At 32.6% G+C, this 109,873-nt stretch overlaps 9 protein-coding genes across 11 annotated transcripts; 4 read left to right on the top strand and 5 right to left on the bottom strand.

Annotated features, from left to right (window-relative positions):
- The first annotated feature begins 7,144 nt into the window (after positions 1 to 7,144).
- On the top strand, positions 7,145 to 15,764 carry LOC148303258 (uncharacterized). The gene is made up of 9 exons (XM_088270327.1): positions 7,145 to 7,157; positions 7,860 to 7,877; positions 7,960 to 8,084; positions 8,186 to 8,426; positions 9,753 to 9,869; positions 10,570 to 10,702; positions 11,249 to 11,479; positions 12,123 to 12,231; positions 13,692 to 15,764. The coding sequence occupies exons 1-9, from the start codon at positions 7,145 to 7,147 to the stop codon at positions 14,169 to 14,171; spliced, it is 1,467 nt and encodes a 488-aa protein (XP_088126453.1). The 3' UTR covers positions 14,172 to 15,764.
- A 3,857-nt stretch (positions 15,765 to 19,621) lies between these two features.
- LOC148303257 (uncharacterized) lies at positions 19,622 to 26,937 on the bottom strand. The gene is made up of 9 exons (XM_088270278.1): positions 26,689 to 26,937; positions 25,464 to 25,610; positions 23,727 to 23,882; positions 23,121 to 23,283; positions 22,712 to 22,947; positions 21,413 to 21,530; positions 20,980 to 21,167; positions 20,595 to 20,724; positions 19,622 to 20,068 (listed from the first exon to the last, which is right to left on the bottom strand). The coding sequence occupies exons 1-9, from the start codon at positions 26,866 to 26,868 to the stop codon at positions 19,656 to 19,658; spliced, it is 1,731 nt and encodes a 576-aa protein (XP_088126404.1). The 5' UTR covers positions 26,869 to 26,937; the 3' UTR covers positions 19,622 to 19,655.
- Positions 26,938 to 27,466: 529 nt separating this feature from the next.
- On the top strand, positions 27,467 to 30,675 carry LOC148303256 (uncharacterized). The gene is made up of 3 exons (XM_088270262.1): positions 27,467 to 28,147; positions 28,444 to 28,596; positions 30,252 to 30,675. Exons 1-3 carry the CDS (start codon positions 27,923 to 27,925, stop codon positions 30,378 to 30,380), a joined length of 507 nt encoding a protein of 168 aa, XP_088126388.1. The 5' UTR covers positions 27,467 to 27,922; the 3' UTR covers positions 30,381 to 30,675.
- Spn28Dc (Serpin 28Dc) lies at positions 30,372 to 50,684 on the bottom strand. 2 transcript variants are annotated; one of them, XM_088270261.1, is made up of 9 exons: positions 50,552 to 50,684; positions 36,282 to 36,417; positions 35,974 to 36,197; positions 34,793 to 34,870; positions 34,442 to 34,682; positions 33,341 to 33,481; positions 32,991 to 33,091; positions 32,283 to 32,906; positions 30,372 to 31,719 (listed from the first exon to the last, which is right to left on the bottom strand). In XM_088270261.1, the coding sequence occupies exons 2-9, from the start codon at positions 36,401 to 36,403 to the stop codon at positions 31,553 to 31,555; spliced, it is 1,698 nt and encodes a 565-aa protein (XP_088126387.1). In that variant the 5' UTR covers positions 36,404 to 36,417; positions 50,552 to 50,684; the 3' UTR covers positions 30,372 to 31,552. The 2 variants fall into 2 exon arrangements, with proteins under 2 accessions (XP_088126387.1, XP_088126385.1); XM_088270259.1 differs by lacking the exon at positions 50,552 to 50,684 and adding an exon at positions 44,326 to 44,529.
- An 8,349-nt stretch (positions 50,685 to 59,033) lies between these two features.
- On the bottom strand, positions 59,034 to 65,908 carry Syx5 (syntaxin 5). The gene is made up of 3 exons (XM_088270254.1): positions 65,386 to 65,908; positions 63,530 to 63,738; positions 59,034 to 61,861 (listed from the first exon to the last, which is right to left on the bottom strand). The coding sequence occupies exons 1-3, from the start codon at positions 65,801 to 65,803 to the stop codon at positions 61,394 to 61,396; spliced, it is 1,095 nt and encodes a 364-aa protein (XP_088126380.1). The 5' UTR covers positions 65,804 to 65,908; the 3' UTR covers positions 59,034 to 61,393.
- A 1,351-nt stretch (positions 65,909 to 67,259) lies between these two features.
- On the top strand, positions 67,260 to 68,123 carry baf (barrier to autointegration factor). The gene is made up of 2 exons (XM_088270326.1): positions 67,260 to 67,484; positions 67,853 to 68,123. The coding sequence occupies exons 1-2, from the start codon at positions 67,359 to 67,361 to the stop codon at positions 67,997 to 67,999; spliced, it is 273 nt and encodes a 90-aa protein (XP_088126452.1). The 5' UTR covers positions 67,260 to 67,358; the 3' UTR covers positions 68,000 to 68,123.
- Positions 68,124 to 70,188: 2,065 nt separating this feature from the next.
- Positions 70,189 to 86,473, bottom strand: LOC148303252 (piwi-like protein Siwi). The gene is made up of 11 exons (XM_088270253.1): positions 86,337 to 86,473; positions 85,409 to 85,710; positions 83,423 to 83,536; positions 81,366 to 81,525; positions 81,153 to 81,264; positions 80,299 to 80,424; positions 79,650 to 79,839; positions 79,422 to 79,549; positions 75,751 to 76,011; positions 74,219 to 75,237; positions 70,189 to 73,896 (listed from the first exon to the last, which is right to left on the bottom strand). Exons 2-11 carry the CDS (start codon positions 85,707 to 85,709, stop codon positions 73,632 to 73,634), a joined length of 2,676 nt encoding a protein of 891 aa, XP_088126379.1. The 5' UTR covers position 85,710; positions 86,337 to 86,473; the 3' UTR covers positions 70,189 to 73,631.
- A 1,512-nt stretch (positions 86,474 to 87,985) lies between these two features.
- RpL9 (ribosomal protein L9) lies at positions 87,986 to 92,307 on the top strand. 2 transcript variants are annotated; one of them, XM_088270365.1, is made up of 3 exons: positions 87,986 to 88,012; positions 88,298 to 88,546; positions 91,954 to 92,307. In XM_088270365.1, the coding sequence occupies exons 2-3, from the start codon at positions 88,306 to 88,308 to the stop codon at positions 92,280 to 92,282; spliced, it is 570 nt and encodes a 189-aa protein (XP_088126491.1). In that variant the 5' UTR covers positions 87,986 to 88,012; positions 88,298 to 88,305; the 3' UTR covers positions 92,283 to 92,307. The 2 variants fall into 2 exon arrangements, with proteins under 2 accessions (XP_088126491.1, XP_088126492.1); XM_088270366.1 differs by having other exon boundaries at positions 87,989 to 88,122.
- A 621-nt stretch (positions 92,308 to 92,928) lies between these two features.
- On the bottom strand, positions 92,929 to 105,492 carry Cda4 (chitin deacetylase Cda4). Its single transcript, XM_088270363.1, has 12 exons — positions 105,365 to 105,492; positions 100,507 to 100,631; positions 99,242 to 99,353; positions 98,438 to 98,565; positions 97,573 to 97,715; positions 97,356 to 97,398; positions 96,412 to 96,588; positions 96,047 to 96,185; positions 95,480 to 95,583; positions 94,362 to 94,504; positions 93,991 to 94,215; positions 92,929 to 93,199 (listed from the first exon to the last, which is right to left on the bottom strand). The coding sequence occupies exons 1-12, from the start codon at positions 105,444 to 105,446 to the stop codon at positions 93,121 to 93,123; spliced, it is 1,500 nt and encodes a 499-aa protein (XP_088126489.1). The 5' UTR covers positions 105,447 to 105,492; the 3' UTR covers positions 92,929 to 93,120.
- Between the last annotated feature and the right edge of the window lie 4,381 nt (positions 105,493 to 109,873).

The following is a 109,873-nucleotide window of genomic DNA, read 5'->3' as shown; positions in this document are numbered from 1 at the left end:
GTAAATCATTTTTATTACTTTATTTATAAAATAAAATGTTTTTTGCTTGTACTTTAAACACATTGTTTATGTCAGAGGAAAATTGTTAATATTATTTTTAAGAGTCCTTTTGTAATTTCAGAGAGAATTAAGCTTCGTGTTCGGTTCTTTACAGAGGATAAAGTTTATATAAGCTTTGTCGCCGACCATAAAACAGACCACGTAATGATCAAACTCGGGAATCGCCTGAGAAACGCAAAATAAATTAAAAATTGTGGGAAAATGTACGACTTTATGCATAGATTCTAAAAGATACATATCTCTTTAGGAAAATCCTATTAATGTGGATATAATCGTATAAATAGTTAGCGAATAATGACACTTTCGTTCGTAAACACATGTCTAAAATGATGAATGCATGATTTTAATTGTAAAAAAAATTCAAACGCATTATTTTTATAACGCTCATAAATGTGATAATTGTAGAGGCTTTAAACGGCGCTAATTTCAATTTCAATTCTACTAAGTACCGTTTTCTAAATTGTACGTCAATTGCATATCTTAATATTTAAAAAAAAATATGCCAAAACATATCATAATCTCATAAGAGTACGTGTTTTAGTTGTTTAACATAGTTCACGTGTGTTTGACGTAATATTCGTATATGAAGTTACCTATATCTGTTGTAATTTTTTGTGTAAATGAAAATTTGAATCCGATGTCAGATCCTGACGACTAATAACTATTGTAAGAATGCATCATATCCTCAATATAAGATTATCACAACTCATAAATGTATTGTTTCGATTTAATGATGAGATCTAATCTTCACTTTTTTTCTTTTTTTTTCATTTTTTGACATCTCATCAAAGATGAAGAAGAATATGGAAGTCTGGGCATTAACGGGGCTGACGACCGTCATAGGCTTCACCAATTCCACCCATTATTGACAACCACACTACTCAAATTCTTGGAAGTTCTATATATATGAACCAATTTAGAAACCTTGTTCTTGAATCACTAGAACTTCACTAGAGACATCTATTGGTGAGATGTAAAGAAGCTTTCTATTAAGCAGAAACTCTTATATTATATGTGACGTCCGAATCCTGGATTATAATCACACACATGAGAAACGCCAGAAAATACCATTTTCATTTTTATTATTAAGGTTATAATTTGACCAGATAATTTATTTACAACACAACGTTTATTTATGACACACTCAAAATGTTGTAATCTTCACTTGGTAGGTACGACCCATTAATTATCTTTTTCTAATTATTATTCCCATCTGGTGATCTATATTGATTTATCTCGTTTTATCTTACGGTGTTTTCAGTTTTTTTTTATGCCTTTAGCAACCGATTTAATAACATTTAAACCACTTCGCATCTTTTATGTACAAAATTCTGCAAAAGTGTACCTAATTCCGGAGACATCTAAATAGTTTTCATTGAAATCGGACAGATTTAAGCAGAATCTTACGCGACTAGCTATTGAAGATTGTCGAGGACATGCCTCGCGCTTCTGTCGAGGAAGACTTCAACCCCTTGAAATATTCTTTTATGTAAATTTTCACGACACTTCCGCAAGTAACTGATAAAGGGTGGGGGTTTGAAATGCGATGTTATCTTCAAAGACGGGTTTTTGGTAAAATGCATAGGCGGGAAGTGAGGCGCGATGTTACTTTAGAAACAACGGACTTTATACCCCGGTTTCCCTTATAGATTTACAGATCAAACTAAATAAATTTTCCTCAATTTGTATTTTTGTAAGTTAAGACTGAGGATGATCATGATGAGTATGATCAGTACTGTCTTTTTTCATTACTGGACCTACCGGCTAAATATCAAATACAATGTCATCACATAACACGAAAGTGGATAACATTTTACAATATCTAAAAAAATATTGTACATTTGAAATTAAATCAAATGAAATTTAAAAAAAAAACTAACGGTCTGATATTTCAGTGGGTCAAAAATGCAAGTGTCTTTGGTAGAGAGTATGATGATAATCCGTGTTAATCCGGACAAGTGAGTCATTCAACAGACGAAATATCTAACTTACATAGCAGGGGATTTATACTTAATCAGTGTTAAATTATATAACTGAATAAAGAAAAATTTAATGTTTAACATATCTGTGCATATCACTAGATTATTTAAATTAAATTGTATGGAAAATGTATTGAACTGTAATGGTTTTTGGAACGGTGTTGGATTTTAAGGGTTTTTTAAACCCTGCTTATATTAATAATCACTCGTTTATAATAATCAATTGATAATGGTGGTAAACATATCGCTCACTCCTTTCAAGAACGTCGTAAATCAAGAAACTTAATTTTTCAGGAGAACGTTTTTAAAGTTAAAAAATATAATACAATGTATTAAAAATAAATATCAAGCCACTTATTGAACTTTTTACTGCGCAACAGATCTTTTAGTGTAAAACTTGAAGGTTTTTTCTCCATTTGAAAAATATTTAGTTTATTTAAAAAAATAATTAAACAATACCTTTTCTTCAAAATGTAAAAATAACACTTTCAGCCCTGTAGCGAGTAAATATTAAGTTAAAAATATGCCTCTTTCGTTGGGATATAGTACATTTTCTGGGCATTCCGAAAATATGCACAACTGAAATTTGACAATTTTTGATTTATCAATACTTGAAAGGAGTGAGCGATATGTGAGCAGTAGAGATATTATTTTCGTCTATAATTTACTATAAATACCTACGGAAGAATGTTATCTATTTTCAATTTATTGCATAGCATTTTTTATGCTTGAGGTATTGAAAATGTTTTTTATTGTAAGGTAACTTTTTAATTACCTACCTATACTTCCATCGATCTACAAAATATTCTCTTTTATATTTCACTGCCATTTTGTTACTTTTTATAGGACTATATATATGTTGTAACTTTTTATATGTTATTGCCTTGGTTGGATGCTTATAAATATTTATTTTAGGGTTATGTTTTCAAAAAATATCCCGACATTCAGATAGCATAGTGCAGAAGTAATTTAATTGATAGATAAATATATTTTTAGACTCTGACAAAAAAGTATTTTATGCTTTTATAGCTTTGAGATATTAAATAAAATAAAAAATTTAATGATTTTTTTAATAAATATAATTATTGATGCTTTTTTGAAATGTAGTAAATTGGGTTGATTTATAATTTTTTTCTGATATTTATTTTCGTTTGTAAGATAGTCACAAACTTTAAAAAAAAAACTACAATAAACTTGACTGACTTATGGCGAAGAATAAATTTGTGAGCAATACCTACTTATCGTTTCTTAAACTTTAAAGTATTACTATTTTATGGCTTTTAATATGCGGAAGAAGAAACTTTAATTTATCATGACAGACAGTAATTACCTTACATAAAAAATGACTTCAGATATTCATTAAAAATTAATACACCAATTAATTAATTATATATTTGTATTAACACTCAATTTGCAATAAGTTCTCGCTATCCTTAATGTTATCCAATATTAACTATTACTTTAAATAAAATTGTGTATTAGAAATATTTTCTTTTTTATCTGAACAATTTTTTTAAAGGTTTTGTTTTGATAATTATATCTTATATTCTTTATCCCAATTTTATATTTATTTTTAAGATATCTAGTAATATTTCATGATATCATTAATACCACAGTCATTTACTATGTCAATTTCATTAAAAAATAATAAAGTTGTAGATTTAAAAAAAAATGTATGTTTACATGTCCTTGTAGAATAAACTACTTACAATAATCTGACGAGCTTTTCTACCACCAACTTTCAAAATATCTCTATAGCCTAGGTAAATATTGTATATACTTATATTTCTACTGACATAGGAGGTATTGTCGCGCGCAAATCGTGTGACGTTCCAAAAGTAATTGCTTATCATCATAGTATAAAATAATGTATGACAGGTAATGAGTATAGAAATCTTTGAATAAAAAAATGCAATATTTTTTGTTGAGAAAATGACGTGTCCACTTTTTTTAACGTTCGTAGATGTAATGATTTTTTTCACATTTTATTTTGCCCTCACAAGGCATTGGGAAATATAGCAGGAGCAAACCGCATATATAAATACACCTATTATAGAAAGTTGACATTATTTATAATTTAATCATGTACGTATATGCGAGTATACTGCAATATTACATTTATCAAAAGACGAATATCATCATTTGCGACTTTCAAATTCTTCATATTAACCTTATTGTTATATTTAGGGGTGTGCCAGCGAGAGGGTGGGAGGAAGGTAGGTGTTATTCTATTATTTCTATCCAAGTAATCAACATAAAAAGAGTAATAAAATACCTCACGGCACTATGCAAACTTACAGTAAAAGTAAAGAAGGATATTATAAATCTGTAATGCAAATGTGACCATTTAAGAAGAAAAAATCTTAAGTATTTATTTAAATATATTTCGACAATTTTCTTGATTTAACAAGGCGCGCGAGCCCTTCCGAGAACCCTCCAGCCCACCCTTAATTATATTTAATTATTTTGTAGCACACAAATACAAAATCTGTTCTAAGTGTTAAGCTTAACGATTGCATACGGAATCCAAAGCCTGCATATGCGCAGTGAAATATAGGGTAGACTGGGTACGGTTGAAACAATTTTACTTATATTGTCCATAGTATTGCTCTTTACAAGTCAAGCGATGATGAAGATGCATTAAATACAAGAGCGTGTTTCTGTCTACTAATGGGAAGTATTATTTCAGTACCCGGTGTGTTATTTTTAGTGGCAGATCAAATTTAAAAAATATATCCGATTTGTTTCAACCGTCCCCATACCAGGGGCAGTTGAAACAGTGATTGGGGTCAGTTGAAACACACGCAAATAAATCAATATTTAATATTGTAAGACGTTTTATTCATTATTTATTTTTGTTTTATAAATAATTATGGCACCGCATGACAATATTAATCAGTCTACAGATATGTAATGAACAAAAACAACTAAAAACAATGGCATTTAAAAAAAACAAATCGAACGAAAATGATCTGTGAATAAACTAAAAGGAAACACTTCTTTCATTTTGATTGGTCATAAATCAAGCGAAAATCTAGCTTTGGGATCATTCCGAGTCGCAATTGTGGCGAACATAGCTAAGACCACCTTTTGTACAGTCTTCTTGAGCCCACAGTTTACAAGTGGTGCACTGTATCCACTTTTCACCGGATCTGCTCTCTGAATACAGTGACAGACAAACAAGACAATAGCACTCGTCTTCTTTTGATGATGATTCCTGTTGCGTATTATGATTATTTTTTCCTTTAACGATCCTTCTACTTTTTCCTCCATCCAATCTTTTCTTGACTTACTTAGTTTTCATCCGTTTCATGCTCGTTTTTATTTCATGCTCTTTTCTTATCTCTTCTTTCTCTGTTTTTTTTTTAGTAGCAAGTATTTTGCAAGCTCCTGCTCCTGTTCTTTATTAAAAACTTCGTTTTTGGGTTCACATCCCATTTTCTTCTTCACCAGGTGCATCTCGCTTTTGTATATATCTAATGAGCGAACAGTGGTTTAATCCATGCTTCTCCGCCGCTTTTCGCAGTGAATCTCCTGCTTTAACCTCCTCATAAGCGTATGTATACCTCGACAAGTCGACCTTCCCTCTCGAAGTCTTTCTTGCGCGTACTCTCGGCATCTAGAAAACAGGAAAACTGAAAAAATATGTTGTTTCAACCGTACCCACAAAAAATGTTTCAACCGTCCCCAACCCCTCCTTTAGGTGGAAAACAGAAAAAAGTAATGTTAACAATAATGGCACATTAAAACTAATCACTATATCGTGTTCTACAAGCATCATTTCAAACACGAAATCATACTCAATAATATCGTTTCAATAGAAACCGTAATAAAAGGAAAATTCTCAGAACAAAAATACTTACTTTTGGTTATCAAAATACAATAGGACCTCCTACAAGCAACTGCACCGTGCGGCGAGCGATGCAACACTGATATTCGTGTTTGAACTTGTTGTCCGCTTTGTTCGTCCCTTGGACCCTTCACCCTACCGCTTACGGTTTGCAAGATATTTGCTCTGTTTCAACCGTCCTTTGTTTCAACCGTACCCAGTCTACCCTACTCATCTTTGCTTGGGAATTGCGTTTACGATTTCTTCTGTTAAAGGTGTTCGAATGTATCTAGCTAAACAATTAATCAATATATTTAAGGGACAAATACTCATTCAAATTAACATTCAATGACAGATAATATATAAAGAAAAGTCAAAAGAAGTACGTACGAATCATTTGTTGTAACGTTCGTTTGAAAGAGCTGTTTTACGTTTGGATTATTTAGTGACAGAATTGCTCAGAGGTTCGTCATTGAAACAGTGTTGTTGAATTTATCCCCATTATTGTTGTAATTTTTTTCAGTCTGGTCTTTCCTTCCATATATGGTAAATAGAAAACTATATGATTATTATTGTAATGGGAAGCTTTTCCTGTCAATTATTGTTATGGGTGTCATATTAAAAAATATTTGTGTTTAACTATATAAAGTTTTTAATGTGTTCAATATGAAAAAAAACTAGTTTAAATTTTATCATATCAATGTAATGCTGGATGTTTATCGGTGGATGTTATCCCAAATAAAAAAATATTAAATGTATTCATTGTTTTAATTATTGCTTTCCATCTAAAATAACATCCAAATCTTATTCTAGTAGAAGGTATATCACTTACAAATATTGTGTTTTCAAGAATTTAAGACTATTTGTATATATATATATATATATATATATATATATATATATATATATATATATATATATATATATATATATATATATATATATATATATATATATATATATATATATATATTTAAATATATTTGTGTATATATATATATATATATATATATATATATATATATATATATATATATATATATATACCTACTAAATTAATTCGATTTTTTTAATTTTAATTACTTTTCATGACTCAGGTAAACAAGAGAATGGTAGCAAAATGACAGTAAATTAATATTTATAAATGTGGTAGAAATACGATAAATGTATTGTAATTAACTTATTTCTACACTATTTTCTTGAAAAAGTATTAGCATTTAAAACCGAAAAGTTGTCACAATTGAATGGTCGTCAATTAATTCTAAAATGAGTTGAAATGAATGCATACTGTAAAAATATTTGTGCAAATGTTATAGACTTTTCAGTCGGATTGCTTAAAACTTGCTTATATGAATTTGATTTTATTTGGATATTTGAGAATATTAATGTCAACAACCCTTATGATAATTAAGGAAAATATATATGCTAATTTTTAATGCCAACCATTTTATGGAATTCGTAATTTAAATAATACAAAAAATTACCATTCGCGGCATGTGTGTACTATCAAAATTATTTCTCTAAATTATTTTTTCGAGTTTCAGAAACCATCATACTCATCAGTTTTGATCAAATACATCGGTTACACTTGGATAAATTTATCTTTAAAACGTATTACATGGTCAAAAACAAATTTTCCGTCTAGGGGGATAAAGTTTAGGCTTGAAAAGTAAGGATTTCCTTCCATTGGGTTATAATTTCATTTAAGGTAGGTATACAATCTACAATGATCATTTGACGAGCGGTGTGCATATATGAACGCAGTTAAAATCCATAGATAAATTACTAACAAATTCAGCTGCTGTCAAAATGTTTACCATACATATGAGATAAATAAATAGTTTATTATAAATATTTTTAGTACTACACAAGTAGACGAAGAGTTAAAATAGTATTAAATGGATTTCAACAATACTTGTCGTGCGTGCATGACTTCAAAATCGAGTTTTTTTAATCCATTATTTACACAGTGCTTGTCTGAAATATTTAAGACTTGTACAAACTTAGAGGTACTTTGAAAATCAAATATTGTCTTTATAATTTACTGTTTTTCAACCGATTCCTCAAAGTGGTTCTATTTGCAGGTATTAGAATCTGATTTACTTCCTCATAAGCTATGTTGCGATTGCACGGAATTATTGAAAACTTTCAACAACTTTCGAATTCGATGCTTAGAATCCGAGGCCTTGTTCAAATCATACATTTCATCAACCACGGTAAAGAATAGATTATTATTAATTAACTATTTTATTAGTTAGTTTATTCAAATATTTCATGCATAATAAATCTGTCAATGAATAATAAATTATTTTTTTAGAAAAATGTCACCGAACAAGCTAATGATATTAATAATGAAGAAAAGACTGATCTGATAAAATTATTGGAGAATGAAGATTCAGACGTGGGTGAGTGGGAATCATCTAATGAAATAATTGATGATGCATATAGTTTAGAAAATTCTACAAAATTAGATGACAAGAAGTATAAAAATATAGAGAAATCAAAAGAACAACTACCAGATAAAAACAAAAAGTGTACTTTTTGTGATAAAACCTTCAGTAAGTATTTGTTTACCTTAGTAAATACAATACAACCTCCTTTATGGGACTAATTAGAAATTTACATTGTCAGGATAATAAATAAATCTACATAAACGAAAGAGAATAAATATTTTAAAAGGAAACTTCTTATATATTGCTCACTCCTTTCAAGAACGTCATAAATCAAAAAACTTGATTTTTCAGAGGAACGTTTTTTAAGTCCAAAAATATAACACAATGCATTAAAAATAAATATCAAGCCACTTTTTACTGTGCAACAGGTCTTTTTAGGTAAAACCTGAAGGTTTTTCTCCATTTGAAAAATATTTAGTATGTTTAAAAAAATAATTAAACAATACCTTTTTTTCAAAATGCAAAAACAACATTTTCTACCCTGTAGCGGGTAAATATTAAGTTAAAAATATGCCTCTTTTGCTGGGATACAGTTCATTTTCGGGACATTCCGAAAACAAGCACAACTGAAAATTGTCGATTATTGATCTATGGTGTACTTGAAAGGAGTGAGCAATATGTTCATTATATGATGTAATTAAATTTAGAGTCTTTAAAACCAGCTGTCTTTTTTGAAGCTACTGAATCAAATAATGTACTATTGAGACACATACAAGACGCACCTTAACTTTTAAGCATTTTTTTAATGAAATTTTTACCATTTATACTATTACATAATTGCAAAGGCAACTAAATAAAATCTTAGTTTATGAAACCGATTGACCTCTCAAATCCCCTGAATTTTAAGGCTCTTGTGTTATCCTTGTCGGAGTGGGGGAGATCACCTCAGAAAATATTGCATTAAGGTGGAGACTGACCGGAGCATTTTGTCGTAACGTAACACGTTACGATGCGAGCATTCAGGCAGTTAGTACACCGAGCCGAGCGCTCCATCCATAGTTTCGGATGCTCGGTGATGCTCGCCGCGAGTGATGTTACGACGAAATGCTCCAGTCAGTCTCCACCTTTACACAATTGTTGTGTGTTTTTGTGTACTACAAATACACATGTGGTGTTGTGTGGTGGACTATATTTTTTATTGTACAATTCCCATTACTACAATGTTATCAGATAGAGATAGGTTTCCCGCGGAATCAAATATGTGGCCCTTTTTATGACTGGCATAAATTTTAAATCAAACACTGGACATTTTTATATCAATTTTGAGAATAAGATGCATCTGAATTTTGGTGGCAATCTTTTAAAGAAAAAAGTGCATCTTATAGTCCATAAATACGATAAGTTGTCTTGAATTCAGATAATAGTCTGGATAATGGAGGTTCTACAAAGTTTTTTATTCTTCATATATTTTAAGTATAATAATTATTACAGCATACTCAAGCTCATTAAAAAAACACAAAAAATTGTGCTCCAAAAATAAAAGGCAGAATATAATAAAATGTGAAAAATATGAAAATAGTACTCAAGAATTACACACTCATTTGTGCGGTAAGGAAGGTTTTTATGATTTTTTTATTTGTACTATCTATATTATTTATTTGTTCTATTTATTTTGTACTATCATACAATACTTTGAATGTACAAAATTATTAGATAATGTGAATGAAATACTTGGATTATAAAGAATAATACCTTATCTAAAAATCATTTTTCTCCAAATAATATTTATTAAAAATTACAAAGAAGCAATAGTATTAGGCGTTGAGTAAATACTAAAGGAATGACATTCAAAACAAAACCAAAAAAATATGGGTACCGAAATCTTTTGCACATAAGGGTAGTGGGCGGAGTATGTACTGAAAAAATGACATTATATAAAAACAAACATAAAAAATATGAGTGGACAGTATACTGCTGGCCATATACTGTTTTTGTCACTCATTACTGTTAGAGACCATGAGCACTTAATACTACTTCCGATCGCCTTGTGTTATATTTAAATATAATATATCATTGGTGTTAGTAACACTTTAATCACACTCTTTATGATTTGCATGTTCTTCTTCTTCCTCTTTATATAGGACTATGTCCTGTCATTCCGCTCCTGGGTGATGGAAGACCAGCTATCTTTCCATCGTTTAGGTGGTCTTCCTGGGGGTCTGCTACCTCTTATGCTGCTGTCCGCTGCTATCCTCACCACTCGATCCAATTTGCATGTATGTATTGTAATAAAGAATTTATTCTCCAGGTTTATGTCCAGAAGAACTCATTACTTTAGATAATCTAAACCATCACTTAAATAACCATAAACTTTGCAATCATTTGACATGCAAAATATGTGATTTCAAGGGGTTTGATTGGGCAGACTTCTTATGTCACAGGTAAAAAAAATCATATACATTAAAATATAATAATATTTTACTCTTTTGGCGGATTCGCTTTATTTACTATCTTAAAATAAGCATGACAATATTAATCACGAAATTACTTATAACGCACAGACATACACACATGACGCTTCTTTAAGCTTAGGCTATAGATGCTCCTCTTATTTTTTTATTATGATGCCAAAAAACTTGTTGTTTGTTGTAAAAATGCATTCACAAATCATATAAATTTGTGAAAAATACCTTGCATTTTGTGTGTCTTCTTTAAAAAAAAAACAATTATTAAAGTAATCCAGATTATATTTGAAAATAGATATAACTTCCGAAAATATGGAATCTTAAAACTACTACTTCCTAAGACAAAGATTTATGTAAGCAATCATTATTAGTCTGTAATATAAAAAAGTTATAATATTGCGAACAGGGGAGTCAAACAAGTATGTATTCTGTTACCCACTTGCTTAATATGGAGATACCTATCCTGAAATCAGTATGGCAGTCTGATTTCTATGCTTTATTTAGTACCAATTTATTTTTTAGATACACTCATCAGCCAAGCGACGCTATTATAAAAATTAGGTGCTGGACATGCACTAAAAGGTTTACAAAACTTGATGGGCTGGAATTCCATGTGAGAAGACAGCATTTAGGCAAAAGCCCGGGTGTCTGCAAAGTGTGTCACAAGGAATTTATGAACATTAAAAACTGGAGAGCGCACAAACTCATACATACTGGAAGCAAACCGAATGAATGTGATACATGCGGCAAACGGTAATTATAATTTTATTTACCTTTTATTTTATGTATTTCCTGACTAAAGATAATATGCATAGCGTGGATGGGCTCTCTTAAACTACAGTACTTAATCGATAATTAGTAGCTTAGGTTTGCTTGGTATTCCTCCTTGGGACTTTGGGTTTAGGAGCAGGTATAGAGCGTAGAGGGTTGGCCTGTCGGTGCAGTCGTTTTCATAGCAGGTGTAGAAATTTCCTTTTCAGATTTAAGGGTGAAAACTGACCGTAGCATTTCGTCGTAACGTAACATGTTACGATGCGAGCATTCAGGCAGTCAGTACAGCGAGCCAATCGCTCCATCCATAGTTTTGGATGCTCGCTGATGCTCGCCGCGAGCAATGTTACGACATTATGTTATGACAAAATGCTCCAGTCAGTCTCCACCTTATTGGTCTGCTCGCGATGAATAAAATATAGAGAATATTGCAATGATCTTAAAAGATTTCATTTTTCTACTAATAAATATTAGGAAATCCTTGTGGAATTGCATATTATATAAGAAATAAAACACCAACTACTAGGTACAGGCACCAATTTGACAATGTCGGTATTTCGGCATTTTATTTATTATGTAGTGTGATGTCTATTATGTCTTAATGTCTTATGTTTTGCGCTTTCAGATTCACATATAAAAGATCTTTAGTTCTTCATTTGAGATGCCATTCAGATGTTAGGAAATATGTTTGTCACTCGTGTGGTATAACATTTAAATTTCACACAGGATTAACTGTAAGTAGTATTTTGTCCACCTCCGTAGTGCAGTGGTTAGCACATTTGGCCATCGTACTGGGGTTTCCGGGTCCAATTCTCAGGGGGGGTCAAAATAAATATGTGTTTTTTTACACTACTTTTTATTTATTATTACTTTGGACCGGTACCTGAAGCGCAGGACCGATCATCTGCATATAATAAATGATCAAATAAACATTGCATCAATTTGATGCAGTGCCCTATGCACCACTGGGTGCAGACAAGGGTCAGTAGTAGTAATATGTAGTAGTATTTTTATGTGTGTATATAGTATCAAAAACACATTTTTTTACAATTACTATAAATATTTTATTATAACTTAATTATAATGTCTACCGGTAGACATTATAATTAAGTTATAATAAAATATTTATAGTTATTTTAAAACAAAGTTACATTTTAATTATAAAATGGAAAATCACAAAGTTAGTGCTTCAAATATAAATTACGTTTTGTTACATTTAAACGATACAACCTTAACCCTTTGTATAAATCTTTTTTACAATGTTTGCATCCATACAATTTATTAAATTCTTTCTGTGGATAAGGTTTTTCAACAAGCCTTTTATGCCTCAATGGTCACTGCAGCAGTTAAAAACAAAAATATATTATTATCCTTTAAACACACTCATATTTCTTAATATCATTAGGTAGTATGTTTAAATGGTACAAAAAATCTTAACCTCTCCGTGCGTACCACCCCAACTGTGGGGCCATAAAATACTAAGTCAGATAGCGTTTGGCTCTACATTTCGGACGTAGTGATTATTTCTAAAATATTTCCAATTTGTGTCAGGATTTGGACTACCAACACTGTCTTTTAATGATACAACACAAATAAATCATTTATCGGCTAATTTCGTGTTTTACTGACTGAGCAATGTTTTGAAATTTCATTTATATCTTATTACTTGAGAAGTTATGCATTCTGCATTTAGCGTATAGCGTTACAATATAATTCAAATTTTTTTTCACTATGTTGTTTAAAAAACAAATTGATATTTTCTCAAATATTTCGAGTTCTATAACCAAAAAAAGGCTTCAGCCAACCCATATAACCCTGTTTATAAATATTGATATTTTTATTTTATTCAAACTGTGGTTCTTTTTCACAAAATTTGATTTAAAAATTTAACTACTTAATTTAAAAGTCCAGTTCAAAAACCAAAACAGAAGCCATAATGCAGAAAAACTTACAAAATAAAACAAGTATTACTATAATACTAAAAAAAATCAAATATCTATGCATTTATCAAAGAATTTCTAGTAAAAAGCCTCAAGTGGCAGCTGGTAAACTCAATTTGGTTGTTTATCTAATGTAACGCAAATAAGTTGAAAATTACAAGCAGTGCTTGGGTTGGCGCGCTACGACATGTGCGCCGTCCATGATCACTGCTCATTCAAAAGCATTAAGTGATAAATCTTTTTATATATTTCAGAGTCACCAATTTAGAATGCATAGCAAAGTACAATCAATGGTATGTAATCACTGTGGAAAAACATTTAAAAACAGCGAAACGCTCCGGGAACATCTGCTAAGAGTGACGAGCATAAAAGGCTTTGAATGTCCCCACTGCAATAAGAAGTTCAGGAGCCAGAAAGAACTGGAAAACCACACAAAATGGCATTCACAATTAAAACCATTCCAGTGTAGCCAGTGTGGTAAAAGTTACAAGTCCAGTAATCACCTAAACAACCACATGCGGCAACATACGGGCGAGAGACCTTACCGCTGCGAGTTCTGTACCAGTTCCTTCATGACGTCGAGCGTTCTGAAAAAGCATCGAATGATCCATACGGGTGAAAAGCCCCATATTTGCCAATTTTGCAGGAAAGCGTTTATAGAAAAATCCAATCTCAAAAGTCACCTCAGAACGCACAAACAAATTTTAGAAGTCCATTCGAATCCAATATTTTGAATATGAGTCTTCTTCTTCAAACCCTTATCTGCACTCCAATGGTGCATAGGACTCTGCAACATATAAACGCAGTGTTATCTTGATCCCTAACACATGATGGAAAGGTGATCAGCCCTCCGCTTCAGGTACCAGTCCAAGGTAATATTGAATAAATATTAGAGTGAAAACATCACTTATATTTGTCCGCCTCCTTAATGTAATGGTCAACACGCTCGGCTACCGTACTGGAGGTCCAGGGTTCGATTCCCAGGGGGGGGGAGTAAAATAAATGAATATTGTAGAATTAAATCACGCTTAAAAAATTTCATAAATTCAGAAAAATGTTACTGATCCAAATATCCCTTTTCTTTATCATGCTGTCATACTTACATTTTAACTTATATTAAAAAATAGTAATAAATATCAGTACTGTCCTCAAAACTCACTTTATCTGATATTTTGAAAATTGATAAATAGATTATGTATACATATTGGTCAGATTTTTTTTGCACGCGTTGTTAAAAAATGCAACTAGTAACGATAATTTAATGTTAATCCGCTGCAATGCCACTCTTTACAGTTGGCTATGTCACATGCTTCAGCCAAAACTCTACCACGAAATGTTGAATTTCTTATTAGAGAAACTTATAATTGGTGTAGCCATTCTTCAAATCGAAGACTCTTTTACAGAAATATGTTTCAAACGATCAACCGTGGCTCCATTCCTTTGACAATTTCACAACTGTGCAATACCCGTTGGATATCAATAGAACCAGTGGTCTGTCGTATTCTAGACCAATGGATAGAATTAAAAACTCTGAAGTTGCCAGGCGAGATGAAAACTGCTATACGGCAGAAATATTATACCAAACGTGCAATGATCAAATCATTTATTTTTATCATACATAAATCCTATCTTACAGGAAGTTCAAATGGCAACAAGATGTTTGAAAGTAATAATGTTGACCCAACCAAACTACAATGAACTAATTGGCTTTGTGGAATCGATAGGTCGACGTATTCTGAATCCAATGGTGAGGGTCGACATCATAACAGAAAACATAGAAAGATATTTAGATCCTGAAGGTGGAGACTGACCGGAGCATTTCGTCGTAACAAAACATTGTAACATCGCTCGCGGCGAGCATGTTACGTTATGACGTTACGGCATTGCTGACTGACCGTGATCAGTGCTCGCTAGTGGCCTTGTGCTCAGTGTGCCATATGTCACATCAAAAAATCTGAAAATCTGAATCAACCCAAAATCTCTATGAATCTTTGCAACGTTGCATTCGTACTGTAGTTAAAATGTCGGACGACGAAGACGTGATTCTTGGTTCTGTGATTTTTATAAATTACTGCTTACTCCAAATGAAGAAAAAAAATAAACGTTACTGGATTTCAAACTTGTACAAAAGGAGAAACGTTAGTGGTGTTTTACTGTTGATGTCTTTATTGAAAAATCAAATGTTTACTGGCCAATATAAAAACTTTGTGCGCGTATCTCCAACCGATTTCGAACTACTAGTGAATTTAATTGGACCAATAGTGGGTAAACATGATACAAATTACAGAAAAGCAATATCTGTCACGGAGAGATTAGCGGTTACACTTCGTTTTTACGCTACAGGAGATTCTTATAGTAGTTTACAATACCTTTTCAAAATTTCGAGGCAACGAATTGGGTTTATAGTTAAAGAAGTCAGCCAAGCAATTAGTGAAGTATTAAAAGATTATTTTCTCCACATAGTGCCAATCCCCACAAATTCCCCGCAGTTTGGGGAATTTCCCACAGATTGGCAACCCTGTACAAACCTAAAATTGCATCCGACTTCGGATGGAGCATTTGGAACGAGCGGCAAGCAGCTCGGCTCGGTGTACTGACTGCCTGAATGCTCGCATCGTAACATGTTACGTTACGATGAAATGCTCCGGTCAGTCTCCGCCTTAAACCATACATGAGAATAAAACAAGAGTACAATCTTGAGCCTGATGTAGTAAGCCATTTACGTCAACGTTGTAGTAACTTCACACTGAAACTTGTGACAGAACTTACGTTCTGTAAGTTCGAGATTATCATACATTGTACATTCGATTATCACTTAATTGGGAAACTCTTCAGAAGATATCCATGTTTTTAGTCCAAGAGACTTTAAAATTAGTAAAACCACCCATGGTAAAAATAGCCCAAGAGTTCCGACTAAATGAACCCTTTTATTGAAAAACTGGTGTCTCAATGCAGAAACATTATTCACATTAAATGGAAATCCTTGACTTCTACTGTAGAGTTTTGGAATGAAGTCATACAATATAAAGATGCAGCTAATAATAACCCCTTTAGTGATTTATGTCAGTTTGCAGTCTCTTTTAATATTACCGCATTCAAATGCGGACATCGAACGCGTATTTAGCCAAATGGTTTGGCGGTGAGAACCCTGAATGCCTTTTTGTACGTCAGATTTGGCCTAAAGAGAGCAGGAAAGTCCTGTTATTCTTACACTGTTCCTGACGAAGTGCTACGTTCTATTGGGACCAAAGAGTTACGACTCTGTCTCTTAACCTTCCACATCAGCTGCTGTAATGAAGATGAAGATATTGATATTTTATTTCTCAATAAATACTAAGCTAAATTTATTTTGGCTTTTTAGGCATTTTAAAAAGTAATTTAGCATATTTCTGGCATATTTTTCACGTCACTGTAGTATATTTTGAAGTAGTTGAGTTGCCAACACAGCAATCCAGCACACACACACTGTTACATCGTCACCGAGCCGTACGTGTTGGTACGTGTATTTGATTTCTAGTATATGTTTCGTTATTGTTATTATATTGCGCTAGCGCTGCTTGTTTTTTGAGAACTAACTCATTACATTATACATATTATTTACGGTATGGTTTTATTTATAATGCAGTTTATTTGTAAACTATAGTGTATCTCATTAGCACATAAGTGTTTTTTCGTTAATTGAACCCTACAAATTTATTATTTCAATACTGGAGTATGAAGAGGTGGAACAGTATATTATAGACGTTTATTTTGATTTTTCTATGAGCGACACTCAGCAATTCAAGAATGAATAAATGGAATTCCATTAATGCTGATGAATTATACATATTCTTGGAAACTAACAATGCTCATGCTTAGGAGTAAGAAAATCAGAATTAGCTGTTATTGGACAACAGATAATTTTATATCTTAACCAATTTTTGGCATGTCTTTGTCTATTTTCCGCATGTTGCACTTTTCCGATAACACAAAACAACCTAAAGATGATACAACATATAAAATAAGAGACGTTGTTGATTCAGTGTGTGATAATTTGAAGAGTTTTTTGTATCAATTTAAAAATCTTTGTATCAATGAGTCATTAGTATTATTTAAAGGTAATTTACGTATAAAGCAGTATATACCACAGAAAAGACAAAAATTTGGAATTAAATTGTTTGTTCTGTGCGATGGTGACAGCGGTTTTGATTAAAAAATTTGATTTATTGTGGAGTACAAACTGAAATTCTTGTTAATAATAAAGATAAATTATTATCGACGGATCTGGGAGTTTCGGGAAAAGTAGTTGTCTTTATTAGGTGATTATTTCAAAATAGGTCATTCTAATTATACAGACAATTAGTACACTAGTCCAGCTTCATTCAAATATTATATTTGCCCGAACAAAAAACTAATGCCTGTGGAATGGTTAAAAAAACGTTCCAAAACTCGGAAACCTGCAAAAAGGCCAAACGAAATCGATGGCTTCCGGATACTTACTTGCCATAAAATGTCATGATAAGAGAGATGTGCACATGTTACACAGTTAACAGTTAATGTGCACAGGATGCACCAGCAATAGAAACCGGTAAAGTGGATTACAAAACAAAAGCCGCTACTATGAAACCATCCTGTGTGGTTAGTTACAACAAGCACATGGGCTCTGTGGACAGGTTGGACATGATGATTACCTTTGTAAAATGCGTCCCTAAAACCAATAAATGGTATAAAAACATTTGCGTTTCGCACAATTGAAGTGCTGGTAATAAATGCACATGCGATTTTTAAGTAGTGTTAATAAATGCGCATGCGACGTTAAACCATTATACATACGTTGGTAATTTTTTTTAAATAAACTTCCGGAAAACCTAAAATCTATAAAAAATTATCAAACCTTTAAAACTAAAATAAAAAAACATATACGACTCACCCCTACCTAGACTCCATACCAAAGAATATTTTATTTTTTTTATTTACTTTGTTTATTTTTAATTTTAATTTAATTTACTTTGTTTATAAAAAAAATATTGTAAAACGAATACAAGTATCTAATTTATTAGAGAGGTAAAAACGGTATATTTGAAATGTATTGTATATTTACCAACTATTTTGTATTATTTAAATATGTATTTTGTAAAAAAAAAATCAGTAAAAAAAAATTTAAAAAGGCTAACAAAAAAAAATGCTTGACTGACTTCCACTTAGAACAAAAATTTGGAATCAAATTGTTTGTTCTGTAGTGTCCGATGGTGCCATTGGTTTTGTTTTAAAATTTGATTTATTGTGGAGTACAAACTGAAATTCCTGTTAATAATATAGATGAATAACTATCAAAGGATCTGGGAGTGCGCATGCGATGTTTAAGTCTTTAGCAAAAAAATGAATGCCTGACTGACTGACCACTTAGAAGTTGTACGACAACTCTCCAAAAATATCATAGACCAGAGTCTGTTTCAAGAACCAGACAAGGTGGTGACTATCCTCTGAGATTAACTGAAAGACATTTTTTGTCAGACATTCCACAAATCCTTTATTCAAAAAGGCAGTCGGTGTATCGAAGGTGTGTTGTGTGTGAAAATACTACGCAGCGGCTTCAAAAACGTGTACAAACTCCGAATGTGAATTTTACTCATTGGCTAGTCACTAACCTCCATATAATCTCAGGATAGATTTAAGTGTTAACAAATGTAAAATTTAATCTTTGCTGTGTTGTTATGTTATACCACTTCATTTTATGATATGAACCTTAAAAAAAAACATTATTTGCAAAGAACATATCGCTCACTCCTTTCAAGAATGTCATAAATCAAAAAACTTGATTTTTCAGGAGTTTTAAAAGTTTAAAAATATAATACAATGTTTTCAAAATAAATATCAAGCCACTTATTGAACTTTCTACTGTGCAACAGATCTTTTAGGTAAAACCTTAAAAAATTTTTTCCATTTAAAAAATATTTAGTATTTAAGAAATAATTAAACAATACCTTTTCTTTAAAATGCAAAAACAACACTTTCTGCCCTGCAGCGGGTAAATATTAAGTTTAAAATGTGCCTCTTTTGCTGGGATATAGTATATTTTCTGGGCATTCCGAAAATACGCACAACTGAAAATTGACGATTTTTTATTTATGACGTTCTTGAAAGGAGTGGGCGTAAACCTTTTATGCATGGATAATAAAACTAAAAGTGAATAAAACAAATGATATTTTTAACTTTTTTTCTTTATCTTTTAATCAAATTCATAAAACATAATCTTTTAACCGAGGAGCATATTTAATTTGATTGGGTAATTTGTACATAAACCTCACTAATAACCCATTAGCCACTACAACCTTGCTCTTTCTATCCAAGGTGTATCTGTTGCCATTGGGAAATGCGTGAAGATACGGAGATTCCACCTTCACGAAGCTACGAGGTCGAGTCTGCAGCGGACGGCAGCCGGCAAAATTGAAATAGATGTTGCGGGAAGTATTCCTCTGGAAGTTATTTGAAATGTCAAACACGCTTTCACGGAAGAGGTTTTCTTCCTTTTTGATAGGGAAATATTGCAACGCTCGACATTTAGGTTTTTTCTTCACAACTTTTGGAGGCGAGTATGGACTTTCTTCATCTAAATCTTCCTTGGGTATTGGTGGCGGCTCTTCAATTTTTTCTGAAATTTTGAAACATGAAATTTTGAAACTTGGGTCGCCATTTTTCCTGATACTACTTGTCACGATACTATTATTGACAATGGTGTCCTGAAAATTTGAAGTCCTGAAAGATCTGAAAAGTTCTGTGAACGTATAATAATTCAAGTTTTACTTAGTAAATACAACATTTAAATAGTGGAATTTACTTAAATTAAAAATTGATAGATTTTACCACAAAGTGGCTGCCGAATCAATTAATGAAACTAATAGTAAATTCAAGTAGAAATCTCCCTCCCAACAAGAATGAAAAATGAGGTTTTGAAAAATATTATATTTGAGAATCTATGATCTATTTCATCAAGAAAAGTCAACAAATAATCAAAATCATAATTAATATACAGACACTAATCATAACATAACAAGTCCTTAAACGCATCTGTTATAGGAGGAGTAATCTAACTTTCCAAAGAGACATTAAAATGGAAAAGGTTTATGTTGTAAATTATTCAACGTAAAATCAAATATATTTAAAGTAATTAATGTTACCTGGGCAAAGACAATGAACCCTATGTGGAATTAACGCATCTCCCAATATTTCATACAAAATTGCATCAATGTTGGCCATTTCGGGGGTAAATTTATTCAGGTACGGTTTCACAAAAACATGCGCAGCATTCTGCAAATTTGAAATAAAAGAAATATACACAATCATTTGTCAAAATACCAAATAACTATTGTGGTAATATTAGAATAAAGGGAAGTAATACATAGAAAAAGTATTGGTGCAAAATCAAGGGAACTTAAAAGTAATCTGCTAGCCAAAAGTGACAGTCAGTCGTCAAGTAATTTAAGGCTAGAACACTTATGTTTACCCTCTTAATTATTATATTAAAAACTATTTTTAAATAAATTAAAGTAACAGTCATCTTACCAGCAAAGCTTCATACATCCTAGGGCATATTATTTTAATACTATCTCCATTCAATATCGCAATTTGAATATGTGGAAGAAGACCATCCACCAGAGCTTGTCTTCCGAGAGCAGCGAGACAAGTCACCAGTTGGGCTGACATTCTTTCTTCTACTCCTTGCGAGAGATAATCCAGTACGATACTTCTACCTGAAAACCAAGATAATCGTTAAAATAAAATAATATTTTACAAATGAGAGAAAAACACCGTGCTAATATAAACCCGTTTATATATATCATAGAAAAAAATATATAACTACAGGAATCAAACCCGGTTCTTCTAATGTGTTTGTATATGCTAATGTTTGACATTTTAATCCTCAGTCTTTTGTCAGGTGAAATTGAAAATGTCAATAAAATTATATTAATTTTAAGTTTAATGTATTATACATTACCTATATGAGCTAACTGAGGCCAGATTTCAGTAATAGCAGACATTATCCGACACATCTGCTCCGATAATGTACTTTTGGACAAAACATTAGATACCAAAATGGGAAATAACCGCTGCAGCTGTAACAATAATAGATTTTAAGCTTAAAAATATATCAATATCCAAAATAACTTGTCTTAAAGACAATTTGGCTTAAAATGCATGAAACTCCAAGAATACACTTTGTTGTGTTCCATATGTATGTAGGAATACAATAAAGTGTTATTTTTCAAATATAGGTTCCGTTTGATGGTTTGATAATTTAAAAAAACTGCTTGTAGTCTCCCCTGTAATGTAAGCCCAGATGGAGTTAGACACTTTACAGAGTAAGCCAATGATACTAAACAATGGAGCCTACAATACTAAATATTTCATTTAGTGTGTGCTGTAATTTTATTATCACCTTCCTTATTTAGAGGGGATGAAAAAAGTGTAAAACTGTTCATTTCTAAAATAAAAAGTTAATAGCATAGCATAAAAATCTTCTCTTTTTCATACATCCATGTATGTATTGAATAATATGATACATATTTTGAACTTACATTTTATTGTTGATTAAAGCTAATGCCAAATCAACATCCAGTAATAAATATGTAAAAATTTACACATAACTCTAACCAGACTGAGTCACAATAAATAAACATGAATATTATTCAACATATTTTGCCTAAGAATTCGTATTGCATCAGCATGCTGACTAGCAATTGTAATTGATACATAGTAACCTCCAGTAAAAAAACAAATGTTGGTTTATGAAATGTCTTAATTTTTCTTTTAAATATTTTAAGAAATCATTATATTTACTATTTTTCACTCATAATCCAAGTAAGCAGAATTTTTTAAAAAGCAGAGAAAAATCAGTGACATTTTTATGCACTTCTTAATTTTTTAAGAGCTATTTTTAGAGAATTTATTTGAATTTAAATTCAAGTTGAGTATAAGTTTATTGGAAAAATAAAAATAAATTTTTAAATAACTTTTTAAAATAATATAGTAATTGCCCTTCTTTTGACTTTCATCTGCACCCAACAAGTCACTGTTAAATTAATAATTATTTCATGAAGGTAAGTTGATCAGACTTGCGCTTATGGTAGCAGTCTGGGATAATATAGAATATTTGAGTGAAAATTTTATATATGTACATGTATGTATTTTGACCCCCCCCCCCCCAAGAATTGCGGCTCAAACCTCATGCATGGTAGCCAAATACACTATCTACTAATCGCTAAACTTTATCTAATTGATTAATCAATATTTGTACCTGCAATGTGACATCAGTGTCCGCACAACACGGGTTAATGAGCAGGGCTTCTAGCATGGTTAGTGCTTGGTTATACAGTATCTGATGTGCGGTTGGTGCTAGCACAGGTATGGACTCTTCACTCAGCACTAATATCGCGAGATTCAGGAAGTTGGGCACGATCGGACCAATGTGGGTGTCGGTACTCAAGTCATTCAGAGCAACTCTGACAAGATGCTTATTGTTACTTAAAACAGCTAAAATAATATGTATTAACTATTAGAAAAAAATATAACATTTTTACTTTCACATTTTCACATGGGAATCGACACCAGGACATCATTCGTTATAACCGAATATGATACACTAATGAGTTTTATTTAATCAGTATTTATATTTAACAAATTTCTATAAAAAACAAAAAACAAACCTTTGGACATTTTGCTATAGTAATTTTGCAATGTTAAACTGATTGTGTTATTTCCTGATAAGTTCTTGTTGTCCGTAATCCATACAGCGGACAATGTAGGAGGAGTTACGGTCACAAATGACTGCTGTAAGGTTGCAACTGTCATCACCTCATCCACTGGATCCTAAAGGAATAAATATACATTTGATATAAAATATTAAGAATGGTAAACTAAATTATTTTTGAAGAACAATGGACAAACAGCAGATGCCGAGACAGCAAAAAAATATTGTAAATGTTTTTGCTGTCCTTATGAAGAAAAGTGGTATCTACAATTTAAAATAATAAAAAAACACAGCTGCATTTTATTTACCCAAAATATTTTTTTACATCACATAAAAAAAATAATGTGGTCTTTGATGTACGATATTCTCCTCAGTTTTTTTCGATTTTGCACACACTAGAGTTTAAGAAACTATAATTGACAGCTGCTGTCGAGTGTGCAGATAAGATTTTTGAATTGAAACCGCAGAATACCTAAATACAGCAGCTTGAAGCAGATGACCCCATCTTGAAGATGCTAGTGTAATCCCGCACTTATAACAATTAAAGAAATATAAAACTTACCAAAGTAGTACAAAGGTTTTCTATGTCTCCGACGGGAACCCACTGTGGTAGGGCTGGTCCGAGTACAGGTTCTGTATCCATCAATTTTAACACTGTATTCACATCATCAACGTCAATCTTCTGTATTTTAGTGTTTCTTGCAAGAAGAGCGACATTCTGAAATAATCAATACAGAATCAATACAGAATAATTTACACAGAATCACAGATATTTTTGGCTTAAGATCCCATGAAGAAAACTGACATTTACATATTTATTTTAAACATTTCATGCAATCAGTTGTCGGTTTATGGCAAAAAAAGCAATATTTTCCATTCAACCAAAAAATAAAAAATAGTCTGGTAAAAGTAAATATACATATGTATGTATTAGCAGTCCTAAAGGTACCGTAGAACGGGGCTACTTGAACTTTGATGTGTTACTTGAGCACAGTACGTAAAAAAAAATTGATCTGTATTTGGTCCACAATTATGAACGTATCCATATGATTTATTGTTTCCCTGACAGGTGACACTTATACGTTCATTATTGTGGACCAAATACAGATCTAAATATTTTTTTTGTACTGGGCTCAAGTAACACATCAAAGTTCAAGTGGCCCTGTTCTACGGTACACAATGTGAACATTGCTTAGTTCAAAAACCTTTTCCTAATCAAATCAATTATCAATTTATTAATAACATTTAACACATTCAATTTGAAAGGAGTAAGAGTAGTTAACTTTGATCATACGACTCGTGGGGAGCCGACCAGTGACCTAACCCACACTCACAATTATATCTGGTTGCATATAATGGGATGTATTTTATTAAGCAAATACAGTATTTATAAATGAGCACTAAACATGTCCACCGATGACCCACCCCGAGTGGAATTTGTTGATTTTATCGTAAAAAAGCATGAATACTAAAGAAAGTGAATAAATATGATGTTCTGGATCACATTCTGATCACAACGAAGCAATTTTCAATTTAACCTCATAAGGAAAATTTAACATTGAACTTTTGCAAATATAATATATACATTACATAGCATAGAAAATAAAAATTTTGTAAATATATATGTGTAAATATTTATGTGTATATATATATATATATATATACATATATATACATATATATACATATATATACATATATATACATATATATACATATATATACGTATATATACGTATATATATATATATATATATATATATATATATATACATATATATATATATATATATATATATATATATATATACATATACATATACATGTACATGTACATGTATATGTATATGTATATGTATATGTATTTGTATATGTATATGTATAGGTATATGTATATGTATATGTATATGTATATGTGTATGTGTATGTGTATGTGTATATGTGTATATGTGTATATGTGTATATGTGTAAATGTGTATATGTGTATATGTGTATATGTATATATGTATATATATATATATATATATATATATATATATATATATATATATATAGCATATCTAGCAAGAGTCTACGAGATAGAATAATGAAAACCAAGATAAGAGAAATATGCGAGATCGAAGATTTTATTAAGTGGGGAAGACAATGGTATGTGCAAGTAAGGAGAATGGAATCATCCAGAATCCCGGGCAGACCACCAAAGAGATGAATTGATAGCTGGGAATCGACATCGCAGGAGGCTAATCTCTCTTAAAAACAGGCTATAAGGCTTACACCAAGAAGAAGATTAATATATTACATGAATGAGTTGTCGCAGTTTGTAGCTGACATCCTCAGCGAGGTTAGTACACACGTCTGGTGACAGTTGGTCCGAGAGAACCTGCTCCGCCATACACTGGACAGATTCCGGACTGATCCCTGCATATTTTCCGTGAGACAAGCTATCCTGAAAGCCAAAATGAAGTCAATATATTTAAAAATATCGAAAAATAGTTATCAAAATGAGCATCAATTGGATTGACATAAATTTAAATATTTTTAATAAATGTAGATTGGATTTTCAACAAACACACAACTTAGATGAAGAAATCTATTGTCGATAGAAGTCCATGGAAGTCTGGGTATTTACATTTACATTTTAATTTTTATTAAACTTCAGTCACATTTGCCCAAAATAAAGACCATTGCAGTACCAAATAGGAATATCTAACTACAGTAAACTCCCCTATAACATTTATTTTTTAAAGTAATAACCCGCAAAGCCTATACTTTTAGAGGCTTGTCTGCAGGTAGGATAGTAAGGATAGGGAAGGTAAATATGAAAAATACATCACAAATACCCAGACCAACCGAAAATAAAACTTATTGAAATCATTTTGCAATTGGCGGAAATCGAACCCGCGACGCCAGTTTCACAGTCAAGCGTCTACCCAACTACGCCACGGCTCCTGTCTGATAAATTTTGAATTGAATTTTTACATTTTAACCATCGGAAAAGACTGAAGTGAATCATTTAAAATTAAATAACAATTTAAAAACATTAACCCCATATAAAGTTCCCTCAACGCTATAGGGGGGTTTACTGTATTCCCAATGTTCCAGATTACATTACAAAGATTTTGTATATTTTTGTACATTACAAAGAATTCCAATCGCTTTCAAAATATACTCATCCATCCTGTTTCCATCTTCTGAGAGAATCAGCTTCATTCAACATTTCAACTTTCATTGGTTACTCTCAGTATGAAATTGGACAATTTGACAACGATGAATGTTTAAATATAAGAAAAAAAGAATCAACACAGATTTACCCAAAAAATGTGTTACCAATGGTAAACAGAAGCCGTGAAAATCTACGTTTATTCTTACTGTCTGGAGGTCTGGAATTAATTAACACAAACTGATAAATTTATTTTAGGAATAAGATATTCAAATAACTCACTACTTGAAAAGCATCTTGAAACGAATAGCAGATTACACGATGATAAAAACCTTTACAATACAAAAGTAATTTAATTAAATACCCTTTCAGTCAGCGGTGGAGTGTCACATTGACTCGAAGCTCCTGATTCTCCTGAAGGTCCGGATCTCTTCTTGTCTCTGTCTTTACTATGACTTGACTTCCTACTGTGAGATTTACTACTACCACTGCTTGTAGAGTTAATATTTCCACTTGAATTGGACGACGGTGGTTTTGTTTTCATTTTTACACATTCATGTTTACACAATACTAAATAACAATAAAGACTCGTAACCCCCGTTTAGTAACTGTCATGTGTCAAAGCGGACATGAAAATTTTAAACCAAAAACACTACATCCATAGATATTCATCAGCAAATAGTACCTACTTACGTATTTTTCATCATGGGGTAGATACCTAACATCTTCGTGGGTTACAATCTTTGTGATAATTGGTTTGCTTCTCTTATGGTCAGTCTCCACCCAACTCTATCCTTCACTAGTCTCTTCAACTCGGTGCACCGGCTACAACGCATATCGGAGATAATTTGGTTCAAATAGTATTTTAGTTTGTGCCTTCGCACATGCCTTCCGTTAGAAGCTAGCCGTCAATCGTTAGAAGCTAGCCTTCGTGTCTTATATTACGGTCTTTCCAATTGGATCTCTGCTTTGTTACTTTATTTAGTAAGCAACTAGACTCTCCAACCCTGCAATACTTCGTTCCGTACAAGTGAATCCCTAACATGCGCCTGTAGCACTTCATTTCAAACGCCTCCAGCCACCCCATTCTGCCTGCTCGATAGTCCACATTTCGCTTTTATACAACAGTGTGCAGGCTTATATATGTTATAATATACCAACCACACTACACTGTATTTTATAATACACACAAAACTATACAAGATACTTTTTCTTCTAAACCCTTATCTGCACCCAATGGTGCATATGGCAATGCAACGTTTTGACGCAGTGTTATCGTGCTCATTAATTACATGAATACAAGGTGATCACTCCTGCGCTTTAGACACCGGTCCAGGGTAATATTAAATAAACATTAAGTGTGAAATCACTAATATTTATTTTCACATCCCCTGGGAATCGAACCCGGGACCTCCAGCATGGTAGGTAAACATACATACATTACATTTTAAAATATATTGAATATAACTAGCAACATTCTTTCAAATGTCAAATTCGTTGTCCAATTGTCAAACTTGCCTGTTGTCGGAGATCGAGAGTATCGTATTTCTTGCTGAATGTGATTTTTTGTCCTTTTTCGATTTTGTATTCAAGTTAAAATGGTTAATAATGGATCACCAGACCCGCCGGATAACCTGCAAGAGGAATTCACCCCTCCGATTTGCAGTAATATTATAGAACAAGCTGTTGATAGCGATGGGGAAGACGTTGAAATGAATAATTATGAAGGGTACGCGCCTCTTCCTCTTGGTCCAGGTGATGAGAACGAGTTGATTCCTTGGAATGGTTCCCTTGTATCTAGTGACAGCAGCGACGATGAAGAGGTAACAAATTATTAAAACAATTTTCTGACATTTCTGTTCTCCTATAGTACTTATTTGTATTGTATTTCTAAGTATTTACATCTCAAATCAAACAACTTATTGTGTGTGCTTAATTTTGTTATTGAGTGCCATTATATTCTAATAAAGTTTGCAGTTGGGGTGTACAGTGTTTATCAATATAATAACGATGTTATTAAACATTTCCCTGCCAAATATTATGATAAAAAATAAAAATAAATTAACACAAATAATAATGGCAGTATTTTGGTAATGATGCTATCATTCCATTGTTTTAGATTGATGAACCACAACCAATGAACACGCCTGATGAAGTCCCTGAACAAAACATTCCTTCAATTGAATCTGTTGACAGGGAAATATCCAGAGAACTCTGGACGAGATCGAGAAATTTTGCTAATATTGAGATGGATTCTGAAAAAGCTCAGGAGGTACCTAATAATTCTATTATTTTGAAAAAAATCCTTTTAATATCCCGTAAATGTATGATGAGATGCCTGAATGCATAAAGAACGAAATGAGTCTGAAAAAAATTAACGTTTTGTTTTCTGTAAGAAGATCTAAATATGTATATATGATGTAAATTAACCACCCTACTCTCGGGTTATTTTCAGGCATATTTATTATAAACAGGCAAAAAAAACACAATGTTTGCTGTCACAAAGTATTGTCAGTATGAAACCTGACAAAAATTTATCTGTGTATCTGGTACGCATTAAATATTTTTGGAACAGATATCTTTTCTCGTGCGCGTAGGTCATACAGGTTATTGTTTTTTCCTCATATTGTTTTTTCCTCATAACCCACTAAAATTCTTATAACATGTTTAGATACAACCGTGAATACGCCGTGATACGCATTTCAGTTAACACATTATTGTTGGGCGGTTTTTTCATCAACCCCAACCTGAATAAGTATACTAATTAAGGGTGGGGTATGCCGTTTGATTTAGTGTGTCAACTTATTGAAATATATTCCCCACCATAGGAGAGTCTTCCATACATATTAAAACAAAAATACCTTTTTTACTTTTTAAGAATATATAAAGACACCCAAGTATATTAAGTAACCAAGAAATTAAGGCAAAGTATGATTCGGTTTCATGTCTATGAAAAAAAATTAGGCTTGGAGATGAAGATTTAAATTTTTGCATTTATTCTTAGTTCCAGTGACTTTCAATATCTTTTCATCTCACCAATAGATTGATGTCTCTAGTGAAGTTCTAGTGATTCAAGGACAATGTTTCAAAATTGGTTCATATATATATATATGTTACGGCTTAATATTTGTATCAACATGAACTATGACCCCAAGCGCCCGCTAGGGGCAGGGCGGGGTGTACGCGGGGAATGTTTACGTTATCCCTTATGAGATTGAGGCAGGGAAGACTGCATACACTTGTGATTGTACCGTTGTACTGTCATGGCGACCTGCTGAATAAACCGATTGCATCCTAATTACGAGTTATTATTACCTATACCCGAGCGACGTAATATATATATATATATATATATATATATATATATATATATATATATATATATATATATATATATATATATATATATATATATATATATATATATATATATATATATATATATATATATATATATATATATATATATAGAACTTCCAAGAATTTAAGTAGTGTGGTTGTCAATAATGGGTAGAATTGGTGAATGTTACACGTGTGTAAAGTGATCACTTAAACCAGCCTATGACGGTTGTCAGCCGGGGCTGACGACCTTCATATATAGAAGTATATAGAAGAATATAGAAGTCGGGGCATTTACGGGTAAATGCCCAGACTTCTATATTCTTGTTCATCTTTAATGAGATGTCAAAAAATAAAAATACTTTCAATATGTTTATTCATTTATCTGGAAAATCAGTATTGAAAAATCTTTCATAAAAAAAAAATTATCATGTGTTTACATCTCAGATAGTTTTTAATACACATTTCTAGTGCATTTAATAGAAATTGTCCATTTATATCTTTTATTTCTGATACTTTATAATTAATATGTATTGAACGTGTTTTGATGCTGCAATATCAGCGTGAATTTTGTTTACCTTCTTTTAGGTGATGTCAGCCATGGCAAACTTTAGTCTTCCCGCATCTTCATTTCCGGAATGGGCACATAGTATTACTGAAGAGGAATGGAAACAACAACTCGCCAATAGAATAAATGTAATCCAGGAAAACAGATAAAAACTTTTTATTTATAAACCATAAAGTATAATGCATATAAGTACCTACATATATTTTTAATGAAACATTCACAGCATTACTAAGAATGTGCTCTAATATTTTGTTGTAATGTTTTTAATATTAATTTAATAAAGACCGTTTATCAATTACATATAACATACCTTTGGTGAAAAATTTATTGTTTAAAAATGGTTTATTAAGGTTTAATTGAAAAAAATCTCAAATATAAAAACACTGTAATATATTATAATTTGTATCAAATACGTGAATAAATAGCTGTATATTTATCATAACACTTTAATAGTTTGATTAATTAATGCAAAAGTTTTGTGTATCGGAAATCCTCCATGTTATAACAAATTACCTTTTTAATTTTTCTAGAGCGAACACATTTATATGCGTGGTTGATATTTATTACTTTTAAATGAAAATAAAGTTTCCATCAAACCACTCTAAATTAATAATGTAATGGAATACACTAATGGCGATCACTTTGGGGACTGTTACTTTTGATAACAATAACAGACCGATTACATTAAGCAAAATTTAAAATACAGTATTTAATTATTTACTGATAAATTAAAACTAAAATATAGAAATCTATAGGAAACACACTGATTACTTTATCAACCACCTATCAAACATCATTTATGGTCAAATAAGCAATATGTACTGAATCTATATCGCTAAATGCACTCACTATCTTTTTGAACAACTCGTATAATGTTAATGTCAATTTAGGAGTCCTATAATCTATTTACATCTTTTCTACGAATAATCGTTGGGATCTTTTAAATTTTCATACCGAGACTGCATTATTGATAATTAGTTATATCTCTTATTTGAATGTCTCTTGCAATATTTTGAATTTAAAATCAAATAAATACAGAGTAAAGCTGGGTCAGGAAGATAGTCAGCATTCATTATATGATAGTGCAAAATAAACACATGTATATGTATTAGACCCCGGTGGTCAGGCATGCTAAGTGTACATTTATTTAGCTTTTGGGCAAACCTTTATTTAAGCTTACCTAAAGGTTGTCTAAAGTTTGTAATTGGTTTGAAATCCATTACAGTTTGAAATCTATTACAATAAGCACATAGATAACTTTGAACTCATGTTGCAGAATGTCAGACTGGAAAATGACATCATAGATGATTATGTTTCTAACTTATCCTGAATGTGGTTCTGGCTTATAAACTATCGCGCTGAAAAGTATGAACTTAGATTCCTCGTTTCGAATAAAAAAGAAGAATGGCTCCGTGGCTGCAAATACAGGTCGTCTCCCATCACGAGTCAAAAGAATTGCTGTAGACGCTCCCGCTTCTGTTCCAGTTTCTGAAACATACAAATTATTTTATTACACCATGGTGTAAAAATATTTAGGTGTATTTTATATTCAAATGGATAAATAAAACTGTATGCTATCTGAATGTGGATCAAAACATTATTTTCATTTTTATTTATTCTAGTAATTTTATTCTAATTTATAACTGTTTTAAAATATGCACCTCAGAAAATGCAGATATCCAATTACAAAGTGAAAACATTGATTCAATTACTTAAAGTTTTTTTTTAAATCATTTATAGGATTTTAAAAAAAGGGGGTTAAAACTGTTTAAGTTTTTAGTTACTGCCAAATTTTAAGTATTGCATTGAGGTGCTTTTAGTTTTAAACCCTTTAAATGTAAGATAAAAACAAAAAATAAAAGCGCTTAACATCATGTCGGGTTGTGGTCCCGTGGTTAGTGTCGCGGACTCTCGAGTCAGAGTTTCTGGGTTCGAAACCGCTATACCACAATTTGATACCTATTTTTTATAATGAACCGCCTAGGCTCACAGAAACAGTGTGAAATTGAAGTATTTTAGAAAATAATTAAAACACAAATATTTAAACTTACCCGTTATGTCAATATCTACTTTGTGTATTACGTCATCAACATATAGACCTGGATTCCATGTATCGACAGCCATTTGACGACGCGGTCTCATTATTCTCGCATTCCTTTTTATGATTCTTCTTCCCACTTTATCGCCGATTTGTTTGTAAATAACTGTAACATTCTTATTGTCAATCATTTCAGTGGTAGTACAACTCTTTCCTGATGAGCCACTGTTTTTAAAAATGTTCTCACAGTCATTTTTCATTGGTTCAAATCCGGACCGTGTGAATATGAAAAAGTCACCATCCTTTCCATTTGATTCCAAGTTTTTTTCTTGCGTATAAGGCGAACTCGGTACTTGTGCAGGGGATAGAAGAGCCAGATTGGAGTCCGTGCTTGAGAATACTGATTGAACTCCCATATTTTTTAACACATTGTTGAGGTTATAGCTAGAGGAAAGCCTCATCTTTGGAAAGGTTACAATAGTACTTTGCCGTTTAGCACTTCTGATAAGATTGTCCAATGATTCGGGTGTCAAATCGTTTACTATTCTAGCAATATCTTTTTTTGTAGCATCTAATGGCTTTATCGCATATAAAATTGTGTTGTTTCCTTTATAAGGCAGTCCCACAATCATGCATTCTGAAAATTCATAATTAATTTTGTTTAACTATCTGTTAAAATTATGATCATTTGTCAAAAATACTAAAAGAAAATAAAACTTACCCATTTCTTTTGATCTGTGAAATGGAAAAAAACCTCCATTTGCCATTAAATCAATTTGTATAGTTTGATCTGGAAATCTTTTGTCAAGAATAAATTCTGCTCTGCAAAATTAAAACAAAAAATATACTTATTTTTAAAAATCATAATATTATAAATTGTAGATAAATCCTTAAAAATAATAACCGTGCAGTGCAGTCATAATAGAATTTAGGTTATAAAAAAGGCCAAATGTTTTGTATACATATTTTTTTTTTACACCTAAAAAAATTGAGCACACATCACACGTTGTGTCCTGTTGTGATTTTATTAATTTTTTACAATGTTTCATTCTCTGTGTCAATAATATTTACCTCCTTGTTGCACCATCTAAGAAGGGTTTCTCCCACTGCCCTTTAAAGTACAGGGCGTTTGCGATGATAATTCTAGTTTCTCGTGATGGTTGGTTAGAAATTATTTCTGGAATCCGTCCATTAGTAAGATCTGCTACCCATCTGGAAAGTAATCAGAATGTTACGTAAAAATATTCAGATCTTGTTAAAAAATAAAATAATAATCATTTGAATGAAATAATTTAATAAAGAGTAAAAAATAGTTTTTTTTTAATAAAGAATGAGTATTAAATAGTTTATTAACTCATACATGGATAATCTAATCTAATCTAAGAATTTCCTTCTTCAAACCCTTATCCACAACCAATGGTGCATAGGGCACTGCACCATATAAATGCAGTATTGATCGTTAACACATGAAGGAAAGATGATCAGCCCCCCGCTTCAGGTACCATTATATTTATTTGACCCCCCCTCTGGGAATCGAACCCGGGACCTCCAGAACGGTAGCGGAGCGTCCTGACCATTACACTACGGAGGTGGACAAAGAATTTGGTCTTTCCAAAATAAAATTCACGTAAATTTCGGAACAAAGTATTATAATAGAGCAAAAATAATCATTAAAAACAAATCGAAATATTTCCCATACAGAAAAAATACTATTTTTTTCACTGCTTATGCTAAGTTTTTTTTCACTATTCCAAGAAAAAAAAAACAATTACTTTCAACACATTACTACGCAATATTTTGATTTTTTAACCATTTTATTTTTATTAAAATATTTTGTAGCTAATTCCTTCTTTTGATTGATATAAGTATATTTAAATTTTCGGTTTAAAAAATGCATTCCAAGATTTGTACCACGGAGTAACAAATAATATTTATTTAACACTGTGAGCTTCCCTTAGTGGCCAGTAAATATACTGTTGGGCAGTTGTAATTGAAAAATTAACTTTTTTTAAAATATTTTTTTCAATTGATCTGGGTGTTTGTGATGCATTTTTTATAATCCTTCCCTATCTTTATATCTGCAGGCAAGCTCTTAAATAAAGACTAAATTTTTTATCTATTGAGATGGTTCCATCCTTCAGACCACATCTAATCAAATAAACATAAACATACTTATTAATGGTTGACTGCGCTTCTGCTGGGTTATATTTAAAATCCAGGTGCATGAGCATACTTTTGTAAATTGATTTTACAAAATCTTCATATTGTGGTCTGATTTGTGTGTTTTGTTGCACAAACAATCCACTCCCATACGTTACATTCGGTGTACCATAATTTTGTAGTTCTCCTTTCTTCGTTATTCTATCGATAAGGAATGCAAATTCTCGATGGACGCCTTGACTTTCCGAAATATCTGAAAATGTTGACATAATTATAGCTCTTGACTCTCGCAATATATTAAAAATAATTGGTAAAACTCATTTAGTATTTATTTATGTTTTGTTAATAGTCAAATGTACACACCATTAAAAAATCCCAATGCATTTGCAAGTTCAGAATAAGTTTTGCCAACACTTCCAAGCAGCAATAACGCTAATGCTCCTGAAATTAGATGTTATAAAAAAATTAACACCTCATATTTGCTTGTCAAAAATAATAATAAATAAAGTAACTGTGTCATATGTTAGTATTCTTCTTCCGACACTTATCCACATGGGGCCATGCATCGATTTGAATTAGTGCTATTTTGATTGTTAATCACATAAAGACAAAAGGATCAGTCCTACAGATACAAGTCCTGGATAATACTAAATGATTGTTAGAGTGAGAAATCACTTATATTATCTCTACCCCTCTGGAAATCATATCTGAGACTTTCACATTTTTTTTTTAACCCTTCGCTCAGAAATTTTGCCGTCAGCCGGGGAAATAGTACTAATGACAACAAAAAGGAAGAAGGTTGAGATTATGAGAAACCTTATTTTAAGCCAGTAAACGATACAGCATTCGAGCTTCACTAAGATCCGGTCACTCAAGCAATGTATATGAATGGATCATTAAGATCCGATCATCCATGAACGACCACGTTTAGTAAATGTTTTAACAGCTTCGCTGCCAACTGCAAAACAACACGCCAAACCTAAAGCCAGTGGCAAACTGAGTCAAAGAAATATGTATAAGGGTGCAAGTCCACACAAGTGCGGAGTCGACACCCCGTTTGCACTCCTTACCCCGCACATGAAGGGGTTGGCAGCGAAGCTATTAACCCCTTAGCAATAGATATACTTAAATAATCCAAGAAATTAATGAAATTCTATTGGCAAAATTAAACTTAGCCCCTCTAGCAAATCCTGAAAAAACATTTATTTTTGTCCGCCTCCGTAGTGTAATGGTCAGCACGCTCGGCTACCGTTCTGGAGGTCCCGGGTTCGATTCCCAAGGGGGGTAAAATAAATATAAGTGATTTTTTGACTGTCATATTTATTCAATATTACCCTGGACTGGTACCTGAAGCGGAGGGCTGATCACCTTTCTTTCATGTGTAAACGATCAAGATAACACTGCGTTCATATGACGCAGTGCCCTATGCACCATTGGGGTGCGGATAAGGGTTTTATTATTAGTATTATTTATTATTTTTCTTTTTTGTCAATTAACGACTCATTTTTTATAACTATATTTACTTGTGTTTAATTTACTCTTACCAGCTATGCTTAATGGAGACAAAACTATATTGGTTTGACTCTGTTCTCTTAATAAAACTTTATTCAAGTTGAGTGCGAAGTTGTACATTCCGTGGGTTATTCTATTTTCATTGTATGGAAGTACTCCGTCATAACCATTTCTATTATTGTTTGGATTTATGGAGTTGGTTACCGAACTATCGCCCAGTTGATTTATATCCTCAACCATATCAACCAAACTTGACCTGAAAATTCAACATTCAAATTAGGCAATGATTTTATCATTTGTGTTTATAAATTTATGATTTACATTATCTTTTTGTACTTACTGTCCATTGTCCAAATTGTCCCTGTTATCGGGGAATACCATCTGAGATTTAATTGTACTAAATGCAGTCATCAGTACAAATATTTGAAGTACTGTCACTTCCCATTTATGTAGATGCCCCATTATGCATTCACAATCTGAAATAAAAAATAATAACAATAAAAACACTGTATTTATTTCCAAATGGTGGACATTTTCATACATTTTTTTTCATTATATGAAAATCTTTATCATTATTATTAGATATTTAATATTTGATATGATTAGATTGGTATATCAGAATTGTCCTAGTTACCTAGTTAGGTTGACATATTTAAGTAAATTACAACAACGCCATATTTATTTTTCCTTTTTTGTTTTGTTTGTATTCAATTAAAGTGAAGTAATAATAAATACACTAAAAATAATAAGGAAAATAAATACTTTCTTTATTAGCTTAAATCAGTGATTCTTAACATGTTTAACTTCATAAGAATAATTAACCCAAAACTTACTATTTTTTTTAGTGTCAAAATTTTCATTCACTAATTCAGGATTTGTTCCACTAAGCAGTTTTAACATCAAGATTTTTTTATTGATATCTTATCATAGATGAAGAAGAATATGGAAGTTTGGGCACTTACAGGACTTAGACCCGTCTTTGGCTGGTCAATGTTACATTGAATATAAAGTAATCACTTTAATAACTGCAATATTCTAGTGAGAATTCTAAGTGGAGCCAATCCAGAATTTGTGAAAACGAAATTGGACACATTTAAAATACAGTGAATATAAAACTAGTCGTAACAAATAAGTTTATATAAAAAAATATATATTTTCATGCCTAGTATGTAAAACAGTACGAGAAAAATGTTACATACATTCTTTGTGTTTTTTTATTATAATATTTATTTAATATTACCCTGAATCAAAAGGCTAATCACCTTGCCTTCGCGTGTTCAACGATCAAGATAACACTGATTTAGTGCGAAGGAGTGCGCTATGCACCATTGGACGTGGATAAAGATTAGAAAAAGAATAATAGATTTTTCGTTTTATTTTCTACGTAGATGTTTAAATTTCTCTTAGTTTATTTACCATAACGCAAATAGTTCATTTTGTATAATTTGTGGGCTAAGGATAATTTTTACGGCGACTATTCGTGTGCACAAAATCAACACGGTAATTATTAACGTATCAACTGTAGCAGCTCTATTTACGTCCGTGTAATTCGTGTAATTGCAAGTTGTAAAAATATTAGCTGTACAAATCTAATTAGGTATTGTCATCTGCTATTTTAAAGCTACTAAGTACTTAAGTTTCTGTGTGTTAGTACACCAATACATGCACTCGAGGCCAAAAACAATGTCGCGACAACACCGATTTGTCAAAGTTAACGTATTGTTTCAAAAATATTAGCATAACATCGCTCTTTGTTTGGGGACATTATTCATTCTGCAAAGATGTGTATCGAATAACAATAATCCCGCATTCGCTTTGGGAATAAATGTTCATTAATAATGCTCGTTTCGCGTATGAATCGGTTACATATATACAAACAAAAGATTCAAAGTTCAGACAGGTTAAACTTTTGTTTGCACTTTGAAATACCTGCCTCTTGAAAAACTCTAAGCCTTTTCTCACCATAACCGGATATAGGTACATTATACACAAACTTTCCCGCGTAACCACTTATTTGATTTAACAGTAAATCAATAATGTTAACACATTTTCATCAATTGATTCGGCAATTATTTGTAGTAATATTTATCCATTTTTTTATTCAAATTTTATTTGATATTTACCAATTATCAAACGATGTTGAATGCATCAAAACACGTGTCATTGAAAGTGCTATTTGCCGAGTAAAATTTAAATAAAATATATTTTCTTGTGTACGAAAGAGAAATAAATAATAACGTTTATACCTTTTCTCAGGAAATACATCGTAAAAGTAAATTACATTTGTTAGATTTTTTTTTGGTAAATCAGTACAAAATAACTATACCCATGAACGTGAAAAAATAGTAATCATTGAAGCGATGCAAGGACACTGCAAAGATCGCTTCAAAATGATGCGGAATGCATCGAAACACATGTCACAGTAGATTTTAAGAAATAGAGGTATTTACTGAGTAAAACATTAATTAAAAAAGGGTATTTATCAATTATACGTTACAAATACGCAGACTAAATAAATAATAAATATTTCACGATTTTATTTTGCAATTGGCGGGAATCGAACTGGCGACCCACTGTTATCTTGATCCTTAATAACACGAAGGCAATGTGATCATTCATGCGCTTCAGGTACCAGTGCAGGGTGATATTATTTATTAATATATTATTAGTATTAGAGAAATCACTAATATTTATTTTGACCCGCCTGGAAATCGAACACATGATGGAAACGGAGAAATAAGAAATAGTATTTTATTATATTTGTAACCCTTTCCACCATTTGTGGGCGTATTGGTAAAATGATTTTTTTTAAATGGTTTAATAATTGCAATTTAAAAAAAAAATAAAAAGAAAAACAAAGTAAACGGTATAGGGACATTTAAACACATTTAAGATGTTTGGCCCTTATTTTATTTGAAATTCGCTGTCGAAAAATTGACAACCAAAATATGTTATGAGTCTCATGCCTTGAAATTGCTCCTGTTATATCAAAATGTAACATTATATCCTGTACTTCATAGTCGCCTATTTCAAGAATCGCAAATCAAAATTGTACAGGTTACGAAGGTAGTTATCTTAAACTTGGAAAAATATCTTATTTTGGAAATTATTGGATATGCGACGCACCGTCGACCTGTCACTTGTATCGCCGTTAACAGTTTTCATACCCTATTTTCTTTTTATTTTTAAATGTCCAATATATTTTGATACAAAAATACTAATTATTCTTTGGCTTTTTAAAGCACACTGTTCTATCAGAGCTTATTTAAAGAATCAAAACTCCTAGTAAAATTGTACGGTAGACATGAGCTTTACTCGTCTAAAAAAAAATCTCTAGTGGAAGTTTCTTGAAACGTGTCCGATAAAAAGCAGTCTCAATTTTTTATCAACAAAAATATATTTTATATATGTATGTAACATATTGCACATATACAATAATAATAGTAATGTCACTGAAACAAAAAACATTGCTTTATTAAAACATTTAGATATCGCATTTACTCTAAAGAGATAATGAAATATTTGAATGGATATCGATTGCAAGCACACCACTACCGATATCATACAATAATGTGCCTATTTCATCCTTTTATTTACATATGTAACCTAACTCTCTCAAGGTAAAAACAAATCGATAATTTAGTGTAGTTCACTCACATTTTTACACATAACACCTAATATTTTCACAGAAGCATTATTAGATAGGTACTTAAATAGTTTAACTTGCAACAAAACCTTAAAATCACTTTGTATCTTATTGTTATGAAATTGAGGAAATAATTTAACAAACAAATGCGTTTTTAGTTTTTTTTCTGAAGATTCTAAACAATATCTACCAATTTTTTTGATTTTCCCGTTTATAAACGAGAAAACCAAATAGTTGGAAAGTACTTACAAAATAACTTTGTTCAAAATCACTACGTATCTTATTTTAACATAATTATAATGCCGCTCGGTTTCGAAGCAGTCAGGTTTTTCCTCAATACTAATTGGCTGTTGAGGAAGAAGCTGTCTACTTCGAAACCGGTCGACATTATGATTAACTTATAATAAGATATATAGTGTTTTTAAGCAAAGGTAAGTTATAAAAGGGAAAATCACAAAGCTGGTAGATATTATTTACATAGAATCTTTAGAAAAAAAACTAAAACGCATTTTTTAGCTAAATCATTCCCACAATCTCATTTTCCCCAATTGAATCACAAAGAAGCGCCCTTGAGGTTGTAATTTTAAGAAAATGGCGCTTGATCAATTATCCAAAATTGGTATTATTGTTGTTGATTCCGTTAGTAGCCTAAGCAGACGTTAGGCATATTATTCTGAAGTAAATATACCTACGAGTAGTTGAGTAAGCAGTTAAAATTTGCATAGGTCATTGTTCGTCAAATTACATTTTCTGAGCTGTTTTAACAAATTCTGTCGAGGCAAAACAAAGTATACAATGGCGTGACCTTTAACTAATGTACATACGTAACACGTTCATACGTTTGTTCCAGAAAAAACATTTGTGAAGTTTAACGATCATAATAATTAATATAGTAAGGATCGTTAAAAATTACAACATTGTTTGATTTCACGATGGGGTCACCAGTTTGATTTCGTTCGACTCGTAGAATGGTGCGTTCACTTAAACCAGCCTATAAGAAGTCGTAAGCCCTGTGAATGCCCAGTCTTCCTTATTTTTCTCCATCTTTATTGAAATATCAATATAATTATATATGTATATATATATATATATGTATATATATATATATATATGTATATATATATATATATATATATATATATATATATATATATATATATATATATATATATACATATATATATATACATATATATACATATATATATATATACATATATATACATATATATACATATATATGCATATATATGCATAAATATACATATATATACATATATATATATATATATATATATATATATATATATATATATATATATATATATATATATATATATATATATATATATTTATATATATATTTATATATACATATATCTACATATATATACATATACATATATATATATATATATATATATATATATATATATATATATATATATATATACATATATATATATACATATATATATATATACATATATATACATATATATACATATATATGCATATATATGCATAAATATACATATATATACATATATATATATATATATATATATATATATATATATATATATATATATATATATATATATATATATATATATATATATAAGTTTTTGAAGCCGAATGGGCAAGTATATTAGGATCTAGAATACGCAATTTATTCAATATTACCCTGGACTAGTACCGAAAGCGGAGGGCTGATCACCTTTCCTTCATGTGTTGACGATCAAGATAACACTACCTTTATATGTTGCAGTGCCCTATGCACCATTGGGATGCGGATAAGGGTTTGAAGAAGAAGAAATACGCAATAAGCAACTAATTTTTTGCGCTGATTGGCGTGAGTATCTATAAATAATTAAATCCAAAGACTAGATTAATAATTAATGACTCCTTTAAAAGTAGTTTTTATTTAATTCGGTTTTTTAACCCGTTCGCCCATGTCTATAGTGTGACCTATCCTAATGATGAAATAACTTCATGACACGATAAACCGTGTTAAGGACGACGAGAATTATTGTCATAATTGACGTGATAAAAAAAGACAAACGCGGCAAATGGCGGCGGTTTGCGGTTCGCGGTTTGAAACATTTCTTTTGTTACGGTATCGATGAAATCACCAATTTATTCCTGCGATATAAATGCCCACATCCCATGCGTTGATGGTTTGTTGTAATAAACAAAACATATCAATCATTCACGCGAGCTAATGCACCGTGCGTTGGGTTTTTCGCAACACTTCGACACCGCGTAGGTACATAACATCACACAGGTTTTACCGACAGGGATTTTCCCGAAAGCTTTTTTTTATCTCTTTTGTATATTTTTATGTCCCTGCACCGTCATACGTTTGTCCCATTGCGTAGTATGCTGGTTAACGTGTTCGGTAATCGTGCTGGAGACCCCGGGTTCGGTTCCCAGGGAGGTCATAATAAATATACGCGATCAAAATAGCACTACATCGAAACGATGCAGTGCCCTATCCACCATTGGGTGCGACAAAAGTTAGAAGAAGATGTCGTCATACAAAGAAGAGAGCTAGTACCTATTTCATATTGAAGCATTTATAACTTGTCCGCCTCCGTGTTTAGTGGTTACCGCGTTTGGCTATCGTGATATAGGTCCCGGGTTCAATTCTTAGGGGGGGGGGTCATAATAAATATAAGTTACTTTTCACTCTAATATTTATTTAATATTACCGTGGACTAGTACCTGAAGCGTGAGACTGATCACCTTGCCTTATAATATTTAACGATCAACTTGACATTTCACAAATTAATTGCAGTGCCCTATACACCATTGGGTGCGGATGAGGGTAAAAAGAAAAAAATAACGATTGATAAATCGACTTGTGAGCTTTTGTAATTCATAATTATATGTACCTACTTTAAATACTTTCGACTAAAAATAATTATTAATATATTATTTAATCTATGTTTTACTTTACTTGCTACGTCAAGAAATGAATGATAAATATGCCGTAATATTTTTACATTTATGATATCGCCATCCCAATAAAAAAATAACTGCTAGAAATAATTAGACAGCTTTGTACTGATATGCATTTCAAATATTTTTTGTTAAAGTCATTATGACATAAAAATAAATAAATAAAACTACTGAACATATTCAGTAAAGCCTCTCAAGTAAAATATATTATTTTTTCATTTAAGAATTCTAAAATTTCCAATATTCGCGTACGTAACACTTATGTTTTTTTAAAAGATGTGCATACAATTAAAATTTAATACGACACCATAATTTATATAATTTATTTCCATAATTATTACAGAAATATTAAAATAATAACCCGTTTTTCAACCTCCTATGGGTATGTGTCGGTAATTTACAAACCAAGCTATAATAAAAATAATAAAAAGGAAAAAATCTCTCTTGAACATCTCGCGACATTTGAAAGACCCGGGTTCGTGTCCCGGTGAAGGCAATTATTTTTTTCTGATACATAATTATTTTGCATTGATGTAATCACTTCCTCTTTTCAATATTTGATGTACGTAAAACATTTTTTGCAATTTAATATTTAATGATGTCCGTCTCCGTAGTGTAACGGTCTAGCATGCTGGGCTACCGTACTGGAGGTCCCGGGTTCGATTCCCAGGGGGGGGGGGTCAAATAAATATAAGTGATTTTTTCACTCTTATATTTATTCAATATTACCCTGGACTGGTACCTGAAGCGGAGGGTTGATCACCTTTCTTTCATGTGTTAACGATCAAGATAACACTGCGTTTATTTGATGCAGTGCCTTATGCACCATTGGGGTGCGGATAAGGGTTTAAAAAAAAACAGTATTTAATGAACGTAATATTATCTTGAGCATGCAGGTGAATGTTTAGACTGATCTAACTTTGTCTTTAAGTTGTTTACGATTAAGATGACGCTGCAGTAATTGATGCGGTGATTAATGCACCCCTCGATGCGGATAAATGACAACTAAAAAGAAAATGAAAAAAAAATGTGGAATATACTGATTTTAATATGTATTATGTGTGTATTATTTTAAGAGGCAATAGGGTACAGTATCGGATTGACGCAGTGTTAACTTTATCGCTAACGTTAAGGCAATGTGATCAGTCCTGCTCTCTTGAGATCATGGGGTAAAGAAATGGAATATGTACTTGATTAGAAACAGATAACATAAGTGAAGGAGCTCAGAGTAAAATCTGCTATATGGGGAAAAAATAGTGGAGGAATGTTGGAAGAAAAGTAGGATACAATAATAAAAAAAATAGCTGCAATGACTAGAGCACTACGGATTGACCCGTACTTGTACTAGTTTGAGTTACACTGCGAATTTATACGAGTCCCTTGAGAAAATTTATTATTCGTCTTCAAATCCTCATCCGCACCCGATGGTGCATAGGGCACTGCATCATATAAACGCAGTGTTATCTTGATCGTTAACACACAAAGGAAAGGTGATCAGCCCTTTGCATCAGGTACCAGTTCAGGGTAATATTGAAAAAATCTTAGAGTGAAAAAATCACTTATATCCTATATAATATATACAATAGGTCCTGGGAATCGAACCCGTACCTCCAGTACGGGAGCCAAGTGTGCTGAACATTACACTACGGAGGCGAAGAAAAATACTTGAGTAAATAAAAATGTATACTTATTGATTTATAAAGTAAGGTCGGACAATCAAAACAAAGGAAATGCATTATAATTTCCCAACGATGATAATATAAACGCAACTCACCTTACTACGAGAACACGTGCGTATTTCGTTCGTATGAACCCGTTTCAGAATGCAAACACACGTGTGTTACTCGTGGATACGATCAAAAGCCGGCACACAAAATACATATAACCGCTAATTACACAGAGAACTGTCACAAACTAGTGGAATTTGTTCACTAGCGGTGTCAACACGTCCATAGTCCTCAGCAGACAGAGCGCGATTGATTGAAATCGTCTGTACGCGCTCAGTTATACAATTCCTGCACAATTCATTTACATAAATCACAATTATTATTGTATACGGCATAGTCACCGGCGAAAATCCCCATTTACAATAATCAATCAATGGAAATTTCGACAGAAGGAAAAAAAGTTGACAGGGACCCAAGAAATGTCCTCAGCGGTAGGTATATATATACCACTGACCGAATTTACACTAAGTTAATTGGTCGCTTATTTAATTAAAATTAAATTTAAATAACGTTTTTCATAATAATCTAAGAATGAAAAAAAACATAATTAAAATTAATTATATTACCAACAAATATATAATAAGTGCAAGTCCCTCCCCAAGCAGAAGAGCTTAGTCTCTATATCCGAGAGAACTGCGTTATTAATTTTAAAAATGTAAAAGTAGAAATGTCTAGAAAATTCATTAAAATAATAAAATAAAACTTTTGCAACCATATTAAATAATAATAAAAATAGTAAATTACAGTGGATAACAGTGTATTCAAAAATTATAAAAGTGCAACCCGATATTTATCAAAACTTTACTCACCAAAAAGTAGAAATTTGGAAAAAGTGTACTTTGAACCGTTGGTTCTCGATTTCTGAACAATGTTGAATGAAAAAATATCGTTTTATGAATCTCAATATATTATGGTGTCGCGGACTCATGGAGTCAAAGTTTCTCGGTTCGAACCCGCTCTACCACATTGATACCTATTTCTAATAATGAGCCGCTTAGGCTCACAGAAATAGTATGAAATAGTAGTATTTTAATAAATAATAGTAAAACACAATTATTTCTCTTTTTTGATAAAAAAACAAACAGCCATGAAACAAAAACAAACAAAAAATCTAACTATTGCCCACCCAGTAAGTGAGTTGGTCTATTCTAAAAAAAATAATTGCCTAAGAAATGTGGTACCTATGAGTTGAAGATACCCAAAAGTATAGCGAAAGAGTAGACTGAATAAATCTTTAGGTAGAATTCAATTATAACGAGAACGTAATTATATCGGTACTGGTTATTATCTTGGATCGTCTTTTAGAACATACTACGTCATTTCTCGTTGATGCATGGTAAAATAATATCCCATTCTAGTCGCCATATATTATATGTGTCACCTACTTTCAAAATCCGCCATGTAAGTCGATTTTACAAAAAATGCAAAACTCTCCGGGTAACATTTGTGTTTCAAAGATTTGTCTATCATTGGATAAAATATTGTGAAATAGAGAATTTTCCCATTTTTTGGAATTTTATTCAGTATTTTAAAAAAAAACACGAGACACAAACCGAAAATGACGTCATCTTAATTTTTGACCTATCCCCGCTCTCTGGCCGATATGGGTCAGAGGGAAGGTTTCATGAATATAGCGGAATTTGAAATACAACGCTGTTTTTAAGTATTTTTAGTAGGTTTTTCATGTATATAAATAGTTTAAACAAAAAAACCCACAATTGGCATTCCGATAGAACATTTATTTTAAAATCTTATAAAATTGGATCTGGCGGATTTTTAAATTAGGCGACTATAGGCGAATATAATACCATACACAAAATATCGTACAATAAGCAAACGAAACCAAAAGATTCAACGAATGCTGGAAAACCTTTTCATTTTAAAAATAGGTAATTATAATGTATTTAGTAATTGTTATTCGTAAGTAACTCTCAGCAATCATTTGTTTTAGAGTTAAATAATCGTGAAAATGGGCGTTTATTCATCCTTGAAACATGAGTAACATTATTTTTCAAGATAATCCTATCCAATATTTCGTACGCAATACATTTATATTAAAATTATAAAATAAAATACTCACTACCGAGACCATAAAATATGATAAAATATTGTAATTTTCACGTCATTTGTAACATTAAATGTATCATTACAATTTTAATCCTTCTCTACCTCTATTCACAGATATTTTACCTCAATTTTTTCAAAATTATTTAGACTTAAATTAATTTAATTGTTAAAAAAAAATTACATTTGCGTTTGTTTCAAAAGCTCCCAAAACGGTTGAGATCAATTTCTCCTTAAATACATACATCGTCGGTTGCCTTTAAATTCTGCTTATATTTATGTAAATATGCAACACGAGTATTTTGTCTAAAATGTTATAAAACGTATTTTTATATTTTACGTGTAACTTGAGAATAAATTGAAACTTTAATATAAATGTTTGACAAAATTTCTGAACATGTGATTTAAATTATATATATATATATATATATATATATAAAAAAATATATATATAAATATATATATATATATATATATATATATATATATATATATATATATATATATATATATATATATATATATATATATATATTATATATATATATATATACATTTATATATATATATATATATATATATATATATATATATATATATATATATATATATATATATATATATATATATATATATATATATATATATATATATATATATATATATATATATATATATATATATAAATCATTTCGGGGGTTATTGAAATTAACATCTTGGTATGATTTTTGCAATCGCAACATTGAATTACTCTTTTTACATGTCATATAAGTCGTATGTCGTACCGTAAATACCGCGATTTTCATGAGCTGTAAGGTTAAAAATAATTATTATTTGCTTGCGATTTCACTCGCATGTTACAGGGTGACTCATCAAATGTTAGCCCGATTTTCGTATTTCTTGAGATTTTTTGGTGCTATCTGATAAACAAGGTATGTCGTCCAGAAATTTCTTCAAAATGTAACATAGCTTAAGTCTCAATATACGATAAATCGCAACTCAATTTTCTTTAAATCCAGATAACATTTAATGCCATTGAATTTATTTCTTAAAACACCGTTTTTGTACTGAAAAAACTAGTTTTTCTTCGAAATCATTAAATGGTTTTGAAAAGAAAAGTTATTGAAAGGAAAGAGTTGAAATAATTTTAAAAAAAAATTCAATAGGTATCTAAAAAAAATCTAAAAACAACGCATAATTTTTTAAATTGTGCGTGGTGTTACGTCTGGCTCCTACCGCGGCTGGTAGCGTTCTGAATTTGTACGTTTGATATCTCAACCTTAAAGTAGGGGTGGCCATTTCCCGTATATAATTTTTCATACCTAAGAATAAAGCTTTTTTCATTAGGGAGGATTATCGTTTTTTTTCCAAACCCACTTCCTATGTGAAGCATATGGAGTTCACAAACTGCAGCCAGAGGCTCTTCTGTCTCTCGAGTGATATGCGAAATAAATCTCGTTAAAATTGCCTTGGATTTAACTATGGTTATAGTATATACAACTGATTCGGCAGTCACTTTGTCGTAATGTATATCCATTTACAATATATTTTGTTGCTAGGTTAATACCAGTATTTCTTAAAACCTCTTGTGACTTGTGTTTTCATGCATCCCACGTCGTTCTACGATGTTAAAAATAATGCGGAATCCATCGAAATACGTGTCACAATCGATTTTGAGAAATAGTAGTTTGTGCCTTATAAAACTTAAATTAAAAATACATATAACTCATTCGATTTGGTGATATGGTTTGGGCATGAGAATCGAATGAGTGAAGCAAGAATAGTAAAAAAATGAGGTGACTGTGGTTGGTAATAGAAGCAGAGGTAAACCGAGGAAAACTTGGAATAATCTAGTATTTCAAATACTTGAAAGTAATCAGATGAAGAGTCGGAATAATCGTTAGGTATGTATGAGGAGATTCATTAATGTAGAATTGTTTGCAATACACATTAGTGTGGCGTTCTGTTCTCTCTGCCTACCCTTGCGGAGAAACAACGTGATGATTTGTTAGATATCTATAACTCTTTATAGATTTTTTTTTTTTAAATCTCATTACAAAATTCTGAAATATTAATAATTTAATTTATCTTTTTCGTTTGCTGAAATTTTCTTATTAAAATAGAGTATTTTTGTTAGTTGTCGTATAGCATTATTACGCACATCATGGTTTCGGAAAATTTATACAAATGCGTGAAAAATCTCTCATTCGTCGGTTCCCCGATTGCAATATAAAATCATCAACAGGGTACGTAAACTCTGCGGTGACAACAAGGACCAACTAACAGAAGTTGAAAATTTTGCAATCTTTATTTTTGAGGTCTAAACTACTAATGACCTCACACTTGCTGTCGTTACTAAGTCTTCGTTTTTTCTCGTAAATTTAAATATACCTAGATAGTTCAAAATTATCCTTTAATCCCTTCTTTTTTATATTTCAGCATGAATTATACCGATTGTGTTGTATTTTTTTATATTTATTTATTTAAGTATTAAAAAAAATTTAAATTGAACGAGGTTTTTTCCTTCATTTGCTTCTGACCCTTATAGGCCACTGCGTATAGAAACAGTGTCTGTGTTAGTTACTCAAAAACTCGGTCCTGCTCTTCAGATACCAGTCCAAGGTGATATTAAATAAATATTAGGGTTAAAAATCAATCACCTTTATTTTGACCCCCCCCCCCTGGGATTCGAACCTGGGATTTCCAACGCGCCAAGCACATCTACACTATGGAGGCGGACATATTTTTACTTGAGTTATTCAAGAAACAAGTTATTATTTACTTATTAATAGCTCATTCTATAACACAGGTGTGATCAAAGCATCGACAGTAGTCGACTGGTCGACCGAGTAACTATACCTAGTCGCTCCCCTGCCTTATATGTACAATATGAAAAACTTGCTGAAAATATACAAATCATGTTTCCGGTGCTTCCTCTGGTACGAAAAAAAATTACTCAATATTCATTTTCATTAACTTTGTTCACATTAATCTATTTATGCCAGGGGCGTGCATTCCATATGGGCAGAAAAGCAGTGTCTATCCTAATTTACCCGCGTGACATATAAAAATGCAGCCAGTACCTACCCTACCTTACTAAATAGTACCTAGCTTACCTTACTACCCACCTCTAATGCCTACCCTTATTAATTTTCTGTTCACGCCAATGACGTACACATATAAAAAAAAATATGTTTGTTTGTATGTTTATCCTCTAAAGACTCCTATATTATTCAACGGATTGCGATACAACTTACAAGAGTTATTGCATGGTGGTTTCTGTAAAAAAATCGGCATAAACGAGAACGGGTACGGCGTTCCGGCACCTTTTTTGACGGTATTTTTTTTTAATTTCCAAATTTACTTAGACGAAACAATTTTTGCGCTTACGTAATTACAATCTATATTTATATAATTTGTCAAAATGATAAAATATGGCATTGTAATGAATATTTAAATGATATTCGAATAAATATGTTTTTAGTAAAAAGCTTGATTATTTTCACATCATCACAGTTTTCTTCAATCAATTTTAAAATTGGAAAGACAAAAGAATCTCATTCGTTTATTTGTCAAGTTTTTTTTTTATTATTTGAATTTGTAACGAAATTGAATCTAACCAGACTAAGCCACTGCAACCGTGGCTAGGTACAACTAGTAATAAGATAAAATAACATATTGTTTTGTTTATAAACTAACAAGTTTGTTAGAAGAAATTATCATTTTCTCTATATGTGTCTCATCTATGTTATTATTATTTTTAACTTATTTTAAATTACTGCTTTTCTATAATCACCATACGATTAGAGATGTGACTGATAGGTAACTGTTTCTTTTTCGGTTACTTAATTGCGATGTTAATCGTAAACTGTTCGAAGCTGGAAATATTCAATACGCAACCAACTTTGTGTACTCAAATAACCGAATCCAAAAACCAAATTCAATAACGACCATAATAAAGAGTCGTTATTTCATACGATTTTTTTAAATTCGATTTCCCGTGTTTACGATATTCGTAGACCACCGCCAATATTAATATAATTATTTTTTAAAATAAACAGGTTGCCTGCAATAATCAAAAGTTTGGCTACCACTGCTTTAAAAGGATACGACGTAACCTTAGTAAAAATACACATAGGCAACAAACTAATATTCAGTATTATTAATTGATATTGTGTGAAAATATTATAATTGTAAGAAAATACTCACAGGTTGTATGTATTATATGTCACTTTCCGGAAAACTAGCCAACTTCCGCTATTCCACTAATTAAATTTGTCAACTTGAACAAATGTTTATGCTTCGCGCATTTGTGAAGTGATAATAATTCTTGAAATGTAAAGAATAAACAGAGATATGCCGACTCGACCAACGTAAATCGTGGCACGGCCCTTACTAGTACAAAGTGTTCCCAATTCTATCACTCGAACAATCTCTAAATCGATCCATTTTTTACAGTACCTGTAACTATATATATATAACACCCATATTATTTTTGTTGGTGCCAACAACAATTTTTCTTCGTAAATGACATTAGTTATTTTGTTTTCCAATATGTTACTATAGATACCCAACAGCGTAATTACTGCTAGGTTTTTCAACAGCCAATTGTATTTTTTTTTGGTTTAAAAGAACGTAAATTCGATCCATAATAACTAATAGACATCTATTCCCCGAAAAAACTTTTTTATGTTTATTATAAAGTTACACTTGTTCATACGATTATTTTTTCTATTTAAATCGGATATAACCAAGTATTCATAAAATATGTAAGTGTTCCTTAACTCTTAGGTGATGCCACAGAAATATGCAAGGTAAAAATCTCGAGTGTTTTCATGTTCTCTGTGTAGTGCGCAACCTTGTTGTTCAGAATTGCAAAATTCAAAGCTGCACGCAGTCAGATGTGGTGCGAGTAAAAAAGATTTATATTGAGTGATAATTTTTTTAATCGACGAAATTTTCACAATACTTTATCACACGCCACGGTCGCGGTACTAGCAAATAACAGTCGAAAAATAGCAGACTATTATCTACTTATAATTCGCCTTACGTTACTATACAAAAATAATATGCCATCTGAATGTATTTCAAAATTTCCCGTATAAGCATACTCGTATAAATATGTAATTATTACAGCGTGATTTTGTAACAAACTTGATTTCTTCTTAAACATTTTTTTTTATTTGTTTTACTTACTTGCGCTATTTTTCCATTTCCTTCTAATTAATTTACATTTAATTAACTTTTATTATAGCGTACACTTAGTAAAGAACTATAACTTTTGAATATATAAACAAAATACTTGTGTATCGAAGACCACTCTGGAATTAATCATGTAAACACGACTAGTTCTCAAAACTATTTTATTTTTATATTTAAATCATCACGTTGTTCCACAAAGCTGCCAAATCAATAAATAATATAGTACCTCTATAGAACCTGTCCTACATCGGGACTCTCAGAATTTGTAGGTAGGTACTCGTATTTATCGAACACAGGGTTAAATGGAAACCAAAACGAAAAAATATTAGTCATGGGTGAGAAACGAGGCTATATCGCTCACTCCTTTTAACAACGTCATATATCAAAAAACTTGATTTTTCAGGAGATCGTTTTTAAAGTTTAAAAATATAATGAAATGTATTAAAAATAAATATCACATATTTTTAGGTAAAACCTGAATGTTTTTTCTCCATTTGAAAAATATTAAGTACTTATATTTAACAAAATAATTAAACAATCCCTTTTCTTAAAAATGCAAAAGCAACACTTTCTGCCTTGTAGCGGGTAAATATTAAGTTAAAAATTTACCACTTTAGCTGGGATATAATACATTTTCTGGGCATTCCGAAAACATGCACAACTGAAATTTGACGATTTTTTTATTTATGACGTTGTTGAAAGTAGTGAGCGATATCTGTACAGTTTACTTCTCCCTTCAGGCTATACGTACGCGAAACCGAAAAAGTGTGAAGGTCATTCATTATATTGTGACTAATTTTTCAATGCATTATTGATATTTTTAATTCTGTTTAAACCTTGCTTACTTTCCTTCGATATAATGACTTTCTATTACCGTAGAACGGGGCTACTTGAACTTTGATGTGTTACTTGAGCCCAGTACAAAAAAAATAGATCTGTATTGGGTCTACAATAATGAACGTATCGACAGGATTCATTGTTTCCCTGACAGGTGACACGTATACGTTCATTGTTGTAGACCAAATACATTTTTTTTTGTACTGGGCTCAAGTAACACATCGAATTGAAGTAGCCCCGTTCTACGGTACATTTATTTTAGTATGAAATTTTCACATTGTTTGGTTAAAGGAGTCATTTAATTTAATATATGTATAATTCATTAAAGAATGAGTATGTATCGGTGAAAAAAATGATGTAGGTTTTTGTAAAAGATCGTTATTATAAAAGTGGATGCATTAAATTTATTGCATTCTTTGTTTTTTTCGTTGCTTTTATTTTTATTTTTATTTTTTGTTTTATTCGAATGCTGTTTCACATCTCACATCCAAACTCTCCAAAACATCGAATAATATGATTTATATACTCGTATAACTATCTGTCTACCTTCGTAATGTAATGGTCAACGCATTAAGCTAATACGTATGACTTCCCGGGTTAGATTTTATATAAAAGTGAAGATAAATAACATTAATATTTAATCATACTCCGCGATTGCCGAGGTACTGATATACATTCCAACGCCGACTGATATCTAGTAATACGGGTCACAGGTCTAATTACATTGCTCTCTTCATTTAAGTTATTACGATCAAGAAAACACGGCGTCAACCCTTTCTAGTGCCCTATACATCATATAGGTCAGACAAACACTTTAAGACAGCTGGCATATCTTTTGAACACCAGGATTAGTCCGACCTCTGAAAAAATCGGAAAGAGAGTTTTTCATCCGAGTTTTTTTTTCATTCGATAAAACAATATATTCAATGTCTTTAGCATATCGTGGATATGCTAGAAAAAAAACGTTAACTCTAAAATTCCTGTTATTTAAAGCTGTTAGTCTGAATAAAATATGCGCTATTAAACTCAAAGTTGAATTTACATTGAAAACCACATAAATATGACATTTCAAACTACTTCTAGTATATTTTGCCAGTTTATAGAACTTTATAATTTGCATCATTAAGTAAACATGAGTAAACCTTTGTTGCCAGTACACCCACGATATATGTATATTTACATTTTTTAATTTACTTTCGAGATTTAATGTTGTTCCTAAAAATTTCGATGGCAGATAAATATCGATAAGTATGTTACCGGGATTTTGGGAGAGGTGAATGAAACATTTGTAAAAACCTATTTATGATTGCTTTTTAATTTAATACAATACGTTACGATTTTTTACTGCATTAATGATGGGTTTTTCCTAACGCTGTTGCGTCTCACTAATTACTTTTAAGAAAAGCGTGAATATATATTCTTTTATTTCTTTGTTACTTTGGTATGGTAAATAGTCCATTAGCATACCAAATAATGTCAAACCATTGCTGCTAATGAATTTTGTCAAACTTATCATCAATCTTTAAAAAAAAAAAGAACTTAAGATTTTAAAACTTGCATAAAGTGGGATTTTCCATTTTTATCGTGCTGTTTTCTCCTTTTTATGTTTGCCATATTCAAAATATTAGCCATTAGTATATAATTATATTTAAAAATAAAAGTAAAACATTTTGAAGTTTTTTCATTTTAAATGTCAAAACATTTATGAGAAAAATCTGGGCCAACTTCGTTAATTTGTCCAAGGGCGCCGCACAAAAAGTGCACACATTTACATTACATGACAAACGTGAAAAGAATCCAATTCACAGAACGTAAAATCCAATCCATGATTGGAGTTATATTTAACTCACGCTAAATCATTTGTACAGTCACCTATTTTTTAATTTAATCACAGTAAAGCATCCTAGGGGTAGTATCTTACGAAAATGACGCAATTTAAAAATATCTAAAATTATTATTATCAAATGATGGTCTCAGGAATAAAAAAAAGAACTAGAAAATTCATAAAATCATTGACGTCCAAAATTATACTTTCAAATTTTTTAAAGTAATTAAGACCGACTATTTTTAGTTTTAAGGATTTTCGAAACTTCAAGACTCCCGGGAGAAGATTTGCAGAATTTGGATAGAAAAAATATCTCGCTTAGTTAATATTTGGTTGGAAATTAATTAATTAGTTAATTCAAATAAAATAAAGGTTTATTTCATATAATATATTATTTATTCAGTAATTTACATAAAATTATATTTGATATCCATTTCATCAATAGCACACATTTAATGTTCAATAAACATTTTTATTTCTTAAAGGAATATTTGTATACATACATATATGCTATACACGATTTAATACTATTTTCAGGTAAGTCTAGGCAGCTTGTATTTGAAAATAGGAATCAAGTTATGGCAGAGTGGGTGTCGAACCGAAGCCTCTTACTCGGAGTCAATGACGCTACTAACCACAGGACCACAACTCGACCATCACATTGTATGATTTAAAGATGTTATGAAACCTAAAATAATGAAATTTCATATCACTCATAATAACTCAATATCTCATCAGCCACTGATATAAAAAATATAGAGGAGGAAAAAACTACATAATAACTGGATTTTTGTGTTTTATTTGGTATAATTATGTATTTTACATCAGTTCCACTAATAATTATACACAGAAATATGGATATCATAAAGTGTTTTGCCTCCCCCTGTAATTTTTTAATGTCGCTTAAAGATATTGCATTACCATGTGTGATAAACTAACTAACCATCGCGCTGGTTCTCTGCAGAAGTAAGCAAAGAGAATAGAACACCACACCATCTGGTTTTTGCAAACATTCTTCGCCTATTCTACATTCATGCATCTTCTCATACATACGCGCCAATTATTCCGACTCCTGACCTGACCACGCATAAGTATTTTGTCTACTTTCATCCTTTTTTGCCAACTCCATGCTTCACTTCCATGCATTAAAGTTGGTACCAGGACTCTGCTGTGTACTGCTACATTAGCAATCGCTGATGGGTGATAAGTATTAATAATATTAAAACAAGTATTCCTAATCTTGAAAAACTCAAAAACAAAATCAAATTTTTACATTACTAACCTTTTTTAATATATACAGATAACAGATAGATGTGAATTTACAGCAAAAAATTTTATATTTCAAATAATTTCATGTACCTGCTACTTCTCCTAACCCTTATCTGCAACCAAAGGTGCATAGGGCACTCCAACATATTGAAGCAGTATTAGTTCGATCATTAATCACATTCAGGCAAGGGGATCAGTCTTGCGCTTCCAGTCCAGAGTGATATCAAATAAATATTAAAGTGAAAATAACTTATATTTATTTTGACCACCCCTTTTCCGGGATTCGAACCTGAGGCCTCTGTCGCAGTAGCCCAAACATGCTAGGCCAGTGGTTCTTAACCATGTTGGAGGTACTGAACCCCCCCCAGTTTCAAATGCGCGTTCACCAAACCCTTAATTGGAAAAAATATTGCTATATTTATATATTCCTTACAAATAATATACTAGATCTATTGGATAAATAAATATATTATACGTCGTATCATTTTTCATGATATTTGAAATATTCCTTTCAAATAACATACTAGATCTTTTAGATAAATTAATATGTCATACGTTGTATCATTTTTCATAATATTGTACAAGTCGGGTGTGTGTTTTGCCCTCTGCCGAACCCGGGAGGCCGACTCACCGAACCCCTGGGGTTCGATCGAACCCAGGTTAAGAACCACTGTGCAAGGCATTACACTGCATAGGCGGACTTACATGTCCTACAGGATATAAAAGAAATAATTTATAATTCTGGATTATTATGCTTGTGTTGATCATACTTGTTGCCGAAGATTTGACCACCATTTTACATATTTCTTTTTTTTCAATTTTTTGGTGCCTAGAGGATGGCCCCTGTAACAATGGCTGAAACGTCAGCAAGAAATGTAACCAACACATGCATAATAACCCAGAAATATTAACTAACTAACTAACCATCACGCCTTCTGCAGGGGTAGGCAGAGAGAATAGAACGCCACACCACTGTCTTTGCAAATATTCCTCGCCTCTTCCACATTCATGCATCTCCTCATACACACCCGCCGATTGTTTCGACTCCTAACCTAAACGCTTTCAAGTATTTGGCATACCTGATCCTGCCAAGTTTTTCTCGGTCTTCCTCTGCCCCTTTTTCCAATTACATTCGCCTCATAAATTTATTTTACCGTTCTTTCCTCACTCATTCGTTCTACATGTCCAAACCATCTCAACACACCTTTCTTAACACCCAGAAATACACTTTAACTAGTTCCCTGAGTAGCCCGAGCGTGACTCTGGCAAGGAGTTTATATCGCATTTGACGAGCCCGAGCACTGCTCGCGTAAATCGTATTCCAACTCGTCAATCCTGCTTTGCCCGAGTCAAATATTGACCTATATGTTTTCATTGAATAACCCCAGCGGTGTTGGGACAGTCTTGTTTAGACTTGTTGGTGACGATTTCTTGCACCTGCAGATTTTCTCGTCAGTTAAGTAGTTAAGTATCTGAACGGCCATAAACATCTAAGAAATTAAATTGATTTCGATGTTATGATATTCATACAAGTTATAAATATTATGTGTATCTGCGTCTCGTTTTAGTGATTTACATCACCTAGCCTGCACCCTTATTTTTTGGGAAGTATTGCATAATAGGAAGATAAGAGAAAATATTTATCAGCTAACTGATTCATTGATGTGATGGTTGAACTTTTTGAAATAGGTGAATAAGCTTAAATTTGCAGTCTTCGATTTTGAAATGGGACCTTTCATAGAGTAGGGTACCAATGATTAAAGAAAACACTTGTGGTACCATTTGCGCGAGCTTTAAAGAAGAAACAACTATCAAACCATTTTTTAAATTGCCTCTACACCATTTTAAATCATTTTGTATATAATATTTAGCTATTCATTGAATTAATTTCTTTGGTTTCAATATGGTATGAAAATCAAGTGTATGAAAATGAAAAAAATGTGTTAAAAAAATAACTGAATATACTAGAAGGCCACATATACGAGCATAAAGAATAAAAATAAAGTAATGGAATAATAAATTATTTGATAACCAATCATTGAACTATTTTCATCACTATTCAATACCACTCCATCCCTTGTCATCATTTAACAATAAAAATTTCCTTGATTCTTAGTACTTTCTATTTAAGTACATATTTTTATGTGTTTGAACTTTGTACCCAAATACATTTTGTGAAAAGTACTTTACTTTTTGCTTGCACTCAGAACAGCTCTGTGTATTTAAAAAATGCTGGCTCCAAAAACATTGTTTTGTATACAAAGGTATAAAAAACTCATTTTTGTAGTTGATCAAATTGATGCCACACATTCACATTATGATAATTCAAGAACTGCTCAAATATTTTACAATACATTGACTTACTCCGCTAAAGTGTCATTTGAATTTATCAAAATTTAGCAACAAAGCATCTCATTGATTTTTTTCTTAAGAAATGGACTTATAGTTTTCCAATACATATATCCTTTAAAAAATATTAAGTTTATTGTAGACCTTGCAAAATATGTTAAAATAAAATGGTGATGGCATTTTAATTCAGTATGCAGATGGTTATGTATATATATTGGATATTAATTAACAATCACAGATTATTTTAACAATATATTATTTATTTAAAAAGCAAGACATCTACCTAATAGACCACAAAGTATGCTAAAATGAAACTGCTTTGAATAACAAAGGAATATTATTATTTTATTAACTAAGAAAGAAAACATCTCTGTAAATTACATAATATTAGGATTCAAAATGAAAACAGGAATGTTAAAGCTGTAAGAAGTTAATTAATATGTATTACAGAGAATATATATACTAACAGAGTAGTAAATTAATAGTCAAATTTAATGATAAAAATAAAGTACAGAAGAACCAAGGGTTACAAACTGGTTATGAATAATTTGTATTATGAACAGATATCCCGGTGGAAAAATGTTTTAGTTTGTAAATTAAATTAAATTTATGAAGAAAAAAATCAGGAATTTTCTACTTCATGGACAAAAATCTTGGGAGTTCACCGCAAAGAAAAAAGATAGAGACAGGTAAGAAAGGGAGGATGTTCCAAGATTCTCGATTAAAAAAATGTGTTGGAAATGGAGTGCACAGTTTCATGGAAAAATAACACTCGGAATAAATTTTCTGATCCATACAATCTTAAATGATAATGCCATGTATAAATTTCGCAACATTAAAAAATCCACAAATAAAACTGACCCAATTTAACGGGTGTGGAAAGTGCATTACCAAACAATACCACTTGTCCTGTACTTGTATAAAATAGGTTGATAAAAAATTATTACTGTACTTCTCTTTATTTTAATACTTTTTAGACAAAACTATGAATGGCTTATTTTGTTTCTGGTTACGAACAATTCACACATGTACTCAATTTATTAAGTAAAACTGTTTGTAACCTGAGGTTCCATTGTATTTTTATTCAATATACATACTTTTCATAAAAAATACATAGGTAATATAAATTCCCACTCACAAAACTGGACATTTCAAGAAGTTATTTTATATATTTTTTTTTTGTTTTTTAAATAGTCTGCAATTTTTAAATTTTTGTTTGTTGGGTATTATGGGGTCAATTCAATTTTATATTCCTTTAAGTCAATGTTTTGACATCTGTGTTATACTTATATAGTACTGAGTCTTCCAAAAAGTTCTGTCGTATCTTTGAAATATGTTTCTGACTTCACTCAACTATTATCATTCCTCATATTAATGTGTCATCGTTAAAGTATAAAAAGGATAGCGATCTTTGTATCAAAGCAATTGGGTAGTGAGTTACTAAATGGTATTTATAGTAAAAGTGTATTTCTAGATTATTTTTCTAACCAATACAGGATATAAAAATGGATACTCTTTGACAAATAGAATATATGTACATAATATGTACATTTCAACCCATAATAAAAGATAAATACATCTTATTACACAAAGTAGCAGATGTAAAAGTATATTGACAATATATCCCATACTAACCAAGGTGTATGCATCACAGCCAATAGTGAAAATCTCTTTTTCATCAGAGATATGAAAATTCTAATTCATCTGCCATATAAAAAGTCTTTTGGACATTTATTATTTGATTGATTTATTACAAAATATACTGGAATACTTTATCACTAGATGGTTCACTATCATTGACATCCATATAACAAATATGTTCCATACATACATACAGTACATCCATATACCGAGACTGTATTGAAATACTAGGTAGTGGGGTCCCGGCGCACTTGGCAAAGATTGACAATATGTTTTTGCAATTGAAAATGAATGTTAAGGTAACCTTGAAAAAAGCAAGTGTCCTTTGCAGCTCTATGTTAAGCTAATGTAGGCATTATGCTAGTACATCTGAAACAATTGAATATTTGAAAGTAAAATAAACCCATTTGTGCCCACCGTGTTTCTCTGATGCAGAATTTGGCTTAGCATTCTATAACTCTATAAAACTGTGATATAATTAATTTCATGATCAATACATTAAGGATAAGTTCATTGAACATTTTCATAAAAGAAAAGGTGTAAAAAGCTAGACATGTCACTCTCTCGAGTTGAGTAGTTTGTTGCTTAACACGATGGGTGCGATGTACGTGTATGGTTAAGATTGAATCAAATGGTTTGAAAATATCATAGCATTATTGAAAGTATCCCATTACAGTCTTGACACAATATGTAACAAATAAAAATATATTTCATGAATCAATGTATAATTTGCGAGTGTTATCTCATCTTTAGTCCCCTTGACAACTCATGTTTACACTAGCTTGTCTCAAAGCAAGTAAAAACATGAGTCATGTGTGAATACTACACATAAAGGAAACGGTGTGTACAAAAAGAAATTTCATATAATTTCATATTTTAATATAGCTTTTTTTTTTTTTAAACCCTTATCTGCACCCCAATGGTGCATAGGGCACTGCGTCATATAAACGCAGTGTTATCTTGATCGTTTACACAAGAAGGAAAGGTGATCAGCCCTCCGCTTCGGGTACCAGTCCAGGATAGTATTGAATAAATATTACAGTGAAAAAATCACTTATATTTATTTTACCCCACTTGGGAATCGAACCCGGTACCTCCAGAACGGTAGCCGAGCGTGCTGACCATTACACTACGGAGGCGGACAAAGCTTTTAGCAATTTGAAAAATGCTATTTTGTTAGCATCTCATAATTGTTCGCGATATATTGAACAGTGAATGTGTTAATATCTGCTGTAATTGTGTGACATTGTCTTGATCATTATTTCCACTATTAAAAATAGTTTTTTTTCTTCTTTTATATTTTAAAAATACAGCAATATATGTATTCAACATACTTAGGACAAGATTAAAAGAAAAAAATTGATTGTCAACAAAACAGATATAGCTAATCTGCCAATAATGGAGAACACCATACATAAGGAAAGATAATTTTCTGTGAATGAGAAATGCAAAATGTTAATCATTGCAATAATCTCTGGGGTGATCACTTTGTTGCATCGATGAGCAACATACATACATTAGCATTTGAATGGATCACTCAACATTGCTAAATTTTACATTAATGTTATCCCAGAAACTTAGAAAGCCCCTTCGAGGCATAAAATAACAACAACAAAAAGAAGCATAATTTATCAGGAATCAATATTAGGTATCATTTAATCATATATAATCATTTGGGATAAACCATGTGTTTTGTTTTTATTACATAAAATCATTTTCAAAACATTTCAGAAAGCATTTAGCCGCATAATCACAAATATAGTTTGCTAGTAGTTATAAGTTGATGTGGTTTCACCGACAACTCGAGCAAAGTTTAAGAGGTGTAAAAATTATGAAAATAAAAGCTAACCCACAGTCTACCAACCCATATACAAATATTTAGTATAAAATGGAGTTGTGACGGAAGTATTCCAATATAGTACATGCATTCATGCTAAGACGACAACAAAGAATATAAAGAAGAATATGAGTACTCCGAATATCTTGAACATTAGCGTTCGGTTGTTGGTGACCGATTGGAAATACTTTAATATCTGAGAGTGTGCGGCTTCTATGTTCAGTTCGGCGTCTTGGACGTTCCCGTCGATTCGACTGATGGTCTCGTCCTGTTCCTTGACCATGTGCGCGAGTTGCTGGAAGATGCCGCCTAGCTCCACGATGGTGCTCTCGATGTTGTGCATGGTCTCGGCTCTCTGGGCGACGTACGTGTCGGTCTCATCGCGCAACATCATCTGCTGGGACTGGTGAGCCCGACTTCCGGCCACCCCTTCCAGGTCTATGCTGATATGTTCCTCGTCTAAGAGACTACTAGACCCCTTTACTGGAGGCAATCCCTTGGTAAATCGCTCTCTTCTCGTATTTTGGTGTTTCAGATTTTCAGATCTAACTTCTAATACCTAAAAACAAATATATGTAAATATAATATATAAAAACTGACCCTTACTCACACCCAATGGTGAATAGAGCACGGCATTAGTCTATACAGTGTTATTATGATCATTGACCTTTTAACTGCCACAACCATGGGAATATGTCACACATATTTGTGTATGACTTTTGTAAGTGCTTCTCACTGGTCAATAATAGAACACGTACAGGTATCTCTCGAGATAACTATGATACGGCATGAAAAGCAGAGAAATCTCTTGGGATACTCATGATATAAGAAAATATAACAATTTGTGGTAAGAATTTCTATTAACATTGACATATTAGGTCTACCGGAATGTTCTGCCCGATAATGCCATATCAGTTATCAAGGCCATGTTAGAGCAAGATCCTTTTGTGACAACATCGGAAATTGCAGAAAAGCTCGACGTTGCCCACTTTATCAAGCTGATATACCTTGAGATGTTAGAAGGGGGGTAGTGAGAGGAAAGAAATTTTTATTATGTGTAATTGAAAAGAAAGGTTTTTAAAAGGAAATACATATTTGTGCGAAATAAAAATTATGGACCTAAATTGTTATTGTCGATTGATTGTTTTGCTAGCTCTGTTGGTGGCCTTGGAGGATAAACATGGATGTACCACGTCAAGCTTAATTCAGCTCAGCAAACCATTTCGGACCACATACTGAGAATTGGATGGTACGGAAATAATCGAGATGGGTGCCACATGAGGTAAGTGAGAAAAATTTGAATGATCGAGTCATCATATGCACATCTCTTCTTGCTCGGAACAATATCAACCGTTCTTGGACCGCATGATCACTGGAGATGAAAAGTGGATTACCTACGAAAACATAGTAAGAAAATAAGCATACTGTGAACCTGGACAACCTGCGCTTTCCACCTCTAAACCGAGCTTATGCCTGAATAAGATAATGTTGTGCATTTGGTGGGATACTCAAGGACCAATGCATTATGAACTTTTAAAACCCAATGAAAGGCTCAATTCGGAGAAGTATTGTCAACAATTAGACGATTTGAGCAAAGCCCTTAAAAAAAGATGCCAGCATTGTTCAACAGGAAGAACATCATACTTCATCATGATAATGCCAGGCCACATGCTGCTTTGGGGACTCGCCAGAAAACAGGAGAGCTAGGTTGGGAAATTCTCTCCCACCCACCATACTCCCTTGATCTAGCACCCTCCGATTTTGATTTATTTTTAAGTTAGCAAATTTTTTTACAAGGAAAAAAATTCAAAAACGAAGCAAATGTCAAACAAGCCCTAGTTGAGTTTTTCGCCTCTAAAGAAAAATCATTGTTTAAAAATGGCATTTATAAGTTACCGTCACGCTGGCAAGAGGTCATTAATCACAATGGAAATTATATTGTACACTAGTAATTATTAAAGATTATATTTTTATATTTTAGTTTCATTTTAAAAACGGAGAGAACATTATTCATATTATTTGCTTTAAAATTAGGTTATTGAAAAAAAATATATTTATTTATTACTATAGTTTGTTAGAAAAAGATAAGAGCCTAAGTTTAATCCTTAATATCTTCCTTATTTATTTTTAAATTTCAAAAAGTATTGAAATAATAATTGTCTTCTGATTTTTTATATTTATTCATGTACCAACATTATTTTTAATAGCCTATTTTTGTTGTAAATACCTGTTTAAAGTGAGTACTCATAGATGCCAGTCGCGATTGTAGCCCGAGTACAACACTGGACGAATGTGACTGGACATGTCGATGGCCACGCGGCATCTCCCCTAGTCGGGCTATCTGCTGATTCAAGGACCCCAGGTCTCCTTTGATGATATATGTGAGTTCCTGAATTTCAGCTGGACGATCGTCAAACAAGGACTTTTTCTTTGCCACTAAAATAATTAATCAACATTAAAAATTAAAGCATACAAGACCTTGTTTGCATGAATTCAAATAGAGATTTTTTACATTTCTAATTAGCTACACAAATGTTACATTTATTCGTCCCCATAGGATTGTTATAAGAATTATTCATAGACATGCGAGAGTTATTTGAAAAAAAATAAAGAAGTCTGAGCATTTACGGGGCTTACAACCGGTCATTGGCTGTTTTACATGATCACTTTATACGCTGTGTAATATTCACCATTTGTTACACAGCATATAAAGTGAAAAAGAAAAGAGTCACATGAAATAAATAGAAATTTTCAAAGTTAATGGTAAAAAAATTTACGCATTCGATACAGTTTAATTTGGAAGAACTTACTTTCCAGGAGATTAATATAAATCAGAATATGGTATTGCTGAGCTTTTACAGACATCCAATACATAAAATCGGTATTAACATGAATAAGTGCAACTGTGAAAAAATTATTTACTACCTCACAGTATCGCACTCATTAGTAGTATAAATACAGAGTTCCATAACAATCCGATCATCAGTCATTGAGTAGATTTTTGCCGAAAAACAAGCAAGGTGAGTCATTTCACCCAGTTAAACTCTGTGAACTGCGCCGTAGTAAAATTTTGCTCACAAGACTTGGAAAAAGTCAGTAAAACCATTAATCAAGGAATCTCGGGGTCTACTCTTTCAGTAAAACCATAAATCAAGGAATCTCGGGAGTCTACTCTTTCAGTAAAACCATCAATCAAGGAATCTCGAGAGTCTACTCTTTTATTATTGACAATTCAACAGTGGTCCAGTGAATTCAAGAGAAGAGGAGAGAGGATGGAAGGCAACGACCAGCATGGTCGCTTAGGCGATGGAGGTCAGTAATAAATAATATGTGAAAAAGATCAAAAATATATTAGAAGATCAAAAATATATTAGAGGATAACGGCTTATCCACAGGCACCATTGTCTGCAGGTATTCTACAAGACATGATAAAAGTCAGTGCAAGATGGGTTGCGAGTTCCCTTTTGCATCATCAAAAAAATATTACCGCATATGGTGAAGGCAATCATTGTCTCATTGTTATTGACAATGAAATCTGGATTCATCACTATGAAAGTAAGCGAGAGTCCGTGAAATGGCACCAACAAGGCACTGAGCATCTGGGGAGGTCATAGCTAAAATTTTCTGGGTTTTACAAAGAAATTTGGAAATTGACTTCTAGGGAAAGGTATTGATATCGCTAGGGTTACTACTCCGGCATTTTACACTAACTGAGTTTGTGCGATCAAAGAGGAAAGGTGATGTGATCTCATGGAAGTCAATTATCCACCATGTAGTCCAGACGTGTGGTACTGAGTGATTTTTTCTATTTGTATTAGGGATTTAGAGACCTTTGTAAGAAAAAATCGGATGGTGATGACTCATTAAAAACAGTAATTAATGACCATTTTGACCAAAAAAGGATCTCAGATTTTGATAAATTGATTGCTAGAAGTGCATTGATATTAATTGTGACATTGAGATATAAAAAATATTGTTAGTCTAAGTCTTCTCTATAAATATCTGTATTCTATAATCCCTTGTATATGTAGTAATTTATTTCATTTTGTGCAATACTAATAATCCGTAAAATATTAGACTTACACATAGCAAGTTTCTCCAGTTTAGAGTATGTGCTGCTGATATTTTTGCTGATGGTTCTAGCACTCTGCATGAACTGAGAATAACTTTGGAGAGCTTGAGCTTTCTTGACATCTTTAGCCGCTGTAGCTCGAGCTATTGTATTCCCTTGAAGTGATCTTATCGCCGCTGAGAACTCGTTCGTTCTGTCTCTCGCAGTCATCACTGAATCGATGTAGTCTTCTTTGTCGAACAAAAAAGGAAACGGATCTTCGTCCGCAGTTGAATCAAAATTATTCGGTGTTTCTTGGTGACGATATGGATCGGGCGGTGGGTTAAAATATGGTTTACTGTTGCTCTTATCTAGCTTACTATAATTTGTCTCTTCTATAATCTGCACCCGTTCAGATTCAGATCCCGTATATCGGCGACGTGCGTGCATTTCATTATAAAATAAAAACAATTATGAAAAAAACAAATCACTGCACAAAGTGAAATTCAAGGACTCATTTCTACTTGACGAAATTGGACCAACTCGACACCAACTAAACCCAGTGCAGATTTTATTGTCATATTTGACAGAACAGTGCTGCCATTTACAAAACATAAATTCCAAAATTCTGTAAATAAATTAACCTACCAAATACCTAATGAATTTTAATAATAACAAAAAATTATTTAAAAAACCTGCGATTTTTATTTATGAAATACATTAAAAATTAAACTTTTGTTTGAAATTAAATTGAATATGACTGACGATACCGAAAAACATATTTTTATTATAATAAACAGAGTTTTAGAGATGAAATTTTTCATGAAATAGTATAAGGGGCAGATTTCAGAAAAACATATAAAAACCGTATGACATCTGAATTTTATTACATTTGGTGTTTTAATAAAAGCCCTAATTGGCATTGGTGTGACCAATTAGGAAATTTATTCGAGATCTGTATGTTTAATCGCAGATTCGCACTAGTAAAATTCTCTAGAACGCGTGATGGACTCGTAATCGCGTTGTATTAGGATAATGCCTTAGTGCAGTGGTTCTTAACCGTGTTGGAGGTACCGAACCCCACCAGTTTCATTTGCGCACTCATCGAACCCCTTAAATGGAAAAATAAAATACATATGTGCACAAAATGAACAAAGCCATTAAATCAAAAAACAAAACCAATATAACATGATTTTTACATTTAAAAAAATATTTACTGCAAATCAGTGTGACTTCTGATGTTGCATTTCAAAGACCAGTTCAAAAATGCGCGGTTTACCTTGGCAAGTACCACTTGGTGTCATTTTTGCAACAAAGTCTGTTGCTTTTCTTCGTTTTTATATCCAGCATCCTCGAAAAGGATTGCTTGCAAGATATATTGTAATAAACTTGAAAAACATTGTAAATTTCAATGATTTCATCGAGGTATTCACTGTCGACATCTGTTGTCTGTGTCTATTAGATGAATGAATATACGTAATTCGTTTCATTCTTCATAATAACGTACAATAAGTCGGGTGTGTGTTTTGACCTCCGCCGAACCTTGGAGACTAACTCACCGAACCCCCGGGGTTCGATCGAACCCAGGTTAAGAACCACTGCCTTAGTGTACTCCAATATAAACCGCCATAGGCACATCAATGTCATTAGTGTCGGGTTGGGGTCCCGTTGTTAGTGTCGCGGACTCTTAAATCAAGGTTTCTCGATTCGAACCCACTGTACCACAATTTGATACCTATTTCTAATAATGAGCCGCTTATGCTCACAAAAATAGTACGAAATTGAATTATTTGTATAAATAATAAATAATATACACAAACATTTCTCAAAAAAAAATATATTTCTGACTCGGTAGGTACTTGTTTATCTAATTAAATATTGTCTATGGTCAGTACGCCTTAGTCTATGGACTATAATTTATTTTAAATATATGAGTCACTTGTGCCAGAAATCCGTTATTTATTTTGTTAATATTTTGTAATTATTTAATATTTCCTTATTGAAAATGTCGAGTACGTCGCAAAAACATAAAAACTTCGTGGCGGAGCCCATGGGAGAAAAGCCTGTCACAGATTTAGCCGGAATTGGAGAAGTTCTTGGAAAAAGATTAGAAGCCGCCGGTTTCGACAAGGTTAGCATTAGTATGTTTTGGTGTGTTTTCTGTCATTTATTTTTTTACGAGAATTTTCAAATCGATTCTAACTTAAACCATCAAATAATTATTGTATCCCATGTATATTGTCCCAAATATAATTGCTCTCCACGCCGCTTTTTTTTAAATTACGACAATGAACAAGTATTGTACCTATATATTATAATACATTCAGTAATGAAGCGTTAACGTTAGAATCTTAATCCTGGAAGTACCTTTTTCAAACTGATTTTAAAATGTCGTTTTTTTAATTAATATTTTTAAAAGTAATGTTATTAATTTTATGAAGGTCGTTCTCAGCCTTTTCTACCCTTAATATATTTCTCTAATTTCCGTTTATTTTTCAGGCTTATGTCGTCCTTGGGCAATACCTACTATTGAAGAAAGAAAAGGAATTATTTCAGGAGTGGCTAAAGGACACTTGCAGTGCTAACTCCAAACAGTCAGCAGATTGTTATCAGTGCTTAAACGATTGGTGCGAAGAGTTTTTGTAAAAAATATTTTAACAATTATTTATTTTATGCATACCATGTTACTTTAATATGTTTTAATTTTATTTAAATGTTATCTATACATAGATAATCCTTATAAGACTAAAATACATATTTTTTAAATCTGTGTTTTATTTGACTGTAACTAATTAACCTTACAAAATAACTACAACCTCTAAAGGTCGGGACTGACCGGAGCATTTTGTCGTAATGTCATTTGCGGTGAGCATCCGACTTCGGGTGGAGCATTCAGAACGCTGTACTCACTATATGAATGCTCACATCGTAACGTGTTACATTACGGCACACTTTTAGTTTAATTTTATTTAGTTTTAAAAACTACATCTCGAAGGCGCTACTCGGCTGTCCAAACTTAAAACACAGTGAATGACATTTTTTTTGTAGTACGTTTTTTTGCATTTTTGGAGCAGAATCTACTTAATCCAAAAATGCAAAAAAAACATACTACGAAAAATGTCCCTTACTGTGTTTTGAGTTTGGACAGCTGTACTGTTCTCATCAATGCGTTAAGATAGGCGAATTTTGACACTTCTGTCAATTTTTTTCCAGCATATATCTGTGCCTATGTCGACATTGAATATTGTCGTTCAGCTAACCAAGAGTCTTGAGACGATTAGTGTAAATCAATGTTTTAAAGTAGCTGCGCAGAAAATAGTCACAGGGAGCTAAATTTGGTAATCGAGCTGGCCACTGAAGATCGCTCCTAAGAGAGATGCGCCGTTGGGGAAGTTGTTTCCGCAAAAAAATTATGAAAATTTGAGTTGTGTGAGCCGTTGCGTCATCCAGTTGTGAACCACACATCTCTGTCTTCGAGTTTGGGTGTAAAAAACTCAAAGAAATGGATATAACATTGACGTTTTCAGGCATCCTGATGGTTCTGGAAGGTCTATTTTGTTTCTTCTTCACATTACCAGTATCCATAAACGTATCCACCCCCATCGTAATTTGTGATACCTTAGTTGCGGTGACAGAACGGCCGAAGGAAAAGTAGGCCTCCATGGAAAACGCATGCTCTTCGTTAGTCCATGGCATGAATGATACTAAACTAACCTAAAAAAATTTAAGATTGTGTGCTTTCAAACGCGTTCTAGGAGTAACTTTCATTTTGTGGCGAGAGTTTTAAAAAAGGTAGTGACCATGTCCCACCCTGTATTTCACCATAATCTGAGTAATAATGAAGAATGAAAAGATTTGGTTTACCATACAGTAGAAGAACCAATCCTGATAAAAGTAAAAAGAGCAGCAAAGGGATTAGTGATCTTACCAACGCACTAAATTTGGCAAGCGTGCTTTTGCTGTTGTACCCTCCTTCCCCCTGGGAATCGAACATAGGACCACAAGAATGGTAGCCGAGCCTGCTGACCATTACACTACGGAGGCAGTTAAAACCAGTACTAGACACTAATTATTAAAAAATATCAATTCAAGACTAAAACAGAAACCCATTTTTACTAGATACAGTAAAAATTTTTTTTTAATGATTTAAGGGACATTAAAAAACAACAAATTTTCCTTCCACAGTTATGTGTAATCAGAGGCAGGGAACCTAAAGGTGGGGACTGACCGGAGTCATTTTATCGTAACGTAACACGATACGATGCAAGCATTCGTATAGTCTGTACAGCGTTCCGAGTGCTCCATCCGAAGTCGGATGCTCGCCTTGAATGTTACGTTACGACAAAATGCATTGGTCAGTTCCCACCTTTAAAATTAATTTGACTGATAAAATATAGGGTGGATGATATCCAGATGTGAAACACAAAGTGAACTTGCCCAATTATTATAAATCTTTATTTCGCTAATAACTTTCAATCAGTGTTAATGTTTCATATCAAACATTTTGTAGACTAGACCCAATCTGCCTGTTTATAAAAGTTTTTGATGTTTTAAAAAAAAATTGAGAACGGCTAGTTATTATTTTTTGGAAGACAATTTTTTTTTCAAATGTTAGTTTCAATCCCGCAACTGTTTCATTGAAGGAACTACTTCAACTTTTTTTTTCCAAATCTACCAATTAACTTTAAAAGATCATCAAATTCAGTCAGCAGGGGGGAAATTTATTGAAACAAATCCTCAGACAGCAATGATCTTAAAAAAGTCACCGAAAAATCCTCTTATATAGTATACTAATAATTAATATTACTTTTATAAAAATAGAAATTAAAAACCTATTTTATTGTAAAAAACTTTAATGAAATAAAAAATAGTTCATTTCATACAAACTTTTACATAAACAATTTAATTCACTTTATCAGCAAATAACTACAGTGAAACACCTATTTTACATTTGGGACTGAAAAAAAAAACTTGATTGGAGGAAAAATGTAAAAGGGGGGGGGGTGTATAGAATAAACTTTTTTTTTTACAAAAATTATGTAATGACATTTTTTGCATACAAAAACCTAAACGGAGGCAACTTAATAAACGTATGTATTGAAAAAAAAACCTTTAAAAGTAATATTTTTAAATTGCAATGACTTGATGAATAACAAATAAAAAACAGAAACTGCACAAAAACAATGATCACGAGTACTGTCAAAAAAAAAATCAAATGACAGGATATTTTTTAAGTAAACTGAGAGAAAAAACATAAATGCGGGTAATAAATGTATAAAAATATACCGGGACTGAAATAATTACACGCAATTGGTGGGAAAATATTAAATCCGGGTTTCACTGTATTTTACATTTAAACACCTAACAAATAACATCGAACCACAAAACACATTGTGAATGTGTATTTGGCATTTTAAACTGATTGTTTTCATACGGTAACATTTTTCACTGTATATATTCTGAAAGAACATAAAAAATACTGTTAATCAAACAAAATTGTTACAATATACATATTTGCTTTCATTGAAGAATGAACAAGCAATAACTATTGTTTTATGCATAATAACGTGTGCAAATAATTTGTAACAAGAATGTCACAATAAAAATATAGTATTTATTTGTAAGAAGTTTTATTCAATTTGTAGTTCTTCTTTTAAGATAAGAAAATGGCGAAATAAATAGCCTTTAAAATAGTTATTTGAAGTAAACATATAAAAATATAGAAATGTGTAAACAAACTTAGCCTAAAAATAAAAAGCAAAAAAAAATAATAAGAGCAAAAATATAACAGTAACGGAAATAAATTTTATTTCGACAGTAAAAAGTAACAGTGGGAATGACTTTATAAATATTCAAAATGAATTTAAATCTAAAACTTTGATAATATAATCCATATTGAGGTAAGAACTTGAAATGAGATTATATTATCAGTTTTATAAATTGTATAAAAGCTAATTGTGACCAATGTATTAATGGCAAATCATTCCAAGAAGACAGAAATACAATTATTCACATTAGTGTGGACTGTTTGTTGACGTACAAATTATAAAATATGGACAGGACACCCATCTTACCCATATTACACACCGGGTTTCAGACTCATACCGAATAATTATAACCTCAAAGAGAGAATTTTAAACAGCGCCTTTGAAAACATGTTAAGATTTATTTGTTAAGTTATTCAGTATGGGTCCGAAATAGTGTATAAGTACACTTATTAGCCGCCTATCACGGGGCCTTCACTAAATTTATAATTAATCAACATAATATCAGATCTTAAAACTATTTGTTCAATGTCGACCAACTAAAGAGCATGATGCAGTAAACATTACAATGTTTACCAGTCAAGATACAAATAAAAACAAACTATTTTTTATGCAATGTAATCTTAGCTCACAGGACCTTCATATAATTGACAATCAGGTTAATGCAGCGTCAATCTGATGATATGCCCATGCATGATTGGGTGCAGATAGGGGACAGAGAGAAAGTAACCTTTGGGATTATTATTTAAGAGGAAACCATAGTGTAAGAATTTAAAATAAAAAGAGTCGGAAATTAAAATAATAACCTTCTTTCTTATTAAAATTCCTCAAGTGATTTACATATCTACTGCAAACATGATAAATATGATAAATTGATCTAGTATACCAATATGCGAGAGGAATATTTTATCACTACACAATGGTTAAGTTCACAAATCCTCAGCGATTAGTCCAGTTAACAAAACTCTTAGCATATCTAAAGAGATACCAAGAACACATGATCCAATATTTTGTCTTGTTAACATAATTTTGAATGTTAGATTTTTAAAATTATAAACAATAATATGTGGTAATCAAAATACGAATGAAAAACATTTTCTTGCAATAACCTATGTTCAAAGCTCGGTGAACAGTTATAATATTTTTTCTTCAAATAAAAAAAAATTAAAAAAACGAAACATTAAATCGACTTATAAAATAGGATCAACGATAAAAAAAATATATGGAATGTCTAGTGATAAATTTTGAAATCAAAGGTAACATTTTCAAAAAAAATCACAATTTCCATGACAACCCTGCATATTCAGCACCACCCATCTCGCTACACTAGATGTCCCACACTCACAATCTCAACAACATTTTGAGTAATTATAAGTCACCTGCCAACGATTTAACATCCATTAAAACGATATAAACACTTCCAAGCCCTTTCTCAAAAAGCATTCCTTTCCGTCACCATGCAAAGTGATACAGTTTTGCCAATGTTACTCTTATCATAACTCGCACTACTTGAGCGAGAGCAGTGTACAATTCTCCCCAGTTTCTACATTACAAACTCTAGTATGCATTCATATTCTCATTCTAATTCGAGTATGTATCACCATTCATCACTATTCCAAACATACAGGAAAGTATACTTTTTTATGAACAAATTTCCATAATCTGGTTCTTCTTACACGATCGGATGTGGAAATTAAAATTACGTTTGTACTATATATTTTGGTATGTAATTGTGGGATTCTTCTCTAAAAACAACCATTTTAATATTGACAGAAATAGATAGTATAGTAACTCAACAAAAAATTATAATAATAAATATGTGGTATGAACATTTTTCCAATAATTTTGTTCTTCTTAATTGTACATAACGCCAAGTGGCAAGATATTTTTTTTAATTACAGATTTTTGGTAAATATAAGAATGTCTTTTTCAGGTTAAAGATATAATAGTTTGACAGCATGTTTGAAGCTTATAATATTGGCAGTACAAGATAAGCGATTTTAAATACAAAATGTCAAGGGCTAAAAAACAAAAAAAAAATTAAAGGAAAATCATTTAAAAAAAATTTTTTTACAATTGTTTACTTCATATCTACCTACATTAACAGATGAGATAATTTGAATGTGATGGTGACAAATTATAGTCAGTTTTAGAAAAGAATCCCACAATTATTGAAACAATATTAGGAGACATTGAAATGTAGTATTTTCAACACATATTTCTTTTACCATAAACACTTTATTTTAGAATGATATATTTATAAAATTATATTACCATGAACGAAATTGAATAAATATATAATTCACTAAACTGATAAAAGAAAAAAATATATAAAAAATACTACGTTGCAATGCTCCTTAATAAATTGTAAAGGTAACAATCACATATCGGTAATAATGGTTATTTTAGAAAATAGTGACTATAAAAGAATTAGTATTCAGTCTTATTAGGTGAATAGCTTACATAAGGAAGTTTTGACACCGAGGAAATTTAAAAAAAAGTTGTATGGCTGTTTACAAAAAGTACAAGAGGGTCTCGAGGCCGGGATTTGGCGACAGGTGGAGGTGCTGGCCCGTCAGGAAGGCCAACTTGTGCGCGTACTGGCACGGCGCCGGCACCCGCACCTGCCCCGAGAAGTTGTAGTACGTGTGGCAGAACTTGTACGTCAGCCTCTGCACTTGGTCGGGACTCAGGCCGAGCGTGTCGTAGATGATGTTGTACGATGTCGGCGAGACCGTCCCGTCACGCACTGCTTGGGACACGAGGAAGAAGTCGTACCTGTAGGAAACAATTTTACATAAAAAAAATGCATGAAACACCTATTTGGGAGGGGACAGGAGTGCAAACCATGAATGAATGTCAATATGATCGCAATATACTTTTTTCTAGAGCCCCATGTGCCCCTCTTCATACTACTATTACATACACTTACTTGAAAATTCTATCACATATGTAAAACAAAAATTAAAGAATTCGTAAGTGAAAAATTATTTCACATGGCCAAATCAGATAAAGAAAAAATAACAGAAAATGAAAATGTTTATGATTTAAAAAGTGTAGAGATATTGAATTGATCATTTATTAGGAAATAGAAAGTCACCTTTCAGGGCTCGTCACGACGTCATCGATGATGGTTCCGGGCTTGGGGTTCCCGAATCCGTTGGCCAGAATAAATCGGCTGTTTAGTCGTTTGGATACTATGATGAAGCCCAACTTGAAGTTAGGCCCGTTGTAGACCTCGGTCAGGGCCTCCCTGATTATCTTCACCTCGTGATTGTACACGTAGGGGATCTGGCCTTCGCCCACACCATCGCGGTAGATGACGATGTGTGAGGGCAACACACCGTTGATGGACTTGTACTTGTGCAGGGCCTTCTTCATGTTCAAGCCGAACTCGTTGGAAAGCTCTTCCCCGTTGGTGTGCGGAGCGACGGCGCTGAAGTAGCGCGACATGGCCTTATCCAGCGAGGCCACCATGGAGCCGAAGCTCTTGCTCTTGTTGAGGGCGTCGTGACACACGTCGTAGCCCACCACCATCAAGTTGGACAGGGGCATGCCCACAGCCCACGGAGCTCCTCCCACCTTGCAGTTGATCTGGATGGCCACCTTGGTCGCTATGGACATGGCGCTCTTGTTGGAGATGCAGCGACCGGTCACCACTTGCGTAGGCACGGCCCGATCCACGTAGCACTTCTTCTTGATGGCGGAGTAACGATCTACTTTGTCGTTGGTGACCGCGCACAAAATGATATTGGGATTCAACTGGGAAATGACCTGCTCCAGTTTGTCTACGTAGACTGCGATAATGTCAGTGGGGACCTCGCAATAGGTGGGTTGGGGCAGATGGAAACCCATTGCGGAGCCATTCTTCATAATCATCTGCACAAATCCCTCCACTTCTCTGCGCATGCGCTGCGGCACTACCACGGCCCAGCGCGCCACCGTGCCGCACGAGAGCATGCTTTTCGACCGAAGCTCCCGAGTCCACCCGTCGTTAGTATCTCCGGAATGGTATTTAACTTCGCCATTACGCCCTTGTATAATTTGTTCTTGGGGTAATTGACGAGCGGCTATTTCGACCAACTTTTTGTCGACTTTCATATCCCAATCTTTAAGATCCTAAAACAAAAATAAATCCAATGTTCATGTGTCATGTGATGGCTTTCAATTGTCAAGTATAGGGAGAATAAGATTATGCTTTGTATTTTTTTTTTAACGGAATATTGGTCAGGAACAGGAAAATATTAGTAATCTGCGCTCACTTCACAAATATTATGTAGATAGTAAAATTCCTGTCAAGGTTTTTGACGGTCTTACAAAACGAGCCTGGACATCCTTCATTCAACATTCAAGTCCATGACCGATCAGATCAATTTACAACAGGTTTATTGGAACTGATTGTGGTCGTAAGTTGATCACGACCTGTTTTGAAAATTTTATCAAGCTTAGCAAATCGCCATCCTCAATAAGATAAGTTGGGTTCGATTTTAAGCACACGAGGTATAAAGAACAATGTTTTCTATTTCTTCTAATTCTCCGCTCAATTATCAGCACATTGGTAATCTCAGTTTCACATTTGCATTAGATGCAATGCATTGGAATATGGAATAAATTTGTAATTGGAGAACTCACTTCAACAGCTTTGGGGGTACTGTTCAGGCGAGCATTGAACGCCAACAACTTTTCCATGCGGAGCTGCGGTGGTACGCGGGTGTGGTTGGATATCTCCTTCATGAGGCGGAAGTTGGACCTCATCTCTTGGGTGAGTCCGGTCATGCGGCAGAACTCCGGCACCAGATAGATAAACTCTGACATGCCCGCACGGATGTCACGCGCCTTGGCCTTGGACACCAGGAGGGGTTGGTTCATATCCCTTATGTTCAGCTGGTATTTCTGAAATAATGTGTCAACATTTCTAATTACTTTTGTCAAGAATGAAACAATTCTTACTTTACTAATAATCACAAATTAAAGGATTTTTTTTTGCAGAATAACTTTTTTGTTGTTGTTTAACTGCTTCATACTTTTGAACGAGTCACGCTCGCGCGCTAAATGCATTCCAATTTTGAATTTTTCAATTACTTTTTTGATGAAAAATTAGTACAAAATATTGTAGACTTAATTGTAAATTATATATGCTTAAATTGTTATATTTTATTTGAAAAGTGGATAAACTTTAAATATTTTTTTTTTAAATCGGATGTTTTTATTAAACACTTTTTTATAAAAAAAAAACCCTAGCATTAAGTGGTTAATATGCAAAATATTACAAAGCTCAATGATTCGAAATTATAGGGATAGGATTTTTTTTAACCCTAGATAACTAAATATTCGTCCACGCGACGACGCCCTTTTCGGAAAAAGTCAAGTGCACTTACTTCCCTGCATCCCGCACCCGCCAGGATTTATTTACGGAATAGTGATTTATTGTTAAATGTCTCTTACATTCATTCGTAATAAACCAAACTTAAGCGTCATGTAACCAGTTACTATTTTTAATAAATACTTTTGATAATTTTCACATTTTTAATTGCGTAATCCGCCTGACGAATGTTTAGTTACTATGTATCCACAAATATAGTTTAGTTATCTAGGATTAAATAACAATTCACACAATTTTCATACGTAAACTGATGGGTAGATGATTTGATAAAAAAAATTGGTGATATAATTAATTTAAAACAAAACTATATAAAATTATTTTCTGTTTTTGCTTGTTTCTTTAATTAAAAATTGTACATTTTTTATGTATGGAATAGCATATCGGGTAAATGGCCTTCAAGACACATAGTGTTGCATAAATGTGGCTGAAGTTATTGATTGCTCGATTTCTTCCTTCATGGCAAGGGTGGGTGTAGGTGGTCGTGGGTTTGTTGGCATAAAACTTTACTACCTTTAGTCTTCAAAAAAAATCCGAAGAAAAAAGTAAACGGCATTAATTACATCATTTGGGCAATCAATTCTGATCACCGGAACACAAAATTTACAATCAAGAAATGACTCAAACTCAGAGCTGTTATGGCATGCAGCACCGTGTTGTCACATCTTGCAATTTAGGCACAAAAACCCGATTACCATTTCACAATAGTGCACACTAATGGTTATTGCCTGACCAGACGCATATTCTAAGGATAGTCTGATGTTTCCAGCCCAAAATCTGCACCAAATGGTGACATGTTGTGGATGCATTTGTTCCTCTGAACCCCATTTTCCAAACCCCAAATGTGACAATTTTGTCAATTGCCGATCCATCAAGATGAAAATGGGCTTCATCACTGAAGATGGAATTTAACAAAAAAATAGCATCTACTTCTTTTTTATGGCTTTTCACCCTTCTAGAGTGTTCTAGCCAATGTCGAGTAATTTTTTATTTACACTTTTTACATTTGAATTTAAAATATTACTATCCCTGTTAGGGGAGTTAGTTTTATTAGTAATATTAGTTTGTTAACCTCTAAGCTGCTCAATTACGAGTGTCAAACTTTCCGTCCCGTGCTGGATTATTTTACATTACAATATTTTTGACAAAAAAAAAACCTATTTTTGCCTATTTTTGTAGTGAAACTTTCGGAAGTCGTTCAGATATCCATTAGAGATGTTCACACAGTACACAATTCACTTTACTTATTATGTTTTTATAGTGTATTTAAACAAAATTATTAACATTAACGGACTCGCGGCAGAAAATTTGGCGGCCGTATAGAAGACGCGGCTACGGTATAGTCTTTTCGTTGCGTGCGCGCAGTTTTTTTTAAATGCTTTATATTAAAAAATAAATGTAAATTTGAAAGAAATTAAGAAAAATATTTTAAATTTAAAGTTTATATTAAAAAACGGACGTGATTAATATTTCGAAATTGTGTGAAAATCTTCAAAGCAGGGATCAGAACAAAAATGCATTTCGCATGTGGGACATCAAAATTGTGTGACTTTATTCCTTTTCTCGCGTTTTGGTAATGGTTGCTTTTACCATGTTTGCTTTCAGAATCGTTGTTTATTACAAAAACATGATATTTTCGTCATTGCCGTATAAATTTTAATTAGTTAGAGACATATTTATGACGATAAAAGTTATAACTAAAAAAAAAATGCTTCCAGTATTTGAAGCTTCGCACGATAATAAAAAAATAAAGAGTACAAAAATATCACACAACGCCGTGTTACACAATCACATGTTAGTTAATATCCTTCTCGTTCCACACAGTTAATATATATAATAACTATTAAAATACTTCATCAAAACCGATTGAACAGACTATACGATACTGAGAGCACGCGACGAACACGGGACGACCGGAAGTATTCACTATAAAGTTGACACTAAATTAAAATAATTTTGATATCAAAGTAATTTATCCAAGCCTCAAACCAAATTTAAGTGCAAAAAAAGTATGGTAAGTTGAAAAACGACTATGAATGCGATGCGCAGTCAACGGTACTTCTATAAAAAACGACAATAGATGTGATGCGCAGCTTACGGGTTAAGTGTGATATTTTACATTTATCATACACCTTTACAATTAATTTTTAAAAAATTTATTATTATTATAACCCTTATCCGCACCCAATGGTGCATAGGGCACTGCATCGAATTGACGCAGTGTTATCTTGATCATTTTTTACATGAAGGCAAGGTGATCACTCTTGCGCTTCAGAAACCAGTCCAGGGTAATATTAAATAAATATTACAGGGTAAAATCACTAATATTTATTTTCACCCCCCCTGTGAATCGAACCCGGGACCTCCAGCATGATAGCTAAACACGCTGACCATTACACCACGGAGGCGGACGTGTTTTAATTTTAAAAATTTACAAATTATTTTATATACAAGTGTGTTAGGGGAGGTTAAGAAGGTTGAGATATTAGTGGGAAATGAAATGTTAAAGCAGGATGTCTCGATAAAAGCTTGAAAATAAAAGATTAATAGCAGCCAGCGTTGCAAGCTATGAGAGAGAAGGTATATTTCCCAGTTCTAGGTAGATGACCAAAAGTCCCACGGTTGGTCATGCACTTAATATTGTAATAACTGTCAGTTCTGGTAGTAATTACATAATTAACTGTCCCAATACTATTGTTATAATTATTTACACATTTCAAAAAAGAATTTTATTTTATAAATATATATGTTACATAATTCTCGAGCAAAGAATTAATGATTAAAAAAAATATCTATAACAATACTGCATTGTATAATTGTCTTATTTTATTACGTAGTAAACTCATAAAAGAATATTTCTATCTGAATGAGATAAGTGTGGAAAGAAGAAAATATACAGACTATGGAGGAACATAGAACCTACTTGTTTGTAATATTGAACATATGTAATATTTTCACCCCGGCAGCTAAATGTTGAGGCGGGAGAAACATTCCAGTGTACGTCGTCAATGATATAAGTCTTATTGTTGTAGTCGGTGAGTACCACACCACCTGGAGGGAAGGATAATATGTGCATTAGTTCTGGTGCTCGGACTTGAATCCATTCATAGAGTAAACCCACACATATAGTGCATAGAGGACACCCACTCACCTACAACCTCGGAGATGAAGTCGTTCTTAGAGGTAGACTTGGAACTGTGTTTCCTCAACACATCGAGGACGGTATCCAACCGGACCACTTTGTGGGTGATTTCAGCAACCATGAGAATATCGTCCTCGTATTGGTTGATGGTTGTCTTGTATCCGGGCCATATTTGTAGCTTAAATTCGCGAATTTCAATCTGAAACCGTACATTCATTCCTATTAGTTTTATATAATATTAGCATAGACAGTTTTATATAATTAAATATATTAGTCGACATGAAAATGGCATTTTGTAATTAATATATTACTATACACCCGTTTATTGTTCTGCACAGCACACAGCAAAAATGGCAATTTTACAAAACAAAATCATTACATTTTTTCAAAATTGATTTTCACCTTAAGAGACACTCGGACGAAGTTTTCTCAATAGCTAGATTTATATATATAAAGTATGTGGTCAATGATAACAGAATAGAAATATAACTAGGAATAATAAAAAATTAAAAACAGTTTTTTTTATTTATTTTCTTACAACCAGGTCTCATAACCGAGATCATCGGACAGTGACAATAATGGAACATGAACTACACCGTGGAGGTGGAATGTCATCGGGTAATAATTATACTAAAAAATATAAAAACAGCAAAAATACCTTGCCCTTCGGATCGAAGAAGTCACGACCCATGAGCTCCAGCTCCAGGTTATCGTAACACCTTCTCATTAAAATATTGAAAACCTGGAGGTAGTGATGGTCACCAGTTGTCACATCTCCCACAAGCTGTAATAATACATATTTCTTAATCAATCCATTCAACTAATATCTTTACGATACAATAAAAGGTCATTTATTATCTTCCCCTCCCAGTAATATGTATTTACTACAACTTGACTTTAAAAATGAGAATATCAATATAACATATAATAGATACGGACTTAGAATTTTTGTATTCCTCCGTAATACTTTTACGTGTTACATAAAAGTATTTTAATGTAAAATTATTCATTTCCAGCGACGGAAATAAATCGATTGTAAAAAAAATCAGGGATAGAATCACTAATACACAAACGTTTCTCATAGTATGCGTGCGTGAGGCACTTTACGTACACGCGCACGCGGCTTTATACTGTTTCCAACGACCTCATTTTAGCTGCGCACAAGTCGTCGTTAACGGTGGTTGTGTCGCTATGCTAGCTACGGCGGCTACTTGCCAGATTTATTGGTATTTACCAGAGCTAACATTACAAAATTGATTCATTTCAACTTCAACTATGCTTAATAAAAGCAACATTTAGGAATATTTACATTTTTCCTGTTTTTAAATCACATTTTCATATGGTGTACAAAATACATATCACCGGTGCACGCGGAAGTTTTTAGCACAGTAAGGGAAGGGGTTAAGCAAGATATCAAATTAAGAAAAATAATAAAATCCTTTTTTTACATTTTTCAAGGGGATTTAAAAAAAAATAAAGCTCAAATTGAACAATATACAAATATTTCCTCACTTTCAATGTCAACTTCATTGTTTCATTATCTTCACGTCTTGACGAGTAGAGTTCCATGGGGTCTGGGTTCAGTCGGTTGCATGAATACAACACGGTACCATCGAATATGTAGCTGAAAAGTTGAACAACACATTACAAATGAATTTCACATTAAAATTAATCATTAGAATGCCTCAAAAATATTGTTGATATTATAAAAAGATTGGAACTGACCCTCCGATCTTGGCCCTGTGATCTCGCATGAGACTCTGGCGGACCCTGGTCCTGTCTTCAGCGGGAGACACGTCCACTCTGTACATATACAGGCACCACCTTGGCTGGGTAATGAGTTTAAAATAGTTCGCCAAAATCTTGACCACTTGACCAGTTTGCCCTACAAATTCAAAAAGAAAATACACAACTTGTACAAACTTAACTGTATCTAGAAAGCAATTTTAAAGGTTTTTACCACAATATCTCAAGATTTATAAATATCACCAATAAAAATTTACTTGTGATCAATTGACATAATCAAAAGTGGTAAAACTGTTTTTAACTGTGGTTCTAGCAGTTTTTTTTTAAACTATCGGTGTTATCAAAACAGGCACCATGCTATCTTGTGTTCAATTATGCTATTATTTATTAATCTCATCTAAATTTTATTTTATTCAAACTATATAGGAAGCCACAAACACCTAGTAAATTAAAATTTTATTTGTTAACTGAGATTATTTATTCAAACATTTAACAAGCAAAACGCAATGAATCATATAATAAATTTGTATTAAACTATAATGTTTATGAATCTTTTAAATCATATTTAACATAAAAAAATAAGTTTTTTTTTAAATTTTAAAGTTAGGAGGTATTATAAATTAATTGTAAAATGAAGAAAAAACTTCTAGTAAGTCCAAAGGTATCTAGAGGTCTAGAATGCCTTGAATTGTAACCATGAATGCAACATTGTCATCCATATTTCTTTTGAAGTAAGTTTACTTTGAGTATAAGGTTTAAATGTAATAAATACATTAAAGCTTGCGATAATTATTTTATTTCAAAATAAAGTCATAATACAGATAAGTTATCAGCAAGACTTGTATTATATTACAGCAAGTATGGCTTCATTACTCTCCAGACTACAATAACTTTTGTTTACATTAACAATTTGCCGATTAGATTCGAGTCAAGTAGAGGTCACTTTTCCCATATATATTTGCTTGCGAGTGGAAGAATGCACCACACTTATCAGTTTTGAGTATTCATTTTATTATTTTAACAAAATATATGTAGATAATATAGGTAGAATTTCATTACATTTTCCAAGAAATTAAACTTTTATTATCATTTCCAATTTTAATATATCAATTTAAGAAACAGAATAAGATTAACACTAGTTTGTGATTGACTGCCAAATACTGTTTTTTTTCTTCATTATCATTGAAGTAAATTTATAGAGTTTTTCAATATGTCGATCATGGGTGAACAACGTGTCGGGCATCCTGTCCGCGTGCCTCGCGGGATTTCTGCTTTGACAGATAAGTGCAAGTATTTCACTTAGAACGCCAAGCTGAGAAAGTCCACGTGAGATATTTTAAATAGCAGTTTGCACAGTGCGCGTGGCCGACAGTTGAAAAGGCAAGTCCAATTTAGGTATGTCGTGTCGGATACCGGTGGCTGAAATGGCGGTTAATGTGTTAATATTGTAACTCCATTTTTGAAACATTTAGTTCCTACGTAGCCAAATGAACATTTTATTACTTTATACAGGTGGAATGTTACAAAGAAGACACAAAACACTTCACCCCACCGTTATGCCAAAATACTATCTTTTTCTATAAACATGGTTTCAAAAATTTTGGGGAAAAAATGTGTGCCCGGAGGAGATAGATACCCCATAAAATATTATTTGTCTTCTATTGACAGATTTCATATAGAATCGGGGATGGTATTATTAGTAATGTAGATAAATTTAACTTTTCTCCTATTCAAATGTACAAATCCTTTGAAATCAGTTATCTATAATACATAAATAATGCATTATCTTTTCAACAGAATATACCATCTACGGTAAAACTGTTATCAGTCAGCTCAATTTTTATTATCTGCCCTGTAAATATAAATGACTACTTAAAATGAAAAGAAATACAAAACTATAATTTCACTGTGAACTGCCAATGTGTTTTTACATTGGTTCATTACAATATTGAATAATGATATACTTAAGGAAAATGAAAATGTCAAAGAGCATTATTTGATGATTAAAAAATAATGAATAAATAGGGTTCTCATACCTTTCTTGCTGTTAACATTTTCCGGTCTTGTGCGGATATAAGGGTTGTCAGGAATCTGGCGCCCCGCGCCGCGCATGTTTCCTCGGGAGGGGCCACCACCTCGCGCTCCGGCATCTACAAACCAGGAACATTTTATACAACCATCAACTAACTTACCACCCGATATGATGGAAAACACTCGCTCTTCTTTTTGCTCCTCCAGGTTATCAACACCGATCTTTACAAATTAGGCAGCAAGTGTACTTTCATTGATTCGGCAGTCACTTTGTGGTAAAATCTATCCAGTTTTACTTAGTAAACATCCCAAGGACAGAACTCAAAAATTTAGACTTATAAGGTGTTTGAAAATTATGCAGAATGCATCGAAATATGTGTCACAATGGATTTTAAGAAATAGTGGTATTTACTGAGAAAAACTTTATTAATAAAATAAAGCTAATGTACTTTTTGCGTCGGCATTTTCCTTTCGGAATTCCAAATGCATGAGTTCCATACAAAAACTGCCTACCAAGCGCAAGATTGTTTTTTTTCTGACAGGTATATATTTTGTAATTCGAAATAATATAATGAAAAAATCTGTATATAAAAGTAAAATCTGTATATAAAAGTGGATATACAATCTAAATTCTGAATAACAAAAATGCTGATGATTTTTTTTGTTGTTTCCTACCTAAAAGTATTACCTGAATGCAGAATTCAGATTCAGATTGGAACTTGTAACAAAAAGTCTATACAAAATAAAAACGCATTGGTCGCTCTTCAACACTTTTATCTTACACCATCCAGTTAAAATAGTCATATTCTTTAGATTACAGGTATTCAACACGCATGCGTCAAAAACCAATAGCGAATACATTTGTCACCCATTATGTTTAATGAGATTTATAATGAAAATTTATATCTATACCTACTATGCAATATTTCTTTAACTGCTATAGTGTATTTACTTTCTTTTTGGTCGAAATTTACCACGCTTCACACATTACAAAATCTATGTTTTATGAGAATTTAAGCTGAAGATTATTACAAAAGAAAAAAAAAACCTTATATCAAGTGGTTTCAAATCAATGTTTCATCGTAAACATTCTTATAACATAAATGGAACTAAGCCATAAAAACAAACAGTGCAGAAAAGCTTACTTGCCAACAGAAGGGAATTAATAACAAGCGAATAAGGTGACACAGACAAACGCAAACACATTACATCAGTCCTAATTATAAATCCAGCAATGCGATCCCAAGCAACAGCAAGGAGTATTAATGACAGGAGGTAGATTAAGCCAGAAAAAGATTTGCAGTAAAATGAACTGTGATAATATTCGCCCTGGTGTACATAGATATATGTATATACATAGAAAGAAAAATATTTTTTTTATTGTGAAAATATATAGCTACGAAACAAGAAAAGAGTGTTTTTTTTTTCATTGTATTTTTTGGCTTACTCCAACTCCCAAACCATATTAACCTTTTGCCCGATTTGCCTATACCACATATGGAAAAATGGGCCTCTGCGGATTTACCCGTACCACATATGGAAAAATGGGCCTCTGCGGATTTACCCGTACCACATACCAGCAAAAAAATAAGCCTTCGCAGATTTTCCCATATCTGGTACAAGCACAATGAGATAGTTGAATGTATTCTCACTGGGTGGCTCTATGTGAATGGACTGTAGAGGACAGTCGCCCAATGTCTGGTGTATTTACTATTCAAAAATATTAACAAATAATTTGCCCATAAAATAAAAATAAATAAAACATTTGGTTTTGAAAATCAAATACTACATGGAAAACTTTTGTGTATCTAAGATAAGTTTTAAAAGTGATTAAAATTCTCTCAATTTAAACGTTAAAAATCGTCAACACCAGAAAAATATTTTTATTTCATGCATTATTTCATTATCAGAAATAAAAAGAAACCTGCCATTTTACCAAAAATTCTTAATTTAAACCCATCAGTCAAATGGTTAAAGTAATGAGCACTTACCTCCGATGGTAAGCTGTTCAAAGGGTTTTTGCAAATCGCCGCCTCTCGCCCGACCGGCCTGCGGGGGCGCAGCGGCGCGCGGCGGCGGCGCCTGCTGCTGCGGAGGCGCAGCTCCGCGCGCCGCCCAGGCGCCCTGAGGCCCGGCCGGGGCCGCGTGCGGCGCCCCGAGCTGCGGGGCTCCGGGCTGCGGCGCCCCCCGAGGTGCTCCAGGCTGGGATCCCGGGGCCGCAGCGCCCCCGCGCGGGTTTCCGCGCGGCTGCCCGCGCCCTCGGCCTCGAGCTCTGCCTATGTTTTCACTCATCCTTTAAAAACACACCAAAATTATTATTTCAATAAAAAAATTCAATTCGAGTACTATGTGAGATATGTAGTTATTAAAAAAATCATACCGAAAAATTCAAACAAGAGCATGGCGGGGATAGACCTTGAATGAGACGCGACGGCCCGCCGAAAAATACATTCGAAAATTTTCAAGGTCAAATATGTTTATTTGCATAAAACGAAAAAACTAATCGAGATTAAGAATTCCATAAGATGCTTACTGTAATGGCTAAATAAAAAATATATATTCGTGGAGAAATTATAACCGGAGTAAATATTCTTTGTTTTGCCGGCTACAGGAGCCATATTGGTATATATGTTTGCGATAACACGTGCGGTCGATCCCTTATGAGGTAATGTACATTCACAAGATGATTAAAGGCAATATACATTCACCATTCTGATAACTTATATCCAGTGATAATAATAACATGTGTAACCTTTAAAAAAAAAAACAAAACAAGCTGTTGCAGTCTAAAGCTGTTGCCCCACCAAATAACGCGTTTTCAAATCAACGAATGACTACTATATACAAACAACAAAAAACACCAATAGCGAAATCATCATATTTGTTAAGTACAACGTAAATACAACAGTATAGACTTACCTTAAGAGTTAAAATATCAATTTTGAAAACTAAAAACAGTCGGACCGCAACTAAAACATCCACCAGGAACGACGAGAAAACAGGTTTTGGCGGAACCACAGACTACTTACTTTATTTAGAGCAACCCCGTAAAAATCGCCGACTGTCGATGATGCTGGAGTTGTAGAGACGGACACAATCATAGACAAAGAGCATATAATGATACAATTAACTACCTACAAATGTAATGTCGATTCTAAAAACCCGTAGCTGGATTGGCCGGATGTAACATCTTCGTCGCTAAAGAAATTATCAAATTATGAAATCAAGTGGCTGAAATTAAAAATAATTTATTGTTTTCTTTAAATATTTTTTTTAAAGTCAAAGGCTCCTAAAATTCAAATTTGCTAAATAACTTATTATCACGTCGCTCACCCACAGACCCCTGTAGGAAGTGCTATTCTGTTCTTTCTATTTATCCAGGTAGCGATAGTAGAATGCTTCGCCAATCTGTCTTAACAAACAATCTTTGCCTCTTCTATATTCATGCATCTTCTTTCTTGACTCGACCACGCCCAAGTATTTGAAATACTCGAGAAGCCAAGTTTTCCTTGGTCTTCCTTTGTTATATTACCTACTACATTAGTACAATAGGTCCACAGCTGCCTACTCCAGAACGCGATATTTATGAAAAGAGTTCATGCTTTTAGTAATGGTCTCTTAACTCCGCTCATACAGTTGCATATACCCTTTTTACATATTCTTTACCCGGCCCCCAAGAGCGTAATTATTTTTTAATTCACAATCAGAATTAAACATACGAAAAAAAACGAAACGAAAAAGATTTTTTAAAAAAAGTCAAACACAAGTGAAAACGCGCGCGTGATAATTACATTTGCTCACCCCTAAAAGCACATTTTGCGTTATCGTTTTTTTTTATTTCAGAATAAAGAATATTAAAGGTACAGCTACAGATACTTCTAATGAGAATGCATATAGACATACTCAAAATGACCAGTTGTTCTTGTTGGTCATTAAATTTTGATAAAAATTATATCTTGCAATAGTTATATAGAGGCGATCGCAAATTCCATTGGCGTTCATTGTTCCGATATAATTTTTTTTTAAATTTAAATGTTTTTTCATCTTTGAGACATTTTGGAACGAAGTCGCGCACAAAACGCCATTACGAACTTGATTGAAACTAGCATGCTCATAATAAGCAAACCTGTTTCCACATGGTCAAACACCCCTCCCTTTCACCTGCGCTGCAAGAGCATACTTGAAAGTGGAAAGGCTGTCAATTTATGAGCATGCTTATTTCAAGCAAGGTATGTGCACACATCCTACTTAGTAGCACTTGCTCAAATGAAGCACACTCATGAGCTTAAATATAGCATGTGTATCGGAGTATCGGAATATTCACCATTAGGAATATTGGATTGAATAAAATGTTTTTGTACACAATCTTTTAAATGAAGTGAAAACTAATTTCTTGGAACATATTTTTTTTACTGAAATATAATGTAAATAGCATAAAATATACGAAAATATAAATAGCATAAAATAAGGAACTATAATAGGGAACATAAAGTAAGAACTTTTATGAGATTTTTTTATCACCCTCCCCAACATTTTGACAGTTGCTCTACTGTTGGCAACACTTCCGTGGCCTTTTCCGGTTGGGACACCGAAAGGTGAGTTTTGAACCAGGAATACTTATCTGTAAATCGCGAATCATCGTTTCGAAATAGCGATATATTCCTATTATACGCTCATTTATTTACTAAAATAAAAACTTGGGAAGGTGTCGATCACATATTTCACCCCGATTGATTACAGTAACTTTGACTTCGACTAGTGAATCTGTGTTGTTTTTTGTGGTTATGTGAATAGCAACGCTGTCAATATTGTCACATTATATTGACGTAACAATCTTAAAGTGCCTTCTCTTACTTATCAAATGTTGTGATCTTTTCCAGAACCCAAGATGAAGCAAATTGTTTCAAACCAGGTTGTAAAAATCCCCCAGGGGTTAACCGTGAGTGTGAAGTCTCGTTTGGTGACTGTAAAAGGGCCTCGAGGGATGTTGAAGAGGTCCTTCAAGCATTTAGCTCTGGACATTCGTATGGTCAACCCTCGAGTTTTGCGAGTTGAGAAATGGTTCGGAACCAAGGGAGAACTGGCTGCTGTCAGAACTGTATGTTCGCACATCGAAAACATGATTAAGGGTAAGTTAAAAGAAATATTCTAAATACATATCTAAAATACTGAAAAACATTGAATGTATCTGTGTTTTTTTTTATTGTGGCTTCACAAATGCATTATATGCTGAGTGGTGTATTCCTTTTTGATGCTATAACTGACATTAATGTCAGAGTTGTCATGTAAAACTAAATATCTGAAGTATCTACCTATTAACGCTCCTTATCATTCACAGTTTCGGAATTACCATTCCCTCGTCAGGTCAACTAGTCTATTTGACTATTATTCACAAACGGGTCATCGTGAAGTAAAGCTTGAGGTGGTACCGCACAAAGTGAATGGTGGATGATAATGAGGGTGTTCTATTATTTTCACATTATTTATAATGCTTTTAAAATACAAAACGTACCTAATTATTCATCAGGTACCACTGTCTCAATGTTACTTAACTTGTTTGAATGTAACTGTAAATTATTTTTATAAATGCATTTGCTAAGGTTAAAACTATTATACATTTCACGTGAAACAAAATAATCTAGGGAATGATTACATCTTTATAACTTCACTCTACTCGAGTGCTTAATCCGAAAGGACCCCGGACCTCTGGTTAATTGTCCGGTGCTGGGTTGAAAATTAAACTTGTTAAATTTCATTTTTAATTTTACTGGTATATACATTGGATGTCAGTTATAATGTGGGTTATGAGGGTTAACACGCTATATGCTCACCGCGGTATAAACAAATTGTCCAAAATATTAATTGTTTTTGAAAAAAAAAATTAATGCATTTTTCAAAAATATAAATAAAAATCGTAACGCAATCTCTTTAAGAGAAATCAGTAATCTCTTACTGTTTTTTGAAAGATCTTTTTTTAAGAATAGAATTTTGGAAACTCACTGCATGATTTTTATTGGGATAAAATCTTGTGCCTCTAGCCATGCAATCGCAGTCTCCAATCCTTGCACTGCTCCTTGGTATGTTAGAACATTAACAGTTCTGTATTGCATGTCTTCGTCAACTTTCTCTAAATTTGTTTCATTACATTTTTTTGTTATATCCTTGTCTGATAGGATGTGACAGATTATTTGTTTTTTGTCGATATTAATCCATTGGTCAATTATTTCTTCGGTAATATCCAGGTCGTCAAGTATATCTCTAACTGCCTGTAGATCACTTTGTGCGTTGTTTTCATATTCATTAATTATATTAAGCTCTTCCTCTCCATTGAGGTGCCTTAAAACAAAAGTAAAACAAATGACCCGCTGCATATCCGAATGTGTGTTAAAAAAAGATGCGTATTAACCGGCTTCTACTGTCTTTTTTACCACTACAATATTATCAGTATTTGTAATTATCAATATACTGCAATACAGCAATGTGTTGGAAATACTATACATTCCACAAACGACATATTTCTAGGTCGATCATCAGATGTTGGTGTAGTTGGGTCAAATATACTAGATATCGTGAATAGAGCTGGTGAAATCATTGCATTCTATACTGTATGATAAATTTCTCAGCTTAGGTAATATCATGGTTAGCTCATCGTCCCAGAGTAGGTAGTCACTTTTTTCTAGGGTATAATTAAGTACTTCTGTTATATGGTTGCCATTTTATGTTACTGAGAGTTTTAACATAACTATATCAAATACTTAAATATGTTAATGCACAAAACTTACATCATTAGATTGCCAACCAACTGTCAACTATGATATAATTTCTGATAGGTCTTCATTAATCAAGAATAACCAATATAATTTTTATTGGGATCTATTAGTTTCATGTGTATTCTTAATAACCTAATTACTTAGCCTTGGACTTAATATTACAATAAATATATACAATTAGTTTTTGTAGTTATCTGATTGTTTTATACTTTTTATCCTTAGTTAAAGTCCTTCGGTTGGTTGGAAGATATTGCTTTTTAGCAATAAACCCGCCAATGTACTTATTTCTTATCTGTATATGAAGTTTAAATAAATAAATAAAATGTTACGTCAACACACTATCTGCTGGAAGGAAAATTTGGCTGTTTCGCTCGACTGGTGGTGTTGGACGGGAAGGGTAATTTTACCTTTTCACTTGACTTGTCGTAAATTGCGTGTTAGTTATTTTTAGTTATGACTTTTGCGGCATCTTTTGATCTCATATCGATATATACAGTATGGTTAAATGTTATCACTTCTTTTCAGAGATGTTTATCTCTATTATGAGCGCGAATCCGCCCGCAGATAGTGTGTTAATAAGACAAATCCCAGTGTTGTTAAAGTGCTGTTGTTCAAAGCTGTGTGCAATTAATGGTTGGTTTGTCTGAACATATATTAGTCTATGTGTGTAAATCACCAAGACGCATGACAGCATATCTGTCAATACTGCACTAAAACAATAATATTTTACCTAATAAGTAGATAAAGGCATTACCATAATAATTTCACCTAATCCCCACATCGAATCTGTCATGGCATCCACACTGCGAGATATAAATTAAGTCTACAAGGGCTGTCCATAAAATAAGGTCTAATTTGCGCATGTTTTTCGCGCTCCTGTATTGTTCATCGTACGCTTCATGTAGCTGAGAATGAATGTCTACCGGGGCTTTGTTCTTTTTATATAAAAAAACGAATTACAGAGCGTAATTCACTCCTGACAGGTACAGCTAACGGAAAATCCATCGCGAACAGCTGACATACCGAGATTAACATTGCAGAAAGTGCAGCATGGTAGAGACTTGAATTGGGAAAACCAAGCGACACGCTAGTGTTGCCAGATTTCAAATTAAATTGTTTGTCGCAACCGCAGTAATTTGGGGACCTTATTTTACGGACAGCCCCTACTATTTCAAATATGTATTTTGTTGTGATTTTTTTATTAAATTAATAAATACGTATATCAGTATACAAATTTTTTAAATAGTTATCCATATTTCATTTATGCCTGCACTCGTTTGTGAGTAATTTTGTCAAAATTTAATTATGTACTTCACTTTGAATAAAGGAGTATTCGGTAAAATACATGAATATACTTACTGGTTTTGTCTGCCATTTTTATTCACAAGCACTCAATCTACATAGATATATTTTATCTGCTTACGACCACTGCTTAGATTATCATTTGACCTCAAAAGGATTTATTCTGTGGGACTATTTCGACATAAAACCAATGCATAAATGATAATCTTGATTTTAAGCTAAAAATTACTCCAATCCGGATACTCGGTACTGAGATATTGAGAATTGAATCTTAGGTCCCAACGGTTCATAAATACTTGTGTGTACTGCACATTGTTGTTACCTCAAGTACCTAAAGATGCATCATGGTGATAAGGTTAAACAAGCCTCTTGTAACGCTTGTGTATATCCTAATACATACATATACATAGGATCAATTGCTTTCCAATTTTTCACTTTTATCTTACCTCAGTACTTATTTTCAGGTGTGACAAAGGGCTTTCTTTACAAGATGCGTGCTGTGTATGCCCATTTCCCCATCAACTGCGTCACAATAGAGAATAACTCTGTTATCGAGATCCGTAACTTCTTGGGAGAGCAGTACATTCGAAGGGTGAGGATGGCCAGTGGAGTCACCGTGATCAACTCTCCCAAGCAGAAGGACGAGCTAATCTTGGAAGGAAACTCCCTGGAGGATGTTTCTCGCTCCGCAGCCCTCATCCAGCAGTCCACCTCTGTCAAGGACAAGGACATCAGAAAGTTCCTCGATGGACTGTACGTCTCTGAGAAGACTACTGTTGTGCAAGATGAATAAATAGACCTTTTTAATGTATGCTAAACCGCCTTTCATTTTATATTCATTTAATAAAATTGATTCATATGGATGCATTCTTAAATATAAATAAAGGTTAACAGCTTCGCTGCCAACCCCTTCATGTGCGGGGTAAGGAGTGCAAGCGGGGTGTCGACCCCGCACTTGTGCGGACTTGCACATTGATATTTCTTTGACTCTGTTTGCTGCCGGCCTTAGGCTTGGTGGGTTGGTAGCGAAATTGTTAAAGAGTGGAACCCAATAGACATAATTCCATTACTCACATTAAGGAAATAATATGCCTCTTGAATAAAAGTTTCAAAAAGTAGGGTATTATTATTCTGATAGTCTGCCTCCGTAGTGTAATGGTCAGCACGCTGGGGTACTGTACTGGAGGTACCGATATTACCCTGGACTGGTATCGGAAGCGGAGGGCTGATCACCTTTCTTTCATGTGTTAACGATCAACATAATACTGCGTTTATATGATGCAGTGCCTTATGCACCATCGGGTGCCGATATGGGTTTTAAAAAAAAACTTTCTGAAAAAGGAATATCGTATTTGACACCAACAGTACTTTTAAAGACTTAAAAAATTGAGATATGTGAGCAGCCAATGAATCATGTTAGGAGTAAATAAAATAAGTTGTATAAAAAATGTATTTATTAAATAAAAACAGAGCGAAGCCATTGCATGGGTTCACTTTGTACATCTTTTACAAAGAAATAGGTAAATAATTCAACCATTCAGCTTTGGTAATAACAATGAATATTTTATGGCGTTTCTGACAAATCTGCCTGCCTATAAATATTGTCAATGTCCGACGTCCCTCCATTCTCTTTACTTCTTTAAGTTGTCGGGAATGTAGTTATCCTTCCCGGGAATTCCTGTTCCTCCTGAGTCTCCCAGCCAGGGATACCTGCAAGTTAGGCAATCATATGTTTCTTAATTCTGCATAGTATCCAGAGAATTCAAAATCGACTATCAAATTATGAAACATCTGATGAGAAATCATGTTAATTCAGATTAAACGTATCAGTACTAAAAAAAAACATTCCAGTGAAATTGGTAATTTAAATTAATTCAAATATAACTAACCATCACACCGCTTCCCCACAGCGGTAGGCAGAGAGAATAGAACGCCACACCATTCTGTCTTTGCAAACATTCCTCGCCTCTTCCACGTTCATGCATCTCCTCATACACACCTGCCGATTGTTTCGACTCCTAACCTGACCTTTTTCAAGTATTTGGCATACCTGATCGTGCCAAGTTTTTCTCGGTCTTCCTCTGCTCCTTTTTCCAATTACATTCACCTCATAAATTTGTTTTACGTTCTTTCCTCACTCATTCGTTCTACATGTCCAAACCATCTCAACACACCTTTCTTAATTTTATCGATAATGCTTGTCTCAGCTTTGCATTCCTTCCTTATTTCACTATTCGAACATCTATCATACATCGTTTTGTCGCACATTCTTCTGAGAGATTGCATTTTGACTGCATTCAGTCTACTTTCATCCTTCTTTTGCCGACTCCATGTTTCACTTCCATAAATGAGGGTCGGAACCAGGACTCTGTTGTGTACTGACAGTTTGGCTTTCGCTGATGGGTTTTCCCTTTTCATGATTGGTTTACTTGCAATTTTATATATATATATATTTCACTGAGCGCTTTCTTCCATAACAGATTACGTAAAACCCGACTTACTGATTAGGACAATCACTGCAAGTTTCCATGTATCTGGTATCAGTGAAGTTGGACTCTGCTGTCTTGAAGGGTAGCGCGCACTTGTTAGAATTCTTGCAAGGTACTGGAGGGACATTTCCTTTCTTGTCACACTTCCAGGCTTCATAGTTGTTGAGTTGATCTGTCGATTTGGGATCTGTCATCCATGTTAAAGATTGTGTCATTGTCACGAACCATACGTCGGGTCTGTAATTAAATTACATTTATATTTAGTTGAAATATCACTGATTCCTTATCATTACATCTTTTAAAGAATAGAAAATGTAAGTTTTTAGATTTATATAATTTAAAAAATATTTTTTATTTATTAGTAAATGTAAACTTTGACTTACAAATCAGATGCCCATTCCAAGAACTTGTGGAAACCTCTTTCCAACTCCTTGATCTGGAACCAGTTGGTGTGGAAAGGCATCACGTATGGAGCGCGGTTTTGTTCATAATAGCGGCTGAAGTCTTCTTGAAGCCATTCAAGGACCTAAAAATTACAATATAAATACTGAAACATGACATGATAAAATGTAGGCACTACATCCTATATCGCTCACTCTTTTTAAGAATGTCATAAATCAAAAATTGTCAATTTTCAGTTGTGCATGTTTTCGGAATGCCCAGAAAATGTACTGTATCTCAGCAAAAGAGGCATATTTTTAATATTTATGCACTACAGGGCAGAAAATTTTATTTTTGCATTTTGAAGAGAAGGTATTGTTTAATCATTTTTTTAAATATACTAAATATTTTTCAAATGGAGAAGAAACCTTCAGGTTTTACCTAAAAAGAAGTGGCTTGATATTTATTTTTAATACATTGTGTTATATTTTTAAACTTTAAAAACGTTCTCCTGAAAAATCAAGTTTTTTGATTTATGACTTTCTAGAAAGGAGTGAGCTATATGTCTATCACAACTCGGTTGGTTTTGTAATTTGGGATATGGTGTATTAAGGTGGTATATGAATTCTGTAATCAACCTGTAAACATCATACTTAAATTAATCTAGCTGCTAGTGTGAAGTCAACAATTTAGCATTGAAATGAATTTTTATAGCATTTTTTAGCATGTAAAAAGCAAGCAAAAAAGGTTTTTAATAAGGAATAGAAATTGATAGCGTTGTTTAATTATGTAATGTAATGTTAACATAAGAGTTTTGACATATATTACCATAAAATATAAAAATAGTAGGTTTGTCAGGCAGATTTTTCACCAACCCCCGGCCTGATTAAGACAGTCTGTTGTCCGACCCTCAGAATACTAATCAAAAGTAACCGCAAACCTAATTCTGATCTGTGCAATGTTTTTTGGCATCTCTCATGCTCTACCAAAAGTAAGCAAATAGAACGCTTTTAAGCATCTCCCGTCCTCTACTAAAAGTATATAATATACACTTAAGAGTTTCCCGCAAATAATGTGTTAATATTGTCAAGTCAGTCTAGGCCAAAATACTTTAACATACCTCATCGGGATCATGGTTATGAAGAACGCATTGATCCAAGTAAGGGCAGTGTCCTCCTTCATAACTTTCAATGTAGTGGGCGTTTAGTGGAACTTCCCAAATTCCTGAAATTACATGTTTCTTGAAAATATTTTTAAAGCACTAAATTCTCACACACTGATTGTTGGGGGTGATATTTTAGGATATGTGTACTGTATAATAATGTGAGTATAATTTAGGAGAAAACAAACACATTAAAATTAAAATCTTCATCTTCATTTCTTAAATGTGTCATAAAAGCAATTGATTTTTTTATTATTATTACTGAACCAATTTACAATGTCATTGAACTAAATGCATTAATTTAAGACAGAAATTTAAATAATTTTACTCGTGCACCATGGTGCAATTAAATGTAAAGCAGGCATTGAGGTTTGTTTCCTGCCCAATGAATGGGAAATTTAAGAAATGTACCGTTTAAATTGATACCTGTGCCGTCCCATTCATTCTTTTCTACCAGCAGATAAGCGTAAAAGCCATCTAGGTTACTTCTTTTAAAAATAGAATAACAAGTGAGAGCAAACTCACCTGGGAAGCTCTTAGTTGGGCAAGTGCCGGACTTGCATTCATGGGGAATCTTATAATCCAATGTATAAGGCCAGACTGGCACTGGAGATGGTGGCGCACTGATAGAGCTATCATATATATACCCGAAGTCTTCCAGAACCTGAGAGTCATATAATATTGCGATAGTTAGGACTAATTTGAAATATTTCTTAGATGCTAGCATAGCTATACCAAAGCTAACAAATTAAAAACTATGTAGAAGCTATTAAAAAATGCCTGTGTATATACGTAACTCAATTTTAATATGTAAATTCAAAGTTAAAGTTTTTCTATTTCGAAAATCAATCGCAATTTATTTAGGTCATTTAAATTGAATAATTTCATACCTTGTATTGTGTATTTCTGCCTGGCTTCAGGAATGGAGCTCTCATCCCGACGATATCACTCCTTGAGATGTTTGAGAAAACTCCTAGAATTTCTCGCATTCCAATCATTTCTCCCACCCACTCTTCATAGCCCTTATCTTCGAGACCTTGTTGGAGTGAAATACTATCTGTTGCTATCTGTAAACATTCAAGTCTTATAGTTTCATTGTTATAACAAGTGGTCAATTACTAATGAACAATGTAATCGATAATAAACGACTACCGTGTTTAATAATCATGGAAATGTTTTTCTTTTTTTAAGTGCAACTTCTTAGGCGACGATTCGATAGTTGATAATTGAATTTGTCTAATTCACTCTCAATTTTCACAAATTGAGAGTGAAATTTCCAAGATGTGTCACATTTATGAACCACATTTTGTTACACAAGAGAGAAGAAAGATATAACGTAGAGGGAAGGAGAAAGAGAGGTATATATTCCGACGCTACGGGAGTAGAGCGAAAGAGAATGACATTAACACAACGAAACAAAGCGATAGAATAAAATGTGATCTTCTATTCTACAAGACCAAGACACCATTACAGTTATCTAATTAATAGACCCTGTGACTCGTTTTATACAATAAAGAATTCATTGGTACAAATGTACAAAATTGGTGAACTAAATTTTTATTAATGATTGAATTTTTTCTAACACATTCAATGCATATAAAATAATCAAAACTTGCGAATTTATCAATACCCATAACTTTGTTGAAAATCAAATTCTACTTTCCTATTCCTCCATGTTTTCAAAACACATAAAGCTGGCTAGGGATCCTTATCTTTATTCAACGCGACTCCCGCCAATGCGTAGCTGCAATATTTGTATGGATACACAGAATTAATGTATGTTATGTGCAACTTTTTTCAAAATGTAAAATTAAAAAAACTGCAAAAGACTTACCTCATGGCCATCGTGCGCAAGTGACTGTATTTGGACATAGTTGCTGAAAAACAAATGAAAATAATAGTAAAATACAAATAAAAACAAGGTATCTATGTAAATATGATGATTGGCATTTTTTAAGTCGCTTCTTCACAAAAATCCATTGTTATCATGAAGCTATAGTTACCAAAAAACACCATACACTCAAAATAAAATTATATGTAAGCAATAATACCTGTATTCGTGAGCAACAAAGAATGTTCCTTTAATATTACATCCATTTGGATTTTTAATGCGGCCATTGAAAACTTTTTTGTATAAATCATAATTGTTCAAATTCACAGCACCATCGAATGTCAGAATTATCATTTGTGGAGTCTGAAAAAAATAAGTAACTAAAAAAAATCATGGACGCATTACATTCCTTAATTGTTACATTTTTTAAATACAATTTGTGTTTTGTACATATTGTCGGCTTAGTATGTAAAAGTTGGCTCATCAAGCAGAATTTATTGATTCCACTTTAAACTTCATTCTTCCACATATATTTAAAAAAAAAAAATTGTGATCATATATATGCAAATATGTATAAGTTTTGATAAAGTGGGGGATCAAACAACAGATCTCTGAAGTACAAAACATTATCACAAAACGACAACCCAACTCGATCTGACTGGAGTGTATAGCATGCTAGTTTAATCATAATGTTATCACAATTTATTGTAAACTCGGAGGTAGCTACATTACAGGTTAATCTTATAATATGTTAATAATTACAATGAAGATAATGGCAAAACTCAAATATTTTACACAGCTTATTACTGAGACTTCAAGGTAACAATACCCTTAGTAGTCTTGCCTTGGACGAAAATGTATGTTAAAGAAAGTTTGTAACTAATTTTACTACTTTGTAGTAAAATTTAATTTTTTACTGAGAATATTACCATTATAAAAAAATCTTAACATCTCACAAAATAGCAGGGCTGATGTGTAACTCTTAATTCGGTATTTGAAAAATGTCTCATTCTTGCGATGGACCAATTATTATGTATGTCTTGTTATAGCCATGGTGTATATATTTTAGTGGAAAAACTTTTTACCTTTTCCGGGTCCAAATCTCCAGGGATCAAAGTCCCATCCTTTGAGCAGAAACAATATGGAAGTGCACAGTTAGCGGGATCACACTTCTGCGCTAAATCAACCGCTGCCTCTGTAGCGGGTGCAGGGGCTAAAATAAAAAAAATCATTACAGTTTAAGTTATATCTGCCAACTTCTGTTAAATCATTGTAAAATGGAATATTCGCAATTTTATATCTTAAAAATCTGACTTAAAATGGAAAGATTTACAAATACAACTGTGAAACATAATGCCCCACAAGGATCCAAACCCTAGTTTCCATCGTCCAGGACGTCCACTGCTGAAGATTTGTCAGCAGTTCTCTTCTGAACTAAGGCATCTGACTGATAGGTCCAATATATTGATGTTCTAGTATGAATAATTAAACTAATGAAAATGTCTGGCAATAGATGCTGTATGTAAATTGCATCCCTTAGTGATATAATTGATACCCAACAAATGATCACCCTAAAACTATATTAAACGTTCTTCATATCATGACACTCAGTATGGTAATAAATAATAAATATAAAATGTTATTAAAGCTGAAAAAGAATATCCTTGGAGCAGTAAATCTATGAGAATTGAGTATCACAGTAAAGCGGCCTTAAGGTAGAATTTTACGAAAATGACGCTATATAAATAATCCAAAACTTTTACTTTTATTATTCAATTGCCAGACATTTGTATTTTTGAAAACATAAATATTCATTTAAATCACTACATTATTTCGCATCCAATTTATTAATTTAAATTAGGTTAAGGAATATTCTTTTTTAAACTTACTGGCTGCAATTGGTCCACATCGAGCTTCATTTTTAAATGTACAAAACTTGCTGATGTCATCAAAATGGAGTCCTGAAGGACATCTATTTACGTAAGGAAATCCATCGACGCACTAAAATTTTAATGGCCATTAGTTCAAAATAAAAAATATATAAGAAAGTTAGTAGTATATCCCTACATAAATGCACGTTATGTTCTGAAATCGTATTTTTTTAAATTTCGCGGCAAAATCGGAGCGAAAAGTCATAGATAAAAAGTAACGAAGTCACAAAGCAGTGCTGCCATACACTTTAAATTAAAATCTTATGTTGTCAAAAAATTGCGAAAATGTAGAATAATTCTGTTGTATAAAAACTATAAACATATTTTCTATTAAAATAATATTATTATCACTCTTTACTGTTTAATGTGCAAAACAATGTTTAATACATACATATAAATCAATTATTTCAATTTATTTATAAAAATAACGATAAAATGACCTTTCACAGATTAAATTGATTGAATGTAAAAAGCATTTCTAAACGTAAACTTCCGCAAATTGTTTGAATTATGTAAAACTTATCAAATTTGTAAGAATATTTTGATATGCATTTATTTAAGTACCACAATAAAGTTGAGTTCCATTTGCGTGTGTTAGAGCTTGTGATAAATTATTGAGTTACGTGTGTTGGATGAGAAGAGTTTCGGCATTTTTTTCCGCAATGGGACAATGGGAACTGTGTGGAGCTTGAGGTCAGGTTTCCTGGCGGGGTGCGGTTTTGGGCTATACTAAATAAAATTCAACTTACTAATCGACCATATTAATACTAAAAATTGGGTATGTTTAGTAAAGTAGGAAAGGTTCTATAAAGTGGTTATTAATATACATATTACACTGCCAATGATAAGATATTGAAAACAGTACGATTGTTCGCAAGAATGGATTTTAAAATGACCAAATGGCGTAAGATATAAAAAGTTCCGAGCAAAGAGCAGGTAATGTGTGGCTCGATGTTTTTATGCATTTAAAATGTATTAAATTAATACTGAGAATCAAAAATAATATATAATAATAAAAACCGGTTAGTGTGTCCGAAGGACAAATCGTCTATAGTTAATTTGTATGCATGTCTCGTTAGGTACCTGTATAATGTTGGAGATTGTTTGTTTGCGGTTGGCAGGTAGAATAATATATTTTAGAACAATTACTATTTGTATATAAAAGGATATTTACTAAATGAAAAAAATTTCAATGTTTTGGTAAACCTTAATTATAAAATTACCTGATAAAATCTTCTGCACGTAGCGGGGTCTGCAAAATTGCCGTTTCCAACTCCCTCGGGACAAAGGAACTCTTCCTGTTTTTTATCTTCTGCTTTCGGTTTTCTAGAATCATTTTGACTGGAAACTGGGGAAAAATATTTGTTTTGAATAAAAGTTTTGAAATTTCATGTTACTCATTAACTATGTTACAAAATACAATGCCTGGTACACGCACACAAATGATTTACAGACAAACGAATGACAGACCTCCGTTTCATCGATAACTTCTGGTGACAGTGGAGTCTTAGCTCTGTATGTAGAAGTTAAGTTATTATTCGTGTGCCTAACTGAGGGTGCGATATCAAAGTGTGGTAAACATCCGATAAACATAATAACTCAACTTAATATACTAACAGACAGGGTTTCTCTGGCACCGGGAATCATAGATAAACCGGATGGCCCGCCATAAGCATTCGCGAAAACATTAGCGTGTGTATAGCAGCCATAATAGTAGGCATTGTTGGCCCACAATTCAGTGATCAGTAATAGATAAAACACTTTATCAGGTATCAGAAAAACAACTAAAGAAATAATTTCAACAGAATAAAAAATGGCCTTTTTGTATTTTATTTTATATTTTGTTCGTGGCATGTATTTTGAAGATATTATGTACCTACACCCTTTTGTTTTGAAATTTGACATAAGTAAATAAGTTTTTTGTGCACTGTGTCATATGGACACAGTATTTTCTTGTTCGATAATTGCACTAAGGCAAGGTGATCCGACCTGAGGTTCAGGTACCAGTCTTGGTGATATAAAAGAAATATTACAGTACAAAAATCACTTAAATTTACTTTAATCCTCACGGAAATCGAACCAGGGGCCTTCAGCATGGTAGGTAATCGTTTTAACCACTACACTACAGAAACAGATGAAGTTGATTAGACTCTATATTCTTTGGTTGGAGGGAGAAATTTTTAAAGAAGCAAGGGGAGCCAGATTCAGGAAAATTGCATTTTTACTCAATATTTTCTGCCAAATATTAATTAGACAACAAAATAATCACATTTGGATTATGGATAATTGATAAGAAGTACATAAAAACTGCAATCAAAATTAATCAAAGCTATACATAGGCATGTATGTATATATGTATATGCAGATGCGTAAGTTGATTTAAGTTTTTTGTTAAAGAGAAGAGAAGGGTAAGATTTGTAGGGAGATAGTATTATTAAAACGTAAAACATAGTGAATTCTTTTTTATGCGTTGCATTTTTAAAAGCTTACATTTTCACATTTTTGATGAAAGGTACTTTGATGGAGTATCCAAATACTAAATTAGCATATTTTATATAAAAAAAACGCATCACCGTAACAAAATATCTGTTCGTATGGAAAAAAAGAAAAATCTTTAACATAATTTATGCATTTAAACTTTTTTGTGAATGTCTTAACTCATGACAGGTACTGATTTCTTATCTTATTGTTTAATAATATGAGAAAGTACCAAAAATATTCGAAGCATGAAAAAATAATCAGATGTACATTCACGATTTGTTACGTGAACAAATATAATTTTACAAAATGTTCGTTTTAAATATGCTTTTGATGTTTACTACAATATTTAAACGTTAAAAAGAATAACAAATAGTATTTTCTTTAGTAGGAATCCTCTTTTCTGTTTGAATTATAATAATAATTGTTATCACCTAACAAAACATGCAATAGCATCAAATATATGAAATACATGTATATTTCAAAGATATTGTTCAAAAAGTAATTTGAAAAGAAATATTTAAAAGAGTAGGTACCTACATTACATTTGGTTAATATTGCATTCAAATCTCAATAAAAACGTTTAAGTACAAAATAATATTCGATAGTAAATATTCAAAATACGTTAAAAACGTAATATTTTCGTAAATATTTGTACAGCTACAAACCTTCGAATAATATACTTATTTATAAAATAAGATCCAAAAAATAGATTATTGCTGATCAAATTTTGCACGAGTACCTACCTACGTTTACTACTTATGATACTGCGTTTCAATACCCCTTGAGTAAGTTAGTATACATACATATACGTATATGAATTAATAATAATAATAATAAAACTACATAATCAGCTTTACAAATTTCTTTCTCATGTCGCTGTTAGAAAAAGTTCAAACTTCATTAGTGTTCTTGTTATGTTGAAATGTTTCTTGTTATGGACAAAAGGGATGATTGAACAAATCATATACCTGGTAGACAATTATTTTGTTTTTCAGAAGGTAGGTAAGGACAATATATATTATTTTATTCCAAACATATCGATAATATTTTAAATACTTATTATTCAATACGAGACTGACCTCCCGTTAACCTAAACTATCTACATTCCTATCGTGAATGCCACAGCATACGAAATGCCCATTTTATGGATTTTTGATGGATTTTTATCATGATGTCTTATTATTGGCTAATAAATTAATATGAAAAATCACAAGACTATTGGTATGATTCTTATTGAAATCTGTAAATAAATAAGGGAGATATGAATGTTTAAACTTTAGATATTTGAGTAAAACGAAAACCTACACCGCTATACGTCATCAAATTTTACGTCATCGGGTGTGTTATGGGCCGTATCCCTTTATGTATCTGCCCTATAGAGCTGTAATAGTAGTAGTGTGGATTCGTTTCTGTGACGTCATTGGTTGCCAACATACGAAAATAACGTTTTTACGAAGGCGGATTTTGCAAAAGAAAATAATGAATTAAAATATTGATTATATCGGCTGTTATAAACACAAAACGAGTCTAATACAATCTTTTATAGGTTGAGTATGTTAAATTAGATATTCCTCCCGTCAAAAAATGATCCATTAATTCAACGCTACCCTATTTATTATGTACAACATCCAACCGCTACTTCCCCTACTTTACTAACCGCGAAAATTTGTAAAGTATCGTTAGTTTGCGATATAATGTTTAAATAAAAACGGACGCTATTTTTACACTGGAGAAAAAAACCTTAATAAACTTCGGGATTTTAAAATTCTCATGAATATAATCAATTAAAAAAAGTTAAATATAGAAAGTTATTTGAATGGAGAGTTCAAATGACAAAATGTAGAAATATTGGGATATTGTATTTCTCTGATTTGCCTATATTAATGTTCAAATTCAATGAATTGTAAACATATTTTAAGGTAAAATAAGATATAATCTTAGATTCTGGCAAAAATCATATTCCGTAATTTAAAAAAATCCACATCCGTTCCTATTTTTTTGTTTTCTCTGAAAAGAGAAGAATGAACTTTCCATTTACAATACCTATAAGATTTTATCGTATATTTCGTAAAATGTATTTGCCGCGAATTTCTTTGAGTTACTAAACTAAAACATAGATAGAAGGCTTTTTTTGGAAAAGAATTAATAATCTCATTTTAAAAATATTGAACGAAAATATTCCAGTTACAAAAAAAATATGCTCTCACAGAAACAACTTTGTGTACAGTTCTTGAACTTAAAGCTCACAATCATAATATGCACATATTCATACCTTATACATAAGGTATTCATATGTAAATATGTTGTTCCATCTATATTATCTACATGAAGCATATAAATATTTTATTTTTATTTATGTTTTATTTAATGAAGATCATTATTTTCATGACAAAATATTATGTATACGATAAATCAATACAAAATTTCATAAGCATTTAAAACGTTATCAGTGGCGGTCCTAAATTTTTAAAATTAGGTGGTCGGTATATTGCTTATTTCGCATGCGAAATTTGTCAATGATCAAATGATCACTTAAATAATGTTTTCAAATGTTTGACAAATTCGTCAGATGTAAGTAAAATATCGCAATAAATGGTTTTGTTTAAACCAAAAACATATTTCGTGATGTATAACGATTGAAATAGTATTGGTTATCATGAATTCGTGAAATAAGTTATGAATATATATTTTTTTATAATTTGTTCATTCGTACTAACCTGTTGTACAATGAAATCTTTAAGATGCAGTGGAGTGAGAGTAGCCCATGGCCATAAAAATGCAAGGCAATTGCAATCCTGATTGTTAAGTAGATAGGTGCTACTCACTTAGTCAAGGATTACCTGTCTCCCGCTATGCTATATTTCCCGGAAATATTTTATAAGACAAGGAAAAAAATACTATTGAAAAGTTTAATAATCAATTACCTTCGCAGCATATATATATGTAATATATATTACCTACCTGTACTAATGATCTCTATTTTTGTACAATTATTTCAATTGATTGTCATTGTGAGATATGAGACACTTTCATTCAGTGCGAAATAAAATATTCATAAAATAGATTTACGTGCTTGAGTAGATGCCTATTACATTTTATTATGCAAGTTTTCAATGAGAGCACGTCAAGAAACGGAATGTGAGTAAAAAATATTACCACAGCACAATATTACATATAGTAATCGATGAAAGTACACGCCCAGCTACCGAAGGAAATGGAAATGATATTTACGATCGAAACTGAAACTGGACAAGCGTCCGGCAAAGAGAAATTATTAATTGCGAGCGTACACTTTGATCTCTCTTCTTTCACTACCTTATCGCGACCTTCGTAATTTGATGGGGACATTCGGGCATCCGTACTTTCCAATACCAAAAGTAAACACGAGAGTTATTGGCATTCCGTCATGTGTCGGCTGTTAATGTATTCTGATCCAACTAGATCCCCGCCACCCGCCACCCGCCACCCAAAGACAGACGCCGGAAGCCTCCCCGAGAATAGCGATCTGCAGTTAGGCCTGCAAGCACACCACCCAACACACAGAGCACTCGAATAGCGTAGTCCGGTTAGTAAATGGCGGTGTTATGTCACCTGTCTCACCTATTATGATAGAAAATGCGCACAGCACGAATGCACGGCTCAACAGTTTGTTGTCAAGCATGATTGCGTTCGAGAGTAGCATGCAGCTCTGGCTGCACTGCTTCTCCTTTCACTGGTTCGCGAGCACTAAGTGGTGATGGATCACCCGCCGCCAGCTGCCTCCACTCCAGAGCTGTAGAGTCTACTCGCTGCTGCCCGGGGCCACTTCCAACCTTCTTGCTCGGATCGACAACCGACTTTCTTCCGCTTTGCATAAACATTGCGACGGGTCAAGGAAAACGCACTTTTGCAGGTATCGACATCAAACCGGAGGGTAGTTACTAGCGTTTTTTCATTCATTACTACAGTGATAGGTGCTAATTGATTTAATAAAATTATTAATAAATATATTTTTAAATTTTACAAGGTGCGCGATCTGTTTAATTGCTCAACTTCAAAAATGAACCGGTTGTAGTCAGTGAGTCGAAAACTTGTATTGTAAACAAGGCGACATCAACACTTCTGGAAAGAGAACCATTATTTTAAATATAATAATCTTAGATTAATAATAAATCATATATTTTATACTTAAATATGTTATTCAGGTATCCGCGTCCGAAGATAGTCAAGCTAAATTATATATGTAATTATATCTACAATATAATAATGTGCATACGTAGGTATATATAAAAGATTTCAGTCTTCTTCTCATAATTCGTTTGTATTTCAGGGCGTTATAAGTATGGGCATCATAATTAATCCTTTGCCATATTTGGACTTACCAACAAATAATAGGACTTTGCACCAATATTTAAGGATTTATTTTTGTCATACTATTTCATTTACCTAATAAGATTGAGTAACCACTGAGAGCTGAGGTATTTGGAAGAACGGTTTCGAAAGTCTAGTCAAATAATAATAATGACCACAAACTGTTTACTTCGTTATTAACAGGTAAGTATATACTTTGAACTACGAGTTCTCAGCAGGAGGCACTACACAAAATAAACATAAATAATAATAAAAATTCAAGACCAACGAGAGTTTATATAAAACTTTCTCAAAAAATGAGAGACTACTGGGACGTGCCCATAAGATGGTAAGATAGTTCCAACAAAACGATGAAAACCGTGAAATCGTAATGAAAACTGTTAAAACAAGATTTTCACTTTTAAACCTGTACCCGTGACTGCGCTGTAAAAAGTGTTTTGTTTTATTGCTTTAAGTGAAAAGTGAGAATGGATTTATCATAAGTCATTTTTAAGAACTGTTTTTAAAATAAGGGTTATGTACAAACACACAACACACAATAAAAAATGTAATCGACAAATCATTAATGCATTAAATAATTAAAACAATATGAAATAATATTATCTTATAAAAATTACTGTATACTACGGGACGTTCTGATGTCGGGTCCGCTGGTTTACCGATTACCGAAATTATTTATTCCCTATCGAATATTATGTATTTTTCAACAAGCTCGCAACCTCTATCGTATTTTTGACCAAATTATACCAACCTCTATACAATTTGTTGTAAGTAAAATGTTTAGACATTTTTAAACAATTGACTTTTTCTCAAATTAATGTGTGAAAAATATAAATATGGAATTGTAAACTTCTTTATATAGAACAAATACAAAAAAAAACATTCCTTTAACCAACTTATATAGGTATTTCAAACACAACATGAACGTGCTGATAATTTGACCACATTTTTCATTTGATATTTCACCTCGAGTACGCACATTCTATGCGGAAATTATTCGATAAATAATTTTAAAATACCTATAAATAAAACTTAACAATAAAACAGCCATGAAAGATAGAAAAATCATTAAACGAGATGAAGAAAAATAATGGTGTCTGAACTTTCTTGACCAATGTAATCAGAAAATGTTATCAAAACTACGTCAAGCTTTTGTTAATATTTTTAATTTTAGTCGATAATAATGAATACAGTCACAAACAGACAATGATAATGTTATTTTTCCGGTAGGTACCTACGTCCAGAGTCCATTTTTAACGAAACAAAATTTATGATATGCGCTAAAACCTTTCTCTTTTACTCGTTTTCAAGATTTTTCCGAACGATTATGTGACGTATCGTTTTATGGGTTTAGTCGTAGTTCGTTGAGACAGGGGCGGTGCGAGGCTGAGGGCCAGAAGCAAAGGAAGCATTACCAAAATCACCAAAACCTGTGTAGACAATACCTAAAAAAAATCATCATTCACTCCTGTCTCAAGCAAATGAATTAACTATGCCATGTCGATTTTTCGGATGGATTTTTACCCGGATGGATTTTTCTTTTAGTGTTCTCATATATTCTACATTTTGAATATTTAAATTGAGTTTTTTTCATATTTATTACTTATAATTTTTGTCATTTACGGACTTCGGACATGATCTATTAAGGTTTTAAAAAAACCTTTCGATTGGTTGAAGAAATATCTTGTTCAGAAATTATGGTTTATTTAAACTGATTTTCGGCGGCTTCAGATAAAGGGTGGCGTCCATTAATTATTTAAAAAAATAAATCCCAAATAAATATAGCAGGCGAGTATCGCGGTTCTGGAGACCCTTTAATATAATATAATATTTAATGGAATAGTTAGAGCCGCCTCTGCGCAGAGGCGCGATTTTCTAATACTTGTTATACTCGGTTCCAATTATATCATGAAAATAGTATGTTTTTTCAAAGTAATACAACATGCCTTATGATTATTATATAATTTCCATACAATCCAGCCAGTGAAGAAGTTTCCCTTCTTTTCTTATATTTCTGCACATACAAATAGGTATGCCAGGTCTACCGGATTAGAGAGAACTCCTTTAGGCTTTACTCGATTGCCAGCGGCCATCATTCACATGTATGGTATATGGGCACCGCCAAGGAGATATTAATACAGTAGCTAAACCCCCCTACAACGTTCACATAGGTACCCCTTTATCTTAGGGAACTTTATAAGGGGTTAATGTTTTAAATTTTATTTTTACATTTTGACTAGCGGAAATGACTGTTATGAGTCATTTAAAATCGAAATACAATTTAAAAATATCAACTTCTCTTTAACGTCCCCTCCGATAACGCGGTACCTATCTCAGCATTATAGGGGGGGTTTACTATATGTACTCATATGCGGTGTGCGTTGTATGGAGGGAAAAGGTGACTGCTACATCGATTTGGTATAAAACCCTTTGCATCTCTAGTTACAGATAGGGAAATGATTAAGAATATTAGCTATCTAAGGTTATTTAGCTATTTACTTCGATTTAAAAATATTAAACATCTTTCTTTATTGGTAATAATATATGTAGGTAGGTATATATTTTTTTGTAAACACTTTTTTTCACATTCATCAGATTTATGGAAAATCTCGATAAATATTTTTATGTAGTTTTCTTACATTCGTGCACCCATTTGATCAAATGTCGCCAACGCAGATCTGATTAGGAATTTTGCGCTATTTCCAATATATGGACCACCTCTTCTATGCTACGATATCGTATTCTATCAAATACTGCGCAATGAAAAAGTCCAATTTTTTAAAATTTATATTACTAAGTAAGTAGGTTTCTCGAACCCGGGACCTCCAGAACGGTAGCCGAGAGTGCTGACCATTACACTACGGAGGCGGGGTAAAATAAATATAAGTGATTTTTTCACTGTCATATTTATTCAATATTACCCTGGACTGGTACCTGAAGTGGAGGGCTGATCACCTTTCCTTCATGTGTAAACGATCAAGATAACATTGCGTTTATATGACCCAGTGCCCTATGCACCATTGGGGTGCGGATAAGGGTTTTATTATTCTTTATTAAGTAGGTTTCTAAGTTTGGCTTGGCCATGTACTCCACATGCCCCCTGAGAGCCTTAATCAAGCTTGCCTCTTTTACAAGGCATCAGGCTCGCGCCGCCCAGGACGTCCACTGCTGACAATTCGTCGGCAGTTCTCGTCAGAACTTCGGGACGCGGATCTGACTTGGGAGGATTCAAGGGAGCTGGCAACCGACAGAAAAGCCTGGAGACAGTTTGCGGACTCCATATGCTCCATCTAGGGAGCGGATATGATGTTATTTTTTGAATAATGAAAGCATTAACGTTGTGGATCATAGTGATACATTATTTTGACAAATAAAAAGACTTTGTATTTTGATCCACTCACATATCGCTTAGTCCTTTCAACAACGTCATATATCAAAAAACTTCATTTTTCAGGAGATCGTTTTTGAAGTTTAAAAATATAATAGAATGTATTAAAAATAAATATCAAGCCACTTATTGAACTTTTTACTGTGCAACAGATCTTTTTAGGTTAAACCTGAATGTTTTTTTCTCCATTTGAAGAATATGTAGTATATTAAAAAAAAAATTAAACAATACCTTTTCTTCAAAATGCATCTGCCCTGTAGCGGGTAAATATTAAGTAAAAAATATGCTGCTTTTGCTGAGATATAGTACATTTTCTGGGCATTCCGAAAACATGCACAACTGAAAATTGTCGATTTTTGAAATATGACGTT

The sequence above is a fragment of the Brachycentrus maculatus genome, unplaced genomic scaffold (assembly GCF_059751285.1).
Source record: "Brachycentrus maculatus isolate JH-2025_06_01 unplaced genomic scaffold, ASM5975128v1 h1tg000378l, whole genome shotgun sequence".
Taxonomy (NCBI): domain Eukaryota; kingdom Metazoa; phylum Arthropoda; class Insecta; order Trichoptera; family Brachycentridae; genus Brachycentrus; species Brachycentrus maculatus.
Note: the sequence above shows the minus strand (reverse complement) of the source record. Positions and strands in the feature narration are given on the sequence as shown.

Excerpts from the sequence above, each read along its gene's own strand:
- LOC148303258 (XM_088270327.1), top strand. Across the intron at positions 8,427-9,752 it reads TTTTTGTGATAAAACCTTCA|CATACTCAAGCTCATTAAAA; the intron begins GTAAGTATTTGT and ends TAATTATTACAG. Across the intron at positions 10,703-11,248 it reads GCAGACTTCTTATGTCACAG|ATACACTCATCAGCCAAGCG; the intron begins GTAAAAAAAATC and ends TTTATTTTTTAG.
- LOC148303257 (XM_088270278.1), bottom strand. The coding sequence starts at position 26,868 with ATGAAAACAAAACCACCGTCGTCCAATTCAAGTGGAAATATTAACTCT. Across the intron at positions 23,883-25,463 it reads AACTGCGACAACTCATTCAT|AATGTCGCTCTTCTTGCAAG; the intron begins GTAATATATTAA and ends TGATTATTTCAG. Across the intron at positions 21,531-22,711 it reads ACACTGATGTCACATTGCAG|CTGCAGCGGTTATTTCCCAT; the intron begins GTACAAATATTG and ends TTATTGTTACAG.
- LOC148303256 (XM_088270262.1), top strand. The coding sequence starts at position 27,923 with ATGGTTAATAATGGATCACCAGACCCGCCGGATAACCTGCAAGAGGAA. Across the intron at positions 28,148-28,443 it reads ACAGCAGCGACGATGAAGAG|ATTGATGAACCACAACCAAT; the intron begins GTAACAAATTAT and ends CCATTGTTTTAG. Across the intron at positions 28,597-30,251 it reads ATTCTGAAAAAGCTCAGGAG|GTGATGTCAGCCATGGCAAA; the intron begins GTACCTAATAAT and ends ACCTTCTTTTAG.
- Spn28Dc (XM_088270261.1), bottom strand. The coding sequence starts at position 36,403 with ATGGGGCATCTACATAAATGGGAAGTGACAGTACTTCAAATATTTGTA. Across the intron at positions 36,198-36,281 it reads GACAATTTGGACAATGGACA|GTCAAGTTTGGTTGATATGG; the intron begins GTAAGTACAAAA and ends TTGAATTTTCAG. Across the intron at positions 31,720-32,282 it reads AGTAGATATTGACATAACGG|AAACTGGAACAGAAGCGGGA; the intron begins GTAAGTTTAAAT and ends TGTATGTTTCAG.
- Syx5 (XM_088270254.1), bottom strand. The coding sequence starts at position 65,803 with ATGCACGCACGTCGCCGATATACGGGATCTGAATCTGAACGGGTGCAG. Across the intron at positions 63,739-65,385 it reads ACTGGAGAAACTTGCTATGT|TGGCAAAGAAAAAGTCCTTG; the intron begins GTAAGTCTAATA and ends TAATTATTTTAG. Across the intron at positions 61,862-63,529 it reads TGAGTACTCACTTTAAACAG|GTATTAGAAGTTAGATCTGA; the intron begins GTATTTACAACA and ends ATTTGTTTTTAG.
- baf (XM_088270326.1), top strand. The coding sequence starts at position 67,359 with ATGTCGAGTACGTCGCAAAAACATAAAAACTTCGTGGCGGAGCCCATG. Across the intron at positions 67,485-67,852 it reads AAGCCGCCGGTTTCGACAAG|GCTTATGTCGTCCTTGGGCA; the intron begins GTTAGCATTAGT and ends TTTATTTTTCAG.
- LOC148303252 (XM_088270253.1), bottom strand. The coding sequence starts at position 85,709 with ATGAGTGAAAACATAGGCAGAGCTCGAGGCCGAGGGCGCGGGCAGCCG. Across the intron at positions 81,265-81,365 it reads CACAGGGCCAAGATCGGAGG|CTACATATTCGATGGTACCG; the intron begins GTCAGTTCCAAT and ends TCAACTTTTCAG. Across the intron at positions 79,550-79,649 it reads CTTCATCTCCGAGGTTGTAG|GTGGTGTGGTACTCACCGAC; the intron begins GTGAGTGGGTGT and ends CCTTCCCTCCAG.
- RpL9 (XM_088270365.1), top strand. The coding sequence starts at position 88,306 with ATGAAGCAAATTGTTTCAAACCAGGTTGTAAAAATCCCCCAGGGGTTA. Across the intron at positions 88,547-91,953 it reads CATCGAAAACATGATTAAGG|GTGTGACAAAGGGCTTTCTT; the intron begins GTAAGTTAAAAG and ends ACTTATTTTCAG.
- Cda4 (XM_088270363.1), bottom strand. The coding sequence starts at position 105,446 with ATGCTACTCTCGAACGCAATCATGCTTGACAACAAACTGTTGAGCCGT. Across the intron at positions 97,399-97,572 it reads TTTGTTGCTCACGAATACAG|CAACTATGTCCAAATACAGT; the intron begins GTATTATTGCTT and ends TTTGTTTTTCAG. Across the intron at positions 94,505-95,479 it reads ATAACCATGATCCCGATGAG|GTCCTTGAATGGCTTCAAGA; the intron begins GTATGTTAAAGT and ends TGTAATTTTTAG.